At 36.9% G+C, this 110,626-nt stretch overlaps 6 protein-coding genes and 1 long non-coding RNA gene across 19 annotated transcripts; 3 read left to right on the forward strand and 4 right to left on the reverse strand.

Moving 5' to 3' along the window:
• The first annotated feature begins 218 nt into the window (after positions 1 to 218).
• LOC110840091 (uncharacterized) lies at positions 219 to 11,864 on the forward strand. 3 transcript variants are annotated; one of them, XR_015536495.1, is made up of 3 exons: positions 236 to 900; positions 1,514 to 5,353; positions 11,746 to 11,864. It is a non-coding gene; the product is annotated as an uncharacterized LOC110840091 (long non-coding RNA). The 3 variants fall into 3 exon arrangements; XR_002546766.2 differs by lacking the exon at positions 11,746 to 11,864 and having other exon boundaries at positions 219 to 900; positions 1,514 to 5,006; XR_015536496.1 differs by lacking the exon at positions 11,746 to 11,864 and having other exon boundaries at positions 219 to 828; positions 1,514 to 5,006.
• On the reverse strand, positions 3,378 to 27,946 carry LOC110840101 (receptor-type tyrosine-protein phosphatase H). Of its 6 annotated transcripts, none has more exons than XM_087353646.1 (20): positions 27,603 to 27,946; positions 19,581 to 19,763; positions 18,640 to 18,988; positions 16,746 to 17,027; positions 16,139 to 16,420; positions 15,532 to 15,813; positions 14,925 to 15,206; positions 14,321 to 14,599; positions 13,575 to 13,856; positions 13,026 to 13,334; positions 11,332 to 11,428; positions 10,554 to 10,783; positions 9,832 to 9,908; positions 8,309 to 8,443; positions 7,622 to 7,744; positions 7,308 to 7,459; positions 6,992 to 7,127; positions 6,118 to 6,184; positions 5,475 to 5,615; positions 3,378 to 3,842 (listed from the first exon to the last, which is right to left on the reverse strand). In XM_087353646.1, the coding sequence occupies exons 3-19, from the start codon at positions 18,881 to 18,883 to the stop codon at positions 5,485 to 5,487; spliced, it is 3,390 nt and encodes a 1,129-aa protein (XP_087209772.1). In that variant the 5' UTR covers positions 18,884 to 18,988; positions 19,581 to 19,763; positions 27,603 to 27,946; the 3' UTR covers positions 3,378 to 3,842; positions 5,475 to 5,484. The 6 variants fall into 6 exon arrangements, with proteins under 6 accessions (XP_087209772.1, XP_087209771.1, XP_087209770.1 ...); XM_087353645.1 differs by lacking the exon at positions 19,581 to 19,763 and adding an exon at positions 20,334 to 20,498; XM_087353644.1 differs by lacking the exon at positions 19,581 to 19,763 and adding an exon at positions 20,334 to 20,505.
• A 2,897-nt stretch (positions 27,947 to 30,843) lies between these two features.
• Positions 30,844 to 33,548, reverse strand: RpL10Ab (ribosomal protein L10Ab). Its single transcript, XM_022084900.2, has 5 exons — positions 33,433 to 33,548; positions 32,776 to 32,931; positions 32,124 to 32,272; positions 31,584 to 31,756; positions 30,844 to 31,075 (listed from the first exon to the last, which is right to left on the reverse strand). The coding sequence occupies exons 1-5, from the start codon at positions 33,435 to 33,437 to the stop codon at positions 30,905 to 30,907; spliced, it is 654 nt and encodes a 217-aa protein (XP_021940592.1). The 5' UTR covers positions 33,438 to 33,548; the 3' UTR covers positions 30,844 to 30,904.
• A 275-nt stretch (positions 33,549 to 33,823) lies between these two features.
• Positions 33,824 to 44,535, forward strand: LOC110840099 (protein broad-minded). Of its 4 annotated transcripts, none has more exons than XM_022084896.2 (9): positions 33,947 to 36,070; positions 37,281 to 37,627; positions 38,331 to 38,536; positions 39,065 to 39,472; positions 39,702 to 39,841; positions 40,289 to 40,459; positions 40,728 to 40,899; positions 41,575 to 41,787; positions 42,275 to 44,535. In XM_022084896.2, exons 1-9 carry the CDS (start codon positions 34,095 to 34,097, stop codon positions 42,392 to 42,394), a joined length of 3,753 nt encoding a protein of 1,250 aa, XP_021940588.1. In that variant the 5' UTR covers positions 33,947 to 34,094; the 3' UTR covers positions 42,395 to 44,535. The 4 variants fall into 4 exon arrangements, with proteins under 4 accessions (XP_087209768.1, XP_021940588.1, XP_021940589.1 ...); XM_022084897.2 differs by having other exon boundaries at positions 39,317 to 39,472; XM_087353642.1 differs by lacking the exons at positions 33,947 to 36,070; positions 37,281 to 37,627 and adding an exon at positions 33,824 to 33,940.
• On the reverse strand, positions 44,203 to 57,118 carry LOC110840096 (TBC domain-containing protein kinase-like protein). Its single transcript, XM_022084885.2, has 15 exons — positions 55,628 to 57,118; positions 54,590 to 54,804; positions 54,139 to 54,385; positions 53,335 to 53,569; positions 52,350 to 52,684; positions 51,607 to 51,756; positions 51,394 to 51,517; positions 50,551 to 50,712; positions 49,813 to 49,990; positions 49,031 to 49,237; positions 48,471 to 48,632; positions 47,355 to 47,482; positions 46,262 to 46,528; positions 45,046 to 45,223; positions 44,203 to 44,753 (listed from the first exon to the last, which is right to left on the reverse strand). The coding sequence occupies exons 2-14, from the start codon at positions 54,792 to 54,794 to the stop codon at positions 45,116 to 45,118; spliced, it is 2,508 nt and encodes an 835-aa protein (XP_021940577.2). The 5' UTR covers positions 54,795 to 54,804; positions 55,628 to 57,118; the 3' UTR covers positions 44,203 to 44,753; positions 45,046 to 45,115.
• A 139-nt stretch (positions 57,119 to 57,257) lies between these two features.
• On the reverse strand, positions 57,258 to 62,082 carry Las (lipoyl synthase, mitochondrial). The gene is made up of 7 exons (XM_022084894.2): positions 61,867 to 62,082; positions 60,609 to 60,953; positions 59,914 to 60,070; positions 59,265 to 59,322; positions 58,898 to 59,056; positions 58,201 to 58,316; positions 57,258 to 57,708 (listed from the first exon to the last, which is right to left on the reverse strand). Exons 1-7 carry the CDS (start codon positions 61,912 to 61,914, stop codon positions 57,473 to 57,475), a joined length of 1,119 nt encoding a protein of 372 aa, XP_021940586.2. The 5' UTR covers positions 61,915 to 62,082; the 3' UTR covers positions 57,258 to 57,472.
• A 94-nt stretch (positions 62,083 to 62,176) lies between these two features.
• Positions 62,177 to 71,575, forward strand: AIF (Apoptosis inducing factor). Of its 3 annotated transcripts, none has more exons than XM_022084889.2 (13): positions 62,177 to 62,320; positions 64,227 to 64,741; positions 64,835 to 64,913; positions 65,251 to 65,387; positions 65,640 to 65,770; positions 66,674 to 66,849; positions 67,429 to 67,617; positions 67,799 to 67,995; positions 68,343 to 68,483; positions 69,110 to 69,221; positions 70,107 to 70,282; positions 70,819 to 70,971; positions 71,063 to 71,575. In XM_022084889.2, the coding sequence occupies exons 1-13, from the start codon at positions 62,239 to 62,241 to the stop codon at positions 71,132 to 71,134; spliced, it is 2,160 nt and encodes a 719-aa protein (XP_021940581.2). In that variant the 5' UTR covers positions 62,177 to 62,238; the 3' UTR covers positions 71,135 to 71,575. The 3 variants fall into 3 exon arrangements, with proteins under 3 accessions (XP_021940581.2, XP_021940583.2, XP_021940584.2); XM_022084891.2 differs by lacking the exon at positions 62,177 to 62,320 and adding an exon at positions 62,356 to 62,424; XM_022084892.2 differs by lacking the exon at positions 62,177 to 62,320 and adding an exon at positions 62,437 to 62,563.
• The last annotated feature ends 39,051 nt before the right edge of the window (positions 71,576 to 110,626 follow it).

Consider the following 110,626-nt stretch of genomic DNA (forward strand, 5'->3'; position numbering starts at 1 on the left):
GCAACACAAATGCGCTTTTTGAGACCACTATTAGGTTTTACCAGGTTGGACCATCAGAGGAATACTGTTATCATAGAAAAACTTCAGGTTATAAATATGGTTGAAGAAATACAAAGATATCAACAAAATTGGAAAGACGATTTGCAACGCATGGACAGAAATTGGCATTGCGTTACCAACCACGAGGATGTAGATACCTGGGACGACCAAAGCGTCGACGGAAGGATTGGAAACATCTATCTTGGGATTCATACGAACAGGCCATACGACCTAAACCCCAAAAAAGTTCATGGTCATTCTTAAGATCGGCACTAGGTGGGGGCGTGTGGTTAGCGTCACGCCCAGACTCCGATAATGAACTGGGAGAAATACAACTTATATAACTAATCCCATGGCACAAGGTCATGCGAGGCTTCGGGTCTCCATACACTGCGTTCCAGTTGACTCGCTCTTGCTAAATCATAAACCCATACTGTTAGATTCATAAAAGCCGTAATAAATCGTATTGTACTCGGCAAACAACGTAGTATGTAGGTGACGTCACAGCTGTAAGAAATTGATACCGATTCTACATAAGTGAATTCGTATTTGACTACGGACGATCTGAAATACTATACAGACCTAAAACCTGAGGTGTAGGCTTCCACCGCGGCCGTACGATACGCTGTAGTGGTCGCTGGTACCTGCCAAAAAATTAGACTCTTGATATTCTTCGTTACAGTTTTCTAAAACTGCTCTTTAAAACGACGAGTTTTGGTCCATATATTAGCAGTCTTACCCGTGTCTGGAAACCTGTTGAAAAAGAATGCAGTGTATGGGGACCCTCAGGTAAAACAACTTGTTATGTACACCATCTTTTTGAGCAGTAGATGTTGATCAAGAAATATCTTTTTCTTTCAGGTAATCTAACCAATCAACACTGTATTCACAAATGCCTGTCACTGGACCTAGTATACTGATTCATTCAATCCATATCTTTCTGCATTCTATTTTAACATTTATCTGTTGAACTATTGAATCAATGAGGTCATTCTGGATGTCATTACATGTGCCAATAAAAACTGTTTTGTTTTAATTATACTTGTTAAATTTTAATTCTAAGAGACACATTCTAAAACTTTAAAGTAGTATATACAATGAAGAACCTTCTTTCTTTTCAACCACTTTCCATTAGAAAACAGACAACTGTTATTGTAACATGTTCTATTAAAAATCTTTATGTTTTAATGCATTAAATGGGTAAAGGTTTGGTTCCTTCAAGAGTTCTTGGAAACCAGGTAACTAGAACACAGGAGTGGATCTTTGATGAACAGGTTGTAATGAAGGGGCTCAGAATTATGCCAAAGTAAAGATTTCCATATCAGTGTCATTGAATACTCAGGATCTGTTAATAGGGAGACTTACCCCTCCCCAAATGTGTCCCATATATAGCAGCTAAAAATTGGCAGTCATAATCATGAATAGAATTAAATTGTTAGCAGTTTGTAATAATTCTGTCTATTATTTTTTTCAGGTGTGAAACTTGTTTCTTGGATTAAAGTTGTTTGAGAACAGAGAGGAGGAGGAGAATATATGGATCTAAGAGGGAAGAAGTGACAGGGGGTTGGAAGAAAGTACCTAATGAGCAGCATCATTTTTGAACATCACTAAACACTATTATGAGAGTCAAATCAAAGAAGGATGAGACTGGTGGAGCATGTAGCACATATGGGAGAGATAAATGCATACAAAGTTTTGGTCAGAAAACCTGATAAAAAGAAACAATTTGTAAGTCCTACATGTTTTATGCTATTTTCATGACTGTTATGTTTGTGCCAATTAATTACTTACAAATATTACTTTCATGTTTCTGGAAGTTACTGGTTGACTACGGCCTGAAATAATGTCAGTATTTGAAAGCTGCATAATGAATACATATAACTTTACTTGCATATTATATGATCTTTTTCTCACATAAAATTAGCATTATTGAATTAGGTTTGATTTTCCATTCAATGTAGAACAGACCTAATGCCAAATGTACATAAGGATACCATATACAGTATATCACCTTCATGACAAGAAGATGAAGACTGAAAGATAACAATTTAAACATCAATGAATGAGTGCTAGATAATGAATCTTCTAAATGTTAATGCTGAAACAGCCACTGTTCTTTAGTATTAGCAACACAGCATGTGTTTCATACCATGCTGTAACAATATATTACTACACAACACAATTGGATGACTTCTGCTTTAGTAAACTCATTTGAAATATCCTCCCATTAACCTTCATTAAAATTCTTGTACCTTTTCAAGAATGTGGACTTCTGGGTTATGACATCATGTCAACTTGTAGGTGGTCAACAATGTTTCTGAGCAAATTTTCACCATAATTTTCAGGGTAGAAGATAGCCACTTCGTCCATTAAGATGGAAGTGACGTTATTCCAAAACATTAGTAACCACCTATGTGACTACACCACATCATAAACTCAGAAGACCACAATCCAAATTTTCACTACTGTGAAGCCACAATACTTCTGTTCACAATGACAGAAACAATTTTGCTTTCACAACATAGTTCTAGTAGTTATTCTCAATATGGGAAAATGTTAATGTGTGATATATGATGTCATCTGGGAAGGACATTTAATAAAACATAGGAACATTTATGCAGTCATAATGATGTACAATTGCTTTAAAAGGTGCAGGATATGTAACAAACCTAAATATGGTTTACCAATTAGATCAGTAGTTAAATTAAATTAAATCCGTGGCGTAACAGCTCCAGAGAGCCAAAGCCGACTAGCTTGACTGCTGGCCTCATGTTCACATGCCTAAGCAGAGGTGAACGATCATCCAACCAGATATAGGGTGACGTGTGGTCAGCACGATGAATCCCCAGTCATTGCTAGCTTTCCTGACTGTATTACGCTACTCATTGTAGCTCCCCAATTTCCTCACGATGCTGAGTTGGCACCAGTCCCATACACTGGTCGAAATCTCATGAGAAAATTTCTTCTCCCCCGAGACCTGAACCAGTGCGCATTCCATATCACCGGTCCGAAGCATGATGCCTCAGACCGCGCGGCTATGGCGCGGGACTAGATCAGTGGTTCTAAAGCAACAATTTTCTGTGGCTTCATTCAGTTTTAAGAAATATTTTACTCTGCATGTTCCAAAATATTTTAACAATACCATCATTCAGGGCATGCAGATAAAGAAAATCTGAAGTTTGGAATTAAACTTCAAAATTCCTTAATCCTGGTTACATCTGGCATTTAGTATATTAATGAAAAAAGCACAAGACCATACTTTAAAATCACTAGCATAGACATTATGAATATTGTATTTAAATAAATGGAAAGGGAAATATTAAATGATTTTCATCCAGTTTGTTAGATTATAAGGTATAATTTTACTTTAAAGATAAGATGTTTCAATACCTCCTCTACTGAGGAACAAATTTTCATTATTGATTAAAACCAAGTGTCCATTTAAATTATGTTTGAAGAGTAAACCACACAGTACTAAAAATCTTACCTCTACTTAACCGTTTCCACGCTACATATGAGATGACTTGTTTAGAAGCATTTGATCTTCTGGTATGGATTAATTCAGTGTTTGAGATCAGTAGGAAAAATGTGTTGTTAGATGATAAATATATTAATACTAACAGAAGAACATTTTGCACAATGAAATCCCACATGGAAAGGGTTACTGACACATTTTTGGAGATTATATAATTATCTTTAATTCTTTTGTGCAGAGACTGTATGTGAATTAGAATAGCAGCAGTCTTCTTGTGCCACTCACAATTTCTTGTCAGGAGCTAAGCCTCACCATCCTTCTTACTCCACTGAAACAGACAGTCAGAAACTAAAATGATAGGAAAATAGTCCTAATATTTAGTATTTAAAACATACTTAGTTCTGATGTTACTTAGCAAACACTGATCAGAAATGATACTTCACTATTATTGCAATAGACATCAGAAATGGGAAATTAATAACAAACTGTCATTGTTTCTACAAAATATGCATTCAGTTTCAAAATTTGTGATACAAAGTATGAATTAGATACTTGAACACACTAGTTCTCTGCAACATAACTTATATGAAACATACCTTTCTCAGCAGACACTAGAACTTTTATCTGAAGAATGGCTGACTTAAAAAGTTCATGTCATTATTGCATTTATACTCATTAGCAGACGTTTGTCCCCCAGAAACAGGTCAATACAAATATTGTACACCTGTTTATGATCTTCCATTATAACAACTATAAAGATCATCATTAAAATGGTTCATCAGTTACTGGTATGGTTAAACTAGCCTATCAACTTTGACACTAATTATGTGATTACAAAACACAAATGGTGCAGTGAACAGCCTTTGTTACACATGACACTACTGTATAGCATCTCCATCTCAAGAGCTTGTAAGGCCAAACTTAAGAATCACACCTTAGGTGCAAACTAAAAATAAATAAATGCTGATGAATATGCTGCAAGATTTGCATCATCAGTATAAAATATTCCTAACTTGTATTCAGGAGGCCCAATGTCCAAATTTTGGTTCAAAGACCAGCTAATCTTACTTATTTTTATCATCTGTTTCCTCAGTCTCTCCAGGCAAATTTCAGGATAATACATTAAATTAGGCCATGACTGCTTCCTTCCCCATTGTTTGCAATTCATTACTCACTTATCATCCTAACATTTGATGTGATACAGTCTGAGCTATTAACAGTGTTATTAAATACATAAATAACAGACACATGAATATCAGAAGTAATAAGATATGCAAAATTTCAAAGAAGAATTTCAAACATGTCAGATGACAGAATGATGAATAAATAATGAATGGAAAGGATATGGGAGGAAGTAGTTGCAGTCTAATTTAAGTTACCACATTTGCCTGGAGGGACTGAGGGAAACCATAAACATCTCAGTCAGGATAGCTGGTCTCTAGGCCAATATTTTAACCCAGGACATACAAAATAAAAATACAGGTATTGGTAACCACTTGGCTGTGATATTTGATTATATTTGACCAGTTATGCCATTTCTCTACTGTGGAACCATCGTGACAGAGATTTATAACAGCAGAATTTAAGTCAATATTTAGAAAAGACTTGCTTGATGTTATAAATGACCTGTGTAATGTTAACTAATGTGTTAGTCTAGGAACATTATGGCTGGTGCAATTTAGCCAGGATCAGAAAATAATAGTGTCGAAGCAGAAGAAATAATGAAGCCCATCTCCAGAATGAGGCTACAGACAATTTAAATATGATGAAGGCAATGGAGAATATATTGTGCTGCTCATTGCTACCATCAGCATGTGTATCCTGGCATCTCACATTTTGGTAAGCAATGTAAAATTCTGTCTGTTCTTTATAATTTTTTGAACAGTTTAATGGCAGCAAGACTGTATGTTTAGAAGAAAGAGCTGTAACCAGCCATTCCTTTTTGGTTTGATTAACTTACATGTATAGTTCTACAATTCACATTCACTTTCCGAGCTGCTATTCTTCGAGCTCACCTTGGGTAGTTTCTCATACTGCAGAGTGCTAAGCGAGGTGCCCACATTCTCATAGATAGGCTCCAACGAGTTATTGATTACTGTTCCTGATAATGAGAAATGTTACTTCTATGAATAAATTATGTAATAATTGTCTATACATATTACATAGCAACAGTATTTTCACCACTGTCCCCCAAATTTTATAATCTCTAATGGATATGGTGAGTAAAATATGACTACAGTATATAGAAAGAACTTGACACCTCTAGGAAGATGGCTGTCTTCTGGGATGTTGCACTGCGTCATCTGGTAGAAGGTTACTGATGTTTAAGAGGTATATGCTGCCTCCAACATCAGGGTGATGAGTAAATGCAACAACCCAGAAGACCACCATCTTCATACTCACCGCCATCAGAACCTGACACCCATATGATATGAAATAAGTTCAATACAATAATTTTATTCACCGTCTTTACACAATAAAATTATTGTATTGAAAAACACAAGCATGACGCAATTAAGATATATGAAATAAGTTATTTGTTCATTTTCAGCCAAAAACATAACAATATTTCGTTCATTCTAAAAATATACATCTGGGCTCACCTTGATTTACAATTGTTGGATCTTCTATTGCATCTTTAATGCACCTGTAGATGTATGTGTACTGGCCCTGTAAACAGTAATAGCAGTTCAGATCCCAAACATGTAACTTTTAGGCACATACTATTCCCAGCAAAAATATGATTATAAGTAAAGAAATAGTAAAAGGAAACACATATTTACTTTCAGTAATTGAACTTGGAGAAAATGAAGGTGAATGAACAAATTTTTAATTTCTTAATGGAAACTGAATGTAACAAAATCCATTCAAATAATTAGACACATCTAAACATAACATTTACTCCAATGTTTTGGGAACTGTCTCCATCAGAGACAAATGTAACACTGCCACAAACAAACTGATCTACGAGTATATGTTAGATTAACACAGCCCTATCCCGATTTACCAAGAAGTAGTGGTTAGAGTCAAATGGTCACTCATGAAACAGCCAGCCCAGCTCCCTGATGGTCATGGTTCCAAAAATGTTGGTTTCTTTTGACCTCAATGTGGCTGATGGCCTAGTGGATTTGATGAAATGCAATGTGTAGATAACATTTCTTTGGTGCCCAAAAAAAAGGCTTTTTACTACTGGCCCTTCCCAACCCATGGTTCTGATTTGCCACTCTCACTGGCCTGGTCCATCTCCTAGTCCTCTCCCTGCATCATCCACATCCTACTCTTCTTCATTCCAGTAAGATGGAGGCAGTACATAACATTGGTCTACAGCCAAAAGACTATATGATGCAACATACTCTATACTCACATCACCATGTAAACCTCAAATCCTACATTTCTAGCATCATTTCAGTGTTCACATCACATTCTCACAAAGTTTCCTCACCAACTATATCACATTATTCATGAACTTATACTCACCTCAGTTTGTACCATATTTGTGCGTTGTTTACGTAATTTGAACACAGTACCAAATATATCCACCTTTTTGTTCTCACAAATATGTTGCAACAAAATATCAACAGCGATAAGTGTTCCAGTTCTTCCAACTCCAGCACTGAAGCAAAAAATAAATAAATAAATAAATAAATAAACAACCTGTAAGTTAGCACACTAACATGAACAATAAACTGTAAAAAGTTCTAAGGAAACAGGAATGTATACAAATTGTTTCAAGCCTAATTTGAGAATCTGTTACAAAAATTAAACAACAACAACAACTTGAAACAGGACGTGCCTGCAGTGGACAAGAATGAGACCCAGTTCAGCTGCACATGCATGGTGTCTCATGGTCTGACAAAACTGGATCATTATGTCTGTGCTCTGTGGAACACCAAAGTCTGGCCACTCTCTGAAGTGTAGATGTGATAATGTTCTCTTCCTATCACCCTAAAGAATAAAAATAAACTAAAATACAACCACATAATTCACTACAAATAATAAGTTCTAAATAATAAATTTGCGTAATAAACTGACTAACGACATCAAGAGAATTCATCAGCCCTTCTAATATTCTCTTATAAATTAAAAGTGTATGTACTCCCACAGTACCTTTATCAGGACAAGTGTTCGAGCTGTGTGAATGGTGAATTTAATCTCTGTAGTACAGCGTATGGTCATATCCCCAAAAACTACACTTTCACGAAGATTTGGATAATACTGATGACACTTCACCTGGAATAAAAAGTATGAGCTGTGCAGAGAAAACATTTAGCACATTTTGAAGTTAAAACAGCAATAATAATCACACATACACATACAAGACCATTGGTAAGTAGACTACTGTAAAATCTGGTGCAGACTATGCAAGAATTGCATGCCTATTTTGTAAACATTATACAACACAAGATGGAACTATGTGCTCAAAATTAGATGCAGAAGTGGGTGTAAATATTTCAAGTAGTTATGCCATCTCTTTGCATTAAATGCAATAGAAAATCAGGGTCTTGAGAACCACATAGTTTCATAACCCAGAACCATAACAACGACATTTTCATGGTCATGAAAACCTCAAATCTCAGATTACAATTTTTATTCTTAATGACCTAAAAAATAAATCAAAGACAAGTTATACATTCATATTCACTTCTAGGGTCAAAATGACATTATTTATTATCATACTGATTTATTCATACTAAGTGACATCTGTGCTTGTTACATTTGACTTCTCAGAAAAGACAGAAGCTGTACTTTGTTTCTACAGATCATACCACAATAAAAAATTTTATATGTACTCACTTTGTCTTGTTCTATAAGATTTGTGACCATAACAATAACACGAACATCATGTTGAAAAACCATACGCCAGAAATCCACACATGTATCCTCCTTTGGTCCTTGAGTTGCTATATACTCAATATCATTGCTGTAACCCTGGAAGATCACTAATGCACATTAATGAACAACTTTACCTGTGATCATGAATAAATTAAATGCAGACAGCCAGTGTGGTATAGGTGGTATAATGTCTCTACTACCTGAACATCAAATTCACATTAATACAGAGCATCCTGTTTTCACAAACAAGGCTCTGGAAACCAAAATCATGATGGTATAATATAACCATTAAATCTCTTGAAGATAAAATGCCTGACACTACCCAATATCATCTGAGCAAGTCACAGTATTATGAACATCATATGTGGCATGAAAGAAATGTCAATATCAAATTTGGTTCAGTTAGTCTAAGGGTAATTTTGTATTTTTCTATGCATAAAATGCATAACATGAACAGATAATAAAACACAATTTGTGCCTATCTGCAGTTTCAATGTAGAAAAATATTTAACAAACATCAATAAAATTTTATATTACAAATCAACACCAAAATCTGCTAAAAAAAATTATCGTAAACCATGCTGCAGTAATTTAACTTTACAACACTTCTAAGAAAAGTCTCATAATAAGAAAAACCAATATTCATCATAAGTAAAAAATTAGACCTCATTAATAGGCCTATACAGACTAACTTTCATTTGAAAAATGTTAATACGGTGCATATTTGACAAAATACAATGCAAGAAGAATGAACTACAGGTGATTTTGCTAGTACTGCATGAGAGCAAAGCTGCAGTTACCCCTGCATGCTTTAAACACTTCTACAATTCATATATTATAATTTCTTTCACTTCTCAAAGCTATGTTTGGTGAGTACCTGACCTCACAGCATGGCACGTCTTCAGGTTTCAGCTAGAGGAACAGCCTCCAGTTATGGAGATCAGCTGAGAATATATTGAATAAGCAGTCGCAGACAGCGTGAGGCTAACAACCTCCACCGTAAAAAACAGCATTGTTATGAACAAATTAACTAAGCCTCGGACCAGGACAGACTCTTTGGCATGACCATGGCAATTGAAAAATGATATGAGATTTGGAAACTGGAATATTAGGAGTCTCTATACAGTTGGGGTATTGAAATCAGTGATTAGGGAATTAGAGAATTATATGCTAGATTTAGTGGCAGTGCAGAAGGTGCGATGGGAGGGGGACATCATGATCCCGTTGGAGAATTTCATGTTTTTCTATGGAAGTGGGAATGACAATCCTCAGTTATGGTATCTTTGTTCATAGCAGAATTAGGGCAGCATGTTAAGAGATTCAGGAGAAATCTATCAGAGATAGGAGTTGAAGGAAACTGAATTTTGTTGGCCCAGGACAGGTTCCGGTGGTGGGCTTTGGTTAATTCGGTGATGAACCTTCGGGTTCCGTAAGCCATCTAGTTGGCTCACTTCTTAAAGAAAAGCAGCTTCATCTTATTATACCTTAATGAATGATGCATTGATGTAATGAGAAGTTGGGTCTCCATCAATCATATCAAGTGTTACTCTTGTAGAATCATCTGTAAGCAATAAAAATATCATATTTAAGCTATGTTCTTTCTGCCTGAATGATGCAAAAATACATCCTAATGTTCTTACTATGCTGTCATCTCTTCTAAATAAGTTGGAACAGATTACATCATCTGATCTGTTTAACGTAAGAATTGATTCTGGAACAATGAGTCCTGTAAACATTTCTTAGGATTCCTTCAATGGGGGACTGGCCCATCACAAGACAATTACCTACACAAAACAACAGAACACAAAAATATGTGGGCATATATGAACTTGCAATTCTAGTATTCAATCTATAGTAAGCATTTACATAAGACCAGAATGATCAGCACTGTTACTGCACTGTTTATTATTAAGTATCACCCTTCAAGCTACTTGGGTATTTTAATTACTTAATTCTGATGTAACAATGACAATAACCTCAATGTCATTTCACAGTTCTTGTTTTGCATGTTAATATAAGTAATGTGAAATTGTAAGGATTTCCGTAGTTAGTTTTTTATCAAATTAAAAGTTTCAAACGCTTTATTAAGCCTGAAACCAACCAGTCCCTTTGTTATTTCTTGTCATACATTCTGTTCCTTCATGTATGCTCCTTCCTTGTCCGCAAGCCCTAAATAATGCACAAACAAATTTTTTAGTATACTTACATGGCAAGATATTGATGTATCGGTTCTTTCTCCTATTTTCTGGTATCTGTCCATTGAGACAGGAGCTAGACGCAGATATGTCAACGCTCAGTGTTGCTAACAGTTGGTACTCACTGCCTATTCTAGTGGGTGTATCCAGCATTTGAGCACAGTATGCTGGAAACTTTTTTAAAAGAATTGGCTGGGGTCGTACAGTAACTTGCTTAGCCCTTGCAAAAAACTTTGGTGGCCTACAAGAAACAAAGTAAATGTGACAAACAAAGTAAGAAATGCAAGAAACAATATAATATAGGAAGTTCTGTGCTAATACAGGGAGATCCTTTGACAAGGAAAATACAATTCATTCATCAACTGCTAACTCACCTGGAAAGCCACATGCTACGGCTAGTTTTTCAGTTATCTATCTTCATAATGTACTACATAGTGAAATGACAAGTTTGCCCCAAGAACCAAAATACAGTTATCTCTATGTTAACATATCCACAGGTTCATCAATATTTTGACACTGCAAGTGAGTATGTATAATTTGAATCCTGAAGTTCTCACTAATTTACTCCCAATTTCAGTAGGTGTAATAAGTATAGAGAATTTGTAAAGGTAATATGCTAGAAATAAAAATTATTACATCCAAATTTAAAAATAAATACAGTTTAAAGCAAGTGAAATGTTCATTGCAATGAAAACCTCACATTTCATACTTATAAACATACATTTTAACAGTTTATCAAATATTACATATGTTAGGTCAAAATCTTAAAAACCACGGAAACATACTTACCAAACAAGAGTACCTTGACGGTATGTGACAAACACAACTGCCAGTAGTCCCACTACTATGATGGCGAACAGGACACCCACAATCATTCCTACTGGCACTATACATACATAGAAAACAAAATAAATAAATAAATTAAGATAAAAAACTAATTTAAAAGTCATTAATTAATATAATTCAGATAATTAATTATAAAACCCTATATTCTACATAAAGGTGAGAACTGACATCCACTAGAAAACATATGGTATTCATGTCTTTCACATTCATTTCACTTTCAATGACCCAGTATTCCTTATCACATGACAACTCTTGAATTCTTATCACCAGTGCTCTTAGGTACAAATAGTTGGCAGTACATTGAGGTTATGTACAGCAATTTTAACATACTTTGACTATTCTCTTAATATTCTGTAGGAAAGGTGCCAGTGCTGAATACCAAAGCATACTGCCACAAAGACAACACTGCCTATCACAATGGTAAAAATCATCAAGGTAAGCCAGTGAAAGCTGCAGGCTCTTATTCAAAACAATAGTTGTAGTGTTAACTTTTTAATTTACAATGTGATAAAGTGGCAGCTAGTATAATTAAGTAATTAGCATACAAAACTGACACAACACTGCGTTACTGATTCTAACATTATTCTCCCATCTTTGTGCCTGTTTTCCAAGTGGTCAAGTTTTCATATGAATTTGTGAAACCTGTCTTGCCTGCTTCATCATCCTTGATTTGAACACCCTAATAGTATTTAGCATAAAATACAAATTGTGATGTATAAAGTGAAGCTTTCACAGCGAATGAAGTTGATGAAAGATTCTCGCGTCACAAGCCGCATCAGGTGGCTGAACGGTGAATAAACCATAGCAGAAGATAAGGTTTATTCACCACTCAGCCACCTGACATGGCTTGTAACCCGAGAAGCTTTCATCTACAAATTATGATGCTCTTCATTATGAAATTCTTTCCAGCCTCCTGTTACCACCTCATTCTCAGGTCCAAATATTCTCAATGCCCTGTTCTCAAACACCTAGCCATAATTCACCCAGTTACAACTTGGACATAAATGGAATATTTAATCTCTTCGCCCTTAAATCTTAATTTACTTGTAAAATACTGATATTCTGCATTGTTTATTTATTTAATGCTCTGAAATTTCTTGAAACAATTCCATATGTAATATGCAGGAAATCATAATGTAAATGATGCATTGTGCATAACAAGCAAAGTTCAAGCAATGTCTACATTCTGCACTCTCTGCCATCCCAAAATCAATTAACAAATTAGTAACAAATAATACAGTCTAAAAGCTCAAGGGTGTTCTACATAAACTGTCATTCCTGTCTTAACATTCAAAATTGTTTGCAGTTTCTCCCAGTCTCTTGTGCCATGTATCGGAGACTGAATTAACTTCTTGATGATTCAACAGACTGTATGATGTATGGGGGCAGTGTTCCTTTCACATCAGTTCCCAAGTTTTCTTAATATGACATAATGTAAAATAATTGTTTTTGTTTTATAACACAACAGAGCAAGATTACAGTCTATCTAAAGGTTAGGAGAAAGCTATGAACAAAATAAGCTGAACTGCTGAAGTCTTATCACTGTACAACAAAGGCAATTGACCTTTCCTGCTGAGGTATCTAATTCAGAGTTCAAACATGAACCTCAGCAAGAATTCTTCCTCAAAGTAACTCACCATCTTCCTCAGTTGTAAGGTATATAATGGAACTGTTCCTGGATGAGCCCCATTGATTTGTAATATATGCCACACAGCTGTAACTAGTAGAAGGTGATAGTTCAACAACATTTACAATAACAGAGTCATTTAGAAATTCCTCTGATGCACCATTTCTAACAGGGAGTCCAGGCATGTCAACTGCAATACACACAACTGTACAGTTCTGAAGCTGACATCTGTTGAAGCTAAGATCAGGTAATGCCCACTTTAAACAGACCATTTCAGTTTCCAAGCATAATGTATCATTATATTCAGGAGCTCCAGTTACTGAAAACAAATAAAAATTCTTATTATAGTTATTATCAAAACAATTATAAGGTATTGATTTTATAATAAAATCAACAATACAGAATATTTTGCACGAGCATTATTACTATTAAGTTTATCTGGTCATTAGGCTGTTGAAACAAAATGAACATAAATAATATACTTAATCATAATCACAATTATTCCTTTACTAACCACACAGAACAATTGTAAGTCACTTAAAGTAAAAGTATCTCTTACCTTCTCCATTTGTTGTACTCAACCTATTTACAGGTTTTGACATATAATTTTGAGAATTAACTGCACTAACAGATACCTCATACTCTACACAAGCACTCAAATCCGGTATATTGTAAACTTCAGTGCTGATCTCTTGTCGAGTATTGCTACTGTCATCTGCAGTGTCTTTCCATTCTAGGTAATAATTTTTTACACAGTATCTATTTACACCTGGTTTCAACCATGTTACTGTTAAATTGTGAGACGTTTGTTCAACAAGTAGATTTTGAACCTCTCCAGGAACTGTAACAAGAAGACTGATATGAACATTTAAACAGGTCATTCTTTACATTTACAATACTGCACATTACTGCTCAGTAAATTCAGTTTCCAGACAAACACACATAAAATGTCAGAGCAGTGGTAAGCACCCCTGCTTCTATTTGTGTTTGAAATTCAGTACACAAGCCTGACATGAAATTTGTGGCTTCTTGCAGCTCCTCCAGACAAATGCTGAGATCGTACTAAATTAAAACAGGCAACAACCACTAACTTCTCAATTCATAACTTACAGCCATCTTCACATCTGACACTATAACCTACATAGTTCAGAAATAATTATGTAAATAAATGAAGAAAGAAAAACTTGATCTTAAATGACACTAAGTGAGTACATTATTTTGTCTGTGCTGCTAACAAAATTATATATTGACCTAAAAGATTTACCACACTTTTCACACCTACTTGTTTAATGCACAACTACTCACCATCAATTTCTGTTCCCACATTCTTTACAGCAGCTGTGTTCTCATCTCTGTCATTCATAGCTCTTACAGAGACTTCATATTCTACACAAGCATCAAGACCATCTATGACAAAGAATTCTTCACTTGTAACGTTCTTGCTGGCACTGTTTCCATTTATATTGTGTTTCCACGATATGACATAATGCTTGACACAGTTACCATCAATAATTGGTTTCTTCCATGTTAAACTAATATTGTGGGAACTTGGTACCAAAGTTAATTCTTCAACTTTGCCAGGCACTGTAAAGCAAAAAATAATGCAGATTAATGAAAATAACACCATTCAAACTTATGATACATCACTGTGGCAGGAGGTAAAGATAAGTCCAGCAAATTAATGGACAATTAAAAATCAAGAATGAAGACGTGAATCATAGATGACACAAGAAAAGCTGACAATGGCAATGAAAGCTATAAGCAAAATGACGTGTAATGTTTTATTGCATTAAGTCTTATAAAACTGACAAGAGGCTTGTAGACATGGCAGACACAGACAGTTGGAGAGTCCTATACAAAAGTTGACCCACAAGTATGGAAATTGACCTTTATATTAATTGCAACTTACCATCTACAACTGTTGTTATATTTTGAACTTCGGCTTCTGAGCTTCTATTATTTGCATTCACAGCTGTAACTGATACTTCATATTCTACACAAGCATCAAGACCATCTATGACAAAGAATTCTTCACTTGTAACGTTCTTGCTGGCACTGTTTCCATTTATATTGAGTTTCCAGGATATGACATAAAGCTTAACACAGTTAACATCAATAATTGGTTTCTTCCATGTTAAACTAATATTGTGGGAACTTGGTACCAAAGTTAATTCTTCAACTTTGCCAGGCACTGTAAAGCAAAAAATAATGCAGATTAATGAAAATAACACCATTCAAACTTATGATACATCACTGTGGCAGGAGGTAAAGATAAGTCCAGCAAATTAATGGACAATTAAAAATCAAGAATGAAGACGTGAATCATAGATGACACAAGAAAAGCTGACAATGGCAATGAAAGCTATAAGCAAAATGACGTGTAATGTTTTATTGCATTAAGTCTTATAAAACTGACAAGAGGCTTGCAGACATGGCAGACACAGACAGTTGGAGAGTCCTATACAAAAGTTGACCCACAAGTATGGAAATTGACCTTTATATTAATTGCAACTTACCATCTACAACTGTTGTTATATTTTGAACTTCGGCTTCTGAGCTTCCATTATTTGCATTCACAGCTGTAACTGATACTTCATATTCTACACAAGCATCAAGACCATCTATGACAAAGAATTCTTCACTTGTAACGTTCTTGCTGGCACTGTTTCCACTTATATTGGGTTTCCAGGATATGACATAAAGCTTAACACAGTTAACATCAATAATTGGTTTCTTCCATGTTAAACTAATATTGTGGGAACTTGGTACCAAAGTTAATTCTTCAACTTTGCCAGGCACTGTAAAGCAAAAAATAATGCAGATTAATGAAAATAACACCATTCAAACTTATGATACATCACTGTGGCAGGAGGTAAAGATAAGTCCAGCAAATTAATGGACAATTAAAAATCAAGAATGAAGACGTGAATCATAGATGACACAAGAAAAGCTGACAATGGCAATGAAAGCTATAAGCAAAATGATGTGTAATGTTTTATTGCATTAAGTCTTATAAAACTGACAAGAGGCTTGCAGACATGGCAGACACAGACAGTTGGAGAGTCCTATACAAAAGTTGACCCACAAGTATGGAAATTGACCTTTATATTAGTTGCAACTTACCATCTACAACTGTTGTTATATTTTGAACTTCAGCTTCTGAGCTTCCATTATTTGCATTCACAGCTGTAACTGATACTTCATATTCTACACAAGCATCAAGACCATCTATGACAAAGAATTCTTCACTTGTAACGTTCTTGCTGGCAGTGTTTCCATTTATATTGGGTTTCCAGGATATGACATAAAGCTTAACACAGTTAACATCAATAATTGGTTTCTTCCATGTTAAACTAATATTGTGGGAACTTGGTACCAAAGTTAATTCTTCAACTTTGCCAGGCACTGTAAAGCAAAAAATAATGCAGATTATTGAAAATAACACCATTCAAACTTATGATACATCACTGTGGCAGGAGGTAAAGATAAGTCCAGCAAATTAATGGACAATTAAAAATCAAGAATGAAGACGTGAATCATAGATGACACAAGAAAAGCTGACAATGGCAATGAAAGCTATAAGCAAAATGACGTGTAATGTTTTATTGCATTAAGTCTTATAAAACTGACAAGAGGCTTGCAGACATGGCAGACACAGACAGTTGGAGAGTCCTATACAAAAGTTGACCCACAAGTATGGAAATTGACCTTTATATTAGTCGCAACTTACCATCTACAACTGTTGTTATATTTTGAACTTCAGCTTCTGAGCTTCCATTATTTGCATTCACAGCTGTAACTGATACTTCATATTCTACACAAGCATCAAGACCATCTATGACAAAGAATTCTTCACTTGTAACGTTCTTGCTGGCACTGTTTCCACTTATATTGGGTTTCCAGGATATGACATAAAGCTCAACACAGTTACCATCAATAATTGGTTTCTTCCATGTTAAACTAATATTGTGGGAACTTGGTACCAAAGTTAATTCTTGAACTTTGCCAGGCACTGTAAAGCAAAACATAATGCAGATTAATGAAAATAACACCATTCAAACTTATGATACATCACTGTGGCAGGAGGTAAAGATAAGTCCAGCAAATTAATGGACAATTAAAAATCAAGAATGAAGACGTGAATCATAAACACTCATATATTAGATAACACAAGAAAAAACGACAATGAAAGCTATAAGCAAGATGATATGTATGTAATGTGATGTTGCTTTCACAATTAAACTCTCAACTTTTTCTGGTACTGTTAAAAGTAAGAGCAGTGTAAATAATTGAAATGTTGTTATTCGTAATTCAAAGTTGAGCCATTTTATCAGGAATAAGAATAAGACAAATTTCTATAATTTATACATAAACCCAGTGTGCACTTGCTTGGTAATTTCCTGAAAAGAAATAAAATGCAATAATGAAAATCTAAGTTATCAAGTATATGTTAGTGTTGTGACCAACTTGAGAGACAGAGATCATGAAACAAAGTCACTATAATTAGACATTTGAGATTTGAGGTTCTCAAGTATAGACTCCATGTTCATTCATGTTTATAATGTATGGTAAAACACATTCAGTTTACATGATTAAAACAGTTAATTTACTATGACAGTTATATATATATATATATATATATATAATATCAATAACAACAATGACCATTCAATTCATTATTTCATCATGCAAACAAAATAGCTATAGGAGCCAAATACAAAGTCAGCACAAGAAAATTAAATAGTAACTTCATAAGAAACAGGATCTCAGCTCTAGTTAAGGAAGAGAATACAGAATGGCATGATCATGGTTGCACATAACTGCATTTTATCATCTGTAAACAAGTAGGAATAAAAGTGGTAAAGAACAAATGATATGAGCAGGTACTAGAGGCATATGAGACAGGTCAACATAATTAAATTACTATATTAAGGAACAAACTAATTACAACAGACAGAACCATACCACACACCATACACAATAATACACTTCAAGACAGAACAACAAACATGTTTCACAAATATGTACTGACTAAAATATAGAGAAATGGAATGTGAAGGTTGAGGTGATGCTGATAATTACTAGTGCAATTGGAAGCTTATCATGATCGTTTAGAAAGCATTTGGAAGACATCCCTGGACAACACTCTAGCAGAGATACACAAAGGACTGCCATTCTGGGAATGCACACATTTTGAGGAAGATATTAATGTAGCACTTTAATAATTTCAAACGTATTTCACAGAAGCTATAATGTAAATAGCATTAGGAGCAGGACCAGCACACTGTGAGGTACTGCTGATGATGATGAAAGTTATTTTTACCTGGTTATTCACAATGGTACATCACATTGACACCTTATTTTCATAACAAAACAATTTTAAAAATGTATACCTTCACATTTCAACAGTTGATTTTAGCATGTAAAATTCACTATTGACATTGTCATATAATGAGAAGGTTGTTCCATTTTGTCAATGAGCTTAGGTAAGGTTGTTGTGGTGGTGATAATACAGAATGTCACAATCTTCAGACAAATATTTTAAAAGGCAGTAATATATTCACAATTATTAAAATTTTCATTTTATAACATACCATCACTTCATCACCTTAAATGATTCTTACCAGAACATAAAGAAGCTGCTGTTAATTCTCTATTAGTTGATACTTCGGTACTCAAAGTTTCATTTACAGAAACATGTGAAATTCCTGATGTAATGTCTGTTGTGCTGTCAGCATATGGGATGGTTGGTTCAGAATTAAATTCATCTTCAGTGTCACTACTGCCAGTTAAATAATTACTTGGTGTTGTAAAGCTTGTTGAACAGATGAGCAAAGAGAAACAAAATGAAACAGATGCAGGGAACATCTTCAAAAATTACTTGTGGCAATGTACACACTCTTTTCAATCCCCATGTGCACCAGCTCCATACATATTAACTCCAAATAAAATGGATGATGGTCCTCTCTGAAACTGAGAGACAGAATAAGATATTTCAGATTAATTGACACTTTGTAATATTTTATATTTGTAAAAGTTTAGGTTCTCATGACAGCAAGAATTCAGATTTTGGTCTCCTGGGTAGTCCTCTTGGTGGCTACTATTTCAGAGCAACATACTGCTTTTATATTTTGGGTAGAAAGTAATAAAGAACAACACACTTATAACCACAACAATATTTTAAAAAAATAACTGGAATGTTCAAAATCTGACATAGTTTGATTAAAAAGTGGGCATTTTTAAGGCTTTACATTAAATACTGCCTGTAAATGCAGATGTAAATAAAGCTTACAAAATCAAAATATACTTATTTGTAGTAGTATGAGGATGGAAAGAGAGGATGGTAAAAGTATACTCAAGACACTAAACAGATAATTTTGAAGACATATTCGTGACAGAAATGTATACAAATCCTGTTAAATCCCAAGTGTCTTACATATTTGCAGTTATATCTACATTTCCATATGAGTAAGTATTGTATGATATTTGGTCATTATTATGTGGCTTAATAATATAAATAAAATATTATGTTGTCTCTCTCTACACAACAAGAAACTGTACAAACCTAATGATGGTCTTCTGGGTTGTAATACCATGAAGACTTGAAGGTAGATACCAATGTTTCATAGACACACACTGTATGAATCAACATACAAATCCACATGGTATTCCAGTTCCTGCCTGCAACATTCTTCATAGTTTAAACAGCATCAATTTAACAAACTGTCATAGAAATATCAGGATTTATCTGTAAATAAATATTCCTGCTTTTGTGATAAAGTTTTGTCTTCACATTTTATTATACTTGAAGTAAACAAACACTACTTTTCTTCATGTGTTTACTATTATTGTACCTAATTTTACATATTCAAAAGCACAGTGCCAGTTCTTTCGTATTATTTTGCATACATTATCCTCCTTTCAAACACAACTGCCATTTAAAGCCACAAAGAATGTTGTAAAGCAAAAATGTTAACACCATATAGATTTGTATGTATACACATATAGTATGTTTGTACAAATGTTGGTATCTATCTGTAATTACACATTACAATCCAGAAGACCAACACTGATAACTTCACTACCACGAGCACCTCAAATCTCACAGAAATTGTACTTTACAAATCAAGAGGGATAGAAACAAGTGAAAAAACACAGTCTTTGTTAACTTTAAGGTATATTAACTACTAATTGCTAAGAGATGCCAGAAAAGTAAGCAAAAGTCTTGAGAAGAAATCTATGTTTCTTTACATTCTTCCACCAGTAAAGAGACATCTGTGGAACTTATATTTTAATAATCATTCAACAAATAACATACCTTTCAGCAAAATGTTTGCTAATGTATGTTTTCACACCCGAAAAACAAGAACTCATGACATCACAGCTTTCAGAATGCACACAAGTTTCATGCATCTTCAACCCTGAAGATGGACATAGCGTATTTCTCTAAAATACTGGTTTCAACCCAGAAGTCCACATAGTGCTACAACCTATAAGACCAGCATCAACAAGTTCCAAGCATATTTATACATACAATTGTAACCCACAACCTATCATACTATATTGCACATGCCCATCAATTATTGCCATGAAACAAAATATCAATATAAATTTTTATGGTTGTCATGCTGTTAATTCAGAATAGCACAATGATGGCCTTAACATGATTCTTTAAATGTCTATCACAGAACAATTTTTGAACTCTCTCTCTAAGACCCAAGATCAGATCATATTTGTCATTGCTTGCATTAAGGAATTAAACAGTATGGACATGTGATTATCAGTTATCTCTTATGATACAATGTTCATAATGTGTTTGAAGAAAAATGGCTACTTCTTTTTCAAGATGTTATTCAAGCCAAATATCACACACATACAGATACTGTTGTACCAGAAACATCGCTTTTCTTGTAACACAAAGGAGATAATTTTGTTTGTATATTGTATCATGTCAACACTTTTACTTTTCAGACATTATCATCTTTAGGAAAAATGTATTTTTAGCACACAAAACATCCCAGTTACCTGAAAGCATGAATATGTATATTTAGTATATTATGTGGTTAAAAAGGGGGAAGCAGTTTTATCACTCCCTTATAAATTTACTATACCTTGATTCCAACTACAATCACTGCCACACCAGAATATGATTAAATCAATTAGTTATGAAGTATTTTAATTTCACTCATAAAGTTGTTTAAAATTAAACTTTTTACTGTAAACTTTGAAAAAAACTAATGAAGTTAAGAGAGAAAGTTTTATGTTATAGTCAAGTTAATCATGTAAACTACACAAAGTGTAAAAGGAATTTGGTAGTGCTCTGTAGATAACAGAAACTGCTCATTCAACTTGATCCAGCTCAACTTAAAAAGATGATATCTAGAAGGAAGTTTAGAAGCCAAGTTATATCCTGCATGGCTTCATGCTATTTCCTGCATGGCATGAAAGACTAAACACAATGAAAGCAAGATGCTCTTGACTCATACAACGCAAGAGCTGGATTAACTTATTATCCACATGCTCAGAATGGTTAGATTAAATATTTGCTTTGCTTGCATACTTCTAGTGTAACATCATTCACATAAGCATCAAGTTTGCTTAGATGGTAAAATAAAATCCTATTAACTTAGAAAAAACATTAAAAGAAATCATTACTACAAAAACAAATAATTATCATCGTCATCATATTCATAAAGTATTAGGCCAAGTGGCCTGTAACGGTTTCATTCCATCTCTTTAACGGTCTTCCCAGGCTTCTCTTTCCTTTCGGTCTGTAGTTCAAAAGTTGGTTTGGGATTCTATTAGAGTCCACTCTTACAAATAATTATAAAAATATAAATATGAAAACAACAATTAAATGATTTTGTGGGTGTTCAATTTTTTCCCACTTTTCCCAGAAGAACATGTAAAGTAGTGACTTTTCATTCTTTAAATGGAATTTGGTCTTATGTGGCCACTGTTTAAGTCTATGTAATATGTACAAGATGTGTAAGTATATATTTATGTACATATGTATATGTGTGTGTTTGTGTACTTGCATGAATGTTAAGTGTTTCTTTACAAACTTCTTACTATGTATTCAAACTCTTTCAAATTTCTACCAAAAATAGGTATCTCTGATTATCTCTGATTACATGGTTTATAAATCCTACATAAATGAGTAAGATATGAATGGCAACTAGTTTCCTTGCTAACTTTATATGACTGTGTACTTTGTAATAATTACAAATTCTGAGCTAACTGTTCTATGGTCAAAGTGAAATACAGGATTTTAATTTATGGTTCAAAAACTTTGGTTTTATATCTGTTTGACTCACAACAGAGACCTGGGCATTATGAAGTTTTCCTCATTCCCTCCTGGCAACTGTTCATTTTCTCCCATTTCATCCTCATGGACTAATGATAATCATCCACTTTACCCTCAGCATTCAAACACTTTTGTAACTGATACAATGTAATTAAATAAGGTACGAAACAGACAAGCAAAGCCCATTTTACTTCCAGTGTAATACTAACCAAAATGAAATTCTTGAATAATACTTGGAACCAACAAAATAAAGTAATCCTATACCTACAGCAGAAATACCTTCAATAATAATATTACTATTTTGCAACAATGGTGATAAGTCATCCCATTCCCAGTGCTACTTCCAAAATAAAATTCTATAGCATTACTAATGTACTGAATTGCTCAGGAAGTTAATGTTGTCCTAGTCTGATATTAATGCACATAAATCCATATCAATATCACTCACAAAGAGAAAGATAAATGTGAATTACATTACTGATAAGAAAACCCTGCTCTAACTTAGACAAATTTAGATACTTTTCATGTCTGATCAATATACCTTTTAGAAAAGTCCCTTTGACAGGACCCCTGACTGTATGTTATGCCCTAAATTGCTCAAAGTTAGTGATGATAAGTACTATGTATTTTGAGTTTTTGGGAAATTCCACTGTATTGTGGAGGGCTGGTTTGTCACTGCTTCAAAGAAATTATGGCAGTTCTCTACCTTGAAGGAGAAATGACTGGCGGCAGATTTATTCCCCACATTTATAGTTACTGCATATTCCATAATGGGCAGCTACATTATTTGTACAGTTCACCAAATATTATGATAATCAAACCAATGAGTTACATTTGGGTCGGATATGTAGCATGCAAGGAAAAAATTAGACAAGTATACAAAATTTGGTGAAAAAGCCTGCAGGAAAAAGACCACTTGAAAGATCTAGGAATAAATCACAATACTATCAGAGAGGGTATGTAGGTTTGAACTGGAATCATCTGACATGGGACAGAGAATGGTGGCAGGTTCTTACAAATATAGTAATGAACCAAAATGGATTTCTTGACCATTTGAACAAGTTTTGTCTTATCAAAAAGGGTTTCTTTATAGTTTTATAAGCAAGTAACTAATATCATGGAGCAAAGGCTTTCTTGAGCACCTGACAATATTCTCATTAGTTTTATAAGTACTGTTCACATATTTACATCTTGCCCTATGCTGACTACATTATAATTAGTAACTGTCCAGAGAATTACTGACCTATCACTATTTTCTCACCTATCTTCCTTCTAAAGGGAAGGCAGGCTATGGGATCATATTCGTGAATGTGTATCCCCCTTTCTTTTCCTATCCTACCTAAGCATACTAACCACACTAACATTCCTAACATGAATATTCCTTGTAAGATTTGAGGTTTTCACAGCGGTGAGTATGAAGATTTCTAAGATATTGTAGGTGCGTCATATTGTGATTTATTTAAATAGTATTAAAAATATATTAAAATTGGCCGTCAATCACAATATAAGATAATTAAAAGATTAAAATATCATTTTACGTTCCGTATCGAGTAAATGTTCCACATGTAAATCGAGTACTCGATACGGAACGTAAAATGATATTTTAATCTTTTAATTATCTTATATTGTGATTGACGGCCAATTTTAATATATTTTTAATACTATGAAGATTTCTGTCTTCTGGGTTGTTGCGCTGTGTAGTCTGGTCGATGTTAACCAACGTTTCAGAGGTCATACTGCCTCTGTCATCAGGGCGCCCTGATGACGGAGGCAGTATGACCTCTGAAACGTTGGTTAACATCAACCAGACTGCACAGCGCAACAACCCAGAAGACAGAAATCTTCATGAATATTCCTTCCCTCCAATTGACAGATTTTAATTATATTTGGTAGGGACATTAAACCATTTTTAATTCCCTATCATCAAGAATACCAACATGACAGCAACGTGTACTTTTGAGGTAAAGCAATGCTGGAGCTACTTAAAAGCACAGTAAAAGATTTTTATTAACATATTTTTCTTTTGGAATCTAAAGTAACATGGTAGCTGCCTGAAATTTATATGCAACTTCCTGTTTGGCAGCAGTAAATAGCAAACAACTGGAGCTAGAAATGAAAGTCTGGAATCAAAATATATAATTACTTTATATTAACTTTCAAACATAATGTAGCAATATTTTAAGGTCATGTCTGACAACTTTCATACGTGATGCCATACCATTATGTTAGACACAATGTCACTTAAAACCATCAAAATAGTCTTAGTTATATTTTGACATTTTTAAGTGGCATTATGTCTAACAGAATGTATAATGTACAATATATAATGTGTAATAACTGAGGAGCACAGAAAAAATTACTCAGTTGTGAATTATGAACTTATTAATTGTCTAGATTCTCTATTTCAATGGAAGCATTTAATGAAAAATTAGGTCAAGTTTTCTTCAGCACTTCTTGTTACCACATAAAACTTTCATACCGCACCATGAACAGTTTGTGAAATGTTAGTCAACTCACAATAAACAGCATAATACAAAGTGTCTTGCTCATATGAAGGGAAGGGGGAAACAATTCTTCTCCCAGAACCTTGTATATATCCTACTTCCCAAATATGTTATCAAAGTTAATTTAAAAAATTATGCCAAAAATTATGGAAAGGTTATTTCATTCAGATAGTCACATATTTAGTTCACCATGTATATCCAGTAAGCATTTTTGTTTTTGCACACTATATACATGTTTTCCCTTTTTTACAGCCTTTTTCTCATTCATACACACCTTATCAATCCAAGATTACTTGTTATAAGTAGAACTGTATGACATACATCACTAAACCTGGTAAAAAGATAATCATCTACAGATAAAATTATCAATACAGAAGTGAACTGTGTTTCTTACAGCTATTTCTGTCATTTATAAACATGCATAACGTATTAACGTCTACAGGAGTCCTTCCATAACTTTCTTCAAAAGCAATGCTATAAGAAATGACAATAATAAATCAAAGTTGTCCTTGGAAAGAAATTAAGAGTAGATTAAATTCAGGAAATGCTTGTTACCATGCAGCTCATTCCTTCATCTTCCTGTTTGCTATCTAAAAACATAACCAACTAATCCAAATCCACAGACCACAGCCCTTGCTCAGAAGTTAATCATTGCTCAGCTTCTCTAGCAAAAGCAAAGATATAACATACCTTAACCTGCAGTTTTGTATGGTTGTGAACATTCTCTCTCACGTGAAGGTAATAACAGAAAGAGAAAATTTTAAGAACAGGTTGATGAGAATATTTTGACCTAAAAAGAATTGAGGAAACTGAATAATGATTTTCATAATTCATAACCTTTATCAAATATTATTAGGGTGATCAAATGAAGGATGAGATGGGCAGGGCATATAGCACACATGAAAACGGTGAGGAATGTGTCCTAAATTTTGGCTTGAATACCTTAAGGGAAGGGACCAATTATAAGACCTGGTTTCAGGTGTAAATACAATATTAAACTGTAATGATATAGAGGGTTTGAATGGATTCATCAGGCTCATGATATAGACTGGCAGCAGGCTGTCATGAACACAGAAATGAATATTCAGTTTCCATGAAAGTTTCAGAATAGCTGAGTGACTATTATCTTCTCAAGAACTCTGCTGCATGGAGTTACCTGAATATAGCATCAACATTACCACAGATATATATCTTTGATTACAAACCATCCTCATATTCTTCTGTGTTTATTTCAAAAGAATGTCTTTACATCTAAACTGCCATACAGAAATTAATGAAAAAACCAGCTAACATCACACGAGACACTTATAAAATCTAAAACTGCAGACTTCCTCTTTTTAACTAATGTCAAGATGTTGAATAAGACACAATTTGATGAAATACAAGAGGAGCCCAGTTGGTTTCTCAATGTGAAAGATTAAAAATGTAATAATATTTATAACAGTGAAGCTTCACACAATGTCAAAATACAATAAGGTATGTTGCCAAACTAATAATATGTGAATAACATGAAGTTTTCTGCATTGTAAACCTAAGTTACATTCCTGGATGAAGAAGAAACTGAAAAATGCAAGAACAGCAAGAAATCACTGGCTATATGTTCATGGTGTAAAAAATTGTGTTCCCATTACAATTATGATGATTACCATACATAATTCAGCAAGCCTGTCACCTTAGGCTGTTGTGTCTAAAACAATATTGACAGTGTGTAAAGCTTCACTGTTGTCAAATGTTTGAGTATTTTCAATCTTTCATGTTGAGAAACCAACTATGTTCTCATCCTTGGATATGAATAAAGAAAGAAAGAAAACAAAATTTTATGGCCTCCAGAGCCATTACAGGTATGGTGATTAAGAAAACTGGATATCAAACCCACGCTGCCTGCACCACACGCACATAAACATGCTTTCACAATCAATAAAAGGAGGCCTCTTTTACAAACTTATGAAGCAACAGTAAAGAACATGAAAAGTAAAGCTGTATATTACAAAGAAATACTGGAGTTGATACATAATATTTTTGCCAGGATGTCAGAGGAAGGCCCACTGTACTATCACAAAATTGGAGCCAAATTGGAAGGTAACAATCAACTGGGTTCCCTTGCCAGAGTAAATTGAACACAAAATGTTAACCTATTTGAAGTGTTAATCCCAAAATGTCAAGGGTTCAAATTCTGAAGAATATTTCACTTTATGCCGGAAGGTTCCATTCAATTCAGATAACCTACAATGCCATATTGACTGGACAGGTTATGTGTAGCATAGGATGATACATATCGCAATTTGGAGTGAACACTCCTAGCTCTGCCTGGTGGGACATGGTAAAATAACAAAAACCAGTCTGAACAGCCGCTGTGTGTCTGAAAAGCCTCCATCCTGAATTCAGACCCTATAGCTCTGAAGTGTAAATCAGGTGACACCACTGAGATAACAGATGTTACTTACTTTTGTGGTGATCTGGGTATTAAAACATGCCCTTATCAAATTAAATTTGAAAATTATATCTCTGAGAGCTTTGAATATAGACTTCAAAAACTGAACTACTTTCTACCTTTACTCAAGCCATGCTTTCAGCACAAGTAACATTAAAACTGTCAGTGAATATAATTAAAGGTAAGATATTGTAATAAAAATTACTCTACATACATGACACCTGCTTTAATGTATTTATGGATTCAATAAATACTTAACTGGTGGAAGATCACATACTGATTCACTCATTTTAATATGATCTTAATGCACCCTAAAACATATTCAGTTAAATAACATTAACTCACCATGCCACAACAAATTATTCCATATAAAATATTGCCACTTCTTAAGTTGAGTCTTGATTTCTTATTATTTTGTCACAATTGTTCAGTGGCTTGTAGGAAATAGTGTTCAGCTTTCCTGGTTGTTCAACATAATTCACTTGATTGATGCAAGTCTAGTAGCACGTTTTATAAGAACTTGTTCACTCACAGAACAAACTCACCAAAGTCAGCTACCTGCAAACAGTCTACATGATTCACATACAATATGAACACAAATGTTTCTATAGCCAACTGGGATGTGCATTTAGGGTGAGGTCCAGCTATAGTCATGGTCTGGCTCTGACTACACAAGTTTTATCAGAAGGAAATGATAACAACACAGGCTCTACCAGGGAGGGAAGGGGAGGGGGACAGGAGAAGTGATAGCAATTGCATAAAATGGAAGGAATGAAACATGTATCTTATTTGAACAAATACTAAAGTCGCTGTTCTTTGCTCAAGGAGTATCTAGGGGAATTTATTTGTAATATTTTATGATAAGGGACTCTGTTACAGAAAGTTGTAACAAGGAAAATCACATTTATAAATTCAGTTACACTCAAACATTTGCACAGTCTTATAATTAAGTACTTTTGCGCATCACACTTACACCTAAACACAATCAAAATTGCCTGTAACTGGAAAACTTATTAGATATATCACAATAAAAAAAATAGTCATCACATGAAACTTTGTTTTGTTTGAAAGCATGTTTGATATAATAAATATTTTGCAAAATACAAGGAAAATAATTTACAACTTGCAGTGTAAAAAGCTTATATCTATATTAAATAAACATCAATGGCAATAAGGTAAACAAAATCACAAATGAACATTCTGTACACCTTATTTTGTTCTCTCTTACTCACAGCCATCCCTTCTAAAAATTGGTTGAACATTTACAAGGATTTAAAACAACAGATTTTTCTACTTAGCTCTGATACAAAATAACGTTGGAAGTTGGTATAGTAACAATAAATAACTTAAAATCAGTCAACCACTTTAGTTAAACAGTTGAGAAAAAAGAAAACTGTCTTTTGAGCTTCATGCATATTTTGTACACTTCAGTTTTGTTATTGAGCTTACAAGCACCTTATACTTCCACTCATTACATAGTTTAAAGTTTCATTAGGTTTCAAAATGTTACCACCTTATTGGCTAATTTCATTGCAGCACAAAAATGCAACTTATGTTGTATCTTTTAATGATACTCATTATATATCTAAGTGTGATTCATGGCAGTCAGGGAATTTTTCACTTTGCCATCACATCCAGACTGGCTCTAGAGCCCACCAAGCCTCCTATCCAATGGGTATTGGGACCTCTTTCCCTCAGGGTAAAGTGACCAATGTGTGAAGCTGACCACTCACCTCAATCTAGGGTGAAGGTCAAGTATATCCCAACTAATCCATGCATCTGCATGATGTGGGAGAAGCACAAAATTACTCAAATTACTTTTCTATTCATTACCAATAGAATAAATTAATGTAAACTCACATGGTAACATTTCTCATCAGTTATACTGCATGTTCAGGATAACCAGTAAATATTTGTATAGATCACTATTTCCTTCACATTATTTCTCTAAGCACAGTCAGACCTGTCTTTATTCTGCATATCAGAAACATTCATCAGCTGCAAAGTAAAAATTAAACTTATCAGTAGGAAATGAACAGCAATTTTGAAGTATCTAGTATAAATGTTTTTTACAATTTCTACTTATGAATTGTCAAGTAAATAGGGTGCAAAATATGTTATATGCAATTTTCATAATTTTAAGACTTCTTGATTCCATAGCTAGGTTAAATACCTTTTGAGACATTTAGCTTGTGTATTGCACTTGCTGATTTGTAAGACCTGCTAAGTCAAAAACAGCACGACCATTTCTAAAAAGTAGTGAATATTTGTCACACTGCCTTCAACACATTAGACTGGATAATACCAAATCTAGGTAATTTTTTGGGGTAAGCACATACACCAACAAATATCGTATCATATAAATAAATAAAACTGAATAAAAACTATTAGCAACTTTTTAGAAAAAAATCATGAAGTCCACAAGTTTTATTTAGAAAATGTTTGCAAATATCTACTGTGTTCAGTTCAAGTTTAAGTAACGTGTGACTTCTCACATTTGCACAAAACAACTTTTGAACTCACCATAAAAAATGTTACATATTACAAACCTTTATTAAGGACTCGGAACTGAAGAGACCCAGTGACGTCTCAAGGACATAAGAACTGGGAAATGAACAGACCTTAAGGAAAAAAGTTGTGAATATGGGAAGTTAATGGGACTGGCTCAGAATTGTGTCCAGGTTTACTATCCTCCTCAAGGATAGTTGTTACATTTGAAGTACATGTAGAAACTTGGTTGTTGTAGACAGCCAGCAAGTTGGTACTCACACTGAAAAATACTTCAACCATAAATAATTCATGGGGGAAAACTTGACAACATTTTGGTGAACATAATTTCCCAAACATACTAAACCATCAGCATCATCTTAAAATATAATTTACATAAAATACTCCAGAACCAAATGTCCACATTTTGTCTGTGGAGTAAGTTATGCATTTGCCTTAATTTTCACTTTCATTGTGTAGGATTTTTACCATTTCCAAACTACACTCCTCAGTCATTTGAAGGGTCTGAATATCATTGAATAGGCTTGTCACACAGTTATATCTGAGGATTAGACCCAGAACATGTTACTTACCTTTGATCAACTTCTTACAAGACTAAATATTCATAAAAATGTATTGTAATACAAAGAACTTTGAAAAAGGTCATCACTATAAACAAGAGTTAACACGTCTAAAATTCTAACACAAGATGTACCTGGCAAACTTCCTACACCTGTTCAGTTCTCTACTTCACAAACTTCTCTAGTCAAAAACTGTTCATGCTAGAAAAACATTCTCAGTATGAGGCACAGCCCAGAATCAGAGAAAAACAATGAACTCATTCAGTACTGAAATAGAGTAAGTACAGTAACTATATTCTTCTGAACCTATTTCAGAGAAACATGTATTGAAAAGTGTCAAAGGTTTTTCACAAGACACACAAAGAAATGGTAAGGAATTAGTTCAGTATGGATTCGGAATCACAGTACAGAAGTTGCATCCGTCTGCATTCATCCAAGGGAAACATAAAATCAGTCATTGAAACACGCATATACTTCAGAGTGGATGTATGCAATCAGATATTCTTCCAAGAAAACACTTGTTAAAAAGGTGTTCGTTATCTTTATTTAACAGCCCTCTGCTAAATAATACAGTACAGTTTAATACAACCTCTGAGGTGGTCCCATTGTGGACTTCACATGCAGTGAACGTACATTCTGCCAATGTTTTTTAAGTAAAGATACCAAGAAATTCACTGAGAGGTGAACATTCTGCACCAACTCATCTTCTGTCATACCCACATGGCCAACAGCGACAGACAGACATAGAACCTGTGAGATAATTTTTGCATTAATAAATTATGCTTCAGCTCAAACAGTAATACTGATCAACATGTTTTGTTATTTATTACATATATAAATACCCAAGTACCTCAAAATCCCTCCCAAATGTGTATACTTGATAATGTATAACTGGTAAGATGCTTACAAGAAAAAGAGGATTGTCCAACAGGTAAAATTTCTAGTCTTACTCAGTGTGATCCTATGACCCTTCAAATTGGAAGGAACCTTCAGAAGTGCAATTTCTGCATCATTCATTAGTGTTATAGTTAGGATGGTGAAGCACGTTGATAAACGTCGGAAATCTACTTGTTTACATGTAACAAGAAAAATGGATTCCAGTACAATCCTTCTGCATGAATATACAATCAAATATAATACAACCCTAAATCAAAGATAAACCCTCACAATAAAATGCTTTAAACATGAATGTGCACGTAAAACGAGATCTGGCATCAATGAATAGAGTAAACCAAACAAAACTATCACATTACAATACCTTCTTCATTTGGAATTTTATGGTAGCTTTCACTTCATCTATCTTAGCCATCATAGCTTCCTGATGTGACAGAAGCCCAGGAAACTTGCCGGCTTTATTTAGACCAGGGCCCAGAAGACGAGGGATTTGCTTGATCAATGCTTCACTTGCCAGGAATGCATCATATTTCTTCGCTGCAAGAAATCAAAATACAAGTTCTTCCTATACATCATCCTGGTTTCTTCCAATGATGACTTGGAAACAGACACATTTTCAAGAAATGAACAATAGGGATATCTGCAAAAGTGTGTGACTGGGTTATTCATTATAATTGAACTGCCATTACTGAATTAAAATTCAGTGTTTGGGAGTTGGTTTTACCATCTTCAAGCAATTAATTTGTCAATATACTAACATAGGACCTTGTAAATGCGATACTAGCATATTAATAACTTGACTTCCAAGGTAGTGAAGTACAGCCAGCTCTCAAAACATGTTTAAAATATATTTCAAAGGATAATGTCCAACACGATATTGGTATAAAGCTTACACTACACATACCCAGTTTCTTAACCCATTTCTTATTTTTATTCAGCTTTTTCAGGGCTTCCACATCCATGTATGGTACATTGTTGGCCTTAGCTTCATCACAATGCTGCTGGTCTCCAAGAATGCATACTTGCATTTTTGGCCGTGGAATATGTTTTAACCTAATGAGCAAACCAGATTATCAATACCATTATCACCACTAAACTTTTTCAACAGCCAGAATATTTACACAAATAAATGTTACATGTTGTACCAATGGAATTCTTAGATAAATAATGGTAACAAGTACAAAAAGGCAATGAAGAAGGCTTATCTTGCCTTTTTTCAGCCTGGTATTAAATATATAAAAATATACTTCAATGTGTGCCCTCAGTAAAAAATATACTGCTACATAGTAGTTTCAGATAATACATGCTAATTCCATCACTGAGCACTGAGCAAGTTACAATGTACTCTCTACAGCACAAAAGCAAGAACTATATTACTTACCCTTCTGTGCTATGAAACCCCTAAGACTAAGTTTACGGTAGTGTTTCCACTACCTCCCCAGTTATTTTAAGACCCTGGGTGCAGGTCTGCCAGGTGAAGCCCAGCTTCCTGACATGAAATGCCTTCACAATTCAAATTTGATTTTCAAAAGCATCTCAACATGGTGAAAACATACTTGACTGTGCCTGAGAAACGCTTATCTTTTTGGGGATCATAGTTCTTCAAGCCAATTTGAATTTCAACAGTCTCCAAAAAGTCTCTCTTCTTCTGCTGGGAATTCTTCAAAACAGCACCTATGCACTCATAGAGTGTATCACGAGAAACCTTAGAACTGTAAATCAAAACAGTAAAAAGAATTTTAAAATAAATATGATTAAAAATACAATGTACATACGAACAACTTCACAATGATACTGTATATGCGGCATATATAATCAAAAATAAATTGTGTATAAAAAGTCTGAATCACGATACATGGTAATTTAAGCCAGCACTAAAAAATCACCCACTCCTACTCCTTAGAATTTACCTCAACCAAAATTCTCGCCTATTATAAATACGTATGAGCAATAGTGGTTAGGTTTCCTTGTATAATTATTTATGCGGTAATATTACACATTAGTCATAACTATGTAATTTATATTCGTAATAGAAACTAGCACTGAATGTGTGTTCGTGTCCTGCATCGTTCGCTTAAACATATGAAGAATCTACGTAATGCAAATAAATTATATTCTATAATAGTCTTACATACAATAAATCACTTATGATCCAAATAACATAAATTTAATTGCAGATGTTGCAGATATTACTCGATATGTTTCCAACATACCTCATTATAAGCTTTCACCACACCACACTCCACAATCCTGCAACAAACGGAAGCGGAATTCATTCTCTTTGCTAATGTTAATAATCTATGGTCTCAAACAACCAACCATTGCAACCAACAACATTGTATTAAATAACACCAAATACTAAAAAAGTAATATGACAGAACCATAGAATATAATATAATAAATGGAAAGCACACAGTATGGATTATCTGCACTTTATCATTTTGATGCACATGTAATGAACAAACAGAAACCATAAAACTAAAACCTAATCATTCCCACTGAATTGTGTAGTTTGGTTATATTGTTCATTTTCTACCCATTGCCTCATCCTTGACACCAATAGCAAATAAATAAATCATAGTAATTTTTGTAGATGTTGAAATGCGAACAGTGTGCAAATTTAAGTTGTTGTTTGTTTGTTTTTCCCCTTATTTCGATCAGAGACTGTGTTCTGGACGAGCAACATATAGTAGACGGTATCTATGACAACCTACAGCCGAGGTTTGACTTTTGTAGTTGGTTATTTTGCTTTCGTGTCTTCTGCAGTTGGTGCACGTTGTATATTAATATGTAAATAAATATGGTGGTCGTGGCGTGTAATTTTATTTCTATGGCAGCTTTCAATATTAAGAAAGTCTGATTGATCTTTCAGAGCATGGAAGTATCTTCATTCCATGAAACTCTCTCTAGTACTGTATCTAAACCAGTGCAGCAGGGCATATATATGAGGGGAAATAGTTCACTTCGTACAAATCTGACACATTTTGTTCGAAGTAGTATAAAGGAAAAGTTGGATGGCATTGTTAATACCGAACTTGATAATGCAGGAGAAATTACTCCAAAAACATGGAAAATTGTGGCTCACAACATAACGAAATCTGTGAAATATTCTCCAACAATGACATCTTTGTTACAAAATATCCAGAGTACACTTCATTTAAGCATCAAAAGCTTCATATCATATACTGAAAATGATCCTATTTCCGACCTCCCAGTAGTCCAGTCAGCACTGCATAGACCTGTAAATAATGAAGTGCGGTGTCGTGAAAATGGTGACATGCTCCAGTGTGAGCAGTTGGATGTAGGTACCTCCCATCCCAGTTCCTTAAAAGTCAGGAAACAGGTACTTCACTCATTTCTTCAGTCTGTTCTCCCTGAAGTTACAGAAAATGATAGTTGGCCCCAGATACAACTTAATTTAAGACAGAATCTGTGTGAAAAAGACAACGAAGTATTCAATTTAAGCTTGATGGTCCATGCTAAATTAATGCAATCTTCTTCACAGGTTTGCATAAAGGAGGGTTTTATCAATCTTGTTGAAGGAATGCATTTGTTCTATTCTAGCAATCATAATCTCCTTCCCAGTTTTAAGAATGGTATAGATGTGACTAACCCTATTCATCACCATCTTAACCAAATCTCTCAACTGATTATTGAAGTAGTGAGAGAAATGGCAAAAAACTGGTTAAGATATGGTGAGCGACGTGTTGAAGAGGTAGCTGGAGCCTTTGTTAATTTGCTTTCTATGCATACTTATGATAACAGGTTTAATTTACCCAGAGACATAATGTTTCCATTCCATATTCTGTCTGTCTTGGATCCAAAAGCAAAGTGGTGCACACACTGGTTACATGGTGCCTTTGGTCGACATTTGTTTCTTAATACACTATCACAAAATTCGGCCTTCATCATATTCCTGGTTGGAGAAACACTTTCTTACTTGAAAATGTACCAAAATTACCACCCAGAATACATATCTCAGAACATTATATCAGGCAACAATGTGAAGTATGCAACATTTGCACACTCATTGTCTGTTTTAAGCAAAGTTATTTGCTATAAGAAAGGGCGACAGTTTTTTCCAGTTGCTGTAAAGACCACATCTGAACTAATTTCTTTAGATGTTATTCTTGTTAGAATGATCACATACATGAACTTAGAAAGTAACTACAAAGCTGCAATACTTACACCACCATCAGGATCTGAAGTTTTAATGGAATTCATTAAGAAGCTTTTGAAAAATGGAGATGATGAAATTAGTGACAGCTTGATAGAAACAATAATAGAACCTATACAAAATGAAAGCATTCAATCACTGAAATGTAGTAATATACCATGTCATACCATAGACATACTACATCAGTTGTCTGGTAGCAGCAATGGAATCTCCTGCCTTCTAGGAAGCAGGCAGAAATGTAGGAAATTCACTGCAAAACTATGTAGCAATCACAGGAGTACCAACACATCTGCTGCTGGAATGAGGAAGAATAGATACATGAGCATTTCATTAGAGAGAGATTTTTCAGCCAAATCCATTAGAATTCCCAGCAGTACTAACACTAACGTTTCCAGTCCAGCAAAAATTATTGTTCATACTACAACCATTCTCTTGAGCAACCAAGACATGTCAAACATGGATGCACTTCTGTCATTGGTTGAAATATGTAGTAAACTTTTTAGGATACATGAAGGTTTGTCTGTGTTGGATGCAATGAATTCACACCTAATATCAACTGTTATTGATTTATACAAACAACTGTCCTCCAAGAATGATCCCAGCAGATATAGTTCAACCTATGGACACACTTTAAGAACTCAAGATTATGATATTCAGTCACATGCCTTATATATGTAAGTAATACATTTTGAGTGTTTATCACAACCAGTTTCAAAAATTATGCATGTTAGTTTTATAATATGTTTATTTTCCACATTCCAGGTAGACTGAATTTGAAGCTGACATATTAACTGACTTCTTTTGTGTATAAGCAGGATTTAAGTTGACAAATATGGCTGAAACCTTTATTTTTGATGAGATCTTATAATATTTTGAACAGTATTTGTCTGTATGTTTCATATTTTTATGACCTATTCCACATCCTGTTGTTATTCTGACTAACGTTTAGGTCCATGGAATGTATATTAATGTATGTATTAACATACATATCCAAAATGATGCAATGAAAATCCAATACTACATTATGTGTGGAGTTTTCTCAGTGCATCTTCATGGTATGTGCTTAAGCAGAAAATTATGAGTGTTCAGTGTTGGATAGTATACCAATTAACTTTAGCTAGTAAACAATAACAATCAAATTAATTATTTGTTGCTTTCTATAAACCACTAAGAGTCAATTTTAATTCCACTGCTTTCACAGATATGTGACCAAATTCGTGCATAGAGTTCTGTATGGAATCAGAAAATTTACTCATATATGAGTACATATAGCGTGAGTCATTTTTTGTCTTTGAACCCATTACTGACAAAGGAAACACAAAATGAAGAGAGGTTGCAGAGTTTAAGGAAATAATTTCAGCTGTATACATTATAATTTGAACAGATTTTTGTCAGTATAACTAATATTAATATCTGAAATACGCTCAGCTAAATTCAAGTTGCAATACTTCATCTTAGTGTCAGAAATGTGACACTAGTATGTCCAGATATTAAACTTGCAACCTACATTTTTTTTTATTTTGTTAATCAGTCACATGACAACAAAAAGCCCCTGTTCTTAAACATTACATCATGGAAAAACTTAGACCATCATTAAAAAAGCTGCTTAAATTGTATTAATTAATTTACATATTACACAGATCTCAATTCCTCTGACTCACTGAGGAAGTGCCTGGTTTGAATTATGCTGGTAACTTAATAATTTTCATCAGTGCCTGTATATAGATGATTTAGCAGTGCCTTAAAATATAGACTACAGTCACTTTCTTCCATCTCCCTCCTTATTCACCTCTCATAATCATTCTATCATGTATTATTCAAGGCTGTTAAACTTCAGTACTTGATTTGTTCCATAAAACAACCAATAAATTTGTCCCTTGACAGGTCCTTGGTAAGCTTCCTGACTGAAGTTGCATCTACACCGTGTGGTGTTTTTGCATTGGCTCAAGACGGTTTTGTCCTCCAAGACTTGCTCACAACACTTCTCCAGCCTTCCCATGTTTCATGGGAGGATCCACACTTCAGGCATATAGTTTCTCTGATTACTACTGTGTCTCAGGGTATAAGTGTATTAGCTGAAGAGAGTCACAGAATTCTGGCTAGACCATTATGCAATCTTTGGAGTGAATATGAAGATCTCATGGCATTGATCACTGGTTCAGAGCAGAAGCAGTTTGAGGCCACACAGCATTTCATGAATATTATATGCACCTTCGTTCTGAATCTGCAAGGTGAATTCCAAAACTTTCTTCTGAATATTCATAAAATGTATAGGCTTATATTTGCACACACATGCACCATCTCTAAACTCCATGTGCACACACTTCTTTATTTTCACATACACCCACGCTTTGTCTCCCTCAATTGTCTATCTTTCTTCCCCTGGTTATATCTGGGACCTGCAGGAACAAAAATGTTTTAAACATATTGCATATAAAAGATTAAAGGGAACCTTTGATTTTCTATGGGAGTGGATAGGAGAATTCTTGTGTGTTTTCTTTTTATGTGTAATCTTCTTCTTCTTCTATGGCTCTCCAGTCCGTATTCGGTCCATGGCCTCCTCAATTCGCCTCTTCCATTCGGTCCTCTGTTAGGTCCGTCTGTCCGAGGCTTTGATCGAGGTTTCGAAACATCTTCCTTTTTACGGTGCAAGGTTGTTAGCCTTGCACCAACAACCAACCTGGAGGACCAGGGTACCTGTCTTAGTCTGACCTCTCCCCCTCAACCAATCTGGCTAGGGAGGCCCTACCAGTAGCTATGCTACTGCCAGCATAGCTCTTGGGATCACTGAGGTACTCAAGCCCCAGAAGAAGATTACACATAAAAAGAAAACACACAAGAATGTGTAATGTTGCATGAAATACATTTTTAAGACACAGTCGTGTTTATATTTATGAATGATGCAACACATTACATAAAACTTTTATTTTTTAGGCATTGCATCTCTTCTTTCTGATCCTGAGAGCAGCAGCAGTGAAGGCACTCTGGTGGAAGCTGATCCAGGTCCCACAACCTTATCAGAACTACTAACATTGGAGAGCAGTGTAGAGCCCTGGCACTACATTAGCTTATTAACTTTGAGGGCTCTTACTACAAATATGGATGTCTGTTTGTATCTCAACAACACTATTAAGTTTCAGGCATGAATAATGATTTCTCATTTGCTTTATGAATAAGGTAGAAAGACTTCCAGTACACCCGCAGTGTGTGACACAAATGCTTTTGGAGATCAGGTCTGTAGATATGATTCATTGTCTTAAGTGTTTCCTATGAATATTCGAGAGAGAATATCTGAACCAGCATGAAATAATATTATACATTTGGAAAATGTGAACTATAATCTTCAATTCAACACATACTTTTAACTTAAAGCCTTCTTAGTTTATGTAATTATTACAGACATAATTAAACCTGCTACTAAAATCAATAATAAAACTGCACTGTGGGATTACTGTTGGACGTGGAAGAATAAACTCTAGTTATGTAAGTTACAGAAGAAAATGTTTCAGATTGATTAAATTAGAAATTTACATCTTCAGAAGTTAAATTGTTTTAAACCAAAATTTCTGATACTATTATCATATATAAAGAATTTAATATTGTCATAGTGTATGGTGCATTGAGAAAACAGAAAAATCAGTTGATATTGTTTCCTTTTTCTCAAACAGGAGAAACTTTTAAAGCTTCAGTCTGAAAATATAACTTTTGACTCAGACATAACAGAAACAGAAGGAACAAGAGTGAAATCAAGTTCTGCTAATAAATTCATTATAATTGACCAATGTAGCCTGATGAGGCACCAGATTCTCGTAGCAACATATATAGTGGGTGGCCCCAGAGAACGAATACTACCTCCAACCATTATAGATACTGATGGAAATGGTGAGTCAGGCTTGTTTTGTACCTTGCCACCTCCACAGCTCACATCAGCAGCAAAGAAAAAGAGAAGTACTCAACCCAGAGGTCAGACTGATTTTCAGAGGTTCCTCCAAGATACTAAACAAGGTGTTCATGATGCCAATTGGCTCTCTCATGCCAGGAGAGCATACAAGGCTTCGTTCAACATTGACATAAAGGTATGTTCACACAGTGGTAATGCAAATGACACATTTTAGAGACACACAGTTCAGGTGTCTGAGTGTGAAATTCAGTCTCTCTTACTGAAGGAAGAACAAAGATTGAAAACAATGTGACAAAAGAAACATTTTGACCAAAGAAAATTATCTGATAGGTGGAAAATGTTACATATTGAAGCATGTTAAGGTATGTTGTGATGTTTATGCTTATCTGAACACTATTTTGCAGGCTTGTGTGCTCATAGATCTACTTGAACAAGCTGCAAAGTTAAGCTGTAATTCAGAGTCTTATTTAAATTCACCAATGCAAATATATGAAAGTGATGTACTGTTTCCAGAAGAATGTCTTGGAATACAAGTTGCCATCAGGTCAGATATATATTGGTTATTATTTTAGATGATAACTAGATTAGGAACAGATCTGGGACACTTGCTGAATGTAAGATGTGACTTGCTCTGAAGACATGATGGAACTTCCTTGTAGAACTCCCTCAGAATGAAAGGACTCGGATTCAAATAAGATAATTTTTTTGTGTACATATGTGTAAACAATTAAAAACATGGCAACAGTGAAGGTGATAACATAATTGGAATTTTTGTATTAGTGTAAATTATGCACTGAAACAGAGCAATAAATATCACAATAATTAGATAATAATTATTGCTACCCTCACTGTATAGACTGAAAAATATGATGCAAAACAGGCTTTATAAATTCTTCCCAAAAGCTTGTTTTAATATTGGTTTACATTACTATACTGCTGTAATTTAGTATTTCATAAAATGTGAGCTAATTTAAAATTGTATGTTAAACAGGTATGGACTGGAGCTTCATCTACTCCAAGAAAATTCACAAAATGAAGAAAACCTAACTCAGCTCATCCATTTGTCTCACAACCTCCTCAGGCATAAAAAATGTGAAACATTTCAGGGATTTGACTGGTTCATGGCCACTTTGTTTCTGTTGTGTGGAGGCAATGTGGAAAGGTGCGTGTTGACAGAATGACAAAACATGAGCATTCATTCATTGCCCATGTTTTTTCGGACCTCATTCTTCAGTTTACTTCTTATTCAGAACGTTCAATGTGGAATAAATATCCAGTGTAATTTATCTGTGTATATGGTAAGGTAACTTCAGACTGAGAGTATTTCACTTGTATGAAATGAAATGAAATACTCTACCAGTCTGTAGTCACCTTACCAGAATTTTTACACATAAATACTTAATATGTAACAATTTTCATTCTTTATGCAGATGTCACAGTTGTATAAAAAGCATATCATCCTTAGCTGTGGCACCATTTTTATGGCCTGCTCTTGCTACAGCTAAAGATCAGTGTACCTTCTCACAGCATTTGGTTATGTTTGGTCACAAACTTGAACTGCTAGTCAAAATGGAATTGCCGCTAGCTTTCTCTGCACTTCAGGTAATATTATAATTTTTATTTATATAATCATATTTAATTGAATTATTACTATTACAAGTACTACTACTACTACACAGCAATATGCAGATAAGGTACTGAAGATTGGAAAGGATATCAATTCACTGAGGAAGATAATTAATTTTCCAAGTATTTTCAAACTTGACTTATCAAAACTGCTATTAAATATGTTATTATGTATTTTCTGCAACAGAATGATGAAAATGAATGTCAGTAAGTAATTCTGTTATGTGTCGGACACAAATACATTGCTTCAAAGTTTTTAAGAGCTATACAGAATCTGAAATTATTTCACCTTGAATTTTATTAAATGTTCATCATATCAAAACATTTAAAATAAAGGATGTATATCTCAATGAGATGTATATTGTATGGCATGCACTAATTTGCTGGTATGATGCGCCATTTTTGAGAAAATTATGTTGAATTTGAACTTCATGTAAAGAAAGGCTATGGATCAATATGAACCAAAAATAAATCGACTTCATGTTCTTGTGTAGATTGTCACTGGCCCTACCCTAAGTCAGCTCAATCCATATTATATTAGATAAATGTTATTTCTTCCTTGTGCAAGTCTGAACATGTTTAATTCATTCAAACTCTGAATTTGTGTGTTTGTATTTAAAGAAGTGGCGAATAGTAATTTGTTTGATTCAGCTTGCTGGAGCATCTTGGTGGCTCATCTGTCGACAGTGGATGGCTCAGTGTTTCTGGAACATACTTGATTGGTCCCAGATTTGTCATTGGCTAGTTGTTAGTGTTTTAAACCAGCCTGACTTTACATTATATTTCTGCGTAAGTTTGTTGCGACATATAGAACCAAAAATCCTGCAAGCTGCAAGTGAAGGAAAGCTTTGGGAACAGATAATGGTATGTATATAACACACACCTAAGGAATAAATACTCCATCCTACATCATTTTAATAAATAATTCTCTAGAACTAGTAATTTTTTCTCCACTAAACTTCAATTCAGTTGTTTGTCCCAATGTCAAACTAAAGTTCTTATGTGGACATTCTCCAAAAACATGATGATACTTGCAATGAATGTGAAATATGGATTCAGATTTATTTAACCACAAAAAACACTGAACCTTCCTCTATATATGAAACACGGCCACTGAATTACCTACATTATTCGTATAATGGCCTGTATCATCCACTACAATGCCAGACACAACATATTTCGTGCAAACTATGAGGGTACCTTTTGTATCACGTTTCTAGCATTAATTATTAAAAAGTTAAAATCTTGAATCATAACTTTATAGACACTGCATCATACTATATTTTTCCTCCAAATAATGTTCATTTCACAGCACTATAATTACAAAACTATTTATTATTTTCTTTTTCAGTTTGCTCCAATGGAGGGATATCATATTGGTGATCAGCTTACATTCATGGAAAAATTATCAAAACGTTATCGCACTTCTGTGCTTCATCATTTGTTACCTTCATCAAATAATACTGCTTGATGAGTACATCCAAATGAAACACAACTCACCTCAAGATATTTATATGATATTTTGAAATGTTGTATAGATCTTTGTGTGCTGAGAGGTTGTGACTGGGAATGTTCAGGTTTTGCAATCTATGATATGATAAGTAGTACTATATGGGGGTCTAAGAGTTACAGAACACAAATATACAACTCAATGCTATAGGCTGGAAACATTACATCATGCATACTGTTCTGTCATCTATGTGTCAAGAATGGGTACTAGATCAGCATCTGTGGCTGTAACAATAACTCAGAAGGTATTAAAACGAACTATTATTCAACCACCAAAATTTTCTTTTTTTGGTGAGATTTCATTCATGTTGCTAAATATTACCAGCTTTTCTCCAGACAAGCCAAAAGTTGAGTCAGAGATAACACTCCTAACTTTGGGCCAAGAGCATGGCACTGTGTTACTTGCCACTTGATCCACCACCAATCACACTTGAAAGACTTGAGGTTCTCACAGCGGTGAATATGAAGATTTCTGTCTTCTGGGTTATTGCGCTGTGTAGTCTGGTCGATGTTAACCAACGTTTCAGAGGTCATACTGCCTCCGTCATCAGGGCGATGAATATGCCAATAGGGTGTGAGGAGTTGGATTTTATAGGCAGGGAAGTGAAAGGTGTAGCCTGCCCCGAGCCAATGGGAGCAGGTATGGGAGTGGACCAATGGTAGCACGTGGGCGAGGGTGGGAGAGGGAGAGAAAGTAGAGAGAGAAAGGTGAGTGTAGTTGTATGGATAAAGGCCCTGAAAAGGGCCGAGTTAGTGGTCTGGTTGGTTCTGGCGGCGCACTCTTGCTCGTTCTCGGAGTCCTCGGATACAGCAACCGTCAGATTCAGAAAGCTCTCAATCCGCCTGCGAGGCTGCCACCGCCTACTGAAAAACCAGCCTCGGTTGCCTTCCTGCCCTACGTCGGGACGACCTTCAACCGCATAAGCAGGTTGCTGGCCAGGCACGACATCAAGTCTGTTGGTCTTCCGCCAAAGAAAATTCCCAGTTTTCTCCGGCCGGTAAAGGACGACCTAGGACTGAAGACGCCTGGCGTATACAGAGTTCCCTGCGAGTGCGGAAAAGTCTACATCGGCCAGACAGGCCGTTCCGTTGAGGCCAGGATCAAGGAGCACGAACACCACATCCGGCTCGGGCAGCCCGAGAAATCTGCGGTTGCTGAACACCGCTTCAACTTGGAGCACAAGATACAGCTAGAGGACACTGCTATCCTCTCCTCAAAAACCGGCTACATGGACCGGTTAATCAGGGAAGCCATCGAGATCGAACTTCATCCTGATAACTTTAACAGGGAAGATGGACTTCACCTGAGCCGGTCCTGGAAGCCTCTGATCCACACACTCCGAGGACTCCGAGAACGAGCAAGAGTGCGCCGCCAGAACCAACCAGACCACTAACTCGGCCCTTTTCAGGGCCTTTATCCATACAACTACACTCACCTTTCTCTCTCTACTTTCTCTCCCTCTCCCACCCTCGCCCACGTGCTACCATTGGTCCACTCCCATACCTGCTCCCATTGGCTCGGGGCAGGCTACACCTTTCACTTCCCTGCCTATAAAATCCAACTCCTCACACCCTATTGGCATATTCATCGCCCTGATGACGGAGGCAGTATGACCTCTGAAACGTTGGTTAACATCGACCAGACTACACAGCGCAATAACCCAGAAGACAGAAATCTTCAATCACACTTGAAGTTTGCTCATCACTTGTATCCATCAGACAGAGAAAATTACTTCCTCAGCATTGTAAGAAATCCTGAAGACATATGAATAAGTCTAAATAGAGAGACTATTTTAATGATAGTGATAAAATGTAAGGTTATTGATCCTAGACAACTTTCATGTCACAGAGGACCAATTACAAACTTCAAGGCTCAAATTCTGGCAAAACAGACAGAACTATTACACTAAGCATACAGTCTGTACCATGTTTGACATAACCAAACATACTGTATACAGTTTGTGCCTGCAAGACTAGCTCTTTAAAGAGCATGTATATTTCATACTTTTCTCTAGTTTAGTAATAACTTAAAATAAAATGTATACAGTATGTTGAGAATTGTTTTAACTTTTCAATAAAATTATAATCCTTTGATAGTTTCAATCTTAGTATACATACATATATAATTGATATTAAATGCACAGAATAATTATAACTCAGAATTACAGTACCAAATCAGGGTCACACTGAAAACCAACATTTTACAACTCAGAAAATATAGACTAAATTCTGATGTCTTCATTCACGATACTGCAATATTACAGCTGCCAGATTGTAATGAAAATAATTGTCACCAAATGTTTAAAATGGTCTCCTGTACACTGGGAAAAAAAGAGGAAACATTAACATGAGTATAAAAAAGGAATGGAAAATGAGCACATTCAAATTCATGAGCAAATAGCACTACAATCAACCACCACTCAATTATTTTGTAAATATGTGACAGTTACAATGAAGTCTTCTCAGGTGATGCATGAATGGAGTTACAATCGAACATTTCAGAAAATGTCTCTGAAACACTGGATTGTAGCTCTGTACTTACAAGGCTGATTGAGAAGACTTTAAAGCATCCAATCACCATGAATGCTTCAAAACATATGTGACAGTTATTACCTGGACTCATGTATGGGGCAGTAGAATGATCAACTGCACTGCAGGCTACCACATTCCCACCACTATCATGTCACATGGCTCCAGGTACTATGAGGACGTCTGTTGAGCGCAGGACTTGAATTCCCCGATGAAGGCAACATACTCGTGCAAAACCATTTTGCACCAAGTGCTTACCAAACTGAAATACATTTTCTTAATTAAACTTCACCACAACAGAAAGCAGCAGATATAATAACATCAGGCAATTTATAAAAATATGCAGTTTTTATGTATACTCTACTCTCATAACTCTCTTCCCATCTATTTCCCTTTCATATTTTATAGATACAGATTTAGTTGCAATTAAAACCATGTCATAAAATGTGTTAACTTACATTGTGAGAAAAACATAAATCACAAATATCTTGGAAAAGTGCTAAGAAAAATAAATCATATTTGAATCAAAGAGGATTTAAGTGAGTGGAAAATGTATGAAACTGAACAATCTGGAAGAATTCTACAATTTAAAAAGGTAACCTAGTTTTGATGTTTGATGGGTTAGGACTGTACCTGAGATGAAGAAATATGTGCACATTTTGGTGAAGATACCTTCTAAAAAACAGCCATTTGGGAGACCAAGGACATGAGAACATAACATAAAGATGAATCTTTGGGAAAATTGGCTGGTGGATGAACTATCTCAGAATCACATCCACCGGTAGACTGTTCTTCATGGTGCTACATCTTCAAATTCTCTTCGCAGAGAGTTGAGTGATTATGAAGCACTGATTGAATGATGGCTGGCAGAGGTAACTTGAAATACTCAGGAGAATCTGCCCTAGCAACACTTTGCTACAAATCCTAGGTGGACTACTCTAGAGAGACCCTGCAGTTCAGTGGTAATAAGCTGGCATCCATCTGTTTGAGCTATGGATGGTTTTCCTCCTCAAAGGGTTAAATATTCACTGACGAGGAAAGGGTCCAATTTTCTGTCATGACATTTCCTTCCTACATCCTCGTCTTTGACTTTGCTTTCTTTCCTTTCTTGATACATATAACAACATATCTATAATTAACCTATGCTTCCAGGGTGAAACCATATCAACTGTTGAAGGTTTTTCAATGTTCTGTAAAAAACAGCAGGTACCATCTTCAGGGTAAATTACGGTGAATGCTAAAGTAATACATAAAATCGAGCCACTAAAACTAAGGGCAAGAATAACTCATGCCAACTCACCTGTGCTGAATGCAATGCATGAGCCCCCAAAATCACAATTATGCGTCCTTTGCTGGCCTGAAGTGTACTCAATTCAGGGACCGATGCAGAAGACCAAGGAATGTGGATGCTTCCTGCCACAGTACCACGGCTGTATTCTTCCACAGCACGTATGTCCACAGTGACTACTTTGGACTTCTTCTTTTGTAAGAGTTCTAGCAGGTCAGCACCACTAATGCGAGGACACAATTCAGACTGTAGCTCAGCTACTGGCAAAGGACTCATTACCTACATAAACGAAACACAAGAGATTCAAAAACTAAACTGTGGAAAACATTAACTCAGAATAAGAGGATATAATGAAGTATTCTTCAGTGGCCAGTAGTAAATGCCTGATTCTGCCCACTCTTCCCCTACTGGTTTAATGTGCATGAGCATCACTGACCTAACCTAACCTAAAAAACACAACCCAACTTACTGTTAACAGATCCCACTGCATCCGACCATTGTGCATATTTGTCTGCACATGACAATTGCATTTGGTCCTCTGTCACTGACCTAAACTTACCCCAACTTACTGATAACTTACCCCCATTCCATCTGACCATTGTGCATGGTCATCTGTGCATAAGCATTGCACATAATTTTCTGTGCATGCATGTCAGTGACCTAACTAACCAAACCCAAATTCATGACACACCGCCACTGCATCAGACCATTGCGCATGAACAAAACTCATGGTGGATGTGCATCACTGGCCTGACTTAACAGAACCCAGTTTACTGATAACAGACCCTGTTTCCATCTTACCACTGACCAAAGTGCATGGTCTGTTCCATTCTGAGGTGAAAAGGTGGAGAATTATGTTCAGTTGAGTATTTCCCACCTTTTCATCTAAGGATGGATGTTTTCCAGAATGTTTTGTTCTTTTCACAATACCATATGACTGTCTAGACATGTGACATGTGACAGTCTAGAATTCCAGTAACAGTAATTGTAATACACCGCTGTCAAAACCCTTTAGAATTAATTTTTCCAATGTATACTAATTGTATCAATAATCTGATCCCACAAATAATTTATATCAACAATCAGAGAATATTAAAGAACTAACCAGCTCTGTGTTTATTTCATTATCAGCTGATGCGTCAGGCTGCAGTTCATGTTGCCGATATGTAACGCTGCGTGGGGTGCTGCAGTACAGTTCAATGGAGTCTGTTACACATCGTTCCATGTCAATCTCTGCACAAAGAAGTCTTTATGAAGATTATTCTGGTATTCTAGGTGACTAATGAATGGAAACAGATGCTATCATTATCAAACTCCTACTTCTTAAGAATGAAATTTGTATTTATTTTTATTTGTACATTTTTGGTCTTTTAGTAAATATCAATACAACTAACATATAAGCATAACAGAAAATTAAAATCAGCAACAAGTCATAATATAAATACATGCAATACTATGTAAACAATTTGGAAACATGTAAAATCCATCTGGAAATAACAACAGCAAATAGAAATTTGGGAAAAAAAGATAAAATTAAAATAATAATAGATTCTTAAAATGCTTATTATTTCATTCAATAATTATCTTCCATTTTCAAAGCACTAAAACCAGGATATGATATAGAGCAGAATATACTCATATGATCTCTGATGTATGTATGATGAAGTAAGTGAACAAATTAGGGTACCAGTATTAAATCACATGGGACTCTATGCTATACACAAGTCACCTGTGCTGTTAGGATATTGAAATGCAGATTATTATGAGCTGGACATACAGCTAGGCTGGAGGAAATAACCTCTTGGCAAATGACCACTTGGAAGACCAAGGAGTGGATAAGAGGAAATATTAAGATGGATATTTGCTGAACAGGCCGAGGATGTGAGGTGACAAAAGTGGCTCAAGATTCAGTACGTTTTATTCTTATTTTCTACATAAAATCATATATTTTTAAATTAAATGAACTTGATGTTTGTAACTGAACTTTTAATTTACAAAGGCTAGGCAATGAGTTCAGCATATCTCTATAGTCAGGCTGAGGCAGTGTGACTGTAAACAAATCAAAGTAAACTTTCAGCCAGCATTTCCCCTCATTAATCTGTGTATAGTTCAAGGCTAATTTACCTACTGCTTGAAACTGTAATTCTTGTGCAGGCCTCAGAAAATTGTAAATAATTAGTTTCAACATATGCAAAGTAAATGTGCCCTTCAGAGCACCTACCTGGTAAATCAGAAAAGAGGAGGATACATTCATTAAATCCAGATTCTAGTAATGTGTCTCTGAGTTGCTGCAAGATTGCCAACCCAATATAGAGTGGGAATGAAGCATCTCCAAGAAGAAGTTTGTCCCAAAGATGAAAAATTTTATGCAATGGGAATACATCTGAAATATAAATAAATTTATTAAATTCAATATAAACATTTTATAAGACAATCATATTTTGTATGTAAGAGAATCCTAACCTGGAACTTTTTCAAGCAAAAATTTGAAAACATACTGAAATCTTCTTTGCAAGAGAGGAAGTCAGGATGTATTATCATTTACACACTAATCCTGGTTGAGGTAATGGCATCATTATGAATAAAAATGATATTATTTTTGTACTACAACATCCCAAATTTTGGAACTAGATCTATGGTCTATAACTGCATAAATATAAAGATTTTATAAAGTTCTATCATAATATCCTAATAAACATAAATTGTACATAAAAGAATAAATCCTGAATAACGAATTATTATACTTATTTAAGCTTCTCTTCTTATTATCATGCTACTTACGTGAGAACATGGTGAGAAACCAGGGAATAGCAAATAGTTCTGGTATAAAGTTAATTCCAACCAAGTGATTTTCTAGTGCTGGATCATGGAATGCTATCAAATGAGAGAACTTGGCCAGGTATTCCTGTATCACTGCTGTATTATCCTTCAGGAAGAAGTTATGTAGGTACTTTGGAATGAAAGCTGAGAGGCATGCAAATGCTTGCGCTAGATAAAACAGGAAACATATTAATGACATGAATTTAACTCAGCAATGCAGTTTAATATTACAGTTTTTATTCTAACTCCACAAAAATATTACTCATTTACAACTTTCATGTTCTATTATAGTCATCTTCAGGTTCACACACAGTTATCTGCATGTAATAGACAAGTGTTAAAACCTCAGCCATACTGACTAATGGTTTTTGTGGTTTTCCTCTGTCCCTCCAGGCAAACACTGGGATAATACCTTAAATTAGGTCATGACTGCTTCCTTCCACACACTTTCCAATTCACTGTTCATTAATTATAAAACTTGATACCACATAGTCTTTGCTACTGAAAGTATAATTAAATAAAACACAAATATCAACTGTAATATTGTTTAAATACAGAATATTCATTAACACAGGTATACAAATATTTTTAGATTTATAGTACCTTAGAAAGCATATAATGACTGTAAATGTTTATTTAGTAACAGATTTAAAGCATGTTATATCCATGTAAAGCACGTTAAGCATATGGACAAAAAAACTCAGATAATCTTAAAATTCCAAGAATGTGCCAACCAGACTTACCTTCATTGTTAAAATTAAGGTACAAAAAGGGTGCACACAGGGAGTCAAGTCCTTGCCAGTACACATACTGGGGGTGACTTACCACCCAAGCTTTAAGTACACGTCTAAACTTCCGGTGTCCCTCACAAGAAGAGAGCAGTTCGTCATACTGGTGACAGCGTGGGATGTCCACTTCAATCTGTCACATAAAAAAAACTGTGATAACAAAACAAGTAAAATATTATTTCTCTTCATACAAGAGAGAGAAGAAATATCAGTCTGAAACACTTCACCTTTTTTATGAATCTGAATATGCCAAGACACCTGAAGAATATAAGTTCATACAGAATACAAATTATGGAAGTCTTTTGGTATGTAATTTCATCCATCTATTTCTTTCTCTTTCCCGGAAACTATACAATTCCTCAAAACTCAAATTAATGGAAAAAATAATTTATTTACAGTTTCAATTCTTAATCACTTTTTTCCCCACTCACTATCGTTTTAAATTAAAAAACATGCACCAGTCAACCACCCTTACCTGCTGTACTATTAATAACACTACTACAGATATAGTACAGATCTTTGGTACATGTACTAAAGTCATGTACACTGTACTACTGGTTATGCAAACACTCATCCTAACAAAGTGATTTGCTTTCCACAAAACAAGAAAATCACTCCTTTTTCAGATGCTAAATTATGAAGAGAATCCTTGATTACTTTTAAAAAATACAGTAAGCTGAAGTACACAATGACCTGTCTGTCGGTATGAGTGGGGGTTTCCTTATCCACTGCCACATAATACCCATCCACATCACCATCAACTTCCAGCAAGGCTGCCCATATATGTCCACGATACAACGGTGGTATATCCTTGTGAGCTTCTTTAAGAATTGCTGCCTTTTTATAAGGATAACCCTGTACACAGGAAACAGTGAACAATTACAGGCAGTTAATTAAATTATAAAATGGAAGCAGTTGTATAAATTTGGTTATCACAAGACTCACTCTCAGTTTACTTCACAGCCTCTTATTACAATTTCCAACATCTCACTGAAAATTCTAATATTAATTTATGGAACACAGATCTGAATAAAAAGTCAGCTTAACATACATGCTTGAAACAGTAATGACTCGACAACGAAAACTTATCATAATCATTAACATATTACTAAATACACAAAATAAAGCATAACAAATTTATTTTATTTAATTTACAGAAATGTGGAATATTACAAGAATAAGCACTTTAATGTTTTGTTTTTTTAACATTACAAATATCTGGACATTAAATTACCATTTCTGGTGGTGGTGGGTGTTTTTATTGAAGATTACGGTCTTCTAGGTTGTTGCACCGTGTAGTCTGGCACAACAACCCAGAAGACCGCATATTCACTCACTGCTGTGAAAACCTCAAATCCAATGGTGTTTTTATTATTACACACTTTATTTCTATTTTTCTTCAATATTCTGAGTGCTGACATGTGGAAAAAAGCAAGCATAAGTATCAAGTGTATCATGATGTATTAAGATCCTGCAAAATGCTAAATGATTTGTGAGTCTTCTAGGAACAAAACTACTAAATATAGGAAAGTTTACCTTAATAAGTCTATCATAAAGAACAATTCTATGGAACTGATACTCTGTGTCACGCTCTCGAATGATTAATGGGAGAGATGCGGCTTCCAGTTGCTCACCATCTTCTTTTGATATGATTTCTGATCTGAAATTGAAAATATAAAAAGGTTAAAGCATTAGGATAGCTACAACTGTATAGAAGTAAAGTATGAAACCATAAATATTCATACTCACTTAATCTCCACAAGGGGGTAATAACTTGTGAGAGGTACATGAACTAATCTCTGATATAGCGTATCCAATGGAAGAGGCACAACTCGTAAATCCAGCATGGAAGTTTGGTCTCTCACTTGCCCAAATACTGTTCCTTCCAATAAAACCAAGCTATAGAAAGAAATGTGGATATAAATTAAATGGTTTACTACCAGAGAAAGCAAAAACTATGCATGTTTCTTACTGTTTGTTTAAAGCAGAAATAGAATGTGGCATTCAGATCATCATTTTACATTATCTAGCACCTTAACAACTGACATTCTCAGCTTTTAATTATATTCCCTTTTCCAGTATTTGGGAGACCAAAATGGCAAGCCACTCTAATGTTATTAGAGTTTGATTTGCAATACTACTGATACTACACTACAACCAGGCCTGTATACTTTTATATCTCTGACTTTGAATTTTCATGTGGCATGCATGCTTTTTGCGACTAAAAGGGCTCCACAAATGATGAAGATAGAAACGCAGATCTGCATAATGACAAATTCAGTTTCTGGAAATTCTGTCTGTGTGTGAACAGAAACCCACGAACTTCCCAAGATCCTCTCACTATTCATATACATATCTAGATGTCTTCTCCTGACAACATATTGTCATAATGATAAACAAATAAACAATTATCTTAACTTGTAACACAAAACTTTTTTCTGTAACATATGTGATTGTTGAGTTATGATCACTCTGAAAAGCAGTCCACTTACTTTGGTATGGACAGTATAGGTGCCTTTGTTCGGATCAGTCCCTGCTTCTTGAGTTCTGCCTGCACATCCCCACCAGCAAGATGCCAGAGGTAATAAAGTTCTTGTAAGCTGCGTTCAAGCAGTGGATGCTTCACATTCTGATAGACTGGAATACGATGAGACTGGAAACCTGGGAACACTTGATACTGCATTTCTTCTTTGGAATGTTTGTTTACATCTACTTGAGACACATCTTGAAACAGAGGATGCCGCAGCAGTTGCCGTGGTGTGGGACGTTCACAAGGTGAAACACTCAGACACTTGCTAATGAAATCATGAAGTTCAGCTGGAAACTCCTGAAACAATACTGTTCACAGTTGAAAGAGAAGTCTCTGCACAAATTAAATAAATTAAAAGCGATCAAAGGAGAAAATACACGAATGTATTGAAAATATTCTATTTCTACTGCACCATTTGCCAAAAGATCTTATAATATGGAAGAAAACTACATATTTTTATAATTTACAGTTACAAAAGATAAATTATTTGTAGTCTATTTGTCTGCTTGAGGTAAATTCCATTCTTACAGATGCTTCTGCCCTCTGCACACAGGACAAGATGAATTAATCATTTCTAAGATTGCAGTATTGAAAGGAAGATTAATGGTATGCTGTAGGGACCTACACTTTAAATTTAGATCCAAAGTACAAAACAATAATAGTACATAAACAAACCAATATCCTGAAGCTCTATTTTATAGCAAATGAGATGTGTCATAAATTCTATACGAAATATAACTGGCAAGAATAAGATCATAATACTTTTTCTCACATTAGCAATACCAAAATTATGACTGTGTGAAACTATAGAGTGATGCAGAACTAAAATTACTGAATATATAATTAGATCACAAAATAAACAATGCAGGAACAGTTTCTCCACATACTGTAAGCAGTTAATGTCACCAACACTGAACAATCAGTAGTAGAGTATCCTAGTATATCACCTGACAATCTTCCCAGCAGCCATGTTCTCTAGCCAGGCGTTCCAACACTGACACCTTGATGTGTAATAGGCTTAGCACCTTACGCATGCACTGTGCTAACTTGAGGTCACTCCACAGCTGTTTTCCAAGTGCCAGTTCCAGAATAATCATGCCTAGGGACCACACATCAACCTTCGAACCAGACTTAGCACCACGACCACCAAGATACACCTCTGGGGCAAGGTATTTTGGATGCCTAAAAAAAAAAACTATTATCCACCTAACAGTTTATGCCAGGATTTCTTGTAAAATCTCTAACCATTTCTTTGATCATCCTACAAAATACTGTCTGCATGGTAGGTCAGAAAATAGAATAATCACATATAATATAATTGTGTATTTCACTTCACTTAGGGCTTCATAACCCACGCACCCCTTATTCTCTGGAAGTTCCCCAAGTACAATCCTCTAAATATACAATACACAAAATCTTTCTTGAAGTTTCCGATTTTGGTATGGGTACTCACATTGCATAGTCCTGGAGGAGTTTACCAGTGTTTCAGAGGAACATACCAACTGAATCTTTATTTCTCCCTCAAAGATGAAAGTGTCACATCCCTCTGAAACATTGGTAACCACCTACAGGTCTACATATGACAGTACCACAACTCAAAAGACCACAATCCAAATTCTTACTTACTTACCTCAAATCTCATACAAATTGATGTTTCCTATATTTTATTCCTTACTATAGCATGTCAAAACAAAGACAATGATTCCTTCACATATAAAAATAAAATAATTCAAGACCCACCAGATATTTACCCAATAGGAAATGAGACATCCATTCCTCCATTAGTCATATAATATAAACCATAGTTGAAAAGTTGGATATGTCCACGATCTGTCAGTACTATGTTCTCTGGACACAGACTGCGATGTACAATTCCAAGTTCATTAAGGTAGTTTAATGCTTGTAGTGTCTGAGATGCAATACTGATTACTTCATCTAAAGACAGTGTTCTGGAGTTTACTAGCTGGGGATGATATTCAGACACCACCATAGTGCGCTCTGCAAGAAAAATCAAATTATATATCTCCAAACTAAAATTAAATGGGCTGCTAGTAACAATTATATAGTAAATAACCATTTTAGGCACTAACTCAAATTCACTGTTTCCTGACTGTATAACCATGACAAGTGACACTTCAGTTCACTAAATTCCACTATATTAGGCACAGAAAAGGTCACAAAGTATGTCAATTTAATTCACACCATGTTTTCCTCTGATGATGTCCAAGTAGGAGCAGAGATATGGATGACTGATGGTTTTCAGGAACTGTGCCTGACCAAATATGGTGATAGAGTTAGGTGTCAAAGGTAGACCATTGCTGCCACACAGTTCACCAGGATGGCTCTGAGCAAAAAATGTCAGCCCTCCAAACTGGGTTCCAATTGTAGGACTTGCCACTGGACTCATTATAGTAATGCTGAAATCAAGTATTAAAATGAGTAAGCAAGTGCACAGTTCATTTATTAGAAGTAGCATAAATCCATACAGCTGTGCAGATGTTGGCACAGTTTATCACATTTTACCACACTTTCATTGTATGGAGTTTCTTGCAGCTTTTGCTTAAAACATTCTCCACTTCAATTGTGTTCATTAGCAATTAAATGGGTATGTTATAAATGGATAACAATGACCCGAATGTGTTCAAGGTGAAATTTAGTAATTTTGAGGCATCTGAGACTGGAACATGAGAAACCTGAATTATGTCATACTTTTTAAGGCAAGCTGGAAATTTTCATGACTGGAGTAAAATACAAAGACCTGTACATACATACACCTTCATGGCGTGTACTTAAGCAGAGGCACTTTACCTGAACAGTTATAAATTCATACATGACCACAAGCACCCAGCTTCATTTCTTGGTTTGCTTTTGGTAAAAAGTACTTTAAACTGACAACAGCATGACTTAGATATGAACAAAACAGAGAAAAAGCATTTTGATGGGTTTTTTATATTCATGACATATCATGTTTAAATCTTGGCTGCTACATCAACTACCCTGACTGGGCAATACTTTGAAACAGGAGATGACTCCTTCACAACTCTTCACCGACTAACCCCTAATGTATTTCTACACTACTATGATACACAATTTTACTGCTACACTTAGTATGAGTACGGATATCGGGATGTTATAAATGGTAATGAAGAAAGGAAGATCATTCTAGTCGATAAAATGCCAAGAAAGGGAGATAAATTCGATGGGAAAAAGCACCATAACCTACAATACGTAACCACATACCTTTCAACGTGATAAAACAGCAGACACAAGTGATACACGCTAATTATAATGTCTACAGCATTGACGTTCAGCGTTCATATCCGATTTAAACAACTATGTTTATAAAATGAGCAGCATTCCCGACCTCACGACATATCTCAAGGCCATCCCATTTTTTTTTTGTAACATCCGCCATCTGCCGAGCCTAATATAAACCATAACTAGATGGCTTATGGAACCCGAAGGTTCATCACCAAATAACCAAAGCCCTCCACCGGACCCTGTCCTTGGCTAACAAAATCCTGCCATGGTCATACCAAAGAGTCCGTCCGGTTTCGAGGCTTTTAGGTTATGTTTTTTCGTAACAATGCTGTTTTTTTTACGGTGAATGGTTGTTAGCCTCACGCCCAACCCCCGAGCTGGAGGACCACCCCTCGTAGGCTGTCCACGACTGCATATTCAATATATTCGCAGCTAACCTCGAAAACTGGAGCCTGTTCCTCCATCCGCAGTCTCAAATACGACTGTATATCGAGGTTATAATAACTGTTGTGTAGTAGTACATACACATAGTTGTCCTCCCGTAACAGAATTAATAAAACTAATATAAACCATAGCGATATGCAAATGGCAAACTACGAGCGGCATAAGTCGAGAAGGGGGGAATGGAATTTCCCAAGGTTTCGAACATTTTAAATAATGGCAACAGCAGACTATTAAATATTCACTCATCCAGTGGAATTACATAACTTGGAAAACATACTACAGAGTCGCTACTCTTTCAACAGGGGCCTAAAAAAGTTGAAATTTGTACTAAAATTACAAAATATCTTAAAATTTCTAAAAATTATTCCAAGCACTTATTTACAAAAATGGAAGTATTCATAAACAATATTTTGTATTTAAAAAATTATGATAATTTACCACTGCAAAAAAATGCCAAGTATCACTAGACCCGTGGGCACAATTTTAATAGAGGTTTCTGAGCTACTCAGCAACTTTAAACAATACTGCCAAGGCAATGCACAGTATTTGAGCTTCAGGAGGCAACATAATGGAAGACTTAAACCTATTAGTATGTTGGAAAAGCCTTGTGTAGTTGATGGTGACATGCCTGTTGCTCTTAGAGGACTAATAAATATTACCAGTAAAATTTGTTAATCATGGGGCAATAATGGTGTCATTATTGGAGGGGCATCCACTCCACATCTTCCAAAACAATTATGGACTTTACTGGCCTGATTGCAGTTGATTTTGCTTTTGGTACTGAAGAAATAAATATTAAGGATGCACATTTTGTATACTTGCCCATGTAGCCACTTGGTGTATACATTTAGTTTACAGAATATAAAGAATCCTCTAGCTACAAAAATTATTCAATTATCAAAAATCTGAGTAAGATACAAGTAAAATTAAGTGAGACTTGACGGTTGTTTTGGTTCTTTGATAGTGCTATATCAACTGTCGAGCGGCACTAGTGGACATTACATACAGAAAGAGATTGCTAAGTTTACTAATTTACAAATCCTGCCAGCACCTACATACTTCAGATGGATGAATTTAGTGGAAAGTAGGTGTCAGAAGTTATTGCCAAACTTTTCTTTAAGACAAGAGAGTGAACAGAAAGCTTTGGTAAAATAATTCACATACAAAACCTTACATATTTCATTTATATTATATGTATAAATATACTCACAACGATAAGATTTATACTTTGATCCAAAGAGAGCCAAAAGTTTGAAATGTAGTGAAGAACTATACTTCTCCCAGATCTCATAAATAACAACCCTATATACAGATAATATCAGGATTTCAGACAAGATACTCTGTTGCTAGTCAGATCAATTTTGGCAATATCCAGTAAAACTACTTGGCATTAACCTTCCTCTTCTGCAAGATACTAGCAATGAAGAACTCGCCAGCTTTGTAAGAGCTGCGAACTAGAGGACCACTTGCTGTATATAGGAATCCCATTGAGTTGCCTACTTCTTCCCAGTGTTGAAATTTTGATGGTGTAACATATTCGACAACCTTCAGATGTCGCTTTGTTGGCTGCATGTATTGCCCTAATGTGACACAATCCACACCAACATCCTGTAGGTCTGAAACAGACATAACTCACTCAGCTAGTCAAAAAATCCCAACCTTATACAGAACCATGAGATTTATTAGCATATTCACAAGAACCAGCTGCTAGTCCCTATCCTAAACCAAATGAATCCAATCTGCACCCTCCCAAATGATTTTGTTAAAACCCATTTGAATATTATTCTCCTAATTATGCCTAGGTCTTCTGAGTGGTCTCATCCCTTCAAGTTTTCCAATAAAAATGCTGTATGCATATCTCATCTGACTCACATGCACTAGATACTCCACCAATTTCATCCTCCTTCATTGAAGTATGGTGTTAACTGGACAAATTTTGAGACCAGGAAATCTAACAATAATAACTGTTTCAACAATTAAATTACAGTTTTTCAAGATTTCATATAAACTACACAATGTAAAAAGAGTTATCTCATATACTTTCCCACGCAAGGTAGCAACCAACATTTAAGACAAAGAAATATGAACTTAAAAGCAAATGTGCTTACCTTTTAATGTCTGCTGTACTTGCTCATCAGTTTCTCCAAGACCTAGCATGATGGAAGATTTTGTAATAAGGTCTGGATTAACTTCTTTTGCCACATTAAGAACCTTCAGAGATTGCCTGAAATACACAGGTTTATATCTCTGTAAACAAATCTTATTCTAGGCAAGAAGTAGAAAATACTGTGCAGAACAATTAAGTATACCAGCTAAACAATGACGATGAAATAAGGAAAGACCACAGCCAGAACCAGATCCCTGGAAAAGTCCTTGAGAAGCTAATACAGGTAAAAAAATTCAGTATCTTTTATGGAACCCAAATGCTCATTACCATGTTTATAAGAGACTGCCAACAGACCCTACTTTGAGCCACATATGAATCTATTATACCTCTCATATCCCATTTGTTTTAATATCACCCCCCCCCCCCCCAAGGTCTTTCTTCATGTAGCCTAACTTTAATGTTGTATACATTATCATCTTTCCCATGGATGCTACATACTCTATCCACATCACATACCTTGATTTCATAACCTTAATATTATCACGTTCCAAAAAATGCAGGGAATTTCTAGACCCCTTGGGCATACTATTAGCTTGTCAAGGACTATACTCAATGAGGTTAGTTAGGTATTTGACATGCAATTATTCAATTGTTTTCCTTCTTAAACTTTGTTTCTAGAAAGAGGAATGGAGACTTACCTGTATTGTGCTCTTCGATCCCTAACGTATGGGGTCAGAGACTCAACTGTCTCAATGTTGTGAGCATATACATCGAGTCCTGAGTCAGCAATAGTCTTGACAGCATCCAAGTCACCACGGAAATCTGGGACTAGGCATTCCACCAAAATATTTGAATTCCTAAACAAATATAAATATAAATCGCCTTATAATACTTATACCAAAATGGCTTAAAAACATGTGAATTTAAATATTCTATGTTAATAAAATAAATGAACAAAGAAGAAATGGGCACTGGTCAATTCTGTATTTTATATTTATTTCCAGGATTTATGTTTAATATGAAACAACCTACACAAACAACATTCAATAAGAAATCCTAACTTACTGATGCTTGATTTCTCGCACAGTTTCAGCAAAATGATGTGATCCTCCATCTGGCAAATCTGCAAATTTAATATTTAATTGAAACATTACACTCTTTACTAAATTAAACTTGTTACAAGTATGTTCTCTTAGGCAAGACTGCCGGCATATATGGATCTTCCTTAAGTATTACATATCACTGATCAGTAATTAGAGGATGCAGTGAATAGTTCATAGTACATGTAATAGTCCACAATATACAAATAGCAAAGAAGGTAAACAGGTGGCAATCATTACCCAACATGCAGGTATAACAAGGAACTTAAAAGGGCATGCATAAAAGCAGTGAAATGATTTCATGACTTCTAAGAAGCATGATGACACATTTGTACAGTGAAAGCACTGATACTTCATCCACAATAAATATGGAGCAGTGATAAGCAAAAACCTAGTTTATGACATTCTTAATGATAACAGAACTCAATAACACCCTCTCTGTGCCCAAGCATCACACATAGAAGCTGCATATGGAATGTATGGAAGTACAGATCCATACATTCTTAAACTTGGCACTAGATGGAAATAAGTGGCCAGCTTTACGCACACATCCAGCTGTTTTAACATAATGTGCACTGTACAATGAACACCACACTGACATACAGAATGCATACCATCTCTGTCAACAGAAGTTAGAACCACATAATCCAATCCCCACGCAGCAATAGCAACAGCAGTGTTGACTGGCTCACTTGGATCTGGAGGAGGTGGTGCTCGGGATGTCTTCACTGAACAGAAACGACAACCTCTGGTGCAAGTGTCTCCAAGAAGCTGCAATAGAGTTTTCACAGTTTGAACAACATATTGAAATTAATCAATGGTTATGTTAAAACATGATAAGATACATAAGTCCTGCACAGGAGGCAGTAGAGACTACATATTTGCTATTCTTTGACATAACAGAAAAATCATGCAGAAATTTGTCATAATAGTATCATAATAAGGGGCAAACCCAACTGAAACATGAATAAATCTGTGAAGGTTCAGTTTGCTGAATGTTTTAATTAGCCTACTTTCTTTATTTCATAAATTTAGTGTATGTTTACCATACCAAGTATGACCAAAATCTGTCCAGTGATTTGAGTGCTGTTACTTGCAGGCATATAAATGAACAAATTGAAGAAGAAAAAATGGAACAAAGAGATACTTTTAAAATTGCTTTAAAATGCACCTAAGATCATACCTAAATGTTGATGGCCATTATCTTATAAGTGAATTAATATTTACTCAATATACTGACAGCAGTAACCAAAGACAATTCTAACAAGATAGTTACTTTATGGAATGTTAAGTTCTTTTAGAAACACACCATAATTGTGGCAGTAGCACTACCATGCTTGCCACCACCCCAGCATTCTCCAATATTAGGACAGCGTGCCTCTTCACACACTGTATGCAAGTTTAACTGTCGAAGTTGATCTCTTATGCGGGAATAGTTACTGCCTGTAGGGATGTTGGTCTTCAGCCATGGTGGCAACCGCAACCGTTCAGACTCTCCTTTCTCACGTTTTAATTTTCCATCATATTCCTCCCAGTTCCTCGGAGGATTGGAAAGAAACTCTTGTAGTCCCGGTCCATTCGCTAATCTGTGACGAGCTCCTGCAGGAAGTCCAAGTTTTATTTCTTCAGATGAGATATTCTTACACCTTCTGCACTGAAATTACAATGATATGATTCAAATTAAAATTCTTCCATATAAACAACAGAATCTAGGTTGGCAAACAACAACAAAACATCAATGTATGAAAATCAAATATCCATCCATAAATTTGTACATTTTTTTGTAAAATATAATGAGGGTATGTGGATGTACATGAGTGGGTAAACATGCATAAATATTTCGTTATTTTACAATCAACTCAGGACATCACAAAAAGGGGATATAATTTCATCATGCAAAATGGATACAAAAAATATTTAAAGAATAAAGCAATATGACTAAATAGGCTAAAATATAAGTAACTGAATTCCATCCTTTTTGTATGAATTCCTAAAACGAGACTCAAAACATAACCTGTCTTTAATATTAAGTACAAGATACATATATAACGTTTATATGTGAAATACTGACATCAGTAAATATCAAAAAGAAGTTTAATATACTGGAATTTAGCTATTCAATAATCATCATACCACTATAAAAAGTCTGAATAACGATATAAAGAAGTTTATGCCAGCACTAAAAGAGTATCGCCTATCTCACTTTCTACTCCACAGAATTTACCTGACAAAAATTCTCAGCTATTATAAATACACGTGGTGTTGCTTTTTTGCATAATTATTCATGCTGTAACACTGTAGTTGAGCATAAATCACTGTCATAACAATGTAGTTGTTATTTGTATTACTAGTAGAAAATATGTGCTATGAGAGGTTCTACATCCTTGACTTCAGCCTATGAAGGCTCTGTGGAATGTAAATTCTATTCTATTCTGTTCTATCAGCATGTATCTTTGGTGGAATGCTTTCGCATTCTGCCCCCTTACCCTTTACTACTAACTACAGTTTGTTGACTGATTGATGAGATGACATGTCCCGATAAACCTTTCCTACGTTATCAAACTAACCTCAAACTTAAAATTGTGTTTAAATTGTAGAACGTGTGACCGAAACATGATGAGATTCCTTATTCACCAGGTTTTTGCAGAAACAGTCTTAAAGACAATAACTACATGTAAATTATCTTCTTTATACACATTAAGATTTATTCCCAATAATAAGCAATTATTAAGTACACAAACACAACCACCCCATGGTAACTATACAGTGCTGCACAGAGATCACACAACGTTGTGACTCCAGATATTGGGTTTCTGTGGACATGCAGAGTAACAAACCCATTTCCCACTGTTCCAAATTTCCCCGGAAGCATCTCAATTGGGATTTGAATTTTATTACTCTGAGACATTCGCCATATTTCGCTTAAAACGGTACAGAAAATGTTAAGAAGCGGGAAGTTCTGTACAGAGATATTAGAATATTTTCAGTATTCTGGTGTTTTTCTGCGACCTAATCTTCGAGGTAAAATTTTTGGAACGACTGTAGCATTTGCTTTTATGGGGAAGTTATAATATATTTGGTAACACGCAATCTGTAATGAAACATAACCTAAGTGTTGTAGTACAGTATGTATACATATAATAATACAAGTCATAAACATGACCTCCATATTCCGAATAATGACCACACTACTTATCGGAAAGGTGTTTACCACGCAGGGATCAAAACATTTAATACACAGTAGGGTTTGAAGTTCTCACGGTGGTGAGTACGAGGAAGGGTGTCTTCTGATTTTCAGCGCCGTGTAGTTTGGAAAAGTTCACCAACGTTTCAGAGGTCCTTGCTATCTGTATTATCAGAGTGGTAAGAAAGCCGCGTGCGAGGGATTGGTTTGAGGTATAGAAACCATTCGGTCAAGGCAGAACATTGTCTGGACCAATGGGGAATAAGTGGGGATCGAGCAAGGGCAAGGAAGTATACAGGATAGGGGAGTGTGTCACTTTCAGACATAATTACTATATTAATCCACAGACCTGATGGACTCTCAGCCCACTGGCAATAGTTGCATTGCCCCCAGATAAACATGCCTTGGTAGCCTTCTCTACATGAGCACAACTTTCAACTGCATCAGCAGGCTGCTCTTCAGGCATAACATCAAGTCTGTTGGACCCCCCCCCCCCCCCCCCCCCGCAAAGAAGATCCCCAGTTTCCTTCAGCATGTGAAGGCCAATCTGGGACTCATGATTCCTGGGGTGTACAATGTGCCCTGCAAGTGGAATCAAGTCTACATTGGTCAGATCGGCTGTTCCATGGAGACCTGGTCGAGGAGCACCAGTGCCACTTCTGTCTGCAGCATCCACACAGATCCACTGGGCCAACCTGAGCATTCAACTTCAGGACATCACCATCCTCTCCACCAAGCCTAGATACATAAAACATTATCAGGGAAGCCACTGAGATTGAGCAACACCCGAACAACATGAACAAGGAGGTTGGCCTTCACCTGTGCTGGTCAAGGAAGCCCCTCATCTACTCTCTCAAAAGATGAAGGATATAGGAAGCATCTAATACAAAGGTGCCTGTTATGACCTGGCCACTAGGGCAGCACATTGTCCTTTTCAGGACATTAATGCAGTCCCAGCCAGTTTCTTGTTTCCTCTCCAAACTCATGTTTAGTCCATTTTCTCCCTTGCATATTTCCTTTCCTTATCCCTGTCTATCCATCCACTCACACTTCCTTATGTTTGGTTACATCCTCTCACTCTTGTGTATGTCCTTTCCCCTCCTGGTCAAGCTGTGTCATGCCGCTCTCTCCTATTGGCTTCCTTGCCCTCACTTGATCCTCACCTTATTCCCCACTGGTCTGGTCAAGGTTATGTCTTTTTCTCAAACCAATTCCTCAGGCACATCTTACTCATCACCTTGATAATGGAAGCAGCAAAGACCTCTAAAACGTTGGTAAACTAATATCAGGCTACACAGCACTGCAACCCAGAAGGCAGCCATCCACGTTCTTGCATGAAAAATATTTAAATATGCATTTTATATGGTTTAAAAAACTTGTGCTTAGGTCAGTGGCTGAGAAATTCACAATTCATAGCATTATATCTTTTATGGACATGGTTTTCTCAGATCAGAAGCCAAAAACTTATTGTAAAAATATTTAATGTCAGTTTGATTTATACTACTGAAGAAAAGCTGTGAACTGTGACTGATAATTGTTTGACATTGAATACTGTATGTAATTATGTTGTAGCACTAAAACTAGAATGTCTCAGCTGCAATACTGACTAATCCCCTTAAGGATAAGTAAACAGAGAATTGGGATTTTATCAGTTTCTCACATCAGATTTGGCTGAATACTTATGAAATTATTTGTTCTGTCTTGTACTGTAATGTGTTATATTAGTTTGTCATTGTTTTGTAGCTCAGCCTCAGTATTTCATTCGATTGTATGATAGTGGAACAGATGATGGGAAAGATGGGACAATGAAAATAGTTCGACCATATCTTAATATACGCACTTATACTACTAATTCGAAAGGAGCAAAAGGTGGATCATGCAAGTCACCTGAAACAACAAAGGCAATGGAAGAACATGTAAAATGCAAAGACACTGATACTTCTAAACAAACACAAAGAGAATGTACTCAGAGCAAGGTCACTGGCCCTCCAAAAGAACCATCAGAGAAAGAATGTAAGCCAGTAATGCCCATCACACCACAGAAGGCTGATATTAAGCCAGCTGCAGAATACAAATCTCAGAGTCCAGTTGGCCAGCCACCTGTGAGCAAATTAATTCCATCAGAGCAAGAAAGTAGCAAGCCCCATAAGATGAAAAATGTCATCCAACAAGACAGCCCTGGTGACACAAGTGGAAAGCAGAAAAAGTATGGTAGGCAACTTATTGGAGGGCTTCTTCTTCTAGCTAGTGCCTTTGCTGTAAGTTTTTAATCTGCCTGTATGCATGATTTTTATAAATTCTAACCTTACACAGGTACATGAAGTGTTCTAAGTGTGAATATTTTGTTCTAGGCATATTTCACAGTATTTACAAAAGAAGATGCAGAAGGAAAACGAGTTAAGTTTGGGGGGAAGAATGTTCCAAAGTCAAGTAAGTGTCGACAGAAAATTGCAGTATGTATATATATATAAATAATTAAGTAATGTAAAAGTGATGGAAATAGAAAATCTACAAGGAAAACTGTTTTGGGTCTGCTTTGTTCATCCCAGACTCCATACAGACTGACAAATTTGTTGGTATATATATTTGTGTTTATCAATCGCTAGACCAATTTTGTGATTGTGCTGAGGAAGTAACTGACTCAAATCCATAGTGTCTCACAATACTGGATTGGATCAAATTGACTTTTGAAAATGTGTTTTTCATTTCTGATTTCTTATTGTTTGCATTCTGATAAATTTATTTACTTGTGATATTTTCTTTACAGAGAAACCTAGAAAGATAATCAAATTCCCAGCAGAATCAAAGGACATTCCAAATACTGTTCCATATTTATTAATTGGAGGTGGCACTGCTTCTTTTGCTGCTTTTCGGGCCATCAAAACTGCTGATCCAACAGCAAAGGTAGGTGGTTTGTTTATGTGTCTCAGAATATATATTTTACAATTGTCAGTTATGGTCTCCATGTCAACCAGTTATCCAATACTTCTGTGCAGCTTTATACATATTTCCTGAATTCTCATTGTTATATATGAATGTTCTGTACTCTAATTGAGTTAAATATGATTTCAGTTTTAATTTGAATTTAAATTAAAGTACGGATTGAAATTAACACGGAGAAGAGTTATATATGATTTACATTATTTTTTGTTCCAGGTGCTTGTTATTGATAATGAAGGTTATTATCCATACATGAGGCCTCCACTTTCTAAAGAGATGTGGTTCAATGATGGTGTTGAAGCTACTAAGAAACTGCGGTTTAAACAATGGAATGGATCAGAAAGGAGGTATAAAAATAATTCATTAATTGCATATGGACAAGTTTTGCAGACCAGTGAAGTGGCAAAGAGCCTTAAGTATGGATGATCTGGTTGGTTGCCAGAAACTGTCCATTTTCATATTGAACGAAATTCTGATCTGAGGTTTTTATGAGCAGAAGGGATGACAGATTTTAACACTAAACTGAAGCAAACTTAAAGGGAGGAAATTTAATTGGGAGTGTTGACTTGGAATAATTAAAATTGGACCTTACATGAAGGAAACATTAAATCTAGGAATATTAAATGGAGTTTTCACTGTATTTAAAAGTTAACAAAATGTATTGTTGTAGGCATAAACAATCTTCATTGACAAGTCCACACATTCATTAACCTGTGTCTAAAAAACAGATACTGAAACTGGCTTTAATATTTTAATGCAGAACAGTTATTTTATTCATCATACACTATTCAACAACTAGATTAATTGGGTCATAGAATGGCATATGCAGATAGGAAATATCAATTTGGCTGGATGAGAGTATGGTTCTCATTTTATATTGTAAGAAATCTGTAAGATATCTTGGATTTTTTTTTGTGGTTTGTAGCAGACTATGAATATTTGAAAACTACACTGAAAATTGAAAGATTCCTTACAGAAAAAGAAACCATGTTAAGTGTGTTCCTTGTCACAGTGGCATGGCACATTTATAGATTGCAGATGGAGGAGAAGGCCTCCAGATGTGAATATATTGAATAAGCCATTACAGATGGCAAGTAAGGAATTGTTATTCATCCTGGGGGCTGCGTAGGAGGCCAACAAATCCTTATCATAATATACCTATATTAAATACACCAAAGACAAAGAATGTTTGAGTTGCACTCTGTTAATACATGTTGCAAAAATATTTACTGATGTGTTTGACTTTACAGTTTATTTTATGAGCCTGAAGATTTCTATGTTGACTGTACGGAATTGGCAACTCGCCCGAACGGTGGAGTAGCAATTGCTCGTGGGTGGACTGTTAAAAAGCTTAACGCACTTGAAAGGAAAGCTATACTGGAGGATGGCTATGAGATCAGTTATAAGAAGTGCCTTATTGCAACAGGTAAAATGTACAGTGTTTGGTGCATATATTTTAGCTGATTCTGTCAGTGCCCTCACAATATAAAATTAAACTAATATTGTATTTACATGCAGTACATTTTGGTCATTTTGGAAACTGTAGTGGCAAGTGTGCCTGTTTATTTTCGTTTATCTTGAAATGAGATTTGTCCTAGTTCTTACTACTTCAACATGTTTTATACTTTCTGTTGCTAGTTGTTGGTTGTAAAATCAGAGCTAGCCTTTCTCTATAAAGAGCAAATATCCTTTAGTCTAAGAAGTTACTACAACACAGAACAAGAAGATTTTTGTCTTCTGGGTTGTTGCGCTGTGTAGTCTGGTTGATGTTTCAGAGGTCATACTTCCTCCGCCGTCTGAAACGTTGGTAAACATTGACCAGACTACAAAGCGCAGCAACCCAGAAGACAGAAATCTTCATACTCACCGCTGTGAAAACCTCAAATCTTACAACACAGAACAAGCTTATGCCATCTAACAGTATTAGCATAGACTGCCATAACTGAAATTTAAGGGCAGTACCTCTGTCGGTAGACAGCTTCATTTTGAAATATGTCTATTTCAGGTTCAACTGCTCTGAACCTGCCATTATTTGAAGATTCATCACAGGACGTTAAGGAAAAAGTTACATTGTTCAGAGGAATTTTTGATTTTGAAGAATTAGAAGATGTAATTGAAAGTGGATCTAAATCAGTTGCAGTTATTGGTGGTGGATTTCTTGGTAGTGAATTAGCTTGCTCGATAGCACGGCAATGTGAGTAAATACTGGTGCATGTTTCATTTGTAGCTTTTAAAGAAGTCAAGTCTAGTACTAACTTGCAATGAATTGGTTGTTATGACTACTATTAAACTTTTATAAGTAATGTGCTTTATTTTTGGTGTTTTTGTGTGTGTTTTTTTAAGCCTAGTCACATAGAATGTTTATAAATTTTCAGTTTATAAGACTGGTCTTACAGTACACCAGATATTCCCAGAATCAGGTAACATGGGTAAAGTGTTGCCTGAATATTTGAGTTTGTGGACTGCTAACAAGTTGAAAGAAGAAGGTGTAAATGTTATAACAAATGCTGAAGTTGAGGATGTTAAAAACATAAAGGATCAACTGGTCCTCTCACTTAATAATGGAAGCAAGGTAATTTTGGTTCATTTTTAATTGACCACCGTTTAAGGTGTATGTGCATGATCTATATTGATGATATGTTTTCATGGAATTTTAAAAATGATGGTTCCTTACTAGCCAAACTAAAATTTTATTCAGGAGAAAGTAACTGGAAAGGTATTGCCAACATATGAATGTCAGTGTAAAAGGAAAATCTAAATAATATATGATAATAGAAATTACAAAAATTAATTTGTTTGCCAATTCTGAATATCAAATTATGAGCAGGCAACCTTATTTTCAAGTCCCATGAATTTGTATGAGAGTGTAAGTTTAAAAAATAAGTACAATAACGTTTTGTTTACTTTTTACAATTTTAGATTAAGGCTGATCATGTAATTGTGGCAGTTGGGGCCTATCCTAACACAGACCTGGCTAGATCATCAGATTTGGAACTGGATGAGGAGCATGGTGGTTTCCTGGTCAATGCAGAACTAATGGCTCGAACTGATATTTGGAGCGTAAGTGAACAGTGTTCTGCAAGGTCTGACAAATAATTGAACTGAATGTTTCATGCAGCACCTAGTAGCACTGAATTTTGATAACTGATCTCAGAATTGAATAATTTCTAGATGTGGAGTAGACACACTAAGCTCTGTTATCCTCACTTTAGACCCTGTTACGCAGTGCTAGTGTCGTATTTATTGATTCCTCCTGAGGAACTTACTACAGTAATGGTGAGCCATTGATTTGAGTGAACTGTTCTCGGCCAGTTTGTTTTAAATCGCTGTATGTATAACTTATGTTTCCTAAGTATATCATCTCACAAAATAGGTCAGTGTACCTCAACCACTGAGTCATGATGTACCATAATAAATACATAATTCATAACAAAGCTAGTGTCTCAGGCAAAGAAGCCAATTAGGCTCATATATCTCATTAAGAGATCAGTGTTTGCAAATACCTTGTATAATTATATGTTACATTTTACAACTATTCCATACAAAATAAAGGGGATGGAAATATTTGGATCCTTTCTCCTTCTAACTGGCAGAATTGTGTGTAAACGTTTCTGTTTTGAATACGTTTGGCAAAGTAAATCTTTTATTATTGTATGCTTTGATTGATGATATTCTCTAAATTCAAGGCAGGGGACTGTACATGCTTCTATGATGTGAAACTTGGGCGTCGTCGAGTCGAACATCATGACCATGCTGTGGTTTCTGGTCGTCTTGCAGGAGAAAATATGACTGGAGCAGGTAACTTATACATGACATTAGAACGTATTTAACTGCAAAGCGTTAGGATGATCAGATCAAGGAGGATGCGCTAGGTGAGAATGTGGCACATATAGGAGAAATGAAAAATGCATAAAAATGTTGTTTGGAAATCTTAAGGGAAGAGGCTGTTTGGCATAGAATATAGGATAACACTAAAATGGATCTGTAAGATAGGGTGGCACTGTGTGGACTGGATTTGTTAGGATCATGATAAAAATCATTGACATAGAAAGTAGGGAATTTCTTGGGTAGCTGAGTGACTCAGATTCTCAAGGACTTTGTTCCATGGAGCTAGTTTATGTAAAAGTGACAAAATACTTTTTCCACTTTAGATAAAATGTGTGTGAATTATACTAAAGCAAGCTGATTTCAGATGTCTGTTATTGAGAAGACTTATTCTTCTTTTATGGCTCTTTGGTCCGTATTCGGTCCATGGCCTCCTCAATTCTCCTCTTCCATTCGGTCCTCTGTTAGGTCCGTCTGTCCGAGGCTTTGATCAAGGTTTCAAAACATCTTCCTTTTTACGGTGCAAGGTTGTTAGCCTTGTGACCAACCCCCAACCTGGAGGACCAGGGTACCTGTCTTAGTCTGACCTCTCCCCTCAACCAATCTGGCTAGGGAGGCCCTACCAGTATCCCAATGTTTTATTTGGACATGCTACTTCTTTTGTGCATATGCTCCCAGTTTCTTGAGAAAAGAAGCCATAGTAGTACGCTTTGAACATACACCCTTTATCTCTTATTATTTATTCTCATAGAATTTGATACTTCTTAAGACACTTCGGTGTCTTGAAGATACCCGAAGATGGATGTCGCATTTTGAAGTGTTGTTGATGACAATAATTGGAGTTGTAATTTTGTACAGGAAAACCATATTTGCATCAATCAATGTTCTGGTCAGATCTGAGTCCTGATGTTGGTTATGAAGCCATCGGTATTGTTGATTCTGCACTGTCTACCGTCGGGGTGTTTGCCAAGGGTACGGACAGTGATGTACCTAAAACTGTCACAGATGAGAGTAACGAAGCAAAGACAGAGGCAGTAAGTATTTGATAATTTGTTAACATGTGTACTCATAGCGGTAATCTGGAAGACCGTATATAGATAAATTGAAGCAGAAGAGCTTTGTTTGGGATGTCAGTTTGTGATCTGCTATTTGCTGATGTTTACATTTTGGCAAGAGAAAAATGAGGAGGAATAGTGTCTCGGAGTTATGACATACAAACATTTTAATGATGAAGTTATACTACTCGGCAGGTTGGTCTGGCACTACTGCTGTAAACTGTTCTGAATTTTGGCTGGACTACCATCTATCCTAAGTTTGTGATTTTTCTCCGTCTCTCCAAGCAATCTTTGCCGTGTCATTTGATGCTAATATATTGTCGTGCTGTTTGTATGTTTCTGCCATTGCACCACTGACGGAAACGTTAGTAATCATTCATGTTCCAGAATGAAAATAATTAAGCAGTTTTGAAAGTGTTTCAGAAATTGCCTCGGCTTCCAGAAATATTAATGTAGAAGCAAATTGGTGCACAATTTTTAGTTGGGCACGTCATTAATTTTTTTAATGCTCGCAGGAACCGCAGCCAGAATCTCCAGCTTCAGGCGTTCTAGAACTTCCGAAACATGGTAACAATTACGGCAAGGGGGTCATCTTCTATCTGCGTGATGACATCATTGTAGGAATTGTCATGTGGAACTTATTCAATCGTATGTCAGTGGCTAGACAGGTGAGTGATGAATTTTGACTTATGTCAGTTTTAAAACAAAGGAAGGGTCACAGTATGGTCGAATATTAATACATATTTTCGTTTATTTCAGATATTGAAAGAAGAGAAGAAATATAGTGACTTGAATGAAGTAGCAAAACTCTTCAACATTCACGACGAATAACGCGTCTGCTTTCAAGTGAATGCGCGCGCGCACAGAGTACTACTATTGCAAGAATGCCATTTTTTATTTTGTTTAAAATGTTATTTTGTAACATTGCAATATAAATTTCTGTAAGGTTCAGTATTTTGTCTTTATGACTGCGTACTGTATCAGAATAAATAACTGATTTGGTTGCATTTAATGAAATTCTCGTACATTGTATTTTAATGCGTGTGTGGAAAAACTGTTGAACAGTATAATAAAAAAATTTGGATTTCAAATTTCAGAGTGTCATATAGCAGGGATTCTCACATTTTTTTTGAGTAGAGGACCATTATAAGCAGACCAGCCTTAGAGCCAGCGTAATGTGAATTTCATCATGCTTACATTGTTTATTTCTTTAATTATGCATTTATGTTTGTAATTATGAATGAAGGTCATTATAAAGATTGGTTACTAGCATCTTTACTAAAAAGATTATTTATTGGCACAAAAGTATGCTTTCAGATTATGCGAGTACTGTGAATGAACTTGGCGTTGTCGGGATTTTAGTACGAGTCGTCTCGCTGTATTTCATTAATTCCCATTTATATTTGATCATTTTCCTCTGGGAACATAATCTGATAAATAATTAATTCAGCGCATAAATTAAACTTTCAATCATTTACAGTACAGTAACATATTTGGAAGATGCGATGTCAAGTGATGCGTGACTAAGAACAGACGTCTTAACATTCCTGTCAGATTTAACTTATAATTGGAGGCGCCCCATATAATCTGTAAATACGATACATGCCATTAGTGCGTTTTAAGAGCAATTCAGGATTAGTATTGTGATAAAATAAATCCTTCCAAAATATATTACAATTACAGAACATAAGATTTATTTCAGGTCCAACATAACTAAAAGTGCCCACCTTAGTCAAAGCCTTATGCCAAGGTTAATTTTTCTTTTTTGATCGGACGTTTCTGTAGCTACCCGAAAGCTCGTTATAATTCCCAACTCGCTCAGATAATCGGGATGTAAATATAATAGAAAGGGATTATACTGGAACAATATGAGCCAAAATTAAAATCACACGAGTTTTAGTACACAGCCTAATATTCACCGTATAGAATCCGATTTTGGATATGAGATGTATGGACGGACAGACACGGCCTCTCTAGATACGATCAGCTGCTAAACTTTGTGCGAAAAACACATAAGACGCATTGTCAGAAGAGCGCTGAAGGGTGGAACGGATTTAGGTCGTTCTAGCCCGGACTTTCGCACGGTTGAGCGGTGGTGGTGATGATGATGGCGACATGATTTACGGAATCAGAGAGTGGCTGAGTGTGCATGTTCACTGTTATTATTCTAACAAACTGCTGCTGATGGTGCTGGCTTCACCAAGCTGGAAACACACTATATCATGGACATTGCAGTTCAGACCGGCTCCACGTGATATCCTACTGAAGGCCTACATGCTCAGGAAGTTGTGCTTCAGTGGTTGACACTCCTCCTTCCGGCTTAGGTTTCGCCTGGGATAGTAATTTAAGATAGGCTACGACCGCTTCTTTCCGCGTGCTTCTCAATTTATAATTTACAAATAATTATAAGAACTGAAGATGTAGAAGCAAAATAGTTGAAAAACTTCGCCAAATAAACCAAGAACCAATCAAACAAGACGACAACTAGATATATAACACGGGGTCTTTGAGAACAGGACAGGATTCTGAAGAGAATACCTTGCCCCAAGAAAAAGTGAGAAAGAGAGGCAAAGAAGCACGGAGGGCAATCGATGCAAGTGATGGGCGGGGTATTTAGCATGCACGGGAAGATGAGAAATGCATGCAATAACTGAAGCGTAGAGACCACTTAGGATAAACAGACTTAGATTTGAGGACGATATTGAAATAGGTCTTAAAAGCAGGGAGATAGGATGTGGACTGGATTCAAATTCAGATTCACAAGTAACTTCTTGACCAGCTCAGCCACTGTAAGCTTCTCAAGAAGGACTGTTCCTCGTGGTGTTGTACGTCAGTTACAGAAAAATGGCGATGATGATGACAGGAAAATGTATTAATGTGTCTGGTACTCTCTCAACATTTGCTTGAAAGGAGTAAACAAAAGCAGAACCTGTCGACAGTTGCGCGATGCGAAGTGCAGTTGTTACGCACTGCAGCGCAACGTTCGATTTCTGATTCTACATTACTCTTTTTCAACTGCTGACGAAGGTAAAATATTTTGTACACCCCTGCTTCTCATCAGACACGGATAATTGTTAAACGATAATATTAAAACCTTTGTCAAATTTAAATGTGAACCGAGTAGTTGGCACATTTTTAACCCCGCTGCGCCGCGCTAGATGGCCTCATAATTCTTTCTCTTCGCAGTTCTACCACCACAAACCCGGCCACACAGTAAATAATCATATTATAACTCATTTCTGTCCCATTTCCTCGACCGAATCTGACACATTAGCACAGCAACAATGAGATGATAACGCAGCAAAATATTGCGACATGATTTTCGCTTGATCCTACCGCCCGGGTGACATAAATTGAAACATTACGTTTGGTTTCGGGTTTCAACGCGTAGTTTATACAGATACCGTCCATACCAAGCGGAAAACTGATATAAATTTTTTGGCCTCTGTTCAGGATATAGCTTATAAATGTAGCTAATAAAAGCGTTATTAGCTATTTGGCATGCACTTCTGGCAGTGACAGAAATAACGATGCTTAAATTGCATCTACAAAACAATGGAATCACTCGCATTCACGCTCTGTACCTTTGGCAGAGCAGTAACGTGTATGACAGGCATTAGGGAGTTACTCGATTCTAATTCCGACTGAGAATAAAAAGTCCTGACTGACTATTCTCTTTAACAACTTGCCTACTTCTTCACGCGTATCCTATTGTGTCTGGTATCAATGTTCGTTTTAGGATTCTGTCCTAAGACAGTTCAATCCAAACCAAATTCTCAGAACTTGTGTCATTAAGATCCATTTTAGTATTATCCCCGTATCCTTCTCTATAATCCAAGTGACCGATATTCTTGTTTTTACTATCCGAGGCAGATACCTACCTCAGTATAATCTCGTACCATAACACCAAACCCACAAAAAGAAATAAAAAAATTCTTCTTTATTTAATTTTCTTCGTTTCGTTCTTAGTGTAATTATTTTATATTTTCCGAGTTACTTCATCCAACATTGACTAAATATTCTACTTCTCATTCAAGAACTTAAAAGGATAAAATATTCTATCAAGTTTGGTAATAATAGCCTATTCACAGAACATTAAGTTTATCACACTTCGGATTCATCCATAAAACAATGCGAATCTAACTTTCTTTCCCTCTGTTTCAACAGAAATACAATTGAAACGGAGGGTAGTGGGGGGAGGTTAAAATACAGTATATCTATAGTCGTGTAGGTAATCAATTACAAACCGTATTTAACACCTGATTTGTCAGTGTGCAGCTGTCTAGACTTCCATTCTCACCCTAGAGTTTCTTAATGGTGATTGATGACCAAGGAATTGGAGAGAAATAGAACAGAAAATTAACTTGGAGGCCAGGAAGACAAGACCTGAGTAGTGCGGTAAGTTTTCGCTTTTCCCTTTGTCTTCCAAATATTAGAACAAACCGAAAGTAATAACAATATTGTACTACTTGCTACACACGTCCTGGAAAGTTCCTGCGGCCCTCCACACCACAAAGTACGTGTTTTGGGGACCAGACTGTGTATAAATTTGTCCCAAATCTGTCAGTCGGGACAGTTGAATAAAGTATTTAATATAAGGGAGAGTAATAAATTAAATAGTGAGCAGGGATGGAAAATGGAATCAGGTCTCATTACAAAATCCGAGACGTAAGAGGGGAAAGTTACCCGCCCTTTGCAGACGGGAGACAGACATGAATTTTGATACTGGATCCGAAAGTTTCAACCCTTATTCGTAGTACCGGCCGTGAGAGAGACAGGTTCATATTCGGGTGTGATGCTGTAATTAACACGACCTCCAAGACAAGCCATGGTGTCAGAGTTTTACTTCTTGTTTAATTAAGAAACTTGGTCAAAGACTATGGAACTAAGAATTCAAGACGACGAAGAGAATATAATAATTAAGAGGGGTGGAGAACGTGAAATGTGGAATGATGTAGACTAAGGAATTGCGATGGGGTTAGGGGAAGAAAAGAAAATATGAAGAAGACGAGAAAGCGGAGTAATTAAAGTGGAGAAATGTACGGAAATTTACCACATAGAATCCGTAAGTGAAGTAGCGCAGAATTAAACATGCTTATGTTTTATGTTAATTTGTTTTAAAACTTCCGTGCAGTGGAATCGAAGATAATTAACTCACAAATCAACTAACTAGCTGATAAACTAACTAAGCAGCAAAGAACTTATCGAGAAGCGCACAGTATGCTCATCTAGCCAAGAAATTCCCTGCATTTTATGAAACTCGAAGCTTTGTTACCGTGTTCACAAGAGCCCGCCACCGGTTTCTATCCTGAACCTGATGAGTCCAACCGACACCCCCAAATCCGAGTTCCTTAAGAACCATTTTAATAGTATCCTCCCATCTACGCCGAGTGGTCTCTTCCTTTCAGATTAAATAGCTGAAAAACAAATAACTAAAATGAAAGACAAACAAAATATTATCACTAACCAAGCAATTAGCTTAATATATACCAGCTGAATAATTAAGAAACACAAGAATTCGAAAATTCACGGTGGTTAAACAATACTGTGGCCTTGTTGGCTATGACATCGTGCTGACCGGCAGGTGGTTATCAGCATTTCGGAGGTTCTTCTGCTTTGAGAATGTTCTTTACTCTCGGTTTTCTGAAATAAAATATATATAATAGGATATGTGTTTATGGTTGACTATGCGTGCGGTTCAAGTATGGCCGACCATATTTTCAGTAATGACGCTAGATGACAGAAACCTGTATTTTACAAGTGCTGTAACTATTGGTCAAGTTTTAGAATCAGCCTACTTCTAAAGGAGACAGAACGCGTAAAAGGAATTTATGAAAGGGAATAAGGGGTGACGACACGAACAGATAAAAGAATTTCGAAGGGTCTTTTCGACTAGTACCAGATGATTATGCAAGGCGTAATTTCTATGAACTAGAAGAAGGCCCATGTCATCTGGCAAGAAGTGTTTCACTTCAGATTAGGTATAAAATCCCCGTGTTTTGCCAACACCAAAACTTTTGGAGTGGAAGACAAAACCAGAAACTTGGAAGAAGATTGCGTAATCCTAGAGCACGGAGAAAGCTCGAACCAACGGAAATTACATCAAAACGTGCAGGTAATCGCTAATGATGTGACGATACAGAGACTGTGGGCTGTACGTGTATCTATGGCACAGAACGTTCTGCTGGCAGTCTTCAATGCATATAGGGTACATTACACAAAACAAGAACAGAGAGTTACAGGCTACTCCAGCACATCTACGTTTGTTTCCAATCTTGCAAAACTCACTAGTATTGATGTTAAACGTTCATTTTCGTGTTCATAAAATGTGCCACTGTCATCTTTGCTGAGCTGGTTTAATCCAATCCACATCGTCACACACAATTTCTTAAAGATTAATTTAATCTTTGCCCCACCACGTACACCTGTGTCTGCAAAGTGGTATCTTTGCCCTCAGGTTATCCGACTAAAATGTATTCATTTCTCCTATCTCACATGTGTACTACATATCCAACCCATCCCAGCCTCCTTAAATTATTCACTCTAATAATATGTTATGATAAGTAATAAAACATCGAAACACAAGCGTACAGAAATAAAAACTAACACTTTGATAACCAAATGTTAAGTTCAACACCACTGTTACCAAAGCCCGCCACTGCACACGTTCCTGAGCCAGTTCCATCCTTTCCGATCCCTAAAACCTGTGTCCCAAAGATCAATATACATTTAATTCTCCTTTCTCCGTGATTTTCCAAATGGACGCTTCCCAAGAAGTTTACTCACCAAAATTCTGTACGGATTCCTTGTTTCCCCATCCAAGCTAACTGCTCAGCCCATGTAAGAGTCTTGGGGCGTTACTATCCTGGCAACAAGTTTACTAGGTTAACTGAGAGAGGCACCAAGAACCCTGTGACGCACATACTAAATGGCTTACTGGCTGCATCATTGTTCCGCGCAAACATTTTCCTGATAACGTTGGCTTCACTTTGAAAGAAATTACCAGATTACTTAAAGGCTCGACGAAATGTTGTTTCGTGAAACTCCTTGCAAGTCTCGGTCATATTTCCTACAAAACAGCCACCACAGAGTTTATAAATAAGGAAGTGTGTGAGTTAGTTATCATCCCTTGCCTTCCTGTGCTCCAATTTGAGGAGGGGGTGCAGACACCAACCCACAACCCCTCAACCCTCCAGTTTCAAGCTCGCTGCGTAAAGTGACGAAGTGGAGGTGAAAGGCGAGGATTACTAGCGCGGCTCTGCGGGTTGCCGCCCAATAAGGAGCCGGTAACAAGGCTTGTCAAGACGCATCACACGCGCCATGTGGCGCCGTACACACACCCCACACCTTGGGTCTGCGCGAAATTACCCACCAGCAAGCGAGCGGATGATCTAGTTAGCTCCACCCTTTACTTGGGCGTACTTGCCACTGGACACTGGACACGACCAAGTACCCAAGTTATTTATATCAGACAACAATCGGAGACTGAATGATATCACACACAAGTGAAATGTAATCGCGGTGAGCACAAACGGGGACGAAGTTTGGTCTCACGCTGTAAGGGAAGACAACTAAGTACTGGAAAACATGTTTGAATTTAGGTAAGATGAAGTGAGAGAAGACTGGAGATAATTAATTAATGAAAAGTGTCATTATATGTCCAATAATTAATTTCAGTTTCCATTTACATAATAATAAAAGTTGTGTAGATGGAATTCAATTTAATTATTGAATATGAAGGTCAACGTCTACATACTTACCTCCTGATTAAATCAGAGTGGACGATATAGGTGGGATATACAGGGCGTTTGGGAAAATGAGAAATTTGCGAGGTACTTTGGATGAAAACAAACGGAGAAGAATAATTTTGAAATACGCAGGAGTAATTGAAAAATATTATTAAAACGGATCTTAGACAAATGGTGTGAAGTTGTGAGCGGACTGGCTCAAGAAATGGTAAAATGAATTTTGCGTGCACCGTGATCAATTTTCGAATTCTCTAAAAGTAGGAAATTTCTTCTTTTGTGGAATTATGAGATTAGACGGAGAGCAGCCAACCAATCCCATGACCCTCGTTAAAATAACAACTATGAAGCGATTGTGAACGGATCCAGTGGCATAGAATAAGCCAGACTGCTTGTTTGCTTAGTGTCCAATAGATGGAGGAATGTGTCACGCCCCATTGAGCAAGTTGACTCTCCTCTGTCAATAGTTGTGTGGAATGTGCACACATCGTAACTTCCTGTTGGTTATGTGAGCATTACGATGTCATGTTTTGAGACCTACTGGGGTCCTAATCTTCTGCGTGTTGCAGAAGTTGTCAACATCTGCTCCGGCCAGCCACAAGACACTCTAAAATTGTTTACCACACTTAGGTGCATTTCGTAACAATGTACACACATATATATTGGTTTTAAGATTTAAGATTTTTCACGTCGTAGAAGATATCAATGTTGATAATCTAGTTCGTGCGTCGTGTGAACTTGTAGGCAGATAACAGCCTTGAAGATGAAGGCAGTAAGTTCTTCCGAAACACTGGTATCTACGGAAAAGTCCACTTGTCATTACAACCCAGAAGACCAAAATCGACGTCTACTGACTTTGCCTCTCAGTCTATATATATATATATATATATATATATATATATATATATACATACATACAAACAAACAAGCACGCACGCTTACGTATAATAATAAATAACCTCTCCCTGGAAGAACGTATTCTGTCGACATTTTATATTCAGGAATCTCAATAAAACATATCGGTTATTGGGAAGCTAACAGTCACACAGCTAGTCTGTAGATTCACTGCTTTTTATATAACCCGAGGATTCATAATGTATTCACAAGAATCCACAACTGGTCGCTGTCCTGAGCCAGATGAATATAGTCCACATCCTCCCTTCTTAAAAATCAATTCAATATTACCATTCTATCTACGCCCAGATTTTTCAAGTGGTTTCTTTCCGCCAGGTGTTCCAACCAAAATTATGTAATTCTAATTTTTCTCATGTGGGATAAATTCCCCGCCTGTGTAATTATCCTTGATTTAATCGCCATACTAATATTTGGTGAGGAATACAAATTATGGAGCTCCCCACTCTGCAATTTCCTCCAGCTTCCTGTCACTCCTCTCTCATAGATCCAAACATTCTTCTCAGCATCCTGTTCTCAAACACCCCCACTCCACAGTCTTCCCTTAATGTGAGAAACTGCTTTATTATAAGACCAGTCAGCCACTGTAAGGTCCGGTCGTTTGGATACAATTCGGTCTGTGAACTAATCCAGTACCCTCAAATATTCCTCTATATATAAATCGGATTAAGGTTGTTAAACCCCACAAGGACATAAGATCTTCCTGTCACTACATGTAGCTACCTCTGTCAGCGGGTGGTCCGAAAACACCTGGTGAGGACAGTTTGCTGTGGATAACCACTGCTATGTCAATCAGTACAGATTTTTGCATTACTCACCACCAGGACACAAAGGCGGCACGATCTAGCCTCAGCGGTCACACCATCTTTCAAGTGGACACCAACCTGTCGGAGTGGTAAATTGTGAACGCCACTTCATTCCGTCACTTTGCAGACGTGTTAAAGATGTCTTACTGCAAAGCTGTTAATTTCAAATAAAAAATTAGTTTCGTTGTATTTCGTTACTACGCCCAACATAATAAAATATGTTTCGAATAAAATTTAAAGATCTTTATGATGCAACGATTCATTAATTACCTACCAGAAATACGAAACAATCGTGAACACGAGGTTTAGCTGGGAAGACAAACAAACGCCAAGGATTTTCTGGCGCTTGCGTGGATAAGGTTTTAGGACAAACATAGATACACTGGCTTTATAAGCACGAACGAGTTAGGAAATGTACGCATAGCGTAACAATTCCGTCACGTTTGCTAGAATGTGGCCTTTGAGAAAGGCACCACTAACGTCAGAGTTGTCTGGTGTCTGGGGATTCCCCAGACAACCATGGGAACCAGGGTAACATACGGATTCCCCAACTAGCTATATCCACATGCAGAAACACCTGTAAGTCTTCTCCTAAAGTGTCTACCATTATTGGAAAATTTAGCCACAATTGGACTGTATCGATAGATTAGCCGGACTCCCCAATATAAAATATCGTGATAATCCTACCCGCCGTTCTCTCGTTATTACATGCGGACAGATGAACACACAGCGCAAAACTAATTTGCGAAACTTGCAATTTTCAGTTTCGAACGCGCCTAAAAATTATTCCTTACTGCCTCCAGATAAATGCGTGGATGTGTCGTTAAACTTCCTCTCGCAGTTCATAACCCTCCTTCCATTATAGCTCTACACTAAATCACATCTGACGACCTTGCAGTACATTTAAAGAGCGAAGCCGTTCAAGCACTCTTGTACAAGGACAGATGCACTCACTCACGACTTATGTCGCATATACCCTTCACGTTCCACACCAGACCTCAAAATTTGCATCAGTTCGCCTTCTTCTCCCGCCCTTTATTCCTCCTCTGTACAACTTTCGGTTATGCTTTCAGAATTCTTCAATCTCTGTTCCTCTTATCTTCCTTTCTCTACGCCCTTCTGCTATTTCTACACTCTTATTATCTTCGCTTCATCCCCCCAAAGTAAATGTAAGTTTCCATGGCTGATTGCCAGCCGCAATTCCAAAGCAGGAAAATACTGGTCTATGTACAACTTAAATATAATTATAGGCTCTTAAACTTGTTACTACAGTATTCTAAAGTAGTTCTGTCTGTTCGTTTAACATTGTTTCTTGTCTGTTTCTACTCGGATTAGTACACCCGATAAAAGCTATACACTATTCCGAGGCCCTGGTGTCCCTCTGATGGAAGAGAATCTTCAGCTTACGTGCAGTGAACAGTTTCAGTTTGTACCCTTCTTTTCCTTCTAGTAGTTCGTTGAAGTGTTCTGTACACAGGAATGTTTCTTCTCAGGAAAATTCCAAGAAGCACTGAACAAAATTCAGTCACAGAAAGAGTGCAATTCCTGGAGACTATTTTCAGTTAAATTCTTGATTTCATACGATTTCCAGCTTAAGCACGTTTCGCTTAAGATTTCCTTCTTTAACCTGAAATCTTGCCAGTGGAAAAATATTTCGACAGGTCACATTTCTGTCTGAACAGGCATCACACTCTGCATTTCTCTGTATGGGTCCCTTGCACGAAACGTATAAAATAAACTTATAGCAAACAGGCAGCGTATTTCAGTCCGTCCGCATGTTTCCATACCCGAAACTGTCGAATGAATTATGATTTAATTTTGCATTGAGATTCTGTATCAAAATCAACGGCGCGAATTTAATTTTCGATTTATTCGGTCCAATACTAGCATAATCACGTCTCAAAAACTGATAAGTTTTTAACAAATGGCTTGTAGCATGAAAACTGATAGATAACAAAAAATACAAATATCTTAAGACATAGAGCTCATAAATTTTATTTGAAATGTTTGCTGATGTGGAGAATACTTGGCTAAATGAGTCTGTAAGAAAAACAATTTAAGGTTATGCAGTGCAATACCTGTACAGCGATTAGCTTTGCAACGATATATTTGTATGATCAAGATCATATTTTGAATAATAAGTGGTCATGACGGCCGGGAAGCTATGCAAGTAATGCGTTAAAAAATATGTCTATTTTCGTGGAGTGCTCCTGCTTATTCATGGACCACTCATTCTACATTTAAATATGTTTAATCTGTATTATAACTGCTTCTGACCGGAACTGTGTTAATATATTCTGTACTTTCTCAGATAAATATAGACGAAAGGAATTAAATTGAAGTAAAAACCGTCTTAGATTGTTTCAATAATATACGAGAAATGGACACTAAAGTATGAACCGTCCAAATGAACATATTATTTTAAATAAAGATATTCTGTGATCAACTTGAGCCACTTTAGCGCGTACATTAAAGATGTAAGAAACAAGTGGAAAGTCACATTTAATATCCGTGTCCCACAATTTGTGACCACTATTTTAAAGTCTGGCTATAAATTTCCTGCAAGAAGCCAGAATCTCTTTACATTAAGTAGAGGATTTGTATTCCGGGGGCTGTTCCTCCAGAATCACTGAAGGAAGAGCCACGCAATTAAATGCTCCAGATAATGTACATTATCTTTCTCTCTCTCACTCTGCTCCTGTCTACCTACCCACCCGTCTCCCTTCACATCTGTCCGTCTAAATCCAGTGTATGGTTTCAGGATTCCGACACGGGTTTTAACGCCGTTCAATACATTTCCACTGCACGCACAGTTTGTTTTGATGCCTAAATTTAAATATTAATGTTTAATAATATTTTATTTTCAAATATTTCGTTTTCTATAGGACAGGCTGTAAGGGGCATGGAAGGGCATGCACATTGTTAATTGGAAATCATAAATGTAAGATACAACTTGGAAGACCTAGGCGTAGATGGGAGGATAATATTAAAATGTATCTTAGGGAAATAGTGTGGGACGGTACGAATTGGATTCATCTAGCCTAGGAGAGGAACCTATGACGGGCTCCTGTGACCATGTTTTGTGCACTTGAGCAAAACGTTAATGCTTGTATAGGCTAAGCACCACGCCATGGGGCAGTGGAGGTATAGCTTCAAACATTCTTAACCACGGCTCTAGATGGAGGTGAGTAGTTAATTTCACGAGCCGACCGCTTTACTCCGAGAAAAGAACCCTAGTACCAATTGGAAAGGAGGCTGTGGGGGCCCCAGAGTTGATTGGGACGCGGTGGCGAAGATAAAAGTCCTGCCTCTCTTTCCATTACTGAACTGAACTGAAGACGCAACAAGTTAATGATACCGCCTGAAGATGGTGTTTAGACTATGAGCCATACGTAGATGTCGGGGAAGTTGCCGCATCATCACGGCGTGCAATATTTTTGTTAACTAGTTGTTTTCACTGTTTCCGCAAAAGTAATTTTTATTGCTGTCCAGACATCATTATTTTAACGGTATGGCACCGTGCGTGCAGCTTACTTCTTATTTACATTGCTCATTCTATCTAAAAATTAAAATTTTTAGTCTTCAAGACACACCATAAAATTCGTAAACTTCCACCAGAATACACGGCGCTACAACCCAGAAGACATGTGTTTGATACTTGTTCTCTTTTTCTCGAAATTGTGGTTTCAGGTCGGTGTAATAGCCACTTTCTCGTCTGGAAAACACGAAGTAACGAATTGCCCTGGAGAGCGCAATATGGCGTGGGCCTTATAAGCCCCAAAGACAGTTGCGGTAGCCATGAAGATACCAAATAAAATGCGTGGTTTTGTCCACTAGGCTGGGGGTTTTGCGGGACTACTCGCGCCTTAAAATACAATACAATGCATATAAACACAATAACACACTAATGACAGGTAGGGTAAGGTTGCTCAAGTCGTACCCCTTAAGGAAAAAACCGTATAAAACTTAGAATTTATCAAATAAATAGAAATTAAATGTGTTATTCAAAACTTGTGTTAATATTGTTGTTATTTATTATAACGAAATTAGAAAATCTATATGCTTTCACGTAAAATAAACTAAATCTTTAAAAACTTACATCGGTACGACTAAAGTAACCGGTTTCCTAAGTCGTACCACCTATAGCCTAAGTCGTACCTAAGAATTCAATTAAGCAACAATAATAATTAAAACGTATTTTTTATTAATCTGTTTACATGACACATAGGTATTCAGTTAGTACAAACATCACATACAAATTTTTTTGTTCTTTTGTCAACTCCAGCGCATACATCGTGCACCCATGATTTGGATTTCAAGCATTAAATCATGTTTTCCTCCCGATCTTCTCCACAAATAAAACAAAACCAATCGCTTTTCTTCTTTTTAATTTTTAATGCCAATTCCTTTTTATTAATTACTGCGTTTCTTTTATTTGCCGCATTTTTTATGTTTTCTTTATTCTGCGTTGACGTTATTTCGACTGACGAGGTAGAGCATTCACGGAACTCTTTGCTTTGGTTTATTATTGGAATAGGAGCTAAAATATTTAATTGCAGTTTTATTTGGTTTATAGGCGCGTCCGTTTCTTCCTCATGGATTTCTTTACTTTCTTGTGTAACCACTGCAGAAAGCTCTTCTTACCAGTACGACTTAGGAATCTCATATGGGTACGACTTAAGACACGGCACAAGTTAAATTTAACAGTAAACATAACCTAACATTGAATAAAATTAATAAGATTTCGTTTCGACCAAACGATTATGTAAATTCTACTGAATTTATATTTAATAAGGAACATAATTTTATCAATCATTTACTTGCAAGATTAACTACCAAACATATGCAGAAAATTATAAGAAAATTGAAATAAACTTACTTGATGACAGGATTTATAACGAGGCTGGTTTATGGCAGACAATAATACGTAAAGCAACTTGGTTGACTCAGATGTATATTTGGTTGCCGTTGTATGTGCTGTCGTCGTCGTAGTTCGTTCAAAATTCAAGTGGTACGACTTAAGCACTGGTACGACTTGAGCAACCTTACCCTAATTTGATGAAGGAAAAAAAATATATGTTTTGGGCGGTATTCGAATCATGACAATGAAATTTATCAGCACTTAATGCGTCGACGTTTCCCTCTGTTTGACTGATTGTTCTGAATTTCTTGAAGAAAATGATTCGTGAATAATGCTGAAAAAATGTATCGAAAGACAATCATTTCAGATTCTGAAAAAATGCAGCACACAGCACATTTAAAAATGTTACATGAACGTAATTCAGAGCGGTGAGTCCAAGCCATCACTTCTATTCGTCGTCTCCCACCACGATGCCACTTTAGCATTAGTTCAACGGGTGGACGTATTGACTCCAGTTCCTGGGCTGATGGGCCTCTGCCGTTTCTAGATCCTGATCCATATTACAAGAACGGCGAGACGTGAGGCCGCGCTCCTACACCTTTCACTGAATCTAACATGCCGTGAAATCTCCAAGAATGGACCAGAAATTTAAATGTGCAGACCGTGTGGTCAAGAGAAGGGATGACCAAATTTTGTGCTTCGAAGTGTCCTTAAAGAAATACAGTCATCACTCAAAATCATCCTACTTACGTAGTTGAAACGCGTCATTAAGAGCGTATTTCGTGGTTTTCCACAGTCTGTCCAAACAATGTCTTTGTACTACCTTAAGATATACCACTATCGGTTCCCATCCAAACCCACTCATGGCCGTCCTATTTGTTCGCCAAACGCTTTACTGTGCAGCCTCCACTCTTAAGGGAGCACCGCGAAATAAGTGGATAGCTTAGAACAGTCAACAAACCAAAAAGCAACATGGGTTTTTTTCGCCTGTCTTTGTCACCCCTGACAGAGGGAGAAATTGATGTGGGTGGATGGGTTGTGGGGGAGGTCAGAGGGACTTGAACGAGGGTTAACCAGAGAATCTTCGAAAGTAAAAGACTGACGGCAGAATGAGAAAGGGGAAGGCACCTCTCTTTCTTCTTCACTACGGACACAATGAATCAATTCTGCCGCGCGACTAAGCTTCCGGATCTTAAGCAAGGTGCAAGTCCTTCTTCGCGCGGGACTGTACCGCCTTGTCACAGAGTAATGTATAAATGTGCAGATGTAAAAGAAACAGCAAGACACATATCGTGCCATAGATCATTTAAGTTATTTTCTAGGTGCGAGGGACTTTCCTCCCCCAGTTACCATTAAATGGGAACTCAGAAAACAGAAATGTAACTTTGCAGTGTTAATCCTCTGTATAAAACGTTGACATGGATAGAAAGATCATTTGGCTGCGCAGTAAAAACTCCAAAGGCTGTTTAGCATAGAATGATAGGAAGGGATTAAGAAATAGCCGTGATCCGAGATTTGCGAGGAGAGACTGCCAAAAATCTCGATAAACCAGTAGTCAGAGCAGCCGCTGTTTCGGTTCAGATACAAAATGGTCACCTTCACACGGCTTCCTCACCTTTCACGGTAACCGAAGGTTTATTACCGTGTACATAAGATCCCACCACTAAACCCCTATTTTCAGCCAGATTAATCCAGTCCACACCAAATTTAAGATTCATTTAACACTATCCTAGTATCTCCGACTAGGCCTCCAAACTCGTCCATTACCTTCAGATCTTTCGACTAAAACAGTATACGTACATATCCCTCATCTCGTCCATTCGTACTTAATTTCCCGCCCATTACCCCTCATTACACAGTGTTTTCTAGCCTCCTTTTTAGGTCTAAATATTGTCATTACCATTTCGCGGTCGAAACCCTTAATCCAGTTTGTTCTATTTCTCACATCCACCCAACAAGCTGGTTGAAGTTAAATGTAACTTATGTCAAGAATATTTCAAATAAACGTGCAAAACAATAAAGAGTGACGCGGCGTCATGAAAACCGTTAGATCTTGTGGATATGCACGAGAGATTTATTTCATGTTAGGTACAAATATTTTTACAAAGAGATAGTTTGGAGGAAAATGATATCCGAGTTAAACTTTTTTTAAATAATGGCTATATTAGACCGATACGAACCAAAATTGAATTCGCCCGACAACTATAGTGTACATCCTCCTCCATAAGAAGTTTTGTCAGAACCAATTGAAAGATTTAAGAGATTATGAACATAAAGAGGAGGACAGAAACTTCCTCTCCATTATGTGATAATTTTTACGCTCTGTGTAAATAATGCCTAATCGTTCTGTACATACGAAAGAAAATATTTTATTTCCAGATCCCGAAAGAAATCAGGACGAACCATTGCGCAATTCCTATATCGAAAACTGTATAAATGTTTCTGCTGATGAACATCGCACAACAGCAACCATGCCATTTCACTGTATTACAAGATCAACAAACAGCTATTCTGGTTTTGCTACATCCGCTGAAACATTTCTGGCTGCTCTGTCATTGCATATTACGGTCCACGAGCTGCAGTTGCATGACGGGAATGGCCCGTGGAGAGTTAGATTCGATCCATCAAGAGATAAGGTAAATCCCGTGTGATTTCTGCCGCAGCCGGCAACTGTCACAGACGTGGGGTCTGCCGGTCGCTCGGTGTGACAAGTGACAACTACAACGCGTGATGTGATGACAACGCGTCCACCACAGAAAGACTCTATACAACACACTGTTCCACAAATGTGGAATGAAGGAAATTAAAGAAGAGTTGGAGAGATAAATATGGAATGTTCAGCATGACTCCGTATACGAAATTACGTCTTCTGAGTCAGCTTTTTAAACATCCGAGCTGTATTCCTGTAATCCTGTACATGTCTGGATATAAACTTCCCTTTGCTTCTTTCTTAGAATGAGCCAGTACGTTTCTGAATCACTGGTTCAAGACACAAGGGGAACGGCGAGCACACAGAGGTGCAAGGTACAAGTGTTTTGGTTGCAAAGCCCTTCCTATCATGAATGTTGGTCAGCTCTACAGAGGATCTGTTATCCTTGTGGTTCTCTGACTGGCGGGCAAATTACTGCCTCTTGACTAGCTGCAGCCCAACACGCACACAGTTCTCGGTTCATTAGACAGCAGACAAACTCAAGGCGAGATATAATAAATAATAGACACAAACAGTATGGCTCAGTCCGCAAACATATACTAAACAGTGTCTATGTTCCAACTTAGATGCTACTCCGGCTCTAAGTTCACACCCCAATAACGTAGATCCACTGGCAAGCAATTTGTACATCATCAATTAACCTGATACAGTCCAATTATATGAACCGATGACCCATTAAGTACAAAGCGAGCATATTGAAATTAAGTCTCATATTATGTTCATATGTTTTATAACCTCCTATAACTTAACTTAAACTCGCCGAACCCTTATATAAGCATGTCAATTAACATAATATAAGCAAACATAAATCTAATATAATTTATACGAGTATGAGAAAATTCACGTACAAGCGCATGCGCAAAAGGAGTTGAATAATGATACTTTCGACCAGCCTTTACGGATTTTTATTTATTTAGTGTTCTGTCTGACGACAGGTCCATATGAACAGGATCCTTCCATCCTTTTCTCGGACTGGGACCTGTTCATATACGTTCTTGGCAGATGATCCAGAAGTGGTTTGCCATTGCCTTCTTCTGTGTGTGAATGGAGTAATTGTTGGGATGCCACGGAGAAACCGGGGAAGTCCCCGGAGGAAAACTCCGTGTTGCCTAGACCACGGCCTTGCCCAACACAAGTTATAAATTCGGGCATCGCCGGGAATCGAACCCGAGACCCCAGGATTACAAGGCCAATCGAATACATTTTCAGAATAGGGATTTGCGTAGTACATTATCCAGAATATAACAAAGTATGATGCTGATATAAAATAAAGAGTACGAAGTGCAATACAAATAAATAGACCACGCAGCCAGAGGATTATAGCCTACTCATGAACGATAAAACATATAAACCAAGTTACGTACAGAAAAAATACGAAGTCTTTTAACCAAAGAGAAAGAATCTTGGGAGATAAATATAGCAGAGTTTAACATATGAGATGTTCTGAATTATTATGTAATTTTCGTAACTACATAAACAAGAAAGTATAACGAAGAAACTGAATTAATAACAAAGAATGTGCAGTTTTCGTTCCCTGTATACAATTTCTTGTTTCTTTATGGACGGGAATAAGTTTCTGTTAAATCAGATTACAGAGATTTTCCATCCCGTTTGCGCAGCGCATTTTGTATAGCTGAGGAAATCACTGGTCCAGCAACTTCTGCCAGATATTAATGCTGTTATTTGTTCCTGCTGCAAGGAATGAAAATAGCATTTGACAACAGTTTAATTTCATAAGTTCAACTAATGTGCCTAATCACATTTACAAAAACAGTGAGTTCCTTGCATTGGTTTATCTATGTAAAATTATTTTTCTTCGGTAAATCTGTTTCGGTATTTTGGTACCTTCATTTACGAAAGCGGATTGAATGACAGGGGCACGTAGCAAATATCATATGGCGGACTTTTCTGAACACGGGTTACATAATGGATAGAAATTTCTTCACTAGCTGAGTAACAACTAACATCTGAAGAGATTGCAATGTGATTTAGTCACTTCGTTCGTTAGTCGATTATTTCTTTGGTTAGTTACATGGTAAGTATGACGGAGGTGGATCGTGCTTGAGTTGTAAAACGCAGAGAAAATACTGTGAATGTGTGAATAAATTTGTGGTAGGTGAGTATTCAGTGAAGCGTGCAGAATTTGGACAAAAGCTCGGACCTCCGGTTAATTTTCCAAATCGCGGGTGAGTCCGTCTTACAGTTTAATGACCTTGCTTCTTATAAATTGTTAAGGCATAAAAGGGAAAGCTACTGTGTTAGCCTCAATATGGCATTCATCTGTACTAAAAGATCAGAATCATGAGACGGCTAACTAAGTAACATGAAAGTAAGACGTGTCCACTGAAACACCTACAAAGAAGCCTCAAAGCGGAAAGAGTATTAGCTATAAATTTTTAAACTCGGATGACAAGACCGCCTATACAGACAAAATTGTTTGCTGAAATGTTAAAATCTGATGTGAGTTCCTGTGACAATGCCGTGTTAAGAAACCATGTTAAAATGACGTTGAGTCAGGAGCACTTTTCAAAGTGTTGTGCTAGTTCTGTTCTGAAGGAAAGAGGCGCACACTTAGTTCCTGAGTACGGCGTCTGTGCGCCGGTTGGCATGGCAGTTTGTTGGTGCAGAAGAGAGCGTCTTCCGCCCGATTCTTCGTTCAGTTTGTTACTCCCGGATGCTGTATCATGCAATAATCCGACCTCAAACAGTCAACAGAACAAATTTGTTGGCCTGGATACAGCCGAACTTTCTCCCCGTACCATTTATGATTCAAGAGACTGTAATTCTCTTCAACTGCAGAAAAAAGCGACACAGCAGTTTCTGCGTGCCGCATCCAACGCGACGGAATCGAAAAACGACTCAGAACGTTTCTATTCGCGTAATAACAAATACAATAAAGTTCAGAATCCAGTAGCATATGTAACTAACTGTGTGGTAGCAGAGCCCACAGGATCAACACCGCTAATATTAAACGTCCGCGACTGAACACGACCCTGAGACACTACCATCCATCTCCCACATTTACAACACATCTTCATATTAAGCTCCCATCTTTTCGGTCTTCCAAATGGACGTCTCTCACGAGGTTCTCACAAAAAATGTAATTATTTCCTATTTCCCACTCCAATCGAATTTTACATATCAGCTTCTGATTTATGGTGGTGACGGGAACATAAGCGAATGCTTATATATTCAGCATTCAGAAAAAATGAAGAGCAGACGTAATTTTGGAAATAAATACCACGTAGTTCCGCCTCGTATCGTATGGATGTAAAACTTGATCGCTCACAATAAGGGAGGAACACAGACTGAGGGTGTTTGTGAACAAAGTTGAGCTAAGAGGTATAAAGTTAAGAGATAACGCAGACAACTGCATAATGAGGGATTTATAACTTGTATTCGTCACCACATAATAGGATGAACAAATAAAGCAGCATGTTATACGAGGATCATTTATCACGCACGGAAGATTTGAGATTGCATATAAAATTTTAGTCGGAAAACCTGTTTTGAAGGGACCACTTGGGAAACCAAGATGTGGGTAGCCCCGGTTATATAATGTTTTGGACGGATATAACCTCCATATAAGTGTTCCAGTTCTATAGCTCGCGGTGATACATGAAGCAGTTGGTATCCCTGTCTTGCTGCACCTGAATTCCGTCTCTCACTCACTCCTTCAGTTTGCGTTTACTTGATGCAGACCAGGCAAGCGTAAAATCTCGTTTATTAAAAGGAAACACTAACATAACCCCCAGCTAAACTCTTTCTGTAAGCCCGCGAGTTCGTCTCGTTTGCAGGACGAACTAGATGCCTCACGGGTCACAAAGCCCCTCCTCCCCAACCCCCGTCACGGTTGCTACCCGTGGACCGCTACAACGTGGAGGTACGTCCTATAAATCATCCCGTGGAATTATATCCTATGCGAAAGCTATGGGCTCGCTCTCCTGGGGAAATCTAACAGGGGTTTAGTTAATCTTTCGACCTGCCATAAATCTAGTGGTTGTATATCGATTGATGGATTCTTGGGTTATTAACGACACTCTTTAACTGCATACGTTACACAGGCTTGCCGTGAAAAGATAGGGAAATTGTGAATGATGAATTGGAAATATGAAGACTGGAAGGAAGCAGTCGTGACCTATTTTAAGGTACTATAACAGTATTTGCCTGGATGGATTGCGGAAAAACAAGAGGACGAACAGCCTCCAGGCCTAAATTCAGAATCAGAACCCTCGACTGCTAATTAGTGTGCCACAACGATCTCTATACAGGATGTTCGGGTTTCACCCAGTTCAGTTCATATGGGACTTTAAGTGGACACAATGTTACTAACCCTGGAGACGAAGGCAGTACGTTCCTCGAAAACGCTAGTATCCAATTAAAAATACAAACGGCGTTACAAGCCATAGAAAAAACATCGAAATTTCACTGCCGTGTGGCGGATTTAATTGTTCTTATCATTTGTACAGCACTCAGCTCGTACAACAGAGATGACGTACGAAATTTTAGGATCTCACGATTTAAATTTTAAGGCGTGAAATATATTTTCTGAAGACTGTCACTTAAGAAAGCGTAAAAGAATATTATGCAAGCTTTACACAGTACTCTCTTTCACTGTACTCCATGCGGGCCCCTCGTTCTTCTACAAAGAAAGGTAACAGGAACTCTTGCTTTGAGAGCCACTTCTAACATTTCTTCGTGAATGGAAATGTGTCGTATGTTTCCAAGTACCAACTCGAGTGGGTGTCCTCGTGAGAATGAGAATTCACCATACCTGCGCGTGACGTGCAACGTGCATCAAGTGGCTAATTGCTACAATCATTGACTGACTACAAAAATTCTAAAGCAATGGCTGCCAAGAGTGAGAGTCAATGTGGCGTGTATTTCAATAAAATAAACGATGACTATGAGTTTGTGTGTTGGAACTAGTTATAATTTTATACACGCTTACGCACTTAAATGACGACAATAATAACAGATGGACACCTGAATTACAATCACTTGTTTAAGTTCCTGTGTTCATATGACTGCTTTTCGTGCCATGATATGTAGACCTGCATTCGTTTGTCAAATATTTTCAAAGTTTTATGTACCTGAAAAGTATTATAATAAAGGCAAAAAATCACGAATCATAGATTCTTGGTGTAATTAATGAGACGAACAGTAAAATATACAATGAAAGACTACAAATGGAGCCAAGATATTTTAAATAAACTGAAGGCCAAATTGATCAAAAAAAATTTGACTACAGAAAGGTGGATTCGTTACACCAATAAAATGAAGACACAGACAAAAATATATGGAACAAATGATAAATTCAGGATATTACTTGATGTTAAAGATCGTCATTTATACGCATTAACCAGTTTTGTTATTGGTTAGTAAAATCAAGAATGTTAATGTTTTGGACATGTAGGTCGGATAAGAAGACAAATGTCGTAGAGAATTTTAGTAGTGAAACAGCTTGAAAACCATTCACTTGAAGAAAACTCCAGTATGGCGAGATAATACTATGCTGGTTCTTAGAGAGATAACATCGAAAGCATAGGAGGTGTGTGGAAGTGACCCACGATCGTGTCTGATAGAAAATAATATTATTGACGACTTTACACCTTCGATTATACTACCAGATTTAGTCAAATAGTTTGTCTTAAATAAAACAGCGAAACAGTGGTGCCTAATCTTCTGAGTTTAGTTTAAATATTCATAGCAACAGCTGGAACTGAACATGAGTATTCGGTGCTCATTTTTTAAAATTTAATTTGACATGGTTTACTAATTACACACTGTGAGATGAAAACACTATGATAGAAGGGAAAAGCCTATTACTTAGTAGACAGTACCCTATGCATCATAAATGTTGTGCTTCTGTTGTCGATTATAACATGTTATCTGCAATCCACACAATGTGGGTTCCTGTTCGGGGGAGAGGTTCATTCAGGAGGAAGAGGTGAATTTACTCCCTTCTGCGCCTTTTCTGCCTATCTCACACCACTTGGCCACACCACGAGGAAGGCGCTAAACTATATGCTCATAAATCTTTATGCAAGAATGGCATCTAGTTCTTAAACACGTCTGTTCCTACACATTATTACTTTACAAAGAAAAACAGGTTCATGATGTCATAATGTCCTGTGTCCATGCGTCCTCCCCACTAATAATATTTCAAGAAATGGGCGGATTTCCATAAAATTTGGCACAAATATCATACTGACAAGCTACGATATTCTAATACTTTTTAATTTTCTACCATGAGCAACAAATCGTGGACAGAAAACTAACCTACGCTACAGAGAAGTGAGTTACTACTATACTGTATGTCACTCTGACCTTTTCTTACATTCAAACACGTAACTGTCGCCTTAACAAAGACCGTCATACAGATTCCAGTTGCAAATTTACTGTTCCAATATCTGTGGAAAAATATAATAACAGACCTGGAAAGAATGCTAATATAAACCGCAAATATATTTCACTCGTCTGCCTTTATTTTCACTCGTTACGGACGAGCAGGCTAGAGTTCATTAAGCTCCTTATGCGTATCATATAGGGTAGCCTCATAAAATATGCTTCCTAATCTTTAGCTTAATGTTTTAAGCATCGGAAATATTCGCAGTTGAAATTATAGTTCGCATCGAGATCAAAATATTACATTTTGTATAAATTCCCTTGTACTACAGACATCATTTTTAGATTAATAATATTTCAAGCACCCCGCACAGCAAACTTTACACCGTACAGACAACATCCAAAATAAAATTTATTCCACAGTACTGATACAGAATAAGAGTTCCCCACATTCTAAATGTAATCCAAATACGTTTAGTAGTTCTGAAACTTAAATATGCGACAACACGGATGAAGACATTCCCATTAAGCTTTCAATTTGTTTAATTCGTACAAATCACGCCGTATTAACGATCTGAGAGACATACCACAGGTATTAATACACTGGGGCGCCTGCGCTATAGAAACCCTTAGAGTTACAACACTATTGCTTTCTGCAGCATCAACTTATCCGTGCAATTCCCTCACCCTATCCCTGCTATATATGTATGTATGCATGCAGCAGTAATATGTAATAATAGCGACATACAAGTCCCAGGAGGACAATGTGCTGCTGGCGACAATGAGAGCAAACAGGATATGACGTGTGTATGAAGGGAATTTCCCACCCCCACGACCTTCGCTCTCTTTCTCCTCCATCCACCCAACCCCCTAAAAGATGGAAGCGATACATTTATTCTCCCCCACACCTACATCAACACAACCCTCTCCTCACTCTCCACCCTCGTCATCTTCCTCGCCCGCCCACACCCCTCCTCTATTGTCATGCTAATCCTGTGACAACCTTGTTAATATCATTGTCGAGCCATAGTCAGTTCCAACATTTAAATCAGAACTAAATGTTTGAGTTTATGTACTAATATCATTCAGAGGGAACAACGTAGACGCTGTCATTTTTTGGTGTCCAGCTTAGGTTGATTCACTAGTTTTCTTGAGACATGATTTTCAAAGCATCCGCATTCAAACACACTTTTATCGAAGACAAGCTATCTTATAATATTTAGGGTTTGCACAGGGATGAGTATGAAGATTTCTGTCTTCTGGGTTCTTGCGCTGTGTAGTCTGGTAAATGTTTACCAACGTTTCAGAGGTCACACTGCCTCCGTCTTCAGGGCGATTCGTCGATGAAACGTTGGTAAACATCGACCAGACTACACAACACAACAATCCAGAAGACAGAAATCTTCAGAAACTATCTCGATTTTCAATTCAAGGCAAGACAAACTATGTTTATGAGAAGCTGATAGTAGCTCAGTTGGTTGAAACTCCCCTACTTTTATGACAAGTTTTTAATCATCCAATATTTATCGTAATACGCGTATCTACGTGAGCCTTCTCAAAAAAGAAGTCCCATGCCCTTGTTCTGAATGTTCGAACACACAATAGCTACAACATCGAGAAATTGACTCAGTTACAGCTCGTCACATCACAAGCAGGGGCAGGACGAGGTGGGTAGCTTTCTCTTACCACCACAAGCAGCATCTCCTTTCGCAACGCAGAAAAGTGTAGTACTTCTGCCCTCGTTCCAGTTTAAAATATTTGAACGAGAAGCAGGGAGCTTCTAACAGCTCGCGATGACTTCATTAGGCTTCGTCTGACACGCTGAAATAACTCCTTAACAGTCGAGCAAATTTGGAATTAGTAGAGGACTTGTTACGCGCCCTCTCACTCTCTCTGTCTTTCTGCTTTTCATTTTCTTTCGACTTTTAGGTTCATTTTCTGCAAGGTTTAGTTAGTTTTCTGCTCTACAGCATTTTGCTGGCTCTACTCTTGTTACACGCTGTATTAACTACCAGACAATGGAGTCGTACAAATGCAGATTTGACATCAACACCGTTATGGATTCAACAACCGTCTACTTCAGAGGAAATCAGTAAAGGTGGTCGGTCAAATGCTTTGGGCCCGTGTACGTGTATTGCTTCAATACGCTGATTGAATTAAGTAAACTCACAACCTACAACGTAGGTTCATGAGAAACTGTGGGGTTAAAGAAAAATATTACAACGAAGCTAACTGATCCTTGAATTATTTAGTGACGTTGTTTCAACTTCTGAAGTTACACAACGTTTAATCAAACTGGAATATGGTCCTAATAATTAATCATGAGTAAGTAGATATTATAAGGAGGTATTAGTGACATATTTCAATGTACTACACACCAATTCGCTTCGAGGGACTGAGAAAAATCACTTAACTAACTCCATGGGGGAAAGTCCTAGTGGAACAGCCGCTCAGTTGGTCGGGAAAGCTGTGTTCTTCCATCCACATACAACGCTTTACAGTTCTATATATTTATACATTAAAATGTTCGACAGGATACTAAGATACACAGAAGTTTCGCTGAATAAATACATTATTTCATGTTATATATTAATTTTATCTAATGTTTTGCACGGTTCGCTCATCCTAATGACAGAACACAAATTTGTTGTGTTTTAAAGCAAGCAGCTGATGAGGAGATTACATGGACCTAACAGAGATGCAATAACAGGACGATAGAAAGCACTGCACAGTGAAGAACTTCACAGTCCGTACACTTCACAGAATGCTATTATGCTAATTAAACCAAGAAGGATAAGTTTGACGGAACTTGTAGCATGTATATGGGTGATGATAAATGCATACGAACCGTGGAGACCTAGACATATATCGATATTTTAATAGGTCTTAAAGTAAATTGGCTGTAAATGTTTAAACCGCATTCAACTGGCTCTGGATGTAGACCAGTGGCGGGATTTTGTCAATATGGTAATGAAACGTTTGGTTTCATAAAAGGTGAGAAATTTCTTTACCAGATAAACAACTGTTAACATTTCGGTAAATACTTTGCTCTATGTATTTGGTAGTTTAATAATACCACCCGCCTTTTTGGCTCTAAAGAGAATCTCTGATAAGTTTAATTAGAGTCTGTTCAAATCATTAACGTTACTTTCCATTTACGAATTAACTAACCACACGCCTAACCACAGCTCTGAAATTGACATTAGTTTATTTGTTGGTAGGCAGTACTATCATATACTACATGGCACTTTAACGCATTGTTGCTAGAAATTTCGTTACTGGGTGAAATATCCCGGGTCTTTACTTATGTGGTATTTTGGTTCCTTCGAAAGGCTGTCGGCCCGTTTTGCCAAGCCATATTCGTTATACAGCGGCCGATGTGAGTTATGGAAGCCACGCAGCCAACACGAACTTCCGGCGAGGCTCTGCGGGGCGAAAACAAGGTCCGGTAGTTACGACATAACCACCGCAACTCTGGTCTGTCGCCCTGGACCCACCGAAGCAGAAGCTCAACCAACCACTGGCGTGAGGTACGTCACGGAAACATCGGTTTCCCAGTTCCAGCAAACTACGGGTAAGAGCTTTAAACCTGACACACCAGTCACACTCAGCATCTACTAAACGGTCTGTCGCAGAAAACTGCATAAAAGCGAAAAGCAGTCGGAAATGCAATCAAAGCGTAGCAATCCAGGCGAGTTCGCTACGTTATTACTTAGACCAGCGCTACCCAACCTATGGTACTCGTATCACTGGTGGTACGCGAGCCAATGTTGAGTGGTAATCGAACTAAGTAAGAAAATCAAAACATAATATTAACATAAATAGGTTTTCCCTGAACGCATTTGGTAAGTGTTACATTTAGTGTGTTAAATTAGAATTAGTTGTATGGCAGAGAAAAAGGTTGAGAATCTCTGCTCTACGTCATTCTATTTTCAGATACGAGGCCCAGTAAACCAGGTCACGACAATACAATCACATTTATAGTGATGAAATGCTTCTATATAAATCTAGCTATCCAAGTTATAACAGTGGAGCTGTAACAACTTTTCGAGAAAAATTCGTAATGATAATTTAAACTTATTGCAAATTTAGTTTACGAGTAAGAACTTCAATATATAGTGTGTCATCAACCCTAAATCACAAATTCAATTCGTCGAATTTTGACCGGTAAAATAACGACAGTGCTGTAATATTTGAATGATAATTTTAAAATGAGTACCTAATAAAGCTGAGTGTCGTGGAGAGATATCAGTTATCAAAACTTTATATTTCTGTGATAACAGTACAAAAAGTATTGGGCCGCGGCTGAGAATGAAATCGATTTCTCTTGAATAGTGGTGAGTACCGATTTAGTGTCCGCAGCGGTAGTACGCCTGCAAGAAACTGACGAGACTACACGCATTGCTATTGTGTCGGAGAAGTTGCCGCATCTGTACGGCGAATGAATGTACACAAAAACAGAAATAGACTTTCTTCATATTGTTCTCGTTTACGGCACGAAGATGAATGTAATGAAAAAGAAAAGGAAGAAAACAAAAAGCCGATGACTCTGATCAGATTATATATCTGAGGCATCCCGAAGATAAAAATTAAAAATTAAACATTGATCATTTTACGAACACGTGAGCAAAAATAAACAATTCTGATCTCTTCTCCAACTCACGGCATCGACGCCGTAGCTAGAACTGAATCCACCGATTATGGCCGCTGACCTTGTAAGGAGTGCCCAGTATGTGGACCACTCAATGAAACAAGGAACGAGTTTCCGACGGTCACTACAGTCTGTCAGTGCACCAGTGTCGAAGCCTGATAATTGTTGTCTTGTGACTCCTTTCTGGCCATTGATAACGCCACTTATCACAGCACTCAGACAGACAAACCACCGAAGTCTTAATCAAAGGAGGACGAAATGAAAGTCTGGCTATTAGAAAGAAATATCCCATTGTGTGACAACGTGTTGAAAGCTCGACTGTACGATTTAATCAAATTAAACAAGTCAAAGCACAAATATTATGTGATTGATCAGATTTTAGCAGACAAAGAATGTACTGTGATGAGACTTCCGCCGTACAATCCCGATTTAAACCCCATTCAATTTATTTCGGCAGATGTAAAATAAAGTGTTGCAAGCAAGAAAAATATCTAAAAATTAAGGACGTCGACCAGGTATGTAGCCAGAGATTCGAAGAAATTGGCCAAGAGGAATGGGATAATGTATGTCAGCATGTGGGAAAACTAGAACAAATTTATTACGAGCAAGAAGGCATAATCGAAGACGCTATTGAACGTATTATAATTGAAGATAATGGAGTGAACAGCAGCAGCGGTAGTGATGAATCGAGTGATATGTCAGAAAGCGATGGTCTGCGAGGAGTGGAAGAATTGTAAGGGGACCGAAGAGTTGTGAAAAAGATAAAATTATCGAATACTCTCTGCAGTGTTAATTTTCTAGTGATGTGTAGTGTAGTGAAATCGACTTTCCTGTGTTATATAACGTTGTTATATTTTATTTGGAGTGTACTGTAGGCGGCCTGCTGAAATCCATTCCAGCAAACTTCTGGTAACTCACTTGCTCCAAGGTTCCAATTCACAAAAGTTCAGCTGCCAAAAACGCTGGAACGCAGTATACGTAACGCTCGGTTAATTTTGGCAACATTGCAATGCGTTAGATGTTACGACAGGTAAGGTTAGGTTAGGATAGGTTGGGTTAGGTTAGGTTAGGTTAGGTTAGGTTAAGTTAGTTTAGGTTGGGTTAGGTTAGGTTGTCTTTTAGTGTATTTTGTTATGTTAGGTAACGTTTTGAAAATTGTTGTGACGTATTCACACTTATGGCTACAATTCGTCACGCCCTTGCTGTACGTCACGACTAGTCACGCTTTGTCACGCCTTGAGAATATTTGTCACGTATTGACATTTCTGGCCACATCTCGTCTCTACGTTACAGCATATCACGCCTAGTCACGCTTTGTCACGCTCGGTCACGCTTTGCACCCTTGGTCACGCTTTGTAAATCTTCATCACTTTTCGACCTATTTGGTGATCCCATGTCACGTCGTGAATGCAGGTCACGCTTAATCACGCTTAGTCACGCTATGTCACGCTTGAGCACGCGTGGCCTCTAAGTCACGTTTAGGCACGCTCACGTTATGTTACGTACGGCTCGGTTATTTTTGGCTACTTTTCAATACGTTAGATGAAGTTACAACAGGATAGGTGAGGTTAGGATTGGTTGGGTTAGGTTAGGTTAGGTTAGGTTAAGTTAGGTAAGGTTGGTTCAGGTTAGGTTAGATTTGGTTGGGTTAGGTAGGTTAAGTTAGGTTAAGTTTTATTGCGTTTTGCATGAGAACGGCTGAACCGATTTTAATTACATTTTTATTAGGAAGATTTATTAAAACTGTCGAGTCGTTGAAATTTGTAAATTTAACGATCATAACGAGCACTTTAGATGAAGACCTACATACGACTCTGCAAGCAGGCGTGACTGGGTGGGGAATTCCTATCCGGGAAATTCCTTGCGGAGAATCTCAGTTCGGGGGATACCGGTCGTTCACAATGGCACTAGGTAAAACTCTGGCGAATTTGCCAGAACTGTTAGGCAATGCGTGCAGTTCCTAACTTGCTTAGTATTGCTTTCGGAGCGTTATTTTCCCTGTCGATACTGCTGTCAGTATGAGATATCACGCCCTGCCAGAGAGTTCACGCCTCGACACTGCGCTGTCTTGTGATAAGCAGCAGCAAATGACGGAGAGTTACCGCCGCGTCGTAACCCCAGATATCGCTGCGCTACGCAGGTCGTCCAGTGTACCCATAGCAGCTACGTGGTGCTATAAACTGTCTTATCGCGTGTTCATAACACAGCAAACTCTACCTAACGCGGGGAATGAAATACTCAAACAAAAGTGCAGGGAAATTTGAAAAACAATGTAGAGGACTTTTCTAAACAAAGTGTGTGAAATATGACTAATATTTTACTGCGCTCAAATAATCACTTATATTTATCTTGAAATAAACACGATTTGAAAAATGTTTGAGAAACATTATATACCCTAGAAATATAAATAATTATCGTTGTATGGCACAGTTTACACGCACTGAATCAACTGTGAGAAGTTTTACAAATATTACCAACCGTGTAACAATTAAATCAACATGCATTTTTACTATCAAAAGTGAAAATTACAATGAAATTAAATAAAAATTCGATTATGAGTATTCTGCAAATCAATAATATCATTCATGACTATCACCCACGACTTTCTTCCATTGCCCATCACAAAATGTATGCCGAACTTTGTAATGCATTTTCAACATCAAATATACGCGTTAGTTCCAAACTACTTATGAAATCAGTCCACTGAAATATGCGTTTTAATGCAACCAACCCTAATTATTCTTAATTAGCTCTCTTCTAATTTTTATTATTTAAAAATAATTTTATACCTGTGATATATCCGAGTCTTAAAACAAACCCACTGAAAATTATTTAAAACGAAATAATTTCCCATTAATATTATATTGTTAAAAATATAACGGAAACTTAATTGCGTATTTTCTTAAGACATTTTATTCTTTACAAACAAAGAAATCGACAATGCCAATACGGTATATCGCTTCCCATGGGAATTAATAGGCGTGGCAGACACAGACCCTCCCTTTAAAGTCCCCTTTGTGTCTAATTCATAATTCCCCATACTGCTCAGCCGATTTTATTATTCCACAAAATCATGGAGAGGGATCTGGGAGAAAAGATGTGAATGGAACCATAAATAATGAAAAACAATAGCAGGTCGGGAAAAGAATAAGATATAGCATACATGGAAATGAACTGCCTGCTCTCTGATGAACTAGGAATGAGTATTAAAAGCAGCATTACATAATATTAAGCCAATTATGAAATAATAGATGGGGACCTGAGATAATAAAATCATGCTCAGTGGCGGTACATAGTACTAGTAGCTGTACTGGACCTTCGATTTCTGCTTCCGTGATGTTAGGAAGTAAACTTCATTAAGTAAAAGAATGCTATACTAATCTATCTGATCGAACTTCGAAAAGAGCATTTCTTCTCCCACTAATAAATTATGGTCATTTCGATCTAACGGGTAGAATCCGAAGTTTTAACGAAAAAGAAAAAGTCGTGGGACCTCATTCTAGAAAAATTCTTTATACTCGCCGCCGTGAGAATTTGACATAACGCCACCTAATTAAACATAGTACAAATGTTTAAACATATTTTTCTGATATTCTTTCCAATATTATTGTCCCATCTAGCCACAATTCATCAAACTCGTCTTACCTGCACATGTGTCAACCAAGATGCGGTGTCTAGTAATGGCAGTGAACTGACTGACTGACTGACTGTCTGTCTATCTGTGTGTCACTGCGTGCTCCATGCATCCTGGACAACACACGGAGGGTGGAATGTAACCTCAAGTCACGGAAAAGGACAAGACGATCTGTGTCATGACAACGAAAACGTCTCAAGTGAGCGTCTCAGCTGCGCTGATCATATTCCTGAGGCCAGGGGTGGCGAAATTTTAGGTCGCCGTTTTAATCGGACTTGACCACTCCAATTACGTTACCAAACAGACCTACGTATGAGTGAAATGGGAAATTGATGAACGTCTAAAATAATGAGTTGGATCGAAATCACTCAAGTAGTTGGGCTGCGGACGAATAAAACGAAATTAACATACTTTTTTAAATTTATTTTATAAACTACCTAAAAGTCGCTTGAATGAATTAAATGTTACACTGACATTCCTTGTTATCATCATCATCATCAGAGACCTACATCTTTGTTTCGGTTTCCGCAGCAGCGATTGTGGTGACGGGACCCGCACGGTAAGAGAAGCGCTTTCTTTGGTTGTAGATATTACAATAATAGTAATAATGATAACAACGTTTTTAACTTGTTTCAGATCCTGGAACACACAGCTTTGGGAATCACAACATTGAAGTAACATAAAGAATAACTAAATAAGAGGCGAGAAGAAATGAATGAAGAAGAGAAAAGAGAGACAAGAAAGTGAAAGAGACGGAGAATTTGAAAGAGAACAAGGTGAAGAAGAAAAAGAAGATAAAATTAAGTGTCGAAAAGAAGGAACAGGAGTATGATAAATAGAGAGAGGAAGAAACAAAGATATAAAGTAATTATACGCTTTCTACGTCGTCTTTATTCACGTGTCGCTCATGGCTCTTCAAAGATTGACCTCTTTCTTACGACGGGTCTGAAAGCGATAATTAAGAACGGCAATTATTTGGATTTTAACTCAATTCTCTCTACTCTGTAATAATATTTATTTCTGCCGTAAATCTATATAAAATTATAAGAACGAGTTGTCTCCTGTCTGGATAACCCTGAAATGAACCTAGAATAAAGTGGGCAACTTAGGCCACTGTGGCTCTTGAAGCTTTGCAACCTGAAGTTCCCGCTCCCAACCCGTTAAATCTTATCGTCGTTTTGCAAGACTGCGTTAATTTCATAGGCCGATGCTGATTGATCCAAAGTAGCGCTTGAGTGTAGTATAGTCATTCGCCTTCTACGGCAGCAATAGACTGAGATGAAGGATGACTAGGAGGGTGGCTGGGGTGGAAATGGGAGGGGTTTCCTTAACCCCCTCCTCTCCAGCACCCACCTTATCCCCCATTCCATCCCGATTTCTCGATCCGTAAATTAACTCCGGAGAAATTCATTTTCCGCTTGTTTGAAGGCCCAGTGAGCTGAGAGGAGGATCCAGCTTTCTTGGAAGGAGATTACTCTCGTAAGGGTCGTGACGTCATCGGAGAATAGGTTATATTCACTTCTATCGTGTCTTGAAGCTGACAACAAGATGCGAATTGCAGGATGCGCGATATCTCGGAAATGACCAGAGCAGTGTTTCACTCAATTTTATCAAAGAAACGCAAAAGTTCTCTCTCACTGCTTAATTGAACTGCAAATTCAAAATCATTAATTAGTGGACCATTCTTCCACTATTTTAAACGAATAGCTGTTAAATTGGCTTAACAAGAGTTTTAAATTGTACTACAGCCTAATTTTAATTCAAACCCAAAATTTAATCCTGAAGAATTCTGGATGTAAATTTTGCATACTAGTGCTTCGGTTTCTCTTGTCTGAAATCTCTTTTATTGGTGGCATCCACAGTAACAGAAAACCTACATATTAAAATAAAAAATTACTTCCGGGACACTAAGTAAAATAAAGTTTGTCCCGCTACGTGCCGTAAAGGCGCTTGGGGTGAAAGGAGGTATAGCTCCTCTCTTCCTTGACCTCGGCACTAGATGGGAGTGAGTGGTCAGCATCACGCCCCGGCCGGCTTTATCCCCGGGAAAGGACCCCGGTACCCATTGTAGAGGAGGCTGGGTGGTCCCCAGAGCCGGTTTGGACGCAGAAGCTAGTGGAAAAACCCTCTTCCCCCGTCGGGGATCGAACCCCGGTCGTCCAGCCCGTAGCTAGTCACTATACTGACCGAGCTATCCCGGCCCATACTTCCGGTACAGTAATAAGAACACTGCTGGCATACACTTAATTTCTTGCCCTGCACCCACTAGATGCTGCTGGTCTCTGCACTTTTACATTGCCCGTTTAGTGTTTCTTTTCCGTAGTGGTTTGTACCCCAGTTCCCATCGAAATTTTCCACATTTTTTATTCTTTATTTGTGTTGTAACTAAGTCCTTTGGCAAATCTTAAATTTTACTAGCAATACGTGAAATATATGATATTTTACGTTTATATACATTTCGTGCTTTTGTGCTTTAGTAATAACCAGTAAAGGTCGTAGAAGCCCACATCCTCCTGCTTTATCTTTCGGTGATCCCTCTGAAACGAGACCTCATTTACATATTAAAAAGTCGATTTTGCTGTGATGGTTCGATCTAAACGTTCTGATACGTCTTCGACCTTTGTTGTGTTTTGTTTAGTCACGTTGCTTCAGAACAGGGTAATGAGAATACTTTGACATAATAGGAATAAAGAGCTTCTGCATAATGAGGAACTTTATAATTTTTACTCCTCATAAAGTATCATTAGGAAGTGGTTGGCGGTACATGTAGAACGCTTGGCAGAGACGTGAATTGCATATGAAATTTTAGTCGGTAAACCTGAAGGGAAACTATTTTCTGGGAAACTCCGAGTAGATGGTAGAATAAAATTAAAACGGATCTGAAATAAATTATGTTCAGGATGTGGACTAGGTTTATATTCATCAAAACAGGTCCAGTGGCGGGCTCTTGCAAACATTAGTAAAATTTTTGATTCCGTAAAAGACGGAGAATTTATTGACAAGCTCAGTGACTACTAGCTTAGGAACAACTTTGCTTCGTGGAGTTAATTAGCTGTGGGGGCATCCATATAAAACAATGAGGGAGACGATAAGAGGAATGTCGTGCCCCCAGGAGTAGGAAAATCTCCTGTATGTTATCCCACCCGTCTACGCTCTGCAGTATCACAACACACAGCCACAAAATAACTGACGTTTTCCGCAATCCGATTGACAGGTTAGTATAAATTCAAATTCGATTGCAGGCCAGCCGTGAGTGATGAAAGAGGCAGAGAGAAGCAGTAGAGAGGGGGGGAATAGGCACAATGGTTCTAGAGAGAAATAAACCAATTTTGTGTCAGTAGGCTACACACTAGCGAGTGCAGTGTTGCTCACAACCACTGTAAAATTGAATATATCTGGAACTTGGGTAGTATATAAAGATAAAAACCTAACCTTACTAGTTCAAAGCTGTTTCTAAATGGTAATGATAAAATTATACTAAAGGAAACATACTCGTATATCCATAAAACTTTTCAGAACCCTCTGAGCCTGCTATTCAAGTAATTTCCTCCTGCCATTGGTAAATACTTGAATATCTGTTACGCCATGCAGCAGAGCATTACTAGACTCTTTCTATATTGACTTTTTTAGGATAAACTGTTATGGTTTCTTTTCTGCAGAAAAATGGAAATGCTTCTGTCTGTAATAATTGGTTGCGTTTAAGTTCAGCAAATAACAGATTTAGCAAGTCTGAAAAAATATCCGACATAAAATACTTGAAATTATAAATGCATCAAATGGGAAATTAGGTTCTGAAGCATTCATTTAACTGAGAAAAGTTCTGAATTTTCTACCAGATATAAAAATTACACTTTCAAGAAATCGAACCCATGTTCAACGTTTAATTTCGCAAATCAACAAGAAACTGTTACACATTATATTTTAGCACTACGAAATGTTTCTCACTTATTCCAGTTCTACTCAGAACTAAATTCGTATTTCTTACACGGAAGAACAGACGACTACAGAGGACGTTTCGTTTTAAAAACAACCACAGCTTCTTTGATTCTGTTTAGTACATCCGATTCTTGGGAAAAAATCTAACAACCTGACTGCCTTCACATGTGATCAGCATCATGCCTACTAGTTCAACAACAAGAACGCATTGCCCCGGGGTCACGACAGGAAGCTGAATTGTTCTAAACCATAGAAGAGGTCGGTCTGGGAGTCGCCGTGGGAACACCCTACACGAGACCAAGCTATAATTATTGTAACCGAAGCTGCAATTCTAAGTCATCTGAAGCCACAATTATTACTATTTCCTTAACCGACAAAGTCCAACCCAACATCTTTGTGATGGTTTCTCACAGAACCTCCTGCTGTCTTGTGAAGGCAGTGCAACAAAGCTTCTATCCAGCTTCCGAATGTCCCCCAGTTTGTTTCGCCAAGGCAGTGAATGCAGTGGGCAGAACCGACAGCGCCTGCTGCTGGGAAACACGGGGTACACTGCAACGAAGCTCAGTGGCGGTAATAGGCAACGCACATCGAAGTGAAATTCTACTCCTCTCCTTCCGCAAAATTTACATTTTTACACCTGTCGTCAGTATACAGGACTTACAATTACCTTATTCAAGTCGTAGCGCTAATGCGAAAAGACATCAAACAAGGGTAGAAGATCAGTCAAAAGTTCAGGACTAATGTGATACATTCCCACTGCATTTGGCTCTGAAGCCCGAAGGCACAATACAGTTTCCGGATAAGGCAACACAGAACTAAAGTTAAATAAAAGCTCAAGACCATTAAAGAACAACAAAAAAGAAAGAAATCGTTTGAGAATACGGCAACGATTGTGAAAATTCTCATCCGTCCAACAGTTTCTGAGATGAGGTAAGATGGTAAGCGGACATTCTCCCCACAAAGATTTCCTTGTATATGCTTCGTGCAAAGAACTCGAGAAACTGCTTAACTGTAGCGTAGCAGACAGCGAGTGCCTCTCTCCCGTGGCAGAAGTCACTTCGTGCATACCACACAAGAACTCTGCATGTGGCTCAAGAATCTCATAAGTATCTTCTTGATACTGTAACAGCTGAAGAGCGCCGAGCAGAGGTGTTGGTACTTGGTCGTATGTGTTGACGGTGCAAGCACTTTGAAGTGAAGTGTACTCGACTCTCTACAGCTCGTCTGTGCCCCGCGCCAATGTTTCTGGTCAGATGCCCAACTACTCACACGAGTATACAAGCAAAAGTGATTTACGTGAAACAACTACATAACGAAAGAACACGTAAACGCGTTTGTTCCAAACACAAACAATTTCCTAGACTGACTCTTAAGGTAAACTTACTCAACAACGTTACTGAGAAGCTTGTTTTCTTCTTATTTCATATAATTATGCTTTACCAACTCCAAAGGTTATATAACACAGAATTTTATAATTATTGTAAATGTTAACATAAATGGTCGCACAAAACATATCCTCATCTACTTAATATACCATCCCAGAATTCTGTAAGAGACTGAGAAAACCCACGGAAAATGCCAGTAACTATAGCAGCTCTTCAGGCAAATATTCGGCGCCGGGACCTCATGAACATGACCGCTCAACCCTGACGTTTGGATGTGGTAGAGATAGCGTCAAATTCTTGTTAAGGCGATCATAAAGAGAGAAAGTTAAAGTATTAAAAAGTACCATTCACGAAAATTCCCAAGGAAACTAAAGGAAAAATGAACCCCCAACTTAGCGAGGCGTTAATAAAACTTCGATTTGTTTAAGCAAAATACCATGTAATTTCCTGACTACATTAAATTGGGTTGTGAGATTATATAATAAATTAAAATTGGCAAGAGTAATAAGCGAATGACAACAAAAACTTTATTACACGCTACCAAAACTGAACAATGGCAAACCTAATTTATGTTCTTGTTCCATAACACATGACTTATCGCCGAATGCCATTTGAATAAGACAACTACGATTTCAGCAAATGAAATAATATGGTTCTATTAACATTCCGCGTGGCAAATAACACTTAACATTATTTCGTACCACTGATGTGCCTTCTTGTTTATAAATATACGTGCGCATGACTATAGCCATGGTTCTTTCTTCAAGAATTGAAGATATCAAAGAAACTGACTGCTATTTAAAACGCAGAGTTTAGGCCCACTAGCATAATAAATTCTCTATAGCACTGAGTGCAATGTATTAAACCAATAATAAAATTCACAATATTATTTTATATGCTTAATACAATACCTATGTGTTGAAGGAAAGTATGTCCATTTCATGATCAAATGCAAACTTTAATTTCAGGGCTCGTTAAAATTCAGTAAGACAGACGAATTCAACTGGGAAGATACCCCTTACTTTATACTGTCTAATCCTATTCATAGATAATAATTTAATTCGGAGAAGGGAACTAAGAAGTAACAATGAAAATGCCCTGAAGTGCATGCAACTTATGTTCGGGTTAAAACGTAACAGAAAATATCAATTAAGAAGGCAATATTGGACTTTCCGAGTTGTACCATGATCTAATAAATCTCAAAACAATCAAATCTGCATCCCTGAAAGCAAACTGACATACGTAACTGTTGCATTCATGAAGTGATTATGTGGCCGGTAATGTAGGAAAAACATCCATTGCAGCAGGCTACATGGCTTCAAGGGGCAGGGAAGGGGAAGGAGTCTCTTCACAAATTACATGCTTCAATTCCAAATACCAAAACATTTATTCACACTCTCGTAACTTCCCTTTGTTATTATCCTCTCATATTCTCTCTATTTCACTTCGCGTTCATACAACATGTCCACTTTTTCATCCTTTTCCTGACACACACAGTGTGACGTGCATGCAGTTTGTGTGTGTGTGTGCGTGCACACAGAGCACACCGTATCAGGCAGTTAGCAGTATATTAGGTTACATCATACAGGCGGGGTGCAATGCTTGCACGCCATATTACTTATGCATACTCGCACTAATTCACTATAGCCACCCTCCACACCCCTCCGTTCAACTTTTTTTTAAAATACAAAGTCACTCTAAAAACAGAACCAAGCACGAGGTATTCCCTCTGTCTTCAAAAGTAATGAAAAAAAAAAGAACAGAGAGAGAGAGAAAAAACCGCTTCTCTATTGGCGGAACAATCATTATAGTATTGCTCAGTAGAGTAAACCAGAATTTTAGAGGCAGACTTGTGGAATAATTTAACGATGCTCGTCGTAGCGCGGTGCATTCGGCATTTTTTCCTTTTAAAGTTGGTTCAATCGAAGGCAGGCATAGAATGACAACAGATAGACGGAGACAAAGACGTGGTCTGCTTGTAACCGGGGTTTAAGTTGACAAGAAAAGAAGGCCGGTATGTATTGAAAATAAAAAGGGGGAGGGGGAGACTGCGCGTATACACCCATAATAAAATCAAAATCTACGGAACCCAACCTGTCAATCATTTCTCCCAACCGCCACGCTGCAACACAATGTCCCAGGTCCTGCTAGCAACAAGAATAGACTTGACCGTGGGCCCGAATACACGGGCTGATGTACATCATAAGGCGGAAAGTCGATATTAAACAATCACAACATAAAGTCCTATGCTAAGTGGGTTCCTTTTCACCGCGGAACGGCGCGTCCACTGAAGATGGCCTTCATATAAGGAAAGTATATAGAAGTCACGGACAGCAGACAAGGGGTGATCCTGCAGCCTGGGGTGTGGCTAGAGAGCCATCAACCTCTCGTTATAAAAACAAGAATGTTACGAAGTTTCACGAAGGGCGTCGGACTTTGAGGAATCTTATGAGCACGGTAATGAAACTTTGGATTACATAAATGCGGAGAATTTCTTTACCAGCTCAGCGACTATCAGCTCCTGAAGAAGCTCCATGGGGTATCATACGTGTAACGTTTATCGGATTTAATTTTAGGTGTTTTAAAATCTGTACCATAGAGAAACCTTAATCGGAGCGTAAATTCCTCCCTCCAAATTCCTGCCTACTTACCATCCACGATCACTTTCTCGTTCAACGAGGTGACTAATGTTGAACAAGGGAATGAAGGATCTTCCGTTATCTAAACTATCCGGAAATACTCGGTTTCCAAATCGATGTACGAAGAGGGTGCTTTCCGAATTCGTCAGAAAACTAAACCAACGATCAGTAAAATGCTGTTTCCTGATAAAATAAATTGCATACAAGTAACAACACAACTATAAATTTACATAAGTTTTATGAAATACTCAAGATAGAATTCGTCCATACAAAAATCTGGACTTGCAAATGTTACATGAGCATTAGAAATTTGTACCAGAGTTAGAGAAAAATTCTTAGCCAATTCCAAAGGGTTCTAACGACGGTAGTTTACACTTAAAATTATTCGTTGTCAGGACTTTTTAAATAGTCTGTTTTTAAAATCACGACGTTTCTGAGGCTGGTTCCATCTCCGTCTTCAAGTGAGAGGTACCTACTCTGTTGGGTCCCTTAGAAAGAGCTAGTCTCTGTCACTGGACCACTGCTCTTTCTAAGAGACCCAACAGAGTAGGTACCTTTCACCTGAGGACGGAGACAGAACCAGCCTCCGAAACGTCGTGATTTTAAAAACAGACGATGGAAAAAGTCCTGACAACGAATAATTTTAAAAATTCTAAGGTTGTACATAACCTCACTCTCTCACTCTCACATCTGGTG

The sequence above is a fragment of the Zootermopsis nevadensis genome, unplaced genomic scaffold (assembly GCF_977971745.1).
Source record: "Zootermopsis nevadensis isolate Lab colony 2312 unplaced genomic scaffold, Znev_1.0 Znev_ptg000022l, whole genome shotgun sequence".
Taxonomy (NCBI): domain Eukaryota; kingdom Metazoa; phylum Arthropoda; class Insecta; order Blattodea; family Termopsidae; genus Zootermopsis; species Zootermopsis nevadensis.

What these genes read in the sequence shown, in the direction of transcription:
- LOC110840101 (XM_087353643.1), bottom strand. Translation starts at nt 18,883, where the DNA reads ATGTTCCCTGCATCTGTTTCATTTTGTTTCTCTTTGCTCATCTGTTCA. An exon ending in ATACATCAATATCTTGCCAT is followed by an intron (nt 9,909 to 10,553) that starts GTAAGTATACTA and finishes TATTGCTTACAG; the next exon opens with ATGATTCTACAAGAGTAACA. An exon ending in CAAATATGGTACAAACTGAG is followed by an intron (nt 6,185 to 6,991) that starts GTGAGTATAAGT and finishes TACTGTTTACAG; the next exon opens with GGCCAGTACACATACATCTA.
- RpL10Ab (XM_022084900.2), bottom strand. An exon ending in CGTTTCTCAGGCACAGTCAA is followed by an intron (nt 32,273 to 32,775) that starts GTATGTTTTCAC and finishes TTTGCTCATTAG; the next exon opens with GTTAAAACATATTCCACGGC. An exon ending in GAAATGGGTTAAGAAACTGG is followed by an intron (nt 31,757 to 32,123) that starts GTATGTGTAGTG and finishes GATTTCTTGCAG; the next exon opens with CGAAGAAATATGATGCATTC.
- LOC110840099 (XM_022084896.2), top strand. Translation starts at nt 34,095, where the DNA reads ATGGAAGTATCTTCATTCCATGAAACTCTCTCTAGTACTGTATCTAAA. An exon ending in TGTGGAGGCAATGTGGAAAG is followed by an intron (nt 40,460 to 40,727) that starts GTGCGTGTTGAC and finishes TTCTTTATGCAG; the next exon opens with ATGTCACAGTTGTATAAAAA. An exon ending in TAGCTTTCTCTGCACTTCAG is followed by an intron (nt 40,900 to 41,574) that starts GTAATATTATAA and finishes TGTTTGATTCAG; the next exon opens with CTTGCTGGAGCATCTTGGTG.
- LOC110840096 (XM_022084885.2), bottom strand. Translation starts at nt 54,794, where the DNA reads ATGAGTCCAGTGGCAAGTCCTACAATTGGAACCCAGTTTGGAGGGCTG. An exon ending in ATGAAATAAACACAGAGCTG is followed by an intron (nt 46,529 to 47,354) that starts GTTAGTTCTTTA and finishes TCGTTTATGTAG; the next exon opens with GTAATGAGTCCTTTGCCAGT. An exon ending in ATGCATTGCATTCAGCACAG is followed by an intron (nt 45,224 to 46,261) that starts GTGAGTTGGCAT and finishes AATGTATTTCAG; the next exon opens with TTTGGTAAGCACTTGGTGCA.
- Las (XM_022084894.2), bottom strand. Translation starts at nt 61,914, where the DNA reads ATGTTTCGGTCACACGTTCTACAATTTAAACACAATTTTAAGTTTGAG. An exon ending in GTGCTACTGCCACAATTATG is followed by an intron (nt 60,071 to 60,608) that starts GTGTGTTTCTAA and finishes ACTCTATTGCAG; the next exon opens with CTTCTTGGAGACACTTGCAC. An exon ending in AGTACAGCAGACATTAAAAG is followed by an intron (nt 57,709 to 58,200) that starts GTAAGCACATTT and finishes TGTCTGTTTCAG; the next exon opens with ACCTACAGGATGTTGGTGTG.
- AIF (XM_022084889.2), top strand. Translation starts at nt 62,239, where the DNA reads ATGTTAAGAAGCGGGAAGTTCTGTACAGAGATATTAGAATATTTTCAG. An exon ending in TTCTAGCTAGTGCCTTTGCT is followed by an intron (nt 64,742 to 64,834) that starts GTAAGTTTTTAA and finishes ATTTTGTTCTAG; the next exon opens with GCATATTTCACAGTATTTAC. An exon ending in GAAGAATGTTCCAAAGTCAA is followed by an intron (nt 64,914 to 65,250) that starts GTAAGTGTCGAC and finishes TTTTCTTTACAG; the next exon opens with AGAAACCTAGAAAGATAATC.